Source organism: Chenopodium album, chromosome 6 (assembly GCF_948465745.1).
Source record: "Chenopodium album chromosome 6, dcCheAlbu1.1, whole genome shotgun sequence".
In the NCBI taxonomy this organism is placed as follows: Eukaryota; Viridiplantae; Streptophyta; class Magnoliopsida; order Caryophyllales; family Amaranthaceae; genus Chenopodium; species Chenopodium album.
The window spans coordinates 77,139,402-77,255,802 of record NC_137839.1 but is presented as its reverse complement, the minus strand read 5'-3'; the positions used below and the strand labels follow the sequence as shown (position 1 = coordinate 77,255,802).

Sequence of the window (116,401 nt, the reverse complement as noted above, 5' to 3'; positions counted from 1 at the left end):
TCTCGGAGTCATATAATGTCGCTTAGAACCATATATGATCATTATATGTTGTCATAAATGTTCGTGGTAGGCTTGAATTAATGAAATCGGTGCAATTTGTGAATCGGTAAATTGGTCGTTTAAAGGCAAATTTGATGGTTTCACCCAACCAATTGGACTCCCAGAGGATATCAGGGACCATGGTAGAAATTTCGGCAATTTTTATTTCCGAGCAAAAAAATGTCAAAAAATTCCAAAATTGAAGGCTAATATCCACAATTTTTGACAAATTTTGGAGGTTTTGAGACCCGGTGTCGAAAAGTTTTGAAATTCTAGGGGATGTATCTCGGGGTCATATAATGCCGTTTGGGACCATATATGATCATTATTTGTCGTTATAAATGTTCATGGTAGAGTTGATTTAATGATATCGGTGCAAGTTGTAAACCGGTAAATTGGTCGTTTCAAGGCAAGTTGCATGGTTCGACCCATCCAATTGGACTGCCGGAGGGTATTAGGGACCATGGTAAACATTTCGGTAATTTATATTTTCGGACGAAAATGTAAAAAAATTCCAAAATTGAAATCCTCGCTTTTTTAGAAATTTGGGATTTTTGAGGCACTCTGTTGAAAAGCTTTGAGATTTTAGGAGATACATCTCGGGGTTAGATAATGCCATTTTGAACCATATATGATCATTATATGTTGTCATAAATGTTCGTAGTAGACTTTAGTTAATTAAAAGATGCAAGTTGTAAACCGGTAATTTGGCCGTTTAAAGGCATATAGGATGGTTCCACCCACCCAATTAGTCTCCCAAATGGTATTAGGGACCATGGTAAACATTTCGGGAATTTTTATTTTCGGGCGAAAAAAAGTAAAAAAATTCTAAAATTGAAGGCTAATATATAATTAAAGATATTTATGGGCCTCAACTATCAACTTAAGCTTTTGGTTAAGATGGTCCGTTAACATGGTATCATAGCCAGGCACGATCTCACGATTAGGGCCTTGATGGATAAAGTATATTGGGCCAAAAATTATGGACAGCTCACATGTGAAGGGTATTGTTGAGCCTAAGAACAACCCACATGGGACATTTGTTTATCCTACACTAAAACACTAAAGGGGGAGTGTAGTGGTAATGAAATCACACATTGAAAGAATTCAAGAGTTACCACCACAATATAAGGTTAAGGTGTTACTCCCCTCATTGCCATATTGATATGAATTTTGATGGATATAACCTTCAATCGCAGTTGAAAGGTTTGGAATCTTGAGTCTCGGTCAAGAAACGCTAAGCAACACGAGCTTAAAACCTAAACTAGGCCAAGAATACACAAGCACAAGCTTACGTAAAACTTTATAAATTTAAATCAATCAATCATACTTTTCGTTGAACACCATCACGTATTTATAAGCTAAATAATTAGCCTAAAAATCGGTAAAACAAATTCTAATCTAACTAGGAAACTAACTCTAACTTGTAAAGATAATATTTTGCAAATATGATCTTTAAAGTTAAGCTTATCTTATACTAACCGAATTAAACTAACAAAAATATCCTAATAAATTCGGTCATCTAATAATAAACTAAAAATAACAATAAAAATAATTATAATAACAATATTGATGCCTTGGAACCGCATCACATATGGTTTTGTAAGGTGATGGACTTGCACTCTCCTGTGACGGGTGCGGCTCAAACCATGTTTTTTGAGAAATTTCGAAAGTTTCGGGGGTGGTGTCTAAAAGGAATGAGAATTTAGGGGATACATCTCGGGGTCATATAATGTCGTTTGGAACCATAAATGATCATTATATGTTGTCATAAATGTTCGTGGTAGGCTTGAGTTAATGAAATTGGTGCAAGTTGAAAACTGGTAAAATTGTCGTTTAAAGGCAAATTGGATGGTTCCACCCACCCAATTGGACTCTCGGGGGGTATTAGGATCCATGGTAAACATTTCGGGTATTTTTATTTCCGGGTGAAAAAAATTCAAAAAATTTCAAAATTGAAGGCTAATATCCACGCTTTTTAAGAAATTTTTTAGGTTGCGGGGCCCAATATCGAAAAGGCTTGAAATTTTAAAGAATACATCTCGGATTCATATAATTTCGTTTGGAACCATATATGATCATTATATGTTGTCATAAATGTTCGGGGTAGACTTGAATTAATGATATCGGTGCAAGTTGTAAATCGGTAATTTGGTTGTTCAAAGGCAAATTGGATGGTTCCACTTACCTATATGGACTCTGGAAGGTTATTATGGATCATGGCAAACATTTCGGCAATTTTTATTTCCAAGGAAAAAAAGTCAAAAAATTCAAAAATTGAAGGCGAATATCCACGCTTTTTGAGAAATTTGGAGTATTTGGGGCCCGGTGTCTAAAAGTTTTAAAATTCTAGAGAATACATCTCGGGATCATATAATGTCGTTTGGAACCATATATGGTCATTATTTGTTGTCATAAATGTTCGCGGTAGGCTTGAATTAATGAAATCGGTGCAAGTTGTAAACCAGTAAATTGATCGTTTAAAGGCAAATTAGATGTGTCCATCCACCCAATTGGACTCACGGGGGGTATTAGGGACCATGGTAAACATTTCAGCATTTTTATTTCCGTGCGAAAAAAGTAAAAAAAATTCTAAAATTGAAGGCTAATATCCATGCTTTTTTAGAACTTTTGAAGGTTTCGGGGCTCGGTGTTGAATAGAAATGAGATTTTAGAGGATACATCATGGGGTCATAAAATCCCGTTTGGAACCATAAATGATCCTTATATGTTTTCATAAATGTTCGTGGTAGGCTAGAGTTGATGAAATCGGTGCAAGTTGTAAAGCGGTAAACTGAACGTTTGAAGGCAAATTGAATGGTTCCACCCAGCCTATTGGACTCTTATAGGGTATTAGGGAGCATGGTAAACATTTCGGCAATATTAATTTTCGGACGAAAAAAATCAAAAAATTCGAAAATTGATGGCTAATATCCACGTTTTTTGAGAAAATTTTGAGGTTTTGGGGCCTGGTGTCGAAATGGATTGAGATTTTAGTAGATACATCTTGGAATATCATATAATGCCGTTTGGAACCATATATGATCATTATATGTTGTCGTAAATGTTCGTGGTAGGCTTAAATTTATAAAATCGGTGCATGTTGTAAATCGGTAAATTGGTTGTTTAAAGGCAAATTGGATGGTTCCACCCACCCAATTTGACTCCTAGTGGGTATTAGGGACCATGGTAAACATTTCGGCAATTTATATTTCTGGGCAAAAAAAAGTCAAAAAATTCCAAAATTGAAGGCTAATATCCATGCTTTTTGAGAAATTTTGGAAGTTTCGGGGCCCGGTATCAAAAAGGCTTGAGATTTTAGGGGATACATCTCGGAGTCATATAATGTCGTTTGGAACAATATATAATCATTATATATTATCATAAATGTTCGTGGTAGGCTTGAATTACTGAAATCGGTGCAAGTTGTAAATCGGTAAATTGATCGTTTAGAGGAAAATTGGATGGTTCTACCCACCCAATTTTACTCCCAGAAGGTATTAAGGACCATGTTAAACATTTCAGCAATTTTTATTTCCGGGTGAAAAAAAGTCAAAAAATTCCAAAATTGAAGGCTAATATCAACGCTTTTTGAGAAATTTTGGAGGTTTTGGGTAGAGCTGTCAATTCGGGTAAACGAGTCGGGTTTGGGTCAGTAAGAGTGGATCGGGCCAACTTGACTCCCAGATCATATTAGGGACCATGGTAAACATTTCGGTAATTTTTATTTACGGGGGAAAAAATTAAAAAAAATCCATAATTGAAGGCTAATATCCACGTTTTTTGAGAAATTTTGGAAGTTTCGGGGCCCGGTGTCGAAAAAGCTTGAGATTTTAAGGGATATATCTCAGAGTCATATAATGTCGTTTTGAACCATATATGATCATTATATGTTGTCATAAATGTTCGTGGTAGGCTTGAATTAATGAAATCGGTGCAAGTTGTAAACCGGTAAATTGGTCGTTTAACAACAAATTGGATGGTTCCACACACCCAATTGGACTCCCGGAATGTATTAGGGACCATGGTAAATATTTCGGCAATTTTTATTTTCGGGTGAAAAAAAGTAAAAAAATTCCAAAATTGAAGGCTAATATCCACACTTTTTGAGAAATTTTGTAGGTTTCGGGGCCCGGTGTCGAAAATTCTTGAAATTCTAGGAGATATATCTTGGGGTCATATAATGCCTTTTAGAACCATATATGATCATTATTTGTTATTATAAATGTTCATGGTAGGCTTTATTTAATGAAATCGGTGGAAATTATAAACTATTAAGTTGGTCGTTTGAAGGCAAATAAGATGGTTTCACCCACACAATTGGACTCACGGAGGGTATTAGGGGACCATGGTAAATATTTCGGCAATTTTTATTTCCTGGTGAAAAAAATTTAAAAAAATTCCAAAATTGAAATCCACGCTTTTTGAGAAATTTGGGATGTTTCGAGGCACGGTGTTGAAAAGTTTTGAGATTTTAGGGGATACATCTCGGGGTCATATAATGCCGTTTGGAACCATATATGATCATTATATGTTGTCATAAATGTTCGTAGTAGGCTTGAGTTAATTTAATCAGTGCAAGTTGTAAACCGGTAAATTGGTCGTTTAAAGGCAAATAGGATGGTTCCACCCTCCCAATTGGACTCTCGGAGGGTATTAGGGACCATGGTAAACATTTTGGCAATTTTTATTTTCGGGCGAAGAAAAGTAAAAAAATTCCTAAATTGAAGGCTAATATCCACGATTTTTGAGAAATTTTAGAGATTTCAGGGCTCGGTGTCGAAAAGTCTTTATATTTTAGGGGATACATCTCGGGGTCATATAATGTCGTTTAGAACCATAGATGATCATTATTTGTTTTCATAAATGTTTGTGGTAGACTTGAGTTAATGAAATCGGCGCAAGCTGTAAACCGGTAAATTGGCCGTTTAAAGGCAACCCATCCAATTGGACTTCCGGAGGGTATTAGAGACCGTGGTAAAAATTTCGGCAATTTTTAATTTTGGGGGAAAAAAATAAAAAAATTCAAAAATTGAAGGCTATCCACGCTTTTTGAGAATTTTTGGAGTCTTCGGAGCCTGGTGTCGAAAAGTCTTGAAATTTTAAGGGATGCATCTTAGGGTCATATAATGTCGTTTGGAACCATATAAGATCATTATTTGTTGTCATAAATGTTTGTGGTAGGCTTGATTTAATGAAATCGGTGTAACTTGTAATAAACCGGTAAATTGGTCGTTTAAAGGCAAATTGGATGGTTTCACCCAGCCAATTGGACTCCCGAAGGGTATTTGGGTCCATGGTAAAATTTAGGCAGTTTTAATGACCGGGCGTAACAAAGTCAAAAAAATCCAAAATTGAAGTTAAATATATCCACGCTTTTTGAGAAATTTCGAATATTTCGGGTCCCGGTGTCGAAAAGTATTGAGATTTGAGGGGATACTTCTCGGGATCATATAATGCCGTTTTGATCCATATTAGATTATTATATGATGTCATAAATGTTCGTGGTAAGCTTGATTTAATAAAATCGGTGCAAATTGTTAACCAATAAATTGGTCGTTTAAAGGCAAATTGGATGGTTTCGTTCCACTCAGCCAATTGGACTATCGGAGGGTATTAGGAACCATGGTAAACATTTAGGCAATTTTTATTTCTTGGTGAAAAAAAGTTAAAAAAATTCCAAAATTGAAGGCTAATTATCCACTCTTTTTGAGTAAACTGGTCGGGTTTAGGTCGGGTTAACTCGGATCAGGTCAATTCGGATTAATTCCATAACCTATGCGGGTCGGGTTTGGATTGGGTCATGCTCGAGTGGGGTCATGTCGGGTCATACTTCTTATCGGGTTTGGGTCGGGTTATAGTCGGGTTAATAACAGGTCGGGTTACATTCGGGTCGGGTGAACAATAGGTCGGATTTATTTCAAGTTTTCACAGGTTAAAACGGGTTAGAGTAATTCTCGGGTTTGAGTCGGGTTCGGTTCAAGTCTATAAATTGCGGGTTAGAATCAGGTCGGATCATTCTTGGGTTTAAGTCGGGTTCGGTTCAAGTCAATAATTTGCGGGTGATAATCAAATCGGGTCATTTTCAAGTCGGGTCATTCTCGGGTTCAAGTCGGGTTCGGTTCAAGTCAATAATTTGTGGGTTATAATCAGGTTGGGTCATTTCCAAGTCGGGTTATGGTCAAGTCAATAATTTGCAGATTACAATCAGGTCGAGTCATTTCCAAATCAGGTCATATTTGGGTTCAACTAACTATAAATAGATATTTATCATTTTTATCAAGCTAATTATTTCCTTTGACTATAATATATATGGCAATATACTAGGGAACTATAGTTTATAATTTAGTTAGATAATTATCTCCTTTGACCATACAACAAATATATACTATATTTAACTCTTAAATTTGAGGATGATGCTCCTTTCTTTTGCTGGCTGGACCGACTTGGTCTCCCTAGACAAAATGCTTTGATAAACAATAATAAAGTGGTCTAAATTGCATTAAAGGTGATTTGAAATCGGTCACGAACAATTTGGGTTGAATTTAGGACGGGTCAATAACAAGTCGTGTTGATTTCGAGTCAGGTTAGTAACAGATCAGGTTGAATTTTTGGGTCGGGTTAGTAATAGATCTGGTAAAATTCGGGTCGGGTCAATAACAAGTCGGGTTGAATTTGGGTCAGGTCAATAACAAGTCGGGTTGATTTCGGGTCGGGTTTGTAACAGGTTGGGTTAAATTCGGGTCGGGTTAAGAACGGGTCGGGTTGAATTCAAGTCAGGTTAGTAACAAGTCGGGTTAAATTCGGGTTTTGACAGGTTAAAACGGGTTTGGGTCAATTTGAGTTCAAGTCGGGTTCGGTTCAGGTCAATAATTTACGAGTTACATACTAGTCAGGTCATCTCCGGGTCAGTCATATTCGGGTTCAGGTCTCACATATTCGGGTCAACTCAGGTCTAGGGTAGGTTTCAGGTTGGATCAGGTCGGGTTTGAATCACCATGTTTTCGGGTTCAGATGGGTCGATTAATAATCGGGTTTGAGTCGGTATTTCGGGTCGGGTGAACTTTAGACAACTCTTCTTTTTACCATATATAAAAAAATATGTGTTGCCATACAAAATATTTTTGAATTAGTATATATGTATAATTTCATTTGGAAACTATTTGATAAAATGTTAGAGTATTGAATTAATTTTAATAAAATTAAGTTTTAATAATTTTCACTTGGACAACGAATTAAATAGTTAATTATTTAAGTTATGCAAAGATAAATTACTTTATTAGTGTAATAGAAAAAATGGTGCATGTGCCAAGGATGATATGAAAAATAATGAAGCAACTTCGCCAAATCATTTTCCTTGACAAAGCAGAACATAAGAGCTAAAACACTAAAGATTTCTACTTCGTTTTGCACTTTCTGATAGACATCATGAAGTTTAAGAAATATTATTACTGAAAGACAATTTTGAAGTGTATAATTAGTTGGCCTGTTGGCGTAATTTGCAAGATTTTACAAATTCAATGGCAAAATAGCAACTCTAATCATCTCAAACAGTCGAGATCAGAAGCAAAATCAAGATCAACAGAACTCTAAAATAAAGTTATCAGTACATTACAAAAACTATAATACCAATTGAGAATAAAACGAAGTGGTTGTAACACAAACGTATACGCATACATTTGGAAAACAAACTTCTACACAAAGAAATAAAACACAATTTATTGCATATACGGAATAATAGTCAGTTTACATTCAGAAGGCATCGCTAAGAAAGTCAAAAGATTCAATAGGTGTGTGAATGTCGCCGACTCGTCTAAAGCATAGCACAGATGTTTACATGTTTGTAACATCGCAGGGTAACTCAAGCTATTCTTCAACTCTAACCCTTCATTTTCTTGTTTGTCTATTTTCGGGGGAGGGGGCAGGTGGTGGGGAGGTGTTTGAGACACAAAAATAATGACAATTCAAATCTACTGTGTAGGCCATATAGGGCAACTTTTTAATCCCAAAATGTTGCAAAAATCTAGGTACAAAAAACATTGTTGCTCACCAGAATGATTTGTAATAATGCCACAATGTTTGGTCTTAGATTGCGTCAATCTACTTCCATGTCATCTCCTTTGCTCCTGTGATCAGAGTACATGTTATCTGCTGGCTTATCATGAGAACCCTTTGAGTTTGCTGGCTTAAAATACATCCTGTCAAGCATTCGAGAATCACCAATAAGCTAATATAATAAGAATACTTCCAACCAGGAACAATTGGTAAAAGTCTGCATTCTGTAGCTAGACAGCCAGGAGTGAGTTGATAAGCAACACCTGAAAGGCACTTCTACATGCCGTTAAAAGTGTTGCACTTACAAATAAAATAAAGAGAAATATAAGAGATAAGGCTACAAGCACATTACTCTCGAAGGGTTTTTGTTGATTCTTCAATATCACTTGACCATATCACTGGATCAACGTTTCTAGGCTGTGAAGTCTGCTTCTGAATATTCTCTTCGAGCCATTGTTCTAATTCACTGCATTTCTCTAGTACCTACAAATGAAAAAAAATATTCTTATACTTTGTATATCAGAAGAAAAATAGCAAGAGATCATTGCTTATCCCTAATATTAATCAAATTCAAGTAGGACCATACAGCTTCTCTATCACTAGCTGGTATAGCAGCTGTCCTGCACTCCTTTATTAATTGAAGTAAATTCCTCACTGCTTGAGGTCGGGCCTCTTCTTCCTTGCATCGAATTTCAATTGGATCCACCATCTAAAATTATCAAAAAGAGTTCAGTGCATAACCATGATGTGTATAATGTTAAATTCAAAACTGATCTATTAATAACCTGTTTAAGATCCTGCAGCCTCTTAGCATAAACATGAGCAGATTCATCATCTCCCTCCTCATAAAGCCAGTCCTCTGTCTGCTGCAAATCCTTGCAGATTTGTTCTTTTTCTGACTCAGCAGTAAAATCCTTGTGCGTATTCAAAATCTATGCAAATATGGAACTTAATTATTGTCTTGCTGACAGGGTAAAAGAAAGGAGAAAAGAAATGAGCAACATCAAGAAGTTTATAGAAAAAGTGCAAAAAGGACCAAGCAGTGAGAGACCAGATGTAATAGACTAACATTAACAAGGGTAGTGAAAATACAACAGTCCATTACACCAGATAGTACCCAGCAATAAATAGAAGAAACTCAAGTTACATATGTTCTCTTGGATCCTTCCATGCACAAGACAAAAGCACCAGGAAGATTACGACCAGCTAATAAAGCCCAATTCATACAGTGAATAGACTAGCACCCTCCCCATACCAGCACACCCCGACCCTGTTACCTAAAAAAGTAAAAAGAAAGACCACCTAGTCACCGGCTGGACTTTCATGTTTCATCTGAACAAAACAAGGGCCAAAAATACCATGACAAATCCAGCAAGCCCAGATAAAAGTTGACAGGTAAAATTCCATACCCTACGTCCCTTGTAAAATTTTCATAGCCCTAAAAATAAATTAGACTGTATTGATAGATTAAGGCTATGTTTGGATAACAAAAAATGGAAGGAAAGGAAGGGAAGGGAAAGGGAGGGAGACAAAGTTCCTTGTTTGGATAATATGTTGGGGGAGGGAAGGGGAGGGGGAGGGAGGGATCCATTTTCCCTCCTCCTTTGATAAAGACCATCCCTTCAAAATTGGAGAGATTTGGAGGGAAAATGGAGCTCATCATTTCCTCCACTTTCCCTTCCTTCCCCTTCCTCCTATTTCCCTCCCTTCCATTTCCCTTCTAATTTGTTATCCAAACATAGCATAATAGAATAGGATAACTAAGAAGATGGCTACATAAAAGTAGCAATAGTGACACAGTGCTATGTAGTAACAAAATTGAAGAACAGAAAAGGATAATAATGAAATCCATAACAATTTTTTTTAAAACAAACATTAAACATAAAGAAGAATATTGCTGTCGTTTAGCTCATAGGATAGTGCGATAAGGTTACATTTACATATGAACTTCAGAAAAATCCAACCCCCAAACCTCTAACCAAATTACATCGAAAAAGTCACGCACGAGGGGCAAACTATTTCTCTCTCAGTCTCTCTTTACAGCCTTAGTATTCAAATTTTTGACTGCTATATATAAATCGCATTGCTACATACTCCAACCAAAACTGAAACTCATCAACCACTGACTCACTAGGTCCCCCATAACAGGAGGTGTTTGGTATAAACATCGTTAATGAAATGGAAAGGATTCAAATAAGTAGGGGAAAGGGTAATGATAAACGTTACCTTTACTATACTTTTGGTATTCTAGTGGAATGGAAACAATTTTAGTAGATTGTGAATGATTAAGGAAACGTATTTTGTTTCCACTAGTTTGTCAAAGGTAACAAATTGGGGGATTTTGTTACCCTCTGAAAACGGTGTTTGTTACTTTTAACCCATACCAACCAACTAGAAATGGAAACACTTAATTGAATCCGTTTCCTACATCTAAAATTACTATACCAAACGCCCCTTACTATTTTTCACCCTTCGCTTAATCCAGCAACTCATTCTATGATGGAAATCATATGGCTTTTCTTTACATCTCAACAACCAAAGTTTTAGTTAAGCTCATGAAAAATATAATACATGATAGAAGATAGTGTTTCCTTCCTATTATTTGTGACTAAGATAGTATTTGACCAAGTTTCTGGGACCTAAAAGTTGAAATTAAGAAAACAACACAAAACTTGGTAGGTGCTTTTACTTTTTGAGAATCCCTAAATCAAAAGGAGATAGATAAGAAGTTCCATACCACTTTAAATCAGTATCTCAGTGAGCTAACCCTTTAATAAATCCTTACCCATTCTAAAAAGTAAACAGATTCCCCATGACATCTACAATATGACAGGACTCCACATGTATTCATGGCCCGTGTTAGATCCTAGATCCTCGACACTCTAACATAGGTATGGAAACTCCGACATTTCATTTTGGGCTAAAATCATGGAAAGCTGAGTTGGACACTTGGGCACGTACCCATGTCCAACACTAATACCAAAGTTCATGTAATATTAATAGGAGCATACGTGCCATTTATAATGTCATATAAAATGAATTTTTATATTATACTAAATTTTAACCTTTGCTTTGCAAGGGTTTACAAGATAAACTAGTTATAATTGTGATGTCCTACATAAAATTCTTGAATACGCCACTGCTTGCTCGGATAACCACAAACAGATGATATTTAGATGTAAAGGATGATACATGATGCTACACCCACAATACGACTGGATGAAGGGGGAAAAAAATAAACCCTTACCTTATTGCGGGTTTCATATACATAAGACTCCAGGGTGTTTTTCTTCTCTTTAGCTTGTTCAACCTTACAATCTTGGTTGGTCAGTTCGGCTTCCTTCTCCCTAGCTTTGATAAGCTCTGCCTCACTTAAGTGTCCACAAACATCCTCGACTATAGGTACAGGTAGCCGAGTCACGGCTTTACCCTTTCTGTTGTGACTCTGCAAACGGACAAACTGTGATGTTAGCATCAATAATTCCTCTCTACAGGAAAACTTTTCTTTTCTTTTTATTTTTTTTTTATATATATATATATAATTATTTTTATTGTTATTATTGGAAGAGATACAAGTCCAGTAGAAATTTTGAAATATCTTCACGCCGGCTATAAATGTTACCGCAAATATCATTATAGGTCAAGATGTGAGCAGCCTAAGCCTAACAAGTCAAGAACAGTGAAGATTGTGTATATTTTCAAATTCTCCAATTCCATATAGCTTGAAAAATAAAATGTGCAAGTTTGCCCAAATACTATAAACTATGACATTCATAGTGGGACATTAGGAATACTTAATAATCTTATAAGAGACGAAACCCTGTGCCATAATAAATACTCATACCATCCCGGGAAAAAAAGGCACATGCGACTGTGTGGTCAAATTTTAAACTTTGTACCACCCCAGTTCCCAAAAGTTCATAACAGTAATTTTGCACACAAATTAAGGCAATTGGTGAGAGAGAGTTAATGTGGTAAGTGGGTGTAAAAATAGGATGGATAAAGTAAGAGTATGTGGAAGGATGTAAACATTGTAGGGCAAGACAGATAGGTAGTGAAAAAGCTTGACAAATATAACAAAAGGGTGCAAACTAAAACAGAAAGCATAAAGAACTTTAAGGAGGTACAGCAACAACAACAAAGCCTTAGTCCCAAAATGATTTGGGGTCCGGTAACATGAATCGTCATAAGGAACGTACGATATAAAGAAAAGGACACAACAAGATAATCATTTGAAAAAGTTGAAAAAAAGTGAGAAAAGGACGAGCATCCAAGATAAATTAAGAGAGTTTAAAAAGAGAACCAAGAATAAGACTTCGGAGTAAGTGACATAAACTACAATATACTACTGTAAAATAACAAGTTTCTAAAGTCGCTATATATCATGAAAAAGTGAGTAGAGTGAGTAAAGTGAGAAAAGAAGAACAACCAAGAATAATCATTTGAAAAAGTTTGAAAAAAAGTGAGTAAAGTGAGAAAAGGAAGGGCAACCAAGAAAAATTAAGGAGTGGTTAAAACTTTGGAGTAAATGACATACAGGTTTGAGAACACTTTAGCAAAGGAGGTAGTAACAATTATTTTATACAACTACATTAAATACTTAAAAAAGCACCTTATAAGACCAATTCACATTTAAATTCAATACAAACTACAATATATTACTGTAAAATAACAAGCTTCCAAAGTCACACATGAAATTGTTATGAGATTGAGGTCATAACAATAAAGCTGCTGTATATCATGATCAAAAATTTGGTGCAAATGTCAACTCACATAATATGCAGGCACTGGCTTGGGTGCAGAATATTTATCTTCGGCATTATCTTCTGTGTCATGAGATCCATAATCATATTCAGCTTCCATCCTTTCTGAGGACTTGTCTGCACTCCTCAAAACTGATTCTTCCACATAAGCCCCTACAAGCTGATACAATGATATAAGACTATAAGTCCATGATAAGTGAACATAAAACCCTCCAGAGTATCAGGGGGAGAGAGGGTTGATCCCACCTCTCCTATCTCTATCCTCCCCCCTCCCCTCACAGCCTATGAGCAGGAAGGAATCGCTTCTCATTGTAATGTTTAAGTTAAAGTAAATTACTCACAGTGGCTGATGATAACTTAACAGTCCCATGGAGAGTTAGATGAGCTTTAACCTTTATATGAGCATTTTCACTGGCCATGGGAAAAGGCCCAATCTGCAAAGAAGAACAAAGGGCAAATTTCATCAAATTAAGCATCAAACAAATTAACCACAGCCAAAACATCCTCAGTTGATCATTCAAATATTTAGACGAATATTTTACTATAAGCACACAATATATGATTAAATAAACAGTATAACAAAAAAAAAAAAAAAAAAAAAAAAAAAAACAAACTAGATGTTGGTAATGTCCTACACCCAAACAGTAAAATTTTTAAATAATATAATCAGTAAATATAAAGAAAAAAAAAGACTATACATGGAAAAGAAACTTTTCATTCCGTTTACTTTGGATAATATTCTAAAACAAGCTCCCCCAGCCTCTTATCCCCCCCCCCCCCACCCACACACACACCTCTCAATAAATAATAAGGATAGATCTAATTTTACATTAAGTTGCATAAAAGGAGCCAACTTCAACGATTAGAAAAATCACTACATTTACAGGCAGCCATTACTCACTTCCTCCAGCATTGTGCCAAAGGTGAGTTTGGATAACTAGAAGTTTTTAATTCTCACCACTGCCAGCCAGAAATTCCTAGCCAAGGCAACATGGACATCTGTCATGATAAAACTCTCACTGCTCTCTTCACTTATCCCTGACTTTTATACCATGCCCTACTTTGGTGAGTTGGCATTCAAACCCCCCCCCCCCCCCCCTTCCCCTCTTCCCAAAAAAACAAATTAAAAAAATAGCAACAGCAGAAAAACAAAGCATGGGCGAACTAATGCAAAGCATTTCATATTTTGACTTTGAGAAAAGCAGAATTTATTCCAGCACTGGAGAGCAATGCAAGTTTACTAGAGATGTAGTTCTATAATATACTCCCTACAATAGTCGGTAAGAAATTCATTACTCATGAGTGATGACTCATCAAATCAATGTTTACTACATCACAACGAAAAAGTCTCATTCCTCAACTTCCACTTGACCACTCAAATGAACAATACAACATATCCCATGTTACACTTTGTAAAGGACTTTCTGATCCTTTGCTTCACGGCTAAGATTTTTCCCTTCACCATAAGAAATTTCAAGGCAGCAGCAATAAGACAGTATATGATTCAGAGCTCAGAATATTGAGACATGCTAAATCAGGGAAAGTAGAACAGAAAATCCACTAGAGCCAGAACATTCTCCTTGCTGCATGGGCCACTCAACAGAGTCAACAACTCAACACCCATCCCTCCCCTTATATCAATCAATCAAAGCCTTAATCCCAAAAATTTGGGGTCAGCTACATGAACCAAGAATTCATCTCCTTTACTCACCAACCATGATCCCCTCCTCCCTTATATGTATCTCAAAATAAATTTTCATGATTTCCAGGTACTCCATACCTAATACTTTACCCTTGTGATAGTTTTATAAATAAATTCAAGAATGAACTCTGAAAAATGTCAGATATCACACAGATGATATCCAATATAAGATATACTGATTTTCCAATCTTCACCAACTCCGATACAGCGCCATATAAACAGATGAGAGTGGGTGTACAAAGAGGATAGTTCCAATGTGAGCTCCTCGATGAACAACAAGAACCAGAATCAGTAATAGAACACATCCAAAGCAAAATTACTTTTAAACAACTTTATTATATCTAAGGCCATAATTCGAGTGATCTTTCTTCAGTAATTAATTCAGAATACTCACAGCAAACTACAAAATCTTTCCGAAGATTTCCTTTACCCAAAAATCTATCATAGTTCCACAACTAAAGATGGAAATCTTTGCAAGAGAGGTCTTGCATAAGACATGCTATGATAACAGGAGGGAAAATTTTGTAAATTATGTGATATAAGATGACCTTTATAGGTGGCCTATATGGGAAGAATGAATTTGCATATAAATAATGAGGACATTTATGTAATTCACGGAGAATTGGCTATTTTTATCATACACAGCAAAGAAAAAACATGCGGACACCATGAAGCCACCTTTTGGAGAAAGGATGTCAGGGTATTACTGTGTGACTAGATGATTCCTCAAAGATTGAACCTTTTTTATCATCTAAAACTCGGCATAATGACACAAATGTAACACAAATCCATCATAATAAATTAATAATACTCAAGTGCTGTTAAAAATATGAAATATTAGAGGTTGAAAGTTCAATTTCATTCCAGTAGGAAAAATCCTAAAATAAGCAATTACCCTAATAGCAAAGGAATTTAATAAGGCAGTCATGTACAATGATCACTGCCAAAATATTCTCAGTCCTAATAGGTTATGCTGTTATAGGTAAACCCAGGATCCATCCATTCTACTGCAATAACAAATTAATTGGTAGCCAACAGGATAAATCATATACACTATCAGTGTATCTACCCTTTCCTGAAGTCATTTCTTCTCTTCAGTCAATAGGCTGTCTTTTCAAAAACAGTTCAAAAGCTTATTTCATTGAAGATATTATGTTCATGAATGCATCCGCCAAGGATAGGAGTAGATAAGGTATTTCATAGCCTTTTAGGAGGGTTGAGGCCAAAAGTAGTTGCAGAATTTTCAGCCACAACACATGGACAATTTCTGAAGGCTAAACACATTCCATATTCATCTTTTTGAATACAAATTCACTTGGGATAATAGTTTAACATGTAAGTCATTACATACAGGGGCGGAGGGAGAGGTGTATAAGGGGGGACACTTGTTCCCCCACTTAATAAATTTTTTATTTTTTTAATATTATTGTTTAAATTCCAATATGTAATTTTTTGATCATTAATTTTTTATGTGTATATTAATTCGTTTGGATTACTTAAGTTGCTTTGTTAAAATTTAAATCACACACTAGTTTTAGATAGAATCATAGAATTTATTAAAAAGTTAGGTTTGCTCAATTGTCAACATTTTAATTTGAGTTAAATTGTTTACAGTTTCTTTTCTTTTCTTTTTTGAAAGAAAAATTGTTTATTGTTTCAATCGAATGATATGATAATTGAATTATTGGTTAATATTTTTTCAATTTAATTACGACATGTCAAATGTTCACTTAATTCAAACGATTCCAAGACAGCCCATTATTTGACAATTCAAAGAATGGTGAATCAATCAATCAAAGCCTTAATCTCATAAGTGGGGTTGGCTACATTAACCAAAAGTGATTATTCCGTGTAGTCCTCCACAAAATTTTCCTCCTCCATCCCTTATTATGAAATGTCTTATGCTCATGCAAATCCATATACTCCATATCCTTCCTAAATCCTTCTAACCAAGTCACTTTTGGTCTTCCTCTCCCTCGTTTAACCCCTCCATGATCTCACTCTTCCACTCTTCGTACCGGTGCACCCTCGGGTCTCTGTCTTAAATGCCCAAATCAATGCCGGCGATTTTCCCTTAGTTTGTCTGCAATGCCTCCACACCCCTACTTTCTTGCAAATAACCTCATTTCTAATTCTATCTCTTAGAGTGTTCCCGCACATCCACCTTAACATGCGCATTTTCGTAAACTTCATCTTTTTAATGTGATCCTTCTTAGAAGCCCAACATTCTGTATCATAGAGTAACACTTGTATTATAGCTATCCTGTAGAATTTTCCCTTCATATGTAAGGGAATGCTTCGATCACATAACACTCTCGTAGCTGCTCCCCATTAAAGTCACTTCGATCACATAACACTCTCGTAGCTGCTCTCCATTAAAGTCACCTTGACTTAATCAATGAGTCATCGCCTCATAAATAAATTTCCCGCTCAAAAACTATGGGTTTTAAAAATAAAAATATATAAATTAATTAATTAATTAAATATAAAATAAAATAAATAAATAAAAATAAAAACTTGAAGTTATTTTAGAAATCAGTTTTATAAGGTAAAAGATAGGATAGAAAATTCTCATTATAACATTCACAATCCTATATTCAAATTTGACGGGGTAAAAGATGAAAGGTTGGTTAATTTTAATAAAATCCAATTGTGGTTCGAGTAAGTAAATCATCATTCACGCTTCAAATTTTTTTTTTAAAAAAAAAAGAGTAAATCATCAAACAAAATTAATTCAACCATTTATTAGATGAAAAATCAACTCGTGCATTAACTAGTATGGGATAAACCAATAAACCTATCCAAATTAAGAATAAAATATAGTGTAACCAACAAAAAGGGACACACTAAATACATTTTAGGTAGTATTCACTTATCCTATCTAAACATATTAGCCCTTATCGTACCTAAACTTATCATCCCTTATCTTATCTTATCATATACATTGTATTATATAATCTGACATTACCTTATTATAGGCCTCATTAGACCTTTTTGACACTGTCTTATCTTATCAAAACTTATCAATCTTTATGTGCACTTAGAACATATATAATGGCAAGCTAATTAGCAAATTAGCTTGTCGTGCCACATAAAAATTCAAGCTAGCTAATCCCCTTTGGAACTAGTTTGTACCCCAATGGTTAGTTACTAGCTTGTGATTTAAATGAGCCATACTTTCTTAATTAACTTTTTAAAATTTAATTTTATCAACAAATCAATCCTCCCTTTTGGCAATTATTTTCTCAAGCAAATTTGCTTGGGTAAGATACCCAAACTGGTTTCATGTTTTAGCTACAATGGAGCTAATACCTAAGAATTTTTGAAAATTGCAAGCAAGTCTCTAGCTATAGCCATTGAAGAAGCTCTTAGCGCTTATCTAATTTGAACTTATCTAATCTTATTTTATACCTAAATTAAGTGAAAATAAGGCGAGGAACACAAAATCGTATGGAACAATAAGATCAAAGTAGTGACGTTTGACTTTAAAATAGAGATTAGGTAAAGTTTATAGATGAAAGAGTAAAATAAGTACTTTTAGTAAATTTCCAGCATAAAAGACATTAGAATTATACCCCATCAAACGCATAGAAATCAAGCAAGAGAAAAAAAAAAAAAAAAAAAAAAATGGCTTCAATCAACCACGTACCGTGAATACGCTAATTCTAGGAGATACACCCAGAGGTAAGTCGTGTACATCAGCATAAAAGGCTTCCAACTGAAATTTACTACTTTTCTGCAACTTGAACACTTTCTCACTGGGAATTGGATGACCTTTGGGAAATAATACACCATTTGGAAGTGCATGTATTGGACCCTCATCAGGTAAACAGAGTCCTATGGAAAAGGGTAGCGAATCCTCCACCTACACATGAAAAGGTGAATAACCAACTGCGTAAGTGCCATTATTATGCAACAGGCAATCAGCCATGCACCTATACAGAAGACTTCTTATAACCAAGCCTTACAAAACACACAGGGCTTTGACCCAACACAAAAGTGTAAATAATAATATTATTTAGGCACAGGTCAATTAATCAACACTCTAACTTCAAAAGTGCCATTCTTGATTTCTCACTGTTTGACGAATTACTAATTAAGTAGTATCTGGAAAAAAATATACATGTTCAGAAAAAAGAGCAGAGCTATTTTAAATCATCAAAGAAAGATATAATTACAAAAAATGCATTGTTTGTTATGATCTTTTTTCTTGCACTATATTGATTTCAAGTACATATGAATCATTACTTTATTAGGTCCTCGAGAAAACAGCATCTCTGCATCCAGAGAAGGCTACGTACACCTTGACATCTCAAGACTGTCCCTCAGGTAGATTCCTCGTTGAATCGGTTATTGTTTACTATTATTCTCCCCATTCCTCATGGGTCACCTGCTAAATTGCCACATACTTACATCATGGAGTAGTTACTTCTATTATATCTTTATCTACTAGTACTTTATCTTTGGTAAGTACTGCTTTTCTTTTCTTGTTAACACTTTTAGGTACTCTTAATTCCCAGCATAATACTTACTGTTTTGTCATAACACCCAAATGTGCAGAAGAACCCTATCCACTGATTATCTAATGAATTCTTATTTTGTTATGTAGAGGAAAATGCAAACTACGAATGTATTTATTAAATAATTGTCTGATAACTATACGCTTGAAAAGGCTTCCACAATTAATAAATCTTTTACAAGCGTATGGTTTCGCAGCTTTCACCCACAGTCCCACATAACTCCGTCAAACTTATACTGGCTTTGAGAACTATTTTCATAAGATTCAGTCTAGCATATGAAAATCTTTGCAGAATTCAGCACTTCAGCAGGGAGTGACAAACAAGATTATTTTACATAAGATTGAGTCTAGCATCCGGTGCTTCATATCGGTTATCATTAGTTAAACAGCTGTTTTGGAGTTAAAGGCAAAAAAGCGACATCAATAAATAGTACTTCCTCCGTCCCAATAATAATGCAACAAGGATGAAATTATATGTTAAATATCTACAACTGTATAAGAGTAAAAATTATAAAAAGTTGATATTGTAAAAGTATTTTATGAGACTGATTTAACAAGAACCCACATGACTATATTTTGCTTAACGTATAAATCATATTATATGGTCAAACAAGAGTGATGAATAGTGCAAAAGTCCCATTGTTGCAATATTATCGGAACGGAGAAAGTATCTCGCAGCAGGTTTTAGAGACAAAGGTGTAAGTAATTAGGAATGAGAGGAAGAACAACTCAACAAACTACCCCCCTCAACACACCCCACACACTTACCAAAGAAAACAATAAATTGGCCAGGCGACCCAAATCAGGGTACCTAACTAAGACTGGAGATAAGTTACAAAAACAAAAGCAAGATACTGACATTAGACCGAGCCTGAACATATTATCCTTCCTGTTCTACAGGTAATTACTAAAAAGGTTATACAAATATGACTATTGAAACCAGAACTAGTCTAACAATGCATAAACCAGGGTGTTTTATCAGTTCATTCAAGCTGCCAATAATGTAAGAAGAAGAGGAAGGTGGCTGGCGGTAATGATTCTCTATGGATCTATAGTCTGTAATTGAACCTTGGGCATTTAAATTTAAAAAGTCCAATTGTAGCTCAGCCACAAAAATACAGATATCACTCTCCAGTATTTTTCAGAAATTTCATAACTCACACTGTACAAGCTTTAAACTGTCACCTTCCAATGGATGAAATGTACTAATGGTTAACATACTAAAAGCAACAAATTTCTTAAAGCAATATTTTTTTTTTAAAAAAAAAAAAGCAAAAATTAACTACTAGTTTTTGAATAAGAATTAAAACATGAGCGCCAAAATAGCAACAATTTAAACTCAATAAAGATACAAACCTCGTAATCTTTAACACGGAAATTTGGACTAAACATAGCACATTGCAGCGCACAACCACGAGCAACGCATTCACTGGCATTCAATTTCCGGCTTGGTTCTCTTCTGAAAACAGACGCTAACACTCTAGAAATAGCTGGAATTCGAGATCCTGAACCAACAAGCTCCACAGATTGTATCTTCTCTGCTGCCACACCAGCATCCATCAGAGCCTTTTTACATGGTTCGGCTATTCCCTCCAACAAATTTGCCGAGAATTTTTCAAATTCATCCCTTGTAATAAAACCCTTCACATCTTTCTCATCCATCAAGCACTCAATGTTCAAAGGTGCTTCAGGGTTTGCACTCAAGACCTTCTTCAATTTCTCACAAGCAGCCCGAAGCCGAATGCAAGCTCGGCGGCTAGAATGAACATCAATATTGTACTGTTGTTTAAACTGCGAAGCAAAGTGACGAAAGAGCACCTCATCAAAGTCTCTAGCCCCCAAGTTACTGTCGGAAGCATGAGAAAGTACTTTCATATGTCCAGATTCAAATGAGACAACTGCGACTTGAGTATCAGAGTGCCCAATATCCACAAAGGCAGCGCAGCATGGGCCCTTGTTGGAGAAGTCTGTCTTGTAAACCCCATAACCAAGGGCGGTAGCTGTGCAGTCATGCAGCAACCTCAACGGTGTAAGACCTGCAATAGCTGCAGCATCTAGATAAAGCTTCCGTTGCAAATTTGTGAAGTACGAGGGGATCCCAATCACACAATCCTTAACAGGTGCTTCCAAACATTTCTCGGCTGTCTGCTTCAAATGTGAGAAAAGCATTCCCAATATTTGCACAGGTGTAAAGGTATGTCGTTCACCCAAGTACTGTAAATGAATCAGAATACCACCATCAGAACCCTCAGAAGTCTCAAACGGGAACATCCTCAAATCCTCCTGAACCTTGGGATGGTCATATCTCCGACCTATCAATCTCTTAACCTGAGAGATTGTTGACGTCGGATTCATGGTTGCAGAAGCAGCCCCTGCAGAACCAAACAATCTCTGCTTCTCCCCAAACGACACCACAGCCGGTGTCTCACGTTTCGATTCCTCATTCAACAACACATCGATCCCCCTATGCTTCACGGCCGCAATGACACAGTTCTCGTTTCCAATATCAAATCCCACCACACTCATGTTGCCTAGATGTCACTACAATATCACCTAACATACAATAATCAATAACACGGATCAACACGACTTCTTCCTAGTAAAGAAATAGACGATTCCTTTCAAAATTCAGTAAACATGAATCAAATACACACAAATGACACAATGATGATTCGATTTATCACATTTCCAAAACCTTAAACAATCATGATGCTCCATACTTCACTCTCAAACCAAATTCACCATAATCAAACAATTTCAATCAAATAACACAAAAATCATCAGTAAATAGCATTAAATCACAAGAGCCATAAACATAAAAAGGAAATTCATCAGCAGCAATTCAGAAATCAAAGCTTCATCAATTAACAAACGAAATTAACTTGCACTAGCTTCACAAATTCACAACAATCATAATTTAAACAAACAAAACTATAAAAGAGCTGAAAGAATTAAAATGAAGCTCAAATTAAACGATAAAAATTAAAAATTAAAAAACCAAGACATACCAAAATTGGTGAAATGCCGAAATTCGAAGAAAAGGAGCCCTAGAAAATGGAGAGAGAAAATGCGAAGAAATATCAGAGATTCAACTTTCTTCGTCAATTTAGATTTTGAATTTTCAAAGGAATTGCAAAATGTAGTGATGTGAAATCGATGAAATTCCAAAATTTGGTGTTTTGGGGTGAAGTTAAGAAGTAAACGTGCTTGAGAATCTTAAAAAATCCGAATTTGACGGAAAAATATTTATTGGAAAGATGAACAATGGCCTTTCATCTTCTTTCTCTCTTTTTTTGAATTACGGGTGACTTGGTTAATTGGTTTGGTATTGAGCCAATTCACAAAAGTAAGCATAACGTTTGTGGGATGTCCACTTAATCACTAATATGATATGAACTGTGAATTGTGGAATTGATATTATGTTTGCATTTGAGTAAATGTTGTTACGCGAGACATTAAGTAATGTCCCTTATATATCGAAAGTCTTATAATTGTAGATTTGAACCTGAACTTGAAGTTATGGTCATGCTTGTATACGCCGTAATAAACTTGACCTAAATATGCAAACATGGATACTTGTCACGATCCTAATCGCTTACAAGTAGGTATAAATTTATTGCAAGTGAATATTTAAAACACATAGATGTATAATTCTAAACTACTTGATTGCATTTAGATATCTTCAAACATCTTTCCTATAGAAATTTCAAGGAAGTATTCAAGTAGGGTAGTTGAAGACATATGATAGCAAAGGGCATAAATTATTACTTATTACAACAAACAGGGAGTTTAATATGTGAGAATGTGAGTTTGAGGATTTTATGATGGCATTGTTAAAGAATTGTTGATTGAGTAATCATAGAAATGTTTCAATTGTTGAATTGCATATCCCTTGTTTGGTTGAATGTGAAGAATATGATTATGTTTGATTCAACTTATTTTGTATGAAATTATCGTATCATAACTTTGCAAAATTTATCTTAGTTTAGCTTATTTTGTCTTATTTATGAGTTATGAGAACAAGTGCACCATGCAAGCTTTTATTTTTTTTTTGTCATTACCTTTGTTTCAAACACACTTCAAAGTTACGAGTGAATAATATTTCGGCACTAACAACCTCTGATCAGTTTTCTCATTCTTTAATTGCACTTCATTCTTTATCGATTTTTATAAATTTTGTCTTGTTTATAGAACACACCATTGAGTTAATTGGACCTTTTGGTATCAAACTAACCTTAAATTATGTAAACTTGTTAGCACTTAGCTTAACTCATTGAGTGTAATTTTCCATGAATTAAGTTTATATAAGATGGAAAATTCCGTAATTACGGGTAATATATGTAGTAAATTAGTAATCATAGCTTAACTCATTGAGTAATCATAGAAATGTTTCAATTGTTGAATTGCATATCCCTTGTTTGGTTGAATGTGAAGAATATGATTATGTTTGATTCAACTTATTTTGTATGAAATTATCGTATCATAACTTTGCAAAATTTATCTTAGTTTAGCTTATTTTGTCTTATTTATGAGTTATGAGAACAAGTGCACCATGCAAGCTTTTATTTTTTTTTTGTCATTACCTTTGTTTCAAACACACTTCAAAGTTACGAGTGAATAATATTTCGGCACTAACAACCTCTGATCAGTTTTCTCATTCTTTAATTGCACTTCATTCTTTATCGATTTTTATAAATTTTGTCTTGTTTATAGAACACACCATTGAGTTAATTGGACCTTTTGGTATCAAACTAACCTTAAATTATGTAAACTTGTTAGCACTTAGCTTAACTCATTGAGTGTAATTTTCCATGAATTAAGTTTATATAAGATGGAAAATTCCGTAATTACGGGTAATATATGTAGTAAATTAGTAATGTAGACACACTATGTTCCAATAAAAGAAAAGGAACAAAACAAAAATGTAGACATTGAAATCGATCTTAATTTTATTAGTTGAGTAAGATACTGGGCTTGGGCACAAAAATAAAAACTATCTATATATGAGGCCTGGTATGAGGAGCCCAAATTAAAGTATCCAGAACATATTTTGGGTTGGGTCTAATAGTTCAATGAAGACAAAATCGACTAGTTCGGACTTTCAAAGGCAAAAGATAAAATATGGGTTTATCTTTATCAGTAGTCCCATAAGCATACAATTTTTATTTATTTATAAATAAAAGGTAAGATGAAGAACTTTTTTGATCCGACACAGATTAATATAGTCTAATTCTATAGGTAAATGCTTGATAGTAGAGAGGGAAGGTAAGGAAATCTCTTATCCTCAAGTAAATGTAGTTGGCGAGGCTTGAACACGTGATTTTAAAGTCACAGGATAAGTTTCTCATCAACTCTACCAAACTCACTTGGTTAATAACATGACATTGAGTTTGGTTAATAACATGACATTGGTTCTCAAAACACCATACTTCTTTATGCGAGTATGTCTAATTTGGGTCATATGATAAAATTGGAACAATAGAGAGAAAAACCTACGACTTAGGGCATATTCTCTTATGTTGAAATTCAGTTCAGTTCAGCTCAGTTCACTTCAGCTCCTAATTTCCTTCTCTTATAAAATATTCATTTCAGTTCAGTTCAGTTCAACTCAGTTCAGTTCAGTTCAGCTCAGCTCTGTTCAGTTCAGTTGAATTCAGTCAATTAGAACATGCCTTTATATCATACCCCGTATTTATGAGGCAAAATTTGTCAGGCATCTAATTACATATTGCGTATATATAAATTGTTGACTTGTCATTGTTATTATTATTCGAGTATGATAAAAGTCATTGTTAAATTATTCGTCATGTTATTTATCACATTTTTTTTTACATAATTTATGTAATTAACAAGACGAATAATAATAACATACGGAGAATGTAATTACAAAACTTGAAATCATAGCATCTCACTAATAAAATTAAATGATACGTAGCACGGAGTATATACTATTGGATATATAGTGTGTATAATTCTCAACACCGAACCATCGTGTCATATTGTCAATGTGTCGTCAAAAAAATCAAACAAAATATTTAATCAACACAAATTTTTAAATGTGTGGTCAGCCATTATTAGGGATTACTTCGTTAGTGCAATAGGGGTTACTTGGTCAGTGTTAAAGGGGTTACTTTGTCAATGTAATAAACTTACTCGATCAGTGTTATAAGAGTTAATTACTTGTTAGTGCTAAAAGGTTACTTAGTTAGTGTTATTGGACTTACTTTATTCTTGTATAAATGGCCACACAGTAGGCCAGCCACACACAAGATCAGCTGGTTCGAATCTTGGCAGATAAGTTTAACTCGTAACAAACCAAAAAAAACACACACGCAAGATCAGTTGTATAACCAAAATTAAGTATTAATACTCTTAGGGCATGTTCATATTTACTGAACTGAACCGAACTAATTAGAGTTGAACTGAACTGAAGTGAACATAAGTGAATAGAGTCGAAATGAATTGTTTAAGAGAGAAGGAAATTAGGAGCTGAACTGAACTGATTGGAGCTGAACTGAATAGAACTTAAGCTGAAGAGAACAAATCCTTAGTTGAGTACAAATTACACGTACTATACATAGTGACATCATCCAACATCTTTGTAAACGCGTCAAAAAACTCCATACAGACATACATCTACATAAGTCACGTACAGATTTGTAAGTACACTAGTACACCCAAATGTAAGATAGATGGTTATCAATCCGACATCGAGTTTTTCAACTCTCACCCATACCAATATACCATGACACAAAGATGAAACCTGCACAAAATGTCAGGCTCCCCAAATAAAACCTAACCCACCTCCAAAATATTATCCAGTATTAATTTGTGATGTCGGATCAGAAGATCGATATGATCAAAGTTGCAAGCTAAGATTGACATTAATTAAGCTAGCTGTTTCCTGCTAATAATTACTTGATCATCTAATTTTTTGGACAATAGAATTTAAGGTAACGTGCACCCAATTATGAGAATTACCTGCCTTTTTTTCTTTAATTTGTACGTAACAAAACGTCCGATTTCAGGGAATATCAGCAACAAACAACATCTATATTCGTGGAAATTTGGAATCAATCAATCATATGAATACCACTGATTAAGATAGCTAACTATAGCTAGATTTGTATCCCAAGAGTTATTATTATTTGATTAATTAATACTTAGTACAAAACATTATTATATATTACGTTATTGAAGTATATCATTAATATCAATATATGTATTGTATTATTATTGAAATGACATAAGTGTAAGCATGTTGTTGAAGTATTGTTACAATTGTATTTATTTATTATTTTTTTTAGAGAGCCACAAGGGCAGGGTGAGAGATTAATTCGGATTTCCTATAATCGGGATGGAAGCTCTAACCACTTGAGCTATCCCTCACTTTCATTAGATATATAGATCTACCATTGCATTTGGAAATTGAAACCGAATTGCTATGGTTGACCAAAACATTCTACCAATATATACTTCTTCTGTTTTTTTTTTTTTTTTTAAAGATAAATCTTTTTCATTTTTACGGCATATTTTATAGTACGTCGCAACTTCAAATAATATTGATATATTTTAATATATATCATTATTGATGAAATAAACTCTAACATTAAGACATATATACTAGTATATAATTCACCAAATATAGGGAAGTAAACTAAAGTGCGTGTTTAAATATTACAGTGTATGAAAATAAACAAAGTGTTCTAATCTTAAAAAACAAGGATTATGTACTAATTATCGCAATTAATTACTAAACTCACTAAATTTCTTTCCCATTTTCGGGGGAGGGAGGCAAGGGTTAGTCGGTTGGTTGTGACTTGTGAGGCGTGACTTGTGGGTCATGTAAACAATATGCTAATTTTCCCATGTTATCTTAGCTTACACTACTAAACTTCTTCTACTACTAGTAATATTATGAGATCAATCTCTACTATCATCTAACAAGAAAGTACGATGGCTAAATGTCTCTTCGTGGATTGTAGTTTATTTTTTTTCATCATTTGGTGGATCGGAGGTTACAATATAATTTTTCCTCGGGTAATATAGATCTCTATAAGACTATATGTATATAAAGATTCTGACCTTGATACAATGTTTTCTCCTCATTTAAGACGGATTACACAGATTAATTTTATTTTTTTTTATGTTCATTCATTCCCATATGGTGGAGGCAACATAGATCTATTATGTATAATGTTTGCGACTTTGACACATATCGTAAATCTAGTTAGAGTAGTACTTACTAATCATATCATATGGAGCATTAATTAACATGATGAATAAACTAAGCAAAGGTATATTCTTAAGTTCTTGCTAACCTAAGTAATAATGTGACACCCGACATACGCGGTGATGAAGAACTCGATCCAATTAAATGCCAATCATGCATGTATAATTGTATATAGATAATACTCATATTTCATAGTGGGAGGATGGACCGACCTTTAATGTAGATTGGGATGGTACGGATATATGCACTATGTAATATTAACTTTTTTTGGTTTTATATAAAGAGGATCCAAAGTTTAATTTGGTTTAATATTATAAGTAGGACCACTTATATGCATATATGCCGATAAGATCTGATCTGTTTGTATGTATAGGCGTATAGCCCTCCTTGTTGGACTTCAAAGTTCATAAAAAGGCAAAACAACAAGAATGATTGAAGTTGGAATGGAATGTAAGTCAGAAAGTTGAAGTGTGTTAAGTCAAGGTTGAGTACTTTATTTGAGTTTTTGTTTGGTGTGAAAAGGATGTAATGTATAGTGTAATGATCGATAGCTTGTACACGAATAATTGAACACTGAATAAGTAAATGTGGTAAATAAGTCAGTAACTTGGATTCATTTATGATCATATATACAATACGGAGTATTACATTTTTTTTGTCACACACGTGGTCTAATGTGTATCCGAAAATCCGATTATGAGGTTCAACCGTTCAAATGTTCAATAGCATATGGGCTGGTTTTTGTTGCAAGTGATTGTTGCTACTGTTAGTTTGTTAATGCAATTGGTAACTATGATGGTCCCACTACTTTATATTGGACCAAGAGAAGCCGTAGGATAATAGTATTTGAAAACACAACAACTAACACATGTAATAAGATGTAATCGCCCTCATATCATTAAAGTTTATGCCAAACTTGTAACAAGAGACGTAATCACGTAAAAGAGATCAATTTTTTGACAAAAGAGAGTATAAATTAAACAATGTTCATCGCATACTAACCATGATTATTGCATGTTATGTTAGCTATGTTCAAGTGAACCCTAAAACAAACACCAAAACAATGCTAATTATTATTGAATTATAGTTTAATTTGTTTATGTTTATGAAACCGGTCATCATTATTCATTAATCTAGGCTTTAACACCGGAAACTTCAACATATTCTTAGTTAAGTCCATAAATATTGCATATGAATATTAAAATCATAGTTTTGCATTATTCATGGAACTTTGCCAACTAACTGTTATCTTGTTCATTACATCACTAGGCCACATGAAAATATAATACATCTCTCTCAAAAAATAAAAATAAATAAAATTCTAGATGTATGAGAATGAGACCTTAGACATATGGAAAAGGCACTCCTTATTCAACGCTGGCTAAAAGGAATCTAACCATATTTCCTACCAAAAATGCTCAGATAGTGAAAATGTTGACTTATTTCATACCACATATTGACATTTAATTACTATGATATTATTGATACTATATTTATTTCATATTATTTGCAACGATTTGATATAAAATGGAGAGAAAAAAATGTCTAATTGCTGCAAATAATATGAAACGGAGGTAGTATATTCCAAGTGACCATTTAAAAAAATGTAACAGAGAAAATGGCAAATTAATCATCTCTCTAAAATATAATTATAGACTTTATATATAGGGAGTACTTGGATTTTCCATATAATTTTCCTCTTCAATAAAGAGAAAAATTAAACCCAAAAAAAAAAAAAAAAAAAAAAAGGAAAAAGTTTGCATTAACTTGACATTTACCATAAGCTTTTGAACAAAAAGAGAAAAGACCAATGCAAATTGGTCTAATATTATTGAATGATGATCAAGTGAACAAAGGTTGAGGAAGACGGCCGATAGCAACACCGCCTTCTCGGCACCCGCCGGCAACATTAAACAAGCGCTTGAAGCTCTTAAGTTGAACCATAACTTGTTTGTAAACACTCTTCTTAGTCTTAACAATGTTAGACAACATAGTTTTTCTTAACCTCAAAAGTCTCTTACCAATTCTCACCTTTAATTTGCATATTCTCAACTTTAACCAAGAAGGCCTTGTTGATCTTCTTACAACAATTTGATCCGCTTGCTTTAATGTTTTGTATATCAAAAATTGTGCCTCTCTTTGTTTTTTATCTTGTGGATCTTCTTTTTCCATCATAGTGTAACCATAACTATTAAAACTATTGTTTTTCTTGAATAAAGTTGCCATATTTTATGTATATAATATGGTCTTTTTTATTTTTGTAGGAAAAAAAATGTGTACCAAAAATGTTGGAGAAAGAAGAGAAAAAGAGAGAGGTTATTATGTAATGAAATGAGGGTGGGAGGGATTTTGGTGTATATATATAAGTAGGAAGAAGTGAGGTAGTCAAAGAATTAATAATTAATTTAAGGGGTTTGGGAAAGCATACCATGTGCACTTTATGTTTAAGCACTAAATGGGAAAAAGAAATGAAATTACATGGAAATATATGAGGACATAAATTATTTCAATTCGGAGCTGTCTAAGAGAAATTGATTAAGAGTACTCGCTAATAATATTTATTAGGTAATACATTTCATACAAATTGGAGTATATTAATCACAAATGAAGAGTGATAATATATAGCTTTCGATGTTTTCATACTTGCATTTTGTATACATTATGATTAGTTTTCCCTAATAACAAGAATGCGAAAATTAATTTATCAATTTTAAAAGTTGACTTTTATAGTATTTGTAGATCAGGTACTTGGATGTAAGGATCTATAGCTTCAAATACCCTCAGCCTCAATTGGTATGAATGTATGATAACTAGAAAAAAATACTCGTATAATAAGAGAGGAATTACATCACTAGTTAGAAGAAAATGTTCGGTTGCGTTCATCACCATGCATTCATACGTTTAGTAGAAGAATTAAATAATCTACAAAATTTAACTACTTTTTGTGTATTTTTTGTAGCTTATCCTTTTTATTCAAACTCACAAATAAATATATATAAGGTCAATATACCATTTTACATTCTATAGCACTTGAAAAAGCAAAAAAAGGGTTTTTTTTTTTTTCTTTTCTCATGGACTCATGGTTTGTACTTAAGAGAAAATTTGTATAGAGAAAAAAAAAATGGTTTCTTTTTAATTTTTATTATTATTTTGTTGCCAAACAAAAGGACTACTTCTTGGTAATATTTTGGGTCAAATTCCAAGTATGGTCATCGGTCCATGCTTAATTGGATTGCTTAGACTATATATTAATATTATTATTGATATTGATATTGGTATTACTATTAATATTAATATAATGTCTTTCAAGAAGGTGAGATGGCCAATATCACGTCAAAAATAGAAGGCCAATTTGACTGTCATCGTATATCTTCGTGCGCAATAGTAGCTATTTGGCTGTTTGTTCATTGTTCTCTTGTAAGCTTCCAAGTGACAACTTATATTTGATCTACATTGCCTCATTCAATTTGCCTCTAATTATGTTCGTTCTTAGAATAAATTGAACGTCTTTTTTTCCGATAAATGTAATGCAATTATGATTCTTATAAAAAATTTGATAAAATTTGAAGTAATAAGTCTCAAGGCGTAAGTTACTAAGAGGTCTAAGACTATCCTAATTTAAATTTTCTTTCATATAATAAAAACATTATTATATATCCTAAATCAAATTTCTGCTTTACATAAAGCAATCTCATATTCATCCTTAAGATTTCTCCAATAATAATTAATTAAGCAATTGTGGTTTATGCTTTTTCTTACTTTATTATTAAATGTTATTATTTGGAAATATTAAGAACGTGAGGAGTATGAGAACTCAAATCAAATAATTGATTACAGTCTTAACCACACAAGAGGGTAGGTAAACTAAGAGTCAAATCAAATAATGGGTAAAGATTTGCAACTTTTTGAGTTCAAACATTTTGAACCTCTTATAGTTGAATGTCGCAATAGGCAATAGTTACAAACGACATTGCATTTTGCATGCTTGGACCACGGTTCAACTTTCCCTCATTATATTGTCAATTGATTTCTGTTTTTTATTTTTTCCCTTTTAAATTAAAGAAAAATAATAAAGGACAAACGAGCATGATGAACTTTCGATCTCTTAAATTTAATATAATCATACTATATATTCCATTTTTGAAATAACTTGTAAGAATACCTTAATATTATGTGGTATTTCACTATATGCGACAATAGACATCAATCACATCAAATCATCATAGTAAGGGCTTGTTCACTTCAGCTTAATTTCAGTTCATTTCAGTATAGCTGTACTAAGTTTAGTTCATTTCAGTTCATCTCCTAATTTCTTCTCTCATAAAATATTCATTTCAATTCAGTTCAGTTTCAATCAGCATTTCAGTTCAGTTCAGCTCTATAAATGTGAATAGACCCTAATATATTTATTATAAAAATGTAAGGTTCTAGTACATTGAGAGTAAATTATTTTACAATTAAACTGAATATAAGATAATTATACTCAACATCAATAGGTAATATAAACATCATAGGATTTAGAGTCCTCTTTTGTATTTTACTAATTAGTTGAGGATTTATGCTTTCAAAATCTCATTCAATTGTTGCATTTTGATTATCTTTAGATCCCAAAATACTATATTACGAGTATAAAATATTTTTAAAAAAGCGTGATTATTTATATTAGATGATTAATAAACAAGTCTAAATTTCTAAAGTCTTACTCTAGAAACACGAACCGAATAGACTGAGATTGAGGAATAACGGGAATTTCACAAATTCCAAGACCCGTACCATGAGAGCAAGACTCACATAGTCACTTGGTTTACGTACAAGACAATAAAATGATTGCAAGAACTATAAAATAAGTAGTACATAATATAATAGATGATGTAATAATCAAAGTATTCATATAATTTAGCTTGGGAGAAATGAAATGAGCGTTGAATCAATGCCGCCATCATACATTAGTATATACAAGTAGAATTATAAATGCAAATTATTATACACTATAAACTATAGTGTAGTAGCATTATTTTAAATTTTTATTAATTAAGCACCGTCAAATAAGAAGCATGCATGTTAGTTCAATTGATAGAGTTTCAAAAGTCAAAGTCAAAGGAGTGAGAACACGAAGCATGAGCCCTGCCTGTTGCTACCATGTAAGCCACACTACCATGCATACTTCATTTCCTTTGTAGCACTGACTACACAACTTGAGCGAAGCCGCACCGCACCTATTGTTGACATTATTTTGTTCTCTAACCATATTATATAATTTTATGACATAAATATAAGTCGGTCTAATTCATAAAACAAATATGATGCCCAATAATAATTGTCTAGCAGTCTAGCTAAATAAATACGTACAATTATTATCTATTAGTATTATGTATGTAAGTCTTTCCAATAATCAAATGAATCAATATATTACGTATTATTAAGATTACTAGCTGATATTTTTATATATGGTTATTTTTATAAGGTTATCTACATTGATGTGCATGTGATTGCTGACAAATTAATACCAAAGAATTGCAATAACATTGTTCAATAAACCGTCACTCAATATACATAACGATTAGCTTATATTATGGGTATGTATGATTATTTCAATCTTACTCATATCGCATTATCTCTCACTTCACTGTGTATCTAAATGAGAATATCTCAAGTTCTAGATAACATAAGTCTAGGTACGGAGGATATGAAAAGTGATGTATAGAGGAGGCCTCCTAAATTTTATCAAGCAATGAAATTAGTTGACATCCGACCACTACCTTTCTTAAGGCTCTATTGATCGAATAAAGCATTTCAAACTCGACATACTCTACCACTTAACTTAATCTAAACTCAAATGTTGGACTAAACATAACTTGAAATGGTCTATTAGAGTGTATTAGTACTTACCCTCTAGACATATCTATATTTGGAAAGTTAGAATAGATTAATTTAAATAAATTTGTACTAAGTCAAGGCATTAGTCTAAAATGTGGCATATTGCCCGTCTATGTAAACCAAAAGTTATGGCTTTAATATAAGTTTAATTAAACCAATTTATTATAAGTGAGTATTTCTTAAGAATTGAAGAAGATGGCACCTCCTCGAAGACAGCAGATAAATGCATCTCATCGATCTCAAATCTCGAGCTAGCTGTTTTACTATCATATATACTTCTTATCATACTTGTAAGCATTAACATGATAAGTTGCTTGCATGACTAATTTTTTTTAACATGCTCTTCTTATTCCTTTAATTAATTAATTTTTTTTTTTCTTAAATTCCACTACTCGTTACAAACTCGATATCATAATATAATTATCTGTCCTTTGCTTTAATTTTACTAACTTTAAAAAAATACTTCGTATATATATAAGGTACGAAATATTAGGAGAACCTCTGCACAATAATAAAGACACCAGATACCTAAGCTAATACGTTTATCATTCACTCTTTACGAAATTTGTTACACCGTACTATATTACTTATTTCTTAGCTTGTATAAGATGCTCTTTACAAATTTTGTTACTAAATGTAAATAGTAGGATATTAATTTGATAATTAAGAAGGTTTGGACTAAAAATGTGGTGCATATCATTTCAAAAACAAAAGGAGTGTTCTATAAGATAAAAATTAAAGCATGTATAAAAATCCAATTTGTCAAAGTTGTTCATCAATAATTAGGAACTTAGGTGATGAAAATACTCTATGATTAGACAACTCTAATCAAACATAAGTCCAAGAATGTTTGAACTTTGATGACCATAATGCATATAATAATGATGAAAATTCTCCTTGAATTATTTCAGCGAAACGATAGTAGCATGGAGTTGGTGCCCTTAATTATAATGTGAATTGATCAAATATTCAAATTCCTTTGGCTTATACTGTATGAGTTTTCCTTAATTTTTGCTCCACTTTTTTTTTTTTTTTTTTTTTTTTATGTAATCTCTTTATTTTGCTTCATACCATATACAATTATAGGGGATCCAAATCACTATTTCCTTTCACAATTAACATTTTAGACCCACCATTATTTTCTCTTATCAACTTTACACAACCAAAAATTAATAAAGTGAACATTATGCACCTAAGGGGCAAAATAAAGGAATAGAAGGAGTACATATCATCTTAATGGAACCTTGGAATGCCTAGTTGGTGGTTACGATATAATCATCTCTTACAAGTCACAACTACCATTACAATAGATGTACAAAATAGACTGACGACCATTGAATCAAACTCATCATTGAAACTTTGGAAACTTATTGTTGGCCTGTTACAATTATAGATAAATATAACAGCTTTCATGACTCCGAGAGTCACTTCCCACATCCATTTCAATTTTGGAAAAATATCAGTCGATTCAAAAATGACTCAGAATCGTGTAATATAAACTTTCTCATACCCAAAAAAGATAAAGCTAGGGCGATTATATAGGATTCCCACGGACTAAACAACACCTTGGAATGAGGTCACTTAGGTGATTGAAATCATCTAGTTTGCCTTCTAATAACCATTAATTTAATCAGTTACATGCATGTAATATAAATCGCTTATTGGCTTAATATAAGATTCTTTACGTTCTAAGTAATGCTGATGTAACTTATTAGCTAATTTGCTACTCGGTTTGTTTCCCTATAGACAACACCAAAAAGTAGTGATAACATTGAAATCGATTAAAATACACATGACATATTGTCACAATCTCGTGAATTCGTGATGATGAAGAAATAAGTTTAGACAGCTTTCTACTTGGCACAACATGAAAGACAGAATCATAATTGTTAAGATTATCACAAAGCTTACCTACACAAATAATGCATTATTGTATACATTAATGTAATATAACTATAGGTTTAATGGGGGAACGGCTCACCTTAGGAAGTACGTACGAAGTATTATTATTTATTTATTTATGTAAAATCATTAACCCTTCTTGAAGAAAATTAATTAATAATTAAACCGAAAAACTGACACGAATATTCTTGTAAAATGGGTGATAATGAGTCAACATAGTAAACAAATCAAGCAAGTTGACAAATGAAAATTATTATTTGTTTAATTCAAATGGAAAGAAACGAAACTCCGAGGCATAAAACGGGAGTTTTTCATACTATATAGCATGCATGTGCATTTATAAATCACATTCATACGCTTATATTAAAGTAGTTTGCATTGTTAATCACTTGTATAATCTTGTATTATGCTTCTCTTAAGTCTTAATTATACTTGTTGTGTACTTAATCATCACCTAAATTATAGCTACTCGAATGTGCTAAAAAAATCCACTATTTTAATTGAACTTTAAATTTAATTTCGGTAGTGTGTTGTTTTTATAGATGATAAAGGTTAAGGCTATAAGAATATATAATACTTATTCATACCTTTTAAGTTCAAACAAACTTTGATAATAAATAGTTTGCGGACATTTATGCCTTTAAAAACGTTGTTTATTTATTTGCCCAAACTTTTAAATAAAACGGATGTTCAGTAAATTACTGAACATTCGTTATAAAGTGACAATAAAATGTGCAAAAGTTACACTAAAACACATAAAAGTTACCGTGACATTTATAAGAGTTATTTATGCTTTATTGATAAATTTGACAAAAGTGACACTAAATTTGACAAAAGTGACACTAAATCTGACAAAAGTGTACCCGATGTACAGTAAATTACTGAAAACCGGGTGTATACAAAAGTTTTCCTATTAATTTTGATTGTATTTTTTTTATAAACTTTCTAAGCTAATATAGAACAAATAGTGTACATATATTTATACCCTTAAAAAAAATATATATATATATTTGTTTACATATTTTTCTTCATTGTTCGAATCTCCATCTATTGTTTTAATAAGTAGAGGTTAAGTTAAAATTTTTTGACCTCTCATACTTTTTTTGTCTATCATTCAATTCATCACTGGTTACTAGCTAGAGGTCTAACTCTAACTATGACATGCCTCACATCATTTTTCCAAGTTCAAACATGTATAAGAAATACAATTTATTATTTAACATCATGCTAAGCTAGCTAGAGTATCACAGATTGACACTTATTACTAAGAGGACAGTGATAGTGTAATGATCATTTTATATATTGACATTATAATATGATTATTATAAGAGGAGTAGATGACTGTGAAATCATTTGGTTGACAAATTAATACGAATTTAAAAAAAAAAGGCAATCAATAAAGCTAAGAATTCAACGATAGAACTTGCTACAAAAAAAGATTAGCTTTTTTTTAAAGACATAAATGAAAATCTCTTCCAAGAACTATACTATTGTAATTTATTATAATTAATACAAAGTTAACTAATCAAAAAAAACTTTCACTTTGTGGGAAGTGAAACTCCATAACAATAATGCATGGTATAATTCGATTATTTCCGAATACTAACTTCTTACATTCAATCAAACGATCAAACGATTAATCGACAATCGAATTTGTTCCTTTCAAAAGAGAATGAAGCATCTTTTGGGCCCAAAATTACCAACCAAAAGAATAATTAAAAAGAGGCAAGCTAAGAGACTCTCAACCGTGCCCTCCACTTGACAACCATACATTACACGTACTCTTTTTTGTTCACTACACAATAAACCACCAAAATTATTGACATTTTTTTGGAGTTAATTATAATTGGCGTTGACATTGAATTAGCACACTATCAATGGTCTGTGTTTCTCTTTGGTACAACTTTTGCCCTCAAATTATCTTTTTTTTTTTTAAAGGCCAAGGTTATTTAAGTGAATTATTATTATTCGAAATAGACCAACAAAACTATGCAAGACACTAATTTTGCCAAATAAACTCTTCATATAAAAGAAAAGACCAACAATTTTTATTTGGGTCGGCAAATAAATACAAATAATTGTAATTTAATTGTCTTAATTTGATGGTAAGTTAAGTTGTCACTCTCAAGCTACAACTATGATCATCCTGACATGCCACATATTATTGGTTAATTGATTTTTAAAATCAAATATGGAGTATAATAAAAGAAATTAAATAATAGGTACATTTTTTAACAATTTATATTAAAAATATATTAATAGAATGTTTAATACTTTTGTAATAACACATAAGTATATTAAAGCATTATTGCAAACTTCTAATTGTAGTACTGTTTTTTGACTAACCTAAAGTAATACTTCCTCCGTTTTTTTTTATTGCACCATGAGGGATTTCACGTTTGTCAATGCATTACTTTAGCTATTAATATCTTCAATTATACTTTTGTAAAAATTATAAAAATTTGATATTTGAAAGAATGATTTTGAGACGAATCTAACTCGATCCCACATGATTATATTTTTCCTAATGGATAAATCACAAATGTTAGTCAAAGACGATTAAGTGAATAGTGTAAAAGTCCTAATGGTGCAATAAAATAAAAACGGAGGAAGTATAATTTGTCTAATAATTAAAAGTTGATCATTAAAACAACTTCATTAATAATACTACTTCCGATTTTTTTTTAAGTTGTAACTTTGGGGTATTTTTTGAGAGGTATAAAATATTCTAAAGTTGCAACTTAAAAACATTTGAGGTAGTATAAATTTTCTTTCAAAAAAGAATTTATTTTATTTTACTTTTTTTTTAGGAAACTTTATTTTACATTTCAAAAAAAATGTTTACAATTTTTCATATGTGGTTGGTCACACAGTATAACCGGGGTTATTACTCTGTTAGGAGCTACTCAGTCGGTCAGGGATTTTGAGGTCGGGGTTATTCAGTCGGTCAAGGATTTCATCAGGATTACTCAATCAGTGTTTTGGTGTGTGTCTCCTTATTGTGCCCGCGGACCAAAACAACGCTAAAAACAGAATTACATGAAAACAAAAAACATATTTTAGGATGAATTAATTTATAAACTTAACCAGACGGTCAATTTCTTGAAGATTGGCGGCAACATATTTTGTAATTTGTTTTCACCAAACCATTAAATTAATATGTCATCTTGACTACCATACAAGAACTTACACTTAATTAATAATTAACAAAAAGATGACCTATGTACTACAAATTAAATTAAACTAACTTCCTTTTGCTATATAAATACCTAACTTGACCTGTTATTCTGTTAATATATTTCCTTTTCAATCGCAAGCTTCTAAAGGAGAAAAATATTAAAGAAAGGATGAAGCATTAAAAATTGCATGGCTTTGATCAAAATTATTACAAGCCAAAAAAAAATGACAAAGACTCTCATTAGATTGAACTAGGAGGAGTTTTTATAATAACGCATTTATTATATTTATGTTCAATTGTATACATTGATTTTTTATTTTTTTTTTCTAAGACGATTGTAACAATGGGCTAGGAATGAAGTAAAAGGATTCGATGAAGATAAATAATGAAGATATAAGCGAACTTTGTCTCAAATTCAACTTTAATATCCTGCTACAAATTGGTGTATACTTTGTATATTTTATCATGCAATCATATAAATGTATCATAGATTTATTGATTCATATTATCATTTGGCTTGCTCACTTACTTTCTACAAGTAATTAAAAAAATATACAATAATACTTCATCCGTATTTTTTTAAAGTGTTACACTTTGACCGGCACTTAAAAAAGTAATAGTGAGTCTGGGTGAGGACCATGAGAGGTGAGAAATATAATATTTTAATGTAGCTTTTTGCCAAAAAAAAAAGTGTAACACTTAAAAAAAACACAAGTGAAAATAGAAAGTGTAACACTTAAAAAAACACAGAGGGAGTATACAGATTTATTCTTTTTCTTTAATACGAGTATGTAGTAAGAAAAATAATCTTGCTAAATTGACATATCTCACAAATTTGTCTACCCAACTACAAAGGTGTACACCTAAAAGTATTGGGATAAGAAGAATGATGTCTGTGATAAAAAAGGAATATCCACTCCAAAGACAAGTACATATTATGTTCGATATTATTTAATCAAAATTAGTGACATATACATATTATTGCACATTTATAATTTAATCAAAATTAGTGACATATACATATTACCGCACATTTATAATTTAATCAAATTAAAATTAGTGACATAAACATATTACACATTTATACAACCTAAAAAATATGGAGAGGAAATGAAAATCATCGAGTAGATTTTAAATTTAAATGAAAAAAGATTTAGTAGTGAATGTCATCATACTGCATGGCTAGCCAATTTGTCAACTCTAATATACATATAATGCATGGCTAATTCGTTCTGTAGTACTGTATTCTAGTAGCCTTATTATAACCTTTTTTTTTTTTTTGATAAGGTAAATAACATGGTGGGAGTTAGGTACTTGTCAGCATAATTCATGCCTAAACCAATTGCATGGACAATGTATGTAAGCAGAACTACTTTAGAAATCTAGAGAAAATTGACAAATTTTCACAAATCTTTAGTATAATTCATTCTTTATTTTAAACTTTTATTCTAGATCAATGATTTCATTCCTAAAATTAAATTAGGTGATAATTATGAATAACTAATAAACAGTTTGTTTACTTCAACTGTTCAACATCAATACCCCTTTTTTTTTTTTTTTTTGAAAGATCAACATCAATAGCCTAATTTGTAAACAAAATTCCTAAGCCTAGAAATCTAGAATAGTATTTGAATATGTTCACCTCATAGATTATGCAACCGTCTAAAAGGGAGAAGTTTTTTTTTCTTTTTTCCAAATAAATACCGTGACAACATTTAACCAATATGGAGTGGGAGCGATATTACTATTCTACCACTTCATCCTCTTCCTACATAGCTACTTTTTAACCTTGAACATAATTCATAAATTTCCCACAAGTCCCTGCTGTATCTCATAGCTAAGTACATGAAATAATGCAAAATATGGAGTACTTTTTACAATAGTTGTGAAGTATTTTTTACTTTTTTTTTTTTGACGGGAAGTATTTTTTACTTAAGAACACATGTAACCATCAATTAAGAAAGAAGGCGGTATACTACCTTGAGATGACCGAGAAACATGTAATAGACTAGAGGGAACAATAAAAGCTTATATGCATTACAAAAACGCAAACCACTTATCACTAGTATGTTTTGGAAGGTTGAGGTAATCATACAGCATATGTTTTGGAAACACAATATATACAGAACTTTGTTGACCTAAGAACTAAGCATCATACAAGTTTCTGAAGTGTGACTCAAAAAGGAAATGGGATCACAGTTCTGTTACTCGATTATTCACAAAGGTAAAGTCGATAACAACCACATGAATACAGAATAAATATAAATAAAAAGGTATCTAACCGACTGATCCTTCAAGTTTGATGCTCATAAGTTGGTTCACTTCTGCACCAAACTCGTCTGGAAGCTCGTTGAAGACATCCTTGCAAAACCCAGATATCATGGCAGCCATTGCCCTTTCATAGTCAATTCCTCTTTGCTGAAAATAGAAAAGTTGATCTTCTCCAATTTTGGATGTGCTAGCTTCATGCTCGATCCGTGCTGAAGGATTCTTTACCTGTTCATAAACATTAGATAATCAATGACAAAGCACAAGCAACCCTAAAAAATAAGTTATATGATGAGCGTAGAAGTTATTGAATGACAGACATTCAGAGACTCAGCACAGCACATTTAAATGTTTGGAATATGCAAGGAACAGAAGCATTTTAGTAAGAGGGGGATACAGCTTCGTCATTAAAGCTGCGCCTTGATTAGTTTGCCACTTGCATCACTCCCTAACTGTGACAACCCTAGATAGAGCTAATCAAATTAGGAGAAAAGGAGAAGGGGATAAAACTAAAATTTAAAAGGGGGTCAGACCACTAATTTGTACTCGAAATTGGGAAAGACGTTGCGTAAGCAGCTATTCATAGCATCAAAGCAACAATCTAAAAACGATCATGTCTTAACGATACAACAGATAGACACCCCTTAAGGCCTTAACTTTGTCCCCCCCAAAGAGGAAGAAGATAAGATAAGAGAAGTAAAGCAGAGCATTTGGTATGGGGACAAATCATAAAACTCCATGGTTCAACTTAAGGGATAAGGCATCCACAATAGAAAGTAGAACACACGGAGGAATACCACAAGCAAGCCGACAATAATTTAAATTAGCAAAGATATTGCAAATTGTGATTCTGAAACAAGCTGCCAAAAAAAAAAAAAAAAGACTTTATTGCTGCCTATGCCAATTCATGAGTTGACAACCAATATCCCCTGGCTTCTGGGAGAACACAGTCAATCATTGTCATTATTCATATCTAAGGTGCCCGTAGATTTGTGCAGAAAACAGAGGACTCTGGAAACAAAGTGTAAAAGGTGTAAAAACTCAAATGGAGAAACCTCGTGTTTCAAGTACTTACTCAACGGAAGGGGGAGAATCTTACAGCTTATCATGTTATCACAAACCCTGAGCTACTGTGTTAAATGGAGATAGAGAGCTAAAAGGCAGACCAGAAGGTACTAGTGCTTTAGTCAACCAGTCACTACTGGGTATCAAGAGAAAATAGAGATAGTGTGCTATTAAAAAACAGGATACAATTTTTTTCACCCTATCCAACTTTGGAGGTGTTCTTTATGTGGAAAGAATTGACGGTGGGACTGGGAGTCATAATCAAAGCGAACGGGAATTGGAGGTGCCCATTCCAAACCTTTTGAGAGATAGATCAAAAACCCTTTTGAAAGGGAATGAGGGAAGAATAGCTATAAGGGTAGACTGGTAAATTTGTAAGTTAATCCCAAACGACTTCAAGACTACCCAAACAAGGAAATGAGACTTTTTTTTATGTATTCCCAACACCAATTTCCGATCCCCATCCCCAAATTTCCATTCCCCATCCCCAAACTCCCTTTCCCACTCCCCATACCCAGCCCCCAAAGTTGCTTTGGCTGGACTGTACTGCTCTGCTGATTTTGTATCAACTCCTTCATTTGATTTTAACATTACACGTTCTAGAAATTTTCGATTCCAATTACGACAGACATTGCGTTGATAGAGAGCCTCAAATTGGAAGTAAGAAACTATGAGAGGAAAGGACAGAAAATTTAGAAGTGAGTCAGATAAAATGTTCATAATCCCAGTTGAGAAAATAAAAAATCATAGATTTATCTCCAAAAGGATGAGATCGGCTGCATGAACCAAGACATTATCACCCTGGTCATCCACAACGATTCCCTTTCTTAATCTATTTCTATCTAGTGCTACATACTCTTGCAAACCCCTTTCTTCATGTCATTCTAAACTCCCTCTATCAAAGTTAGCTTTGGCCTCCCTCAAATCCGTTTGAAACCTCCATTATCCTTGCTTACTGGTTCATCCTCTGGTAGACATCTCACATGCCATTCTCCTTTATCTTATCCTTAATACCCGTAACTCCATCTTTCCTTCAAAATCTACATCTTAATTTTATCTCCCTAGGTGTTATCACACATCCATCTCAACATATGTATCTCTATTACATTGATTTTTAAATTTTTTAACAGTCTCCTAATCTCCTTCCATACTAGAATTTGTAATACTAGGAAGCTAACAATTTCAGTTCAGCAACAAAAAGGTGAAGTTGGCACTACCCAAGACCCAAGGCCAACAGTGGTAGTAAAAAGTTGCCTTTTCCAGCTAGAGAAAAGAGGGGGGGGGGGGGGGGGGGGGGGGGAGGGGGGTTAAAATAGAGTGTAAAAAAGAGAGATCAGATTATTACTCCATTGTTCCAATGTAAAGGAATCAGTTATACACAAATTAAAGTTAATAAGACAAAGGATAAAGCACAAGCAAGCAACCAATTATAAGTCCAAGTACGATCAAATGAGTATAGCCAGTAAGAATTTTGTTATATGAGCCTAAAAATTGTCTCATTTGTTGCCTATATGTATGGATTGATCTCCAGAATCTCCTGAACTTTTAAAATTGATTTCATAAAGATACTGGTAGTGTAGTTCTGCTAATCAACAGTAATTGAATAACAGGAGAAATCATTGACGGTGGATTATTAAAATTCAAGATTCGTCACAACCTACCACAAGTAATTTATACTTGAGGGGAAACTTTCCTAGGCTAAGTGTCACGACAAAGCCTCTTTGTTTGTGCATTATCATGCAGATACTTCGAAGACCATTTAACCATTCCCAAGTTTCTGATTAGTCTTACATATAACCTAATACAAGATATTTTAAAGAAAAAATAATCACCACAACTTTGTACAGTGTCATAATCTAATTCTACCTCAGAATTTTCACTAGTGTGCAATTAAAATTAGGGGAGGGAAATTAGTGTGCCAAGCATAGAACTCAAGTGCAGGCTATTGCCTATTGCTTTTCAGAAAAAGTGTAGTTCTTCTAACAGTGTTTAGGGCCAGGTTATACAGCACAAGATGATACAAAACTTATTTGCACAAAAAGTGTCGATGAAAATATGAAGTGAACGAGAGTCAAAACTCTAAGATTACCAAGATATGAAAACTAAGTTACAGGCAATGGATAGGCACGTAGGAAATAAAAGTGAAAGTTTATAATGATTGTTTAGAGAATCGGATTGATTACTTAATAATACTATGTAGCTCTGCAAAGAATACCAACATAAACGAGCAAGCAAAAGAGAAAATTATTTACATAATTCTACAAATTGTTTACATGTTTATGATATACTATATTAACTCTAATGAAACAACTCCATTAGTCCTTTGTTCTCAACATTTATTCATTATATGTTCCACTGTACCCCCACAACATTTCACTCTCTTGGAATCAGTAATTGTGAATCCTCTAACATATTTCTTTCTAAACCTTGCATCATTGTACATATACTCAAAGTATGAAATAGGTATAGAATTAAAATAACTCACACCAAGTCCTATTCTTTGTTGGTAGTTAATTATTAGGCCTCTTTTAGGATAATTTCTGGTGAGGACCAATAAGTTCTGATAAGGGCTACCAAATTCACTTTACAACTATAAATAAGTTCAACTACATTATAATTAAAAGTTTAGATAAGGTGAACTTTGTTGAAATAATAAAGTATAAAAAAAGGTGCATCTATTTGAAGGTGTCCCTATTAGTCTAATATAGCATAACAATTTTCATATATTATCATTAACAAACTTCAATATTATCTTTGTAAACATGTAACCTCTTGTTTTCTTCAAAACTAACCATATGGGGGAGGGAGAGAGAGAGAAGGGGTGAGGGGGTAGGGTTAATGGAGCTTTACTGCTAAGAACATCAGCAATATTTAGTGGCCTTTCAAATATAATACATCTTAAAGGCAATCCAAAGTAACCTTAAACCAAAAACAAAGTTCAGACAATTTTAATTCAAGTCCTCAACATTCAACAATACCAGCATAAGAAAACACACAGACAGTACAAATGCAACATGTAAAATGAAAAGTATAAGAAAACATGGACATCTTCAAGGAAATACCTGAATATACGGATAAGTGTTTGCAGCAGCTTTATCCCCAATAAGCATAGAATCACATTGTGAGGAATTCCGAGCATTTTCTGCCTTCGACTGGACTTGAACTAAACCTCTATACACATTTCTTGAGTTCCCAGCTGAGATACCCTTGGATATAATTCTACTTTTGGTATTTTTGCCCTTATGTATCATCTTTGTCCCAGTATCAGCCTGTTGGTAATTATTAGTCAAAGCCACAGAATAAAACTCACCCACCGAGTCATCTCCCTCCAAAACAACACTAGGGTACTTCCAAGTAATAGCTGACCCTGTCTCCACCTGTGTCCATGATATCTTTGATCTTTCCCCTGAACATAATCCTCTCTTAGTAACAAAATTGTAAATCCCCCCTTTCCCTTCTTCATCACCAGCATACCAATTCTGTACCGTAGAGTACTTAATCTCCGCATCATCATCAGCATACAACTCAACCACAGCCGCGTGCAACTGATTCGTGTCATATGAAGGGGCTGTACACCCTTCCAAGTACTCAACAAAACTACCCTCATCAGCAACAATCAAAGTCCTCTCAAATTGCCCGGTTTCAAAGGCATTGATCCTAAAATAAGTCGAAATTTGCATAGGGCACTTAGTACCCTTAGGTATATAAACAAATGACCCATCACTAAACACAGCTGAGTTCAAAGCAGCATAATAATTATCATCACAAGGCACAACCCTCCCCAAATACTTCTTAACTAAATCAGGATACTCCCTTATCGCCTCCGAAATCGAGCAAAAGATTACCCCTGATTTCTCCAATGTCTTCCTATGTGTAGTCGCAATCGAAACACTATCAAGAACAGCATCAACAGCCACATTTCTACCACTAACATTAGCTAAACGATTCCTTTCATTCAAAGGCACACCCAATTTATCAAAATACTTAAGAAGCTCAGGATCAGCTTCATCTAAGCTATTCAAAGTGGGCTTTTTCTTAGGAGCAGAATAATAACATAAATCCTGAAAATTAATTGGTGGGTATCGATTATCTGACCATTTTGGTTCAGCCATCTTCAAAAATTTACGATATGAACTCAATCGAAACTCCAGCATCCAATCAGGTTCTTCTTTTAGGGCAGAAATTAACTTAACTGTTTCTTCAGATAACCCTTTTGGGATTGTAAAAGAATCAATTTTTTCACTAAAACCCCATTTATACTCCCTTTTAAGGAATCTCTGAAGTGGGTCATCTTCATTTTTAGGAATTAAAGCAGGAGAAATAGATTTATTACCTGGGTCAGAAGTGATTGTTGCGCTAGAATCGTACCCAACTTCAGCTCTGATTTTTGAGAGATTTGGGAATCTGGGTTTTAGGGTATTGGGATTTTGATGAATTAAGGTGGATGATGGTGGGTCGCAAGAGGGTTGAAGAGAGAATCGAGAGATGGTGTTTGCTAGTAGAGATGCCATGATTGAATTTTTTTCTGTAGAATGAATAATTATCGAAGAAGATGAAGATGATGTTTTTGAGTGGAAGTAAATTTAGGAGGAAATTCTAAATTTGTAGTTATGCTTTGATTTTTTGTGGCTGTGAAATTTGGGAGACTCGTGGATGACACGAACCATCTTGGATCATATAGCGGTTTCAAGAATTCTAGTTCATCTTGGATTTTTGGCATTCTTGACCCTTGGTTAGTTCCATGGGGTGAAAAGGATTGGCATTGGTGGAGTTGGGTTGGTGATGCTATAGAGGTTAGATTCGGGTACTTGGTTAGGCATGGGTGCATGCCACGTATCATTGGAATCACGGTTTATATTTTGGCCTGTTCACATTTACTGAACTGAGCTGAACTGAACTGAACTGATTAGAGCTGAACTGAACTGAACTGAACTGAATAGAATTGAGCTGAAATAAATATTTAATGAGAGAGGGAAATTAAGAGCTGAACTGAACTGAACTGATTGGAGCTGAACTGAACTGAACTGAACTGAAATTAAGTAAATGTGAACGAGCCCTGAGGCTTTGTTTATATTTGCTTTTTTTCAAGCTATATAGGTTTAGATAAGGGTTAGAGTGTGTTATATTCACCTGATATTCACTAATATTAACTTATCTTAACTGAACTTATTACACTTGAAATAAGTGAACATAATGTGAACAGAACAGTTATCGTTCAATGAGAACTAATAAAGATTAACTTAAGTTTATTTTACAACTAAAATAATTTTTTGATAACTTAAATTGAGTTCATTTAGGTCTAGATTAGAGACAATCGTATAAATAGAATGCGCGTTATGTTGTGTTACTATGTTTATTCGAATTCTCGACTTCTTTAATGCTTAGTGATGAAGAGTGATCTTTTCCGGGTTGGTATGGCTATGTGGCTTATGCCTTAAAAAGATGTGGTCCAACAAAATTGAATTGTGTTAGGTCATGCTTTGGTTGAGCTCAAGTTGGATTGGGCCTTTTCATGTTGTGTTAGGTTGTCGACGGGCTAGCCTAATCCAATAACAAATTTATGAAACGTTATTCAATTATGTCAAGTTTGGGAAATCTTCTTCAATCAAGTTTGCCACCATTTATAGCTAGCTCAGACATGCAATTGACTTGCTATGAAGGTGTCACCAAAAATAAGAGAGCAATAAGCTAAAGAAAGCTAACTAGACAAATGCATACAACCAAAATATAGCACTTACATCCCTCAAAAATATATATATATATATATATATATATATATATATATAGCACTTACATAAATCCATAGGAAATAGTTAATAATAGACCATATTGTACAACAAATAAAACATTAATTAAAGTCTTAACCCTAAACCCTAGCTATATCCTAACACCAACCCTTCACGAAGATTAAAATCCCTTACAGAATATTAAATTTATGAAATGACGGGAATGATAGTTAATGATAAATATGACAATGGTTGTGGCAAGTTGGATGTGTGAGAACCCCTTACTTGTAGGAAAAGTGTTTCATTTGGGGTTCAAATCTTGAACGCTTAGTTTTCTTTCCTTTATTATATTCTTATCACGTTGATTGGCTTAATGTACCAACACGCGTGGTTTTACATGCTCAACTTGGAAAAAGGTGGATTATTGAGATAATTCGTATGGCATAAAATGGAAACACAATAATATTGTGAATATTGTAATATTAGAAAGTTAACTAATAATTGGATTATAGTATTATTAGAGTTGAATTCAGGATTACAAGAATATCTCGTACATGTTAATATAATATTATATAGAAAATTATACTATAACAAGAAAATTCACAAAGATATATACACTATGATGAAAGGTGCACCTAAAGTTATTTTTATTGCTCATTTTGATGGGTATTACTCATTTTTTTGACGTAATTGATGGGTATTGCTCATATAGTCACGGAATGAGCAAAAAAATAACCTTGAGTACACCATGCATCTGGGTTTATATAATTTTTTTTTAGAAAAGTAATTGAAAATAAGGATTATAAAGCTATATGAAATACCTTGCGATTGTTGTGAAGTTGTGATTCGTGAACTCATGTTAATGCTTGAAAAGTATGAGAAAATGACAATACAAAATTCAAAACTAAATCTATATGTAGAAGATTTTATTTAAAAGTAACTACTATTCATTCGATTTTATATTGATCTTCTCACTTAGAAATCTTTTTGTCAGACAAAATTGATCAAAATTATAAGATCAATATAACACGAAAGTATCCAATATTTCTATCCAATCCGATCCATTTTTCAAGTTCGGGCCAAGATCGGTATTTTACACCAAATAAACCCATTTGGCATTTGGTGAGAAACAATTTATTGAGGAATTCTCAAAGTTGAGCTATTAATTGAGACTTCACAATGAACTATAAATATGTTCATTCAATACTCAATTATCCCATTTCATTTCTTCATCCCATTTCATTTTTCTGGGTAATTGCACCATCAAACAAAAATTAAATTTCTTTATTTCTTTAACCCTTTACCATTTTCTTGGAGATTTTAAGCGTCGCAACATTACACACAAATCTTCTTAATTCGTGACTCTGATTTTTCATCGTTATCACTGCAAATCAGCAAATTCACAGTGATAACAAGAAGACAACTTTTACAGGTATGATACTACCCATTATTTTTTTTATTTAATTTTTCTCTTCAAAATGATTTGATCTTGAATAATTATAGTAAATTATATAATTTCTATGATTAATAAAGAACTCGTTAGACATAATTCTTGGGCATTTTTTTTTATAATTTTTTTTTTAATATTTGCTTTCTTAGAAGATTACTCAAATGATGATGATTTTAACGTTATTTTGTGTGTGTTTGGATTAATTTTATGATGATTAAAGTTTGTTGTTTATGTAACGTCATGCATGATCATCGTATATAACAATTCAAGATCACATTTCTAGGAAATTTTGTGTCAAGATTAGATGGTTAATTTGAAGATGTTTGGTGAAATTAGAGACAATATCATGTTGGTTTTTTAGTATGTTTAACGCTGGATTGAGTACGATGAACTCGGTTCGAGTATACACAATGGCGTATTTCTTGAGAAGTTTGGTTGTCCTGAACATTTCCCCTGTTTTTTCAAAGCTGCAAAAGCATCTTTGAGACTTTAATCAGTAGATGAGCTTTTCTTTGCTAGAACTTTGCTTTGTGCTCTCTCTTTACGAGGTACATTATGTGTCCGATACAATTTTAGGATGTTTGGAAAAAGTTATCGCCTTTTCTTAATAGTTATGGTTTATAAAATTATGATAAGGTCTTATCAAAGTGACTATATGTGATTATGAGATGTGGAACGGAGGATTGTTTTGTTAGCATTTTGTGTACGTGTGTTGTGTATGTGCGTGTTAGTGATGCCATGTCTATGTTATGTGAACTTTGCTTTGTGCTCTCTCTTTACGAGGTACATTATGTGTCCAGTACAATTTTAGGATGTTTGGAAAAAGTTATCGCCTTTTCTTAATAGATATGGTTTATGCGATGGAATATTTAGTTCAATGTACATTTCTTCCTTGTCCAATTCTTTGCATTTAAAGAAATGAGACATGAATTTTGGTTAATTTAGCATATGGTTTGTTTGTGACATAAAATAATTCACAGTTTCTGACTTTACATGAAGGAAGATTTCGCTACGGGCCACCCCAGGCCATGTAATAACAGTTAATGGTTGAGAAAATTTTAAACTGATCTGCTGTATTCTGTTTTCTTATGGATTGAACTTGTGTTATAGTATTTTGTTTTATAGGTTGAGCTGAATTCTCTTTAACATCTTATGCTTAACTTTAAAATTATGATGTTATGCTTGAATGTAATAAAAAGATCAGGCTGTCTCTGAAGTTGGATTTGTGTGTGCATGTAGAATGAGCCAACTGATGAATCAAGGAGCAGTTATTATACCAGCAGAGGCACAACCAAAAAGGAGAGGGGGGCGCCCTCGGAAGGGTGAGGGTCAAGCACCTCCAAGACCTCCAGTTCCCAGCTTTTCCAGCATACAAGGGGAGGGATCTAGTACACTCAAACCTACAGCAAGCAATCCATCAAAAGGAAAAGAGAGTATTGAAGATATGGATGATGATGATGATGATGATGATCAGGAATATGATGAGATGGTAGGGCAGGTGGTTACAGGAGTCCTAGAGTATGCCTTTGATGCAGGGTATTTCCTTTCAGTCAGAGTTGGGGACAGTAATGTATCATTGCGAGGCGTTGTGTTCAAGGAAGAATGTATTGTTCCTGTTACCCCTGAAAATGATATTGCTCCCAATACTAAGATGCATAAGAGAAAAGATTTCCCAATCCCCTCGATGAATGTCATCACTCAGGTAGCTGAACAACCTGCTCGTAATTCTTCTTTGAATCCAGCTGAAAACATCAAAATCCAACAGCAAGAAAAGGTTCCTTCCCCAAGTGTCACTCAGAAGGGGCAATCAGAGGATAAAGAACAGCAGGATAAAGCTTCAGATGACAAGGAACAACAGGAGAAAGCGTCAGAAGATAAGGAGCAGCAGGAGAAAGCATCAGATGACAAGGAACAGCAGCAGATTTTAGCTGATGTGGAGGATCAGGAGAAGCTATCACTAGCAGCCGAGATCATTGAGGAGGTTTCTGCTAAAATGGAGAGTCTGAAAGACTTGTCAGAGCCTCCGGTGAAGAAGCAGAAGACAGATGAAACAACTGTGAGTCTGCCAAATGAGGAGGATATGATACAACATGATGCTGTCACTAATGAGAATTTTGAGGATGCTGTCATTAATGAGAATTCTGAGGATGCTGTCACTTATGAGAATTCTGAGGATGCTGTCAAGCCGGTTGAAGAAGCTAATAATAATTCTGTGTTGCCTAAGGAAACCATTATTAGTCCTCCTCAAATCGCAATTTCCCTGAAAGACTCATCAGTAGATGTTCCGACAGTCATGGAGCAGGACATTTGTACAAATTCAGGGTTTCAGATTAGCATGGAGAATCCAGACGATGAAGATGAATTGTCTGAACCACCAAATGACATTAGTCCAATGGAAACGGAACAAGGAGAAGATAAATGATCAGGATTCAGGAGAATTATTAATGATTCTAATTGCTCACAATTTTTATGATATTCTTTGGTCATTGCAGATGTCAAACTAGATAGAATTAGACCCTCCTGACTACTTGGGCTGATCGTTTTGGTTAGATTTTTCTTGATTGCTTTATGGTTTCAACAGATAAACTTGTAGGAATTGAACTTTTCATGGCTTTGATGAAAAACTTAGCTTTATATTTGTAGTAATCACCTGGTAAACTGTTCTTATATTCTTTCTGATGCATTTTTCTGTCATATATGAACTATAACTATAAGATACGTACAGATGTTTCATGTTTTAGATTTGAATTAGAACTTGATTAACTGTTGGATTATATAGACCACAGTTGATCAGATGTTTCTGTGATGTATATATGCAGGTTCTTAGTTGTGAATTCCCACAACGAAAAGCTGCAACACCATTTACAAAACATTGAGCTTTCAGTATGTTTTGTAAATTTGTAAATTGAATCTGTTTTGAAATGATTGCAGTTTGAATTATCATCTTAAGGGATTTATACCCACGTTTTGTGTTGTTCTGATTCGTATCAATCTGTCAAGCGTAGGTACATTCGTGCAAGTATTAGAACTCAGTGAAGTCTTACACAATTTGATTCAATATGAAGTGTCATAGTCTATACTCGGTAAGTTTCTATCAAGAATATGCAAAGTTTAGAAGCTAAGTAAGATTGGCTCACTATATTCTACAGAGTACAGTCGTACAGACTAACATGGCAGTGCTGGAACCCATCTCATTATAGTATAGAGTGACCCTAATTTTGAACTTCTTTTTTTAGCAAGTGTTTTAAAGGTGGGAGTTTCAAACTTAAAATCTTGGGGTAACATGCGCTTTGGTAACTAATAACTATCCATTTGCCTTATTTAAAATTTGGATTATAATATAAAATAGCTGAAGAATAATAAAACTAAATTTCTAGAATGTTCTCTATCTTGGGGTAAATTAAATTAGGGATGACAATGGGTCGGGTTAAATGGGAGACCCGCCCCAGACCGCCCCAGTGGAGCGGGGATGGAGGAGGTTTGGCGGGTGATGGAGCGAGGATGGGTATAGAATGCATGGCGGGTATGGATTTTAAATTAGACTTGGCCCATACCTGCCCCGCCCATACCTACCTCATATTTCCTTAAGAAGAGTTTAGAATTTATGAAACTTGATACCCCTAAGGTTCAATCCTCCCAAACAGTAAGAATCCTAAATACTTTAACATTTTGATGTAAGTGATACAATACAATATCATGTCACTAAGTTCGGGACGATTTTGGGGTGGGTATGGGGTGGATATAGATATCCAAGTGGGTGGTGGGGCATGGATGAAACTTCTTCAAATTATTTTAATTTCATATATTAATATTAGTTTCACTTTAAGATTTTCATTTTTAATTCTCTTATCTAACGCCCCGTGGGCGTCCATTAGCTTTTGCCATTATTTATTAGTATTATTATTATTATTTAATTAAGTGTCATGGTGCATTGTGTTAACACGTTTAATTAAACAGGTCCCAAAACCCTATTACTAACCGTTATTTAAGAATTTAGAGTCTTTAGACGTTAGGTTTATGTCGTGTTTGCTTTTGGCAGCTCTATATTCCAAACCCTACTTGTATTTGCTAATTTTATGGCGGTCAAACAAACCCTATAAATACTTGATGTAGGTTTCATAAGTTGATCACATATTCACATCTAAAGCGATCGAATAACTCCATCCGACATTCAATTTTCTCTCTTCACCCTTTTTCCCAATATACAATCGTAAGTTCTCTTGATTTCTTTTTCAATTTGTTGAATTCTTTTCGTTATTTTGTTTCAATTTCTAGCTCTACTTCAATCAATCGATCAATTTGCAATTCTAATTTGCATACAATTATGAAAATTATTCCGAATTTGATTATTTTGTTCTGAAATTGGTTTATCTTATCTTTACATATTAGGGTTTAATTATCTTTAGAGCTTCTGCAAAAATTGTTCTTTAGATCAGATTTCCATAGTTTATTCTAGATGGTTTGTTCTTCATATTTGATTGCTGTAATGTTTTGTGAATTGTCTTCAGTTAGAATTTATGTTATTGATTTATGTGAGTGTGTGCTTTCTTTTGATGCTAAATTACAGTTAGGTTTTTGGAATTTCTTCAGTTATAGCGATTATATTACACATTTGATTATTGTTTGAGTGGTTGATTAATTGATTGTTGTTTTGAATGGTTTATTAATTGATTGTTGTTTTGAATGGTTTATTAATTGATTGTTGTTTTGCATGGTTGAATAATTGATTGTTGTTTTGAATGGATGAATAATTGATTATTGTTTTGAATGGTTGATTACTCGATTGTTGTTTTGAATGGTTGATTAATTGATTGTTGTTTTGCATGGTTTAGATGCAAATTTTTGTCAAAACCCTAACTGGCAAGTCCATCACTCTCGAGGTTGAGAGTTCTGATACGATTGATAATGTTAAGACCAAAATTCAAGATAAAGAAGGAATTCCCCCAGATCAGCAGCGTCTGATCTTTGCTGGTAAACAGCTCGAGGATGGCCGAACCCTTGCAGACTATAACATCCAGAAGGAGTCTACCCTCCACTTGGTGCTTCGCCTTCGTGGTGGAATGCAAATCTTTGTAAAGACTTTGACAGGAAAAACAATTACCTTGGAGGTTGAAAGCTCTGACACTGTCGACAATGTTAAGACCAAAATTCAGGACAAGGAGGGAATCCCCCCGGATCAGCAGAGGTTGATCTTTGCTGGGAAGCAGCTCGAGGATGGGCGTACCCTTGCTGATTACAACATCCAGAAGGAGTCGACCCTCCATCTTGTGCTCCGATTAAGGGGTGGTATGCAAATTTTTGTGAAGACTTTGACAGGGAAGACCATCACTTTGGAGGTTGAGAGCTCAGACACTATTGACAATGTTAAGACTAAGATTCAGGACAAAGAGGGAATCCCCCCGGATCAGCAGAGGTTGATTTTTGCTGGGAAGCAGCTCGAGGATGGACGTACTCTTGCTGATTACAACATCCAGAAGGAGTCAACCCTCCATCTTGTGCTCCGATTAAGGGGTGGTATGCAAATTTTTGTGAAGACTTTGACAGGGAAGACCATCACTTTGGAGGTTGAGAGCTCTGACACTATTGATAATGTCAAAGCCAAGATTCAGGATAAGGAAGGCATTCCTCCGGACCAGCAAAGGTTGATCTTTGCCGGGAAGCAGCTTGATGATGGGAGGACCCTTGCGGATTACAATATCCAAAAGGAGTCTACCCTTCACTTGGTGCTGCGCTTGAGAGGAGGGATGCAGATTTTTGTTAAGACCTTGACAGGGAAGACCATCACTTTGGAGGTTGAGAGCTCAGACACTATTGATAATGTAAAGAGTAAGATCCAGGACAAGGAAGGCATTCCCCCTGATCAGCAGAGGTTGATTTTCGCTGGGAAGCAGCTTGAGGATGGGAGGACCCTTGCAGATTACAATATCCAAAAGGAGTCTACCCTACACTTGGTGCTCCGTTTAAGAGGTGGGATGCAGATTTTTGTCAAGACTTTGACTGGGAAGACCATCACCCTGGAGGTTGAGAGCTCAGATACTGTCGATAATGTGAAAACTAAAATCCAGGATAAGGAGGGGATTCCCCCGGACCAGCAGAGACTAATCTTTGCAGGGAAGCAACTCGAGGATGGACGCACCTTGGCTGACTACAATATTCAGAAAGAATCCACCCTCCACCTTGTCCTTCGTCTCCGTGGTGGCTTTTGAGTTGGTTATGTGGGATTGTTACTGTTTGGAAGGCTGCTGCTTAAGATTTGCTTTGCTTTTAGTAGGTTATGATAAACAATTTTTAGTTTATGTTTTCTTATTATAGTAATGAACTCGTTAAGTCTTTCTCATCTATGAATAAATATAGTTTCTACAAGTGCCTTTGTATGTTATTTGTGTCTCTTAAATTGCACAGCTGATCAGTTTTTCTTGCTTGCTTGAACTTGCCATGGGATACTTCGACAGTTGAGCATCAATTGTATGATTCTCGTTTATGTTCTGTTTGGTGATGCTTGCTATTGCAAGATGTTTATAATGAGTATGTAATGTAATCAAAGGTGTCTTGATGCCTAGCTAGCAATGGTAATAGGGGATGAACATAAACGAATTTTTCATTCATCCGGGATGTTGCATGCTTGTTAAGAACTGATACATTATTTGCGACCTTTATATGCATGATTATTAGCTTGAACTAAATCATGTATAAATGACTAATTAGGCTGAGGGAGGACATTAAGTAGTCTTTATATATATCCGAGGACATTAAGTAGTCTATATATATCCGAGCACATTTCCCTTTAACCGCAGCTTCAATTAAAGCGAACAACAAGAGATTAAGAATGCTAGATTAACTAGGACTATGTGATCATTTGTTAGCCCGATTGAGTGATTAAGCGCAATTCCTTCAACTCTATTAACGTCCCATAGTAATAGGTCATATAGAATACCACCCAACAAAGTCTAAAACTATAATACTTCCTCTATTTATTTTAAATAATTCAGTGCATCAGTACATATGTCGCGCCTAAGAAGTGCAACACTTAAAATAAACGAAGGGAGAAGTACACAAATATGAAATATCGTATTATTCCGTATCCGTAAAATAAGTGAAAAGCTAAACGACACCCTGTAGCCAAGAGTATTGTTTTCTGTATGTCAGTCAATACTCTATAGAGCTACAACTACAACAATCAGCTAATCATCTTCTTCGTTACTCTGCTCATATTTACAGAGCTGTCTCTTCGAATTTTGCAGAAAAAAAATCCGCAAATCTTCACAAGTAAGTACTCTTAATCTCTCTCACTTATACCCTCTTTGTTATACTTCAATTGATTTGCTAGTTAATTTTAATTTTTGGTCTAGTTCTCTGATTTCGATTATAATTTACTGCAATTTCGATCGAGAATTGAAGGGAAGAAGATGGATATAATATCGCAATTGCAAGAACAAGTAAATTTGATAGCATCACTTGCATTCAATACTTTCGGAACTTTACAAAGAGATGCTCCTCCTGTTCGTCTCTCTCCTAATTACCCTGAACCTCCTAATTCGAACCCTAACCCTAATTCGAACCCTAGTTCAAATAATTCGAATCCCAATCCACCCCAACAAGGGCAGCAGCAGCAACAACAACAACAACCGCCGCCTGATGCTTCCGCCAATTTTGCTGATGAACCCAAAACCGCCAGTGCTGCTCTTGTTAAGGCTGCAAAGCAGGTGAATTTTCCTGGGATGTATTGTTTTTCTTCTGTCCTTTTAAAGTATTTATTTAAATTGATTTTTGGGTGGAATATTTGTGAAAATTGAACTGTAATATTGGAATTGTGCCATTTTAGGCTCATAATATTGATGTTAATTATGTGTTTTGTTGGGGATGTGATTCTAGTTTCATTGTATCGAGAAGGGCTTCTTTTGCTAGTGTCAATTAGCTTATGAAGAGATTGCTTGTGTGTGGAGCTCTTGAGACTTCCTATATACATATTGGGTTGTTGGTGGTAATTCAGCATTTGTGATTTTATACTAGAATGACTTTCTTGAGTCAATGAGTAGGAATTCGGTTGCTCGATGTGTATGATAACTCTGTCCAATAAAGTTAGACCATATTTTCTTCACTTGATTTAATTACAACTTGAAGAAGTGGTAATAGGCTTGCATTTCATTGCAGCTATTTGTGCTGACAGGGTTCACCAAGTAGAGAGTAACTGCTCAGTTTGAGTAAGCCGCATAGCAAAGAAGTTATTTATATTAGGTTGATCGGAATTGTATTTGAGCTTGCAGAAGTATATGGTTTTGATGTGTCCTTCCTAAGATTAGACTGTGATCAAGATATTCTGTTTTCTGGATCTTGTTAGGCTTGGTATCTTGTTAGGCTTGGAAAGATGAAATTAAAGGTGTAAGCTTTGAGCATAAAAATTACAGATATCGGGGTGGCAATTAGAATAAACGTTTAGCTGCATACTTATGCTGTAAAACCAAAGTGCAGCTTTTAGCCCACCAAGTTTCAATTATTAACATGGCATACCGTTGTCCAAAAAATTCACACACACACACACATGGCAAACCAATGTAGAGTTCATCTTCCTCCCTTTTCATCTTGTTTTTTATTTTCCTTTGCCATTTTGGTTTTATTTTTGTATCTGTTTCTACCAGAGTTCTATAGAGGTTTTAGGGCTTATTCTCAAGACTTGATTGGTAATGTCCTGTGCGATTTGCCACGGATTTTTGTATATTAATATCAGTTCCTGTCTTCTAGTTTTTACTTGTAATTCTTTAGACCAGTGCAAATATGGCAAACTTTCTTTTCTTTTCTTTTTTCTTAATAATTTGTTTGGGAGATGAGTAGTTCTAGATCGGGGAAAGTATTTTAACCCATCAAATGCCTAGAATAATTTTCTCTTCTGCCTTGTCAAATAATTTGTGTCATCACTAATTTTTTTTTTATCTAACTTGCTCTTTACAGTTTGATGCCTTGGTTAATGCCCTACCACTAGCTGAGGGAGGTGAAGAGGCTCAACTGAAAAGAATCGCTGAGCTTCAGGTATTTACGTAGGCTAGTAGATAATTTGCTGTGAATATTGAAATTTATAGAGCCTACTAAAGCAGCCTTTCTTGTTTATATTACCAGGCAGAAAATGATGCTATTGGCCAAGAATTGCAGAAGCAACTGGAAGCTGCTGGTAATGACTTGCTTTTTACTATTAATTACATTCCGTATGAAATAATTTGCGTTGTCTACTCTTTCTTTAGATTTTGCCTGTATGAAATGAAGCCGCTGTCATAAAAATACTCATATACTTGACTGGAAATATTTTAAATTTTCATACTCTGGAATGTTTTGAACAAGTCGATTATGCTTTCCTAGTTTTTTGGTGTACCACTTGACAATCTTGCACCATGGGCGAAGGGGAGCCTGGTGGAGGCCCGGCCCCTGCAGCCAAATTCCACAGCCTTTAATTTATATACTTCGCCTCCATAAAATCTGTACATATATTATGCTTGTCTAGTCTTATCAGTATTCAGTAATGTTGCATTTGCTTCAATGGTATGACCTTTTAATGTTAAAGCTTTAATATCGTAGATTCTAGATTCAAATCTCCTTTGCTCTAAATTGTCAGATCTTTTTACTCTTGGTGAATGGTGCCATAGTGGCACGAAAAAGCTAGTTAGCCAAATTGATTTTTTTTTTCCCCCCTTCTACCATTCTACTTGTTTGTTAATGTAGGGTTATTTCTTACATTAAATTACTTATTGATAATTACTAAGCTACACACTTCACATTATGTTATTTAATTTGAATAATTATTTTTCTTGGTAGGTTATCAAATGATATAAATAAAAAACACTGATATCTTTTGGTAGGTTATCAAATGATATAAATAAAAAACACTGATATCTTTTTATTAAAGATAAATAGGTAGCAATACAAGAGATAAGAAGAAAGTACCCTAGAGTATTAATTAATAAAGATTATCTATTTAAAAAATTTGCTGCTATATTAAAAATTTAGCTTAGCTTAGGTAGTAAATTCGATTTTTGTAGCTTCAATTTTAGCTCTCTTCTTTGTAGTGTAGCTGCTTGCTCTATTGCTAAGTCTTCCCTCTCTTTCCAAGAGATGAAGGTGTGGATAGAAGAGTGGCCCCCCCAAATGTCAGTCAAAGTATCCTTGTAAAATTGATAAGACCTTTTCGTAAAAAAATGTACAATCACATAGTAATAATACTTAACATCTTATATATTTATATTTAATAAATTAAAGCATCAACCAGCCCCTGGAGTTTTATAATCCTGGCTTCGCCCCTGATCTGCATACAGCTTCTGGTTTAGTTGATACATCTATAACCACATTAATATTGTTTTTGCCCCATTGAATCATTTTACAATATAAATAGTTGTGCAGCCAGAATAAGCAGAGCATTAGGTTCTGTTATAATGTACTGTTGAAAAGGTGTAACATGACTTTGTATGTATGCCTTGTCAAATATTTAATTGAGGAGTTTGATCAACTAGCTTACTCTTGGTACATGAGGCCATGAAGGTGGTCACTGACTTGTGTACTGTGTACCTTATACGTGTACATTTTTACTTGTGTGGCCTGTGAATTATTACTGTGGTAACTATCAGTCTAACAGAATGTATTACTTAAAACCAAATGAATATGATGCTTGGTTTCAGTAGGAAGATTTCCTAAGTAGATTCCTGATGCTACTTTTGTGAAGTTTTTACTTTTGTGAAGTTTAGTAAAGCTAATGTTTGCACATTTTCTTGTTCTTTCTGCCCAGATAAGGAATTAAAGCAAGTCCAGGAGTTGTTCAGTGAAGCGTCTGATAAATGCTTAAACATGAAGAAACCATATTGAAGACGTTTTTCCCTGGGGGAAAATAATAGGAATGAAGATTTTGTCTGTGTCGATCAAGTTAATGGTCTGAAGTTGTGCTCAAACAATGAGATCTTTGTACAGTTTATTTGGACTTGTTAGTTAGATGTTTTAGAATGAACTAAGCCAGTATTTTTTTTTAATAGTATAGCGCATAGCTTGGCTTCAGAAATTTTAGTGCCATATCAAAATTGTTAAAAAGACATGTCGTGTTTACTGACTTATATTCCATGTTACTGATCTATTACAAGTATTTGATTGAATTTCGGTATCTAACGTTTGGCTTTCTGATAGTCCTTATTTCTAGAGGCAAAATGTAACTAGGCTGGCATTGACTCATTACATTACATTTGCTTTCAATTTTAATTGTTAGTTTACATAAATAAACGAAGAGATAAGACTAGATAAACATTACCTCTAGTAGTGAAGTTTTGAGAGTAATAAACAAATTACAGTACATGATATAATTAGGCAATTTGTGTGGTATTAATACACCTTCAATAAATTTAATTGCAAGAGTCATAATCCTCCTATTTACTCTTTTTGTTTAGCTTTCTTTAAAATTGAGATTTGTATTCTTTCAAAAAAAAAAAAAATTGAGATTTGTAAACATGTGCCCTACTTCCCACAGGCACACGTTTAGGCAAACCGTTTAATACATCTCTAGTAGTGCAAAAAAAAATCTTAGCTAAAACTTAAATCAATTTTTATTGGCAACAAATTCTCTTTTGTTAGGTCCTAGCTATTTCCAAAAAAAAAAGAGAGAGATTCAAAGGCAGCACAGATAAATTTAGAATCAAAAATAGATCTAATTTAAAAATAACACTGATATGATCAAAACTCACAAGCCATATCCATGTATGACAAATCTCAAGAACATTACGCGAGCCGGACCAAAAGCAAGCTACATAAAAGCAGCTTTGAGCAAAATCCAAAAAAAAGAAAAGAAAATTTGACCAGCAGAATCACAGAGTATACTACATTCAGACATTTCAGAGAGGACCATAGCTCCAGAAGAGCAGCCTCAGGTGAAATATACCCTCCCTGGCTATCAACTTATCCCGCTTAGGCGCTTAGCATAGCTGGATCACTGCACAATCAACAAACGTAATAAGATTTTAAACAGGAAAGTTTCCGAGAACTTTTTAAGGAGCCAGAAAACTGAGCATAAGAAACAAGAACTAAGACTTTAACATTGCAACTGCACAACATGAACAGCCAACATTTTGGATACACTTAAAATGCTTCATAGGTGATTCATCAAAAAGTATCAAACTTGTTCCATAGAAACCCATAAACCTATACAAAGAAGATATGCTAACATTGACTGACAATAATATAAACATCAACTAACCTGTTGCTGTTGCAATGGCATCTGTGCCTGCTGAGGCATTGGGTAACCGCCATATCCGGGATAACCACCATAGTACATGTTAGGATCTTGAGGCGCAGACACATATCCATAGGAGTCGTATCCTTGTGGATATCCATAATAAGCAGAATTATTCCACTGGCTCTGATCAGGTTGCGACTGCATACATTCAACCACTTAGCTCAGGACTACGACAAAGATATACTATACTGAGCACCCAAAAAGAAATGAAAACATACCGGTCTGTTTGAAGGACTACGTCCCCAAGAGAGTCTAACACTACGTCCACCTAATTGTACTCCATTCAATGCTTTCAATGCCTCCTCAGCACTACTTCTGCAGAATTAATAAGACAATATATTAACTTCCAAATCACATATGCAGACCTGCAAGAATCACATGCAACTAAAAAGGTATAAGTCCATGCAAACCTGCTAGTAAATTGAACAAATCCACATTGCTTGCCCATAGGTATTTTTACATGGACCAATTCCCCATAGGGACTGAATGTTTGTCTCAAAATTTCATCAGAAACATTAGAATCCAGATTGCCGACAAAAATCTGAAAAAAAAAAAAAAAAAATACAAAATCACGTCAAGATATTATCAAGTACAACTTAGATGAAACTCTTAAGGGAAAAGTACCCACAGTAGTGTTACTTGGATCACTGTCATTTTGAGTTCCCTGAGAGTTCTGGTATGAAGCTGCGATTAAGAAAGAGGACAAGGATAAAGCAACAAGGACCTTACAAAACTTATTTCAACCAACTAAAAATAATGACCATCATGTAACTCAGAAAGACAACAGTGCTTATATTCCTGACTGAAGAAAAAGATTAAAAAAATAAAAACAATTTATTAGACTACAAAGTCAGATCATAAAAGTGCAAAGCAATGACATGATATTAGCATACTTCATTGTCATTATAAGACAACATTTTTTTCGTCTCCATTAATAAACATACTGTCTATTGGGAAGGTTTTGTGTTTACATATTGATTCTTTGTCATATAATTTTCTCTCTACTCTTACAGTCTTTAAAAAGAGTGCAAAAGCAAAGATTACAAAATACAAGGGGACAGAAAATGAAAAGTTAGTAGGCTTTATAATACTCGGTAAAACCCCCAAAGTAAATTCTTTCAAGAACAGGCAAATCAGAACATTATCACACAAAAACAAAAGAAACTCATGCAAAATATCAGCACAACCAAATGGAAAGAGCTAAAAACCTAGCTCCCTCAGCAAACAAGCAAAATATTAAAATTAATCTGCTCATCAACTAAAAGATCTGAAAGAGCACAAATCTATCAAATATTTCAACAAAAAGAGAGCAAATAACCTAAAACCCATATGGATAATTTATCATCACCAAAAGGTAAAGTCACACCACCTCAATTCACAAATATAGTGATCACAGAAAACATTTAGCAAACAAATTTCAAACAATCCCTAACCACTGAACAGAACAGACATACGGGCATTATACATTATTTATGACCAACTAATACATACTTTGAATATTTTATTTAGGGCACTGAAATGAATCTCAAAATGTTATGAAATAAACGGGTAGTTATGCTCACTCAGGAGATCATAATAACCTAAGAACCAAAATAATCCAAACGATGTTACTCACTGTTTATAAGAGGTACATAACTATATTAGACCACAGACTCGTGTAGATCTTTTTTTTTTAAAAAAAAATAAAAATAAAATAAAAAAAATAAGCAACACAAACAGGTCACCTCTTGACAACAGAAGAAGAAAAAGAAAATCTATAAAGGAGGGCAAAGGAGCATTAAGAAAAAGCTAATGCGAAAGAAATGCCAAATTTTGGCATCCTAAATTGTAATGAAATTGAACTGAATTGATAGCTGTAAAAAGGATAATATACAAAACTGAAAGGAAGAATGAATGGAAAATTTATGACATTACAGACCTATACAAGGCAACGTATTAAACTAAAGCGAAAGAAATGCCAAAAACTGACATCCTAAATTGTAATGAAATTGAACTTAACTGATAGCTGTAAAATGGATAATATACTAAACTGAATGGAAGAATAACTTTTAGCACTGGAAACTGCTGTAAATGGAAAATTTATGACATTACTGACCTACACAAGGCAACGTATTAAGGGGGTAACCATTTCGGCTGAATTCAGTCCCAGGCCCCTAAATGGTAGAGCCTCTTGACACCCTGCTTTGAGACAATGGGAGTTCTATAAGATTTTCAATTTAGAATTAATAATTCCCAAATCTGAAAGGAAAGCACTGGAACTGAATTTCTGCGCATCTTCAAGAGAACAACTGAATGTAGGAGACCCAAATAAAACTTTAATTGTAAACCAACATAGAGCATAAGCAATCACCATTCTTTCAACCTTACCAACTTTATGTTCTGACTAATATAAACAACAAAAGCAGGAATCAATACAAAATTCAACATGTTCATGCATGCAGAATTAATTAACTATGACAACTATATAACAATACACACTGCCAAATGTTAGTAAATACCTGTTCCACCAACATTTTTCTTGTTAGCAGCAGCTCCAATACGCATTGCACGACCTGAACACATCATTCCATTCATCTCTGACATGGCACGTAGTTGCTCACTTTCATCACTGAAACGAACAAATCCATAGCCCTTTGCCCTACCAGTAAGCCTATCCATTACCACCTTAGCACCTTTAACTGAGGGGTAGCGAACTCTAAAAGTCTCTTGTAATGTGTAATCAGTAACATCTGTAGCTAAGTCACCCACAAAAATTGTATAATCAGATGCATCCTCTCCCCGTTTCTCACCAGATCCATAGAAAGCCCAATTCAATCTGTAGTTTTGTTCAACGTTTGGCATCAGGGTATTATTGTATGTCTGTAGAATTCTCTCAGCAGCAGCATGAGTGGTGAACTCAAGAAATCCATAGCACTCTGACTGCATGGTTTGCTTATTACGAATGATTTTGACATTGGAAAGCTGCAAGATTAGGTAATATTAGTGGTGAATAAAGTAAACACACCTAAGCTTCTGAAAAAATTAGCTGCAACATGGAAGCAGACATTTTGACACATGAAATTAACATATTATGTGTTCAGTCATACCAATCTGATTTGCCTCCCTAAAAATAAAACTGAGTTCACACTGTAAGAACCCTCTCTTACATAATCCACCAAATCAACTCCTTATACTTTCAGTAATTACAAACTACGGCAATCAAAGCCACCTTATTAAATGTCGGACTTGTTAAATAACATCAGTAAAACAGAATATTAACAAGATCCACAAATAAAAGACAACCTCCCTAAAAAACACAGTACCTTCAATATTAGAGAAAATATGAATAAAAAATCAAGGTCTCCCTCGAGTCCTCGACTAGTTTACAATAATATAATCTCCTTAACCTCCGCCACAAAAAAAAATCCCAAGTAAGATCTTTCATTAGTACCCTCTCCATCAATCTTCAAGGACCAGTCAGGTAGTCAATGGTAAACATCCAAAACCTCCGGACAACATATAGTCAAACACACGACAATGCTAATCTGACACAACTTCAATCATCACAACATGAACAGATCATACATTCTCACAACTTCAATCAAACAGAAAACCTTCGACAAGCCAAAGACAATAACAAATTTACAACCTTATACTAAAATCAATAAATTACATAAGCCGCTCAAAATTAAACCTTAATCAAACAGATCATATATTTCCATAACCTTAATTACATAAGCTTTAAGACAGCAAATTCACAACAAAAATCAAGAAATATTAATCGATGAAAATCAATAAAAATTTAAACGAGATTCAATATACCTCGCCGGTATGAGCGAAACAATTACGAATATAATTCTCATCCATCCAATACTGCAGATCTCCAATCCAAAGCGTACGAACGTCCTCAGCGGTAGCAGCAGGCTGTTGCTGATACTGCTGCTGCTGCGGTGGCTGTTGCGAAGCCTGCTGTTGCTGTTGCGGAGCTTGCTGCGCCATCCATTGCTGCTGGTATTGCTGTTGCTGCTGCTGCAAAAGCTGAATCTGCTGCTGCTGTTGCTGCTGATGGTAGTTCTGATCCATGGAAGGTTGCGAAGCCGCCATTGATGGTGGTGGAGCTACCATGCCTTGTTGTCCTGGTTGCATCATTGTCGAATTGACGTTGAAAGAGGAGAGAGAAAAACCCTAGGAGAGAGAAAATGGGAGGAAGAGGAAGAAGAAGGTGAGAGGAGATATTTTTGAGTATGACGAGCGCCAATTATTTTATATTGAAGTTATGGGCCTCTCTTTCGTTTACTTATTTGGGCTAAGATTTCGGGCCTTAATAATCAATGGCTGTCTGAATCTTAACCACTTTTGGTAATAAAAGTGTTTTTCCAAATAAAAAAAAAATATATATATATAATTGAAACATGGAAAGGACATTATTGGAGTACAATTATTAATATTACTAAAAAAAATTATTATAATATCTTATCAAAAAAATTATAATAAGTTTTGTATAAGATGAGCATTAATTTAATATTTTAATTGTAATAATACAATTAATTTGAGGGTAATTTAATTTCTTTTACCAGTAATTTTTAATTTATAATGAGTTATATTGTATGTAAGTGTAATTTTTAATGGATATATAATTTGAAAGCTAATATAACTAATTTGATACATTATAACCTATAATTGTTTTTAAGGGTAAAATTTAAGCTAGAAAAATGAAGATTTTTGTAGTATATAAGGGTAATTTAACCCATTTTATATTAACTTAATGAAAGTCCGCATGCATCGAAAAACTTTTGTGAAAAAAGTTTGATCATATTACAAGAAACTTCTCGTGTTCTATTTTAGTTGATTCACATTCTCTCATTTGTTATTTTTTTGTTGGTGTCCAAATAAGTTCATCATCTACCAAGTTTAAACCAAATAATGAAAATATCAAAAACAGGATGTAATAATACTTACTCCGACATTCCTTTAATACTTAGCCAGAGTTTAATTTTTAGTTACGGAGTATCTACACAACAACAACAACAACAACAACAAAAAAAAAAAAAAAAAAAAAAAAAGGCCTATATTTATATATCTCTTACAACAATATAAGATTTTGCTTTCTAACTCACTTTAGATGATTTTTTTTTTTTTTAACTATTTAACTTATTTTTATTAGTGAAAATAGGGTTTTTTTCCCCCTATTTATTCCTAAACAGTTATGGATTGTTTTACAATCGACAGTTGGTTGTTGGCTTGTTTAACTAGCTAGAAGTATTAGCCGTATGAATTGACTTTTTAAACCGACTATATACAAAGTGTTTGGTAAAATTATTAATGGTTGCTAGTTGTATATTAGTGATAAAGTGAGCCAACAAGCCAAAAGCCAATAGAAAAAGCTACTCCTATTAGCTTTTGACTTTTGGCGGAAAAATCAGCTTAAAAACCAACTACCAAACATACATTTTTTGGCTGATTGACCAAATTAGAAAGCCAAAAGCTAGACAAAAAGTCAATTGCCTAACACTCCCGTAATCTTTCATACCAATATACCATCATTAGAAAATACTTATAGAACCAAGGTTTAAGACTACCTGAAGATAATTGACCTATGGATATCTTATTGACCTATGAATATCTTATTGACTACAACTTAATTTGGTCAATATTACAGCAGCTGACCTATTTAACAGCTCTATTTTGACACTGTCAATGTGGTAGATTTTTTTCCCCTCCTTTTTCTCAATTCGGAGAGGTAAAAAACAACCATATCTTTGTAGTTCATAGGATTTTTCATCAACAAAATTGCAAGGCTTTGTTCTTCTTTAACTGAAATCTGGTACAGTACTAATCTTCACACTCTTCCATTCAATGTAATTGCTATCTTATAGCCATTTCAATTATTGTTGCTCTATTTAATTTGTTTGAGTACTAGTTTATTATAAGTATATTATTCATCACTCTAAAATCTTGCTGCTTTACTAAAAAAGGAGTAAACTTTGGCATCTGGGTTGCAACATTTATGAAATTGGTTTTTTGGGTATTCGTTAATTTGTAATTCTTTTGAGAATGAATTTCACTTGATTAGTTATTAAAAAGAAGGGATTTTGATTTTGGGACCTGGAAAGTGTAATCTGATATTAGATTTCTGGGTTTTTCATTGTTCTTGGAATTTGCATTGATATTGTTGAATTTGATTTGGATGATAAGCTGCATTATTCTGAGGTCATTGTTTTGTTGATTTTTTTTTATTATTTTTCAGTGATTTTTGGTGGAAGTTAGTAGGATTTGAAATTCATATGGATGTGCATTTGAAGAACTTGGTTGGTAGGTTCCATGAGCAATTTGGATCTGGGCCAGGACTTGGTCCTGCATCTAGTACTTGCTTGATGAAAGTGGAGGGTGTAACTGCTTCTTTCATCAAGTCACTCTATAGAGCTGGTGCAGCTCTATATAGGACTGATCCATGGAGGCGATTACGGCCCGGGCATTTCTTTGGTGTTAGGGTTGGCAAAAACTCTCAGTGGCCTGGCAGAGTGCAGCCATTTCCCTGTGTCCAATTCATTGGGGGGGATGGTGGGGATCTAGCGTTTTATTTATATCGATCTGAGAATGATGCTCAGGAGGCAACAAAGCTAAGAGAAACCGTTCCTGCCCCGAATACTGAGATTATGAGAGTGACCTTTGAGAAAGAGTCCTTAATGTTTCCTTGTCACAAGAAAATGATTAAGTCTTTGGCTCTTGAAGGAACCGAGTACTTTCCTGTTTTTGATGTTGTGTGTTGCAATTCTGATGGTGAGCTTAGATATAGGAATCCAATGTTTGAGGAGCTTAGATTTGTGTATGCTTCTATGAGAGGTATGACTTTGGTTCACCCTTTGCTACAAGAAGATGTGCAAGCCACAACCAAATGGTCTCAATTTATGCGTTTTGAGCCATTTATTGAGACAGTGGATGTTCAATGGCCTGCAGGGATGGCCAAGGGCAACGATATTGTAGCAGTGACAGTTTCACATCCACCTGGTCAGGCTTATGAGGAAAAATCCTTTTCATCAGCCAACTCAACCACCACCGAGTATACAGAACCAACCAGCGAAGACCATTTTCTGACATAAAAAGCATACTAGAAGATACTTTGGCGATGTGCAATGTCTGAGAATTTCGCGCTGATTAGTCTTTTTCTTGCAGTAGGTCTTTGTGCGATAGTTTATTGTTTCCCTGATTGCCAGAAGCAGCATTGGAAGGAGTCTCATAAGGGCATGTGTGGCCTGTACAAAGCCATGAAATAAAGAGGAGAGGAGCTTCCAATGAGAATACTTTTATTTCCTTCTTGCTTTTTCCTCATGTCATTGAACTGTAAATTAGAGAGCAAAAGTGGGGTGGAGCTCTTGAGTTGATCAAATGATTCAAATCCATGGGCATAACTGCATTTTTTTACCAACCAGTCTGAATTTTCCTGCACAAATGTTAAGCATGTTCTTTGTTCAGCTGCCCCGCTTACCACTCATCCTGTCTTTCCTCTTCCTTTCCGTTCTTCAGAAGACCTTCAGCAAATGTGCCATCTTACAGTAATTTCTTTGTTTGCTTGGGTTGACTACAATGACTAAATATTGTGTGTAATTGGATTGTCATTTTTAATGTGATGGAAAATCCATGATAAAGATATAAGCTTTAAGGTACCTCTCAATAAACTACTGTATGATTAGTGGAACATGATTGAATTTGAATTTTGAATACATTGCTATTGTATCGTATGCATGACTACTGTACTACTCCATTTGGTGGAATGAAACATTAGATATTCTAGTTATTTTCATGTAGAAAAACCAAATTTCATCATAGGGCTTCATCAAGTTGATAAATCTTCATGGAGACCATTTTCTTTTTCTGATAAGTTTTAGTTGGTCATTTAACTTGCTGCTTATATTCTTAGCATTTCCTATTGTGGTGATCTGATGGATGATAGTTTTAGTTGATTGAGTTCTGGCTGTCAAACTTGTGACAATAATACAAACCTATTGAAGAATTGCTATGAAATAATGTCTCTGGAATACATTTTTATAGTTTCATATATTCATATCAAATGCCAAGCGTGCCATTGACCAGTTTTTTGAAGTCAGGAAGTAAGGAACTGCTGATACTGAACATTAGTGTTTGGAGATCTCTCTTTGCTTTCCTTATATCTTGATTTTTTTCTACAAAAAAGTTGATCTTTATTGAACTTTCAGGGTGATCGATGTCTCATGTTAGTATTAGTGTCAAGTCAGAGACTTAATTAAGATAAATAGAAGAGTCAAAGTAACATAGTCGTGACTCGTGACACTAAATTATAGTCACATATTTTCCTTAATCCATTTCCAACTTAACCGCACAAAAACGATCACACATGACCTATTGTAATCGGCCCTTTCCATGATCCATTATATATAAACTGCTTTAAGCCTTTAACTATATGTGTTTCTCTGCAATACATGTTACTGAAGCTTCCTGCTTGAGTTTTAGTGTTTCAATTTCTGAAGTTTTCTGCCTGAATTTCCTTATACTTTATGTCACATAAAATACTTGTACTGCATAATTGACAGCAGCAGGCCTTACCCAAAAGCAAATGGACACAGGACACATGAAACCAAGGTATCAGGATACTGAACTTTACTTAAACTTTACTATTTCAGTATTTCCAATATAGCTAGCACATGGTACCTCTTTTTTTAATTCTGTAGATATTATATTTGGGATAAAAATCTAGGGGCAAAACTGTCATTTTGTATCAGCCACCAATCTTTCTGATCCTCACCTCCCAAAAATATCTTTCCTTATAGGGGCATTGAATTTATTTTATTATTTTTTTTACTACCTTCGTTAAATGTTGTGCGCAACTTTAGAATATTTTATATCTCATAAATAATACCTCAAAATTGCACATAACATTTAACGGAGATAGTAATTAAACATTACTCCTTGTAGACTTCTGGTTGTGGACTCAAATATTCTGTGTCATGTACAGTATGTATCTAAAATAGTTATCCTAAAAGAAGACAACTTGTATAAAAGAGTGATTTTAGTGAAATTATGACAAAAACAATTAATTTTGGACAGAAAAAGTAAAAATTAAAGAACTAAATTTACCAAATCTTCAACTTGTAAGCTTTGATGTTGATACCACATCCACCTCCCAATTTGGCCTATAAAAAAGGACACTCTCCCAAATCCTTGTGCCTCCCTTCCTTAACAGAACCCTACTGTTAGTCTCTGCATTTGCATACCTTCAACCTCAAAAAAACCAAAACAAATTAAATCAGAAAGAATGGAGATCTCCCCATTTCATCCTTATTCTTGGGACATTCTATACAATCCATACATGTTCTTACCATACTTCCATAAGCCTGAAAACTATGTACACTGGAGAGAAACTCCTGATTCTCATGTCTTCTCTGCTGATCTTCCAGGTACCTTAAGTCCTTAACTATACATTCTTTCTCCCTCTTTATCATATAGCTAAATATTTTGTGTATTACATAAGATTGTGTACATCTGAAGCTCGCCAAACTTGTCCATCAGTCACCAATCCCCTAGCCCTTTTTATAGCTTGTGAAGTTTATCTTTATACACTTAACCTACCTTAAAGTGAAATCAGAAGAAATAATAGTTTTAGTTAGTTAAAATAAGTATGGCTATTTTTAAATTCAATATATGATATAATCATACATACAACTTGTTTTACTTCTAAAAACTGAAAACTAACAGTGATCCCTAACGAACCCTTTAAGTTCTGGTTATTATGTTATATATACTTCGTAATTCTCTGTTGGTGATTTGGATATGACAGGGGTGAGGAAAGAAGACATTAAGGTGGAACTAGAGGACTTGAAGTACCTAATAATTCGAACCGAGGCCGGTGATAATACCGTCGATCCTCCGAGGAGATTCATGAAGAAGTTCCGGCTTCCAGGAAGAATTGATCTTGATGGAATATCAGCTGGGTATGAGGATGGTGTTCTTACAGTAACTGTGCCTAGAAGAGGTTTTTTCATTGATCCTGCTGTTTTAGTTAATAGACTAGACATTACTGCAAGGGCTGCCTAAAGTTATTTTTTTATGTAGCATTTCGCATTTCGCATTTGATATTTGATATGTAATTGTTTCGATATGTTGAGTTTAGGCAATTGTTCTACGAAATTTCATGACTTTTGAATGTGTCAAAACCATCACAAAGGTAGGGAGAACTGTAATACCGTTTTATTCTTGGGGATGTTAAAAAACTACCCCGGGTTCTTTAGTCGTAATATAACAAGTCATTTCTTAATAAAATAAAATCCCGAGTATTTACTTGGATCTCACAAGTCACAACAACAATAATACTAATAAGTAATAATACTGTGTTACATAACTTTTTTTTCTTTTTTTGGATAAATTTATCTTAAGACAAGGCTGAAATTCAGCTGTATTAATTTAAATTGGGCCCTCTGAAAATGAATGGGGAAGACAAAATCTAATCCAACTTTCAACAACTTCTGATATTGGGAATCTGTTATTGGATCAAGTGGTCCATACTTCAGTTGATTAGAGTTCCCACTTGGAATCTTATTTATTTTGAACTTTTTTTTTTTTTTTTTTTTTTTTTTTTTTTTAATGTGGAACAATTTTTTTTATTGCCAAATGCAAACTAGAGTATCATTTTCACCAAGTTTTGTTTTTGACAGCAAATATGTACCGGATCTCTCATTTTGGAATCAGACTTTTCTCTTGAGGGTAAATTTCGCTTATAAACTCTATTATACACTTGTGTATCTAAAGGACGTCGAGACAGAAATGTTACTGCGTTATATACCGGTTTAGCATCCATATGCTCAAGTATAATGTAACTAACATGCTACTTATAAACAGATAGTGAAGACGTGCAAGAGAGTGATTTTACTGTGGAATGGTTTGCTATTGATTATTATAGGGGGCAGAATCTTGTTCAACAGATTCCTTGTAGGCGGCCAACGTGAGCCGCCATGGCCTAGTACATGACTTGGTCAGGCTCTCTATCAACTTGTACTTGTACACCACTAATCATTCACGATCATCCAAAAAAAGCTCCACTTGCGCGGTTGAGCTTTAAATAACTACGCTAAACAACTGTTAATCACCCAAATTGCCAATCAAGTTGCAGCTTAAGAAACTCCCACTAGTTCTAATCAAAGAATTAATTAAGTTTGCTGTCAAAAAGAAAAAGAATAAATTAAGTTAAAGCTGATTATTGTTTATTTCTCTGTATTGTTCCCTCTCCTTGCTGCATTACAGGGAAGAGGTAACTCATGTAATATCAACAAGTAGCTGCTTATGCTAAATGTGTATGAATTTCGCGTTGACAAAAATAAAAGTATCGGCTTATGAAACTACCATTTATCAAATCAAAGAGTGGTAGAGATTATTGCTATTGACACTAATGATACAACTGAATCCGAATACTAAGACAAGGAAATATGGCTGACAAGAGTGTCAATAATAGGGGTGAGCATAACAGGGTACCCTATAAAAATTTCAGGAACCGGAACCGGAACCTGTTGCAACAGGTTCCTCAAAATGAGAACCGGAACCTGTTGAACAGGTTCCTGGAAATTGGGAACTGGAACCGGAACCTGTAGGTTTCGGTTCCGATTCAGGGTACCCTGTATTATAATATACTCACTAACTTTTTCGCGGAATTTTTAATAAAAAAACTGGTTGGTCACTAATTTATAATGTTTGCATCTTGCAAATAAGACAAACTAATAGTAGTTGTCTAACAAATTTAATATATATATTTTTATAATTGTAATTTTAATATTTATTATTTAAAAATTGAGTAAGAATTAGTGTATAATTTGAAATTAAGTGATACTTTTATCAGGTACAGGGTACCCTACAGGTTCCGGTTCCAAAAAATTGAGAACCTGAACCGGAACCTATTACAACAGGTTCTCCAGTTTGCTACCTGGAACCGGAACCTCTTGTATAGGTTCTGGTTCCGGAACCTGCGGTTCCTAACAGGTTTCGGTTTCGATTCAGGGTACCCTGATTTTTTGCTCACCCCTAGTCAATAATAGATCAAGTTATGAATACAATTAACAAAGGTAAGTAAATACTGAAATATATACATAGTATATCAGCATATGAATGCAGATTTCCTGAAATATGAACACTACAACTTTTGTTAATTGTATTCAACAAATTTCTAATATATGCACAAATAGTGCAGTGGAATAGAACCTCCAAGAAAACTATTTAAGAAAAAAAAAAAAAAATTAGAGTTGTCCTACAACAAATTCTACAGTTGCACTTGATTTCTATGATTACTAGTTTAAGGCCATGAACTGTGCAGCCCACATGTAATCAAATTCAGCAGTTCAGTGGCCTCTCTCAATCTTCGCTCTGTGGTGTCTCGTGCAGCCGCAGCTCGAGGCTTCCTGCATATGCAATACCATATTCTTAGTATTAACTCGAAAACAGATCCAAGGCAGATTAGAAATTGGTTGGCTTGTTATCTTTAAAATTGATTATAAGGAAAACAAAATCAACCTCTTCTCATGGTTCGCTTTTCTGGTAAGATCATCCACAAGGGCTTGGAGTCGCTTCAACATGGAAGACAAACCGCGTGTTGCTTCAACACTTGTTGGGCGTGTACACAAGTTCTTCAATAGCTCACAAGCAATGAAATAGCCCTCTTCCTTGTTCCTGAACCAGATTCAGATTTGCCAACTTAGTAGACAGCTTAAGAAACCCCCCAAAAAAAACCAGGAAGAAAAGGAATTCTAAGCTGTAAATGACATGATATACCAACCTTAGAAACTCTCGAAGGATGGTTTCAATGGATCCTTGATGGGAAACAAGCACATCAGCTAAATGTGCATATTTTGAAAGGTTTCGGAGAGTAGATAAGCAGTGTTTCATAACTTCCTGATCTGGTATGCTTCGGGTGACTGCAGTTATTTGATACAGCAAGATTTCAATTGCCCCTTCTTCTACAAGCCGCTCACAACATTTCTGAGAATGTGTAGTTGCCATATCTGTGAGCATATGTAGGAAACACATTATATTTTGTTACCGAGCATAACTAAAGCTAATTCAATTGAGGAGGAGGGGGTGGTGAGTGTAAGAAACTCACTCAGAGTTGCACAATTATGAAGAATGCCGCTAACATTTTTCATGCTTTTTAGCTCCTTTAGTGCTGCTATCAGTCTATTCATAATACGCATTCTATCTTCTACAGTGGCAGCAGACTGCTGTATTCTCAATCGCAGATCAACAAGTTGCTCTTTTGCATGTTTCCTTGCAAGGTAACCCTTCCAATGTGCCTACACAATACAAACTACTCATCAAGAAAATTGGTACAGCAAAGCTAATTTTCATTCCAAAAAAATATTGTTAGCAGTAGATACTTCTTTGTATTCATTGGTTACACATTAGTACATTACACCATCCTCAGTTAGCCACAACCGACACAACAACACATGGGAAAACATAAGATCATATTCCAGCTAGCGTTTAAACTCCAAACTGAGAGTTACAGGAAACTAAATTGGAAGTTAATAGTCCAAACATTAAAATATTTCATTGAGAAAAAAATTCTAGTGAACATTTTAGTTAAGGATTCAATCTTACTTGAATAGTAATGGCATGATGTCTCTCTTTAATTGCTTTTTGACGACAGAGAAATCCACGAATATAATACTGAATAATGACTGCGGCTTCTTTTCTCAATTTGTATTCTAAAACGCTTTTCCACCACCTTTGCAGCTTCACAATTGCATCTAAAACTATACTTAACTCAGTGCTGTATGACCTGTAGCTTGAAGTAAGAGTAGTGTTACCAGAAGCAGCTACACGAAGGGAGGAAGAACCTGCATAAGCCAATTTTTATACAAATGTTCAACATCAAAGTTGTCTCAATTGTCAGAGGAAAATTGTGAAGATTAAGTAAAGGACACGAAGCTTATTAAAGAGTGAATGTTTCAGAAACCTAGGAGTCTATTTCGTGAAATCTTTCCCCTGATAAGGCGTTGGATTTCAGTTGCAGCATTCCTATTGCGATGAAATGCATACCGGCACATCTTAACCCTAAAGGCATTTTGTATTCTTAATGCTGCTTCTTTTTTACGAAGAAAGCTTGTCCTAGCCAACCAACAACGGCAATAACTCTGCAATTACAAATACAAAAAATGGTTACTATTGACAACAGGTATTAACATTGCCCAACAGTCATGGCAAGGTGATGAGAAGAAGCTTCATAATCACACCAAACAGATAGCACAAGCATGAAAAAGGTTGCATCAATTGTTAGCAACATCTGATTGAAAAATAGTAAATGGAGAACTATCAATGGAAGGAAGGGCCTGCAAAATTTTCTTTTAAATAATTGTCTACTCAAACTTACTTGCACCAGAAGAATGCAGTTCCTATGTCTACAAGCGTCTCTACGAGCAATAAACCCCCGAACATGGGATTGAACTATGATAGCGGATTTGGTTGCTATACTATATTCATGAAAAGCCTTCAAATATCTCATGGAGCGAAGAACACTTTGAATCTGAAGAGCTGCTTGCTTTTGCCTCAGAAATCTTCTTCTGAGTATCCAGCCACGTACATGCCTCTGAATCATAGTAGCAGCTGAAAACCGAGTCTGCCAGTACTCACTGGCAAGGAATTGCTTCCAAGCATGCTGAATGTTCAGTGCTGATTGCTTCATCTTCAAATATTTCTTGCGTTCAACCACTCTCCTGACATGGCTCTGTATAATTTCAGCAGCATTCACTGCAATAGGTCAACAGAAACAAACTTTAAGACATGACTAGTAGGCTTACATCGCAGAACTTCAGTAATTAAACCAGGTTTTTCCATGTAGAGTTCACAATACTTTAAAGCCCAAAAGAAGCAAACTCAAAAGAAATCATTAATACATTGGCTGAAAGAGTAAAAGTATTAGCAGAAGATAAGATAACAAGTTAGAAAATGGAAAGCACATGATTGTTAATTATCACCTTTCCAAATTTCAAAGCTGCAATTTTCAGCAGAGGGGGGCAGCATAGCAAGAGCATCTGATTGATTAACGCCATCACTATTTCTTTTGTCCATTTCTTGCCACCAGGCCTGGACTGCTTTAAACTTCATTCCACCATCTAAATTTTAATTCAAACAGTTAGGTGAAGAGAATGAAATCAGAGAAGATTGATCATCTTTTCAATTGCTGCATAGAATCCCAGAATCTTAGAGAAGCAAAAGTGACACTGTCAAAGGTTCCAAAATCAACAACTTCATGCATAGTATACAGTGTGTTAACAGCAGCTTACAAACTACATAAAAAGTCATTAATCAAATGAAACAACCTCCAGCAGACCGTTCCCTTTCCTTATGCCATGTAGTTTCGGAACTCATGGACCACCTTTTCCTCTCTGGATTTTGGCATTGGCATCCCATGAGCTTGTGGAAGTTTAGTTTATCCTGTTGAGAGTCGTTTTCAACATAAGTCTCATATCATGACTTAGAAGACAGAATTTTTGAAGCACTGACATTACCTTACTTTTCTTGACAAGCAATTGGGAGGACAAGAAGACCAATAATATGATCACACTCCTGTCATTACAGGCGCCATTGTACTCAAGTATGTCACATATTTGCAAGACCTGGAATGAGAATATGGAGAATCTATTCAAAGCTGAAGTGATAAAAACAGTCAATAATATAATCGAATAAACAAAAATTAAGTGAAATAATGCAATGTATATGCAGGTAGAAATGTTATGCAATGTGTGATACCACCTAACTGTGTTTCACTTAAGAAATAAGATTAGTTGCATTAGGCAACTGTAAGGTGTTAAATTTTAGAGTAGATTGCAGGAATTGTGTTATGTTCTAAATTTCTAATTCTAAAAATTGTTTTTCTTTCATGGTCTTGAGTCACTGCCTTCATAAATATAACTAAAACCTTTGTGGAAGGTAATAAAAAAAATAGCTACAAGCCACTCTTACAAAATGAAATGTCTTCTTTCAAATCATAAATGGCCACATTTTAGCTGAAGTAAAGCATTCACCTCAGGAAAATTTCCCAACAATGTTGTCAACTTCTGAGATAAGACAAAGTTGTGTACTGCATCTGAAGTATCCCGCATAGACACAATTGATCCTTCGTTTGTATCATTGAGGTCCTGTAAGAAAGTATAGTGTGAGATTAATGACCAAAAGAAAGCAGAAAAAGTGAAATATCATATAACCAACCATAGAAAAAGAAAAGCATACCTTAATTGAACAAGAACAATGAAGTTCCTTCCGGAAATAGAAGTCCAGCAGGCACCACATAGCTTTCCCATCAACCAATGAAGACAGATTTTCCATCTTGACATCATAGTTTCCACAGATTGCCTGCGACAACATAAGTACATATTCCAGCTTGGTTATCAAAAAAAACACATCACAACAAACTTCTCAAAAAAATATTTAAAAAAAAAAAAAAAAAAAAACCGTGAATAAGGGTATCAGTTCCTGAAGAGATGACACACAAAGTACACAACCATGACTTGAGGGCAAGTAATGGTGATAAAAGTCATAGAACAATAGAGACAAAATCACCCACCTTCTGTGCCAACATTCAATACTTCTTAGCATCTTCTACAATTTTTAACTTGACATCAGAGCATAAATTCCAAAACAAATATCATCCTAATTTCCTAATACTCACTTAGAACTTAACTAAAAAAATCCATCTGTTTTGACATGAAAGATGTTGTAGCAAATATGACAAAGGGAAACATCACATAGAATTGACTCGAGTCACTAATTGATCTCCAATTTAGAAACTAACTATGCCTTTGGATGCACAAAGGTTAAGTAGCCCTACCTTCATCCAGTGTAGGAGCATATCTAAATGATTACTTGTATCTACATCCATGAGTTCCTGTAAAATGGATGGCAAAATCCTAGTCACAAACATGGCTATTGTTCAGGAAACTGAATATTAAGTAATAAAATTAGGATACATACAGTATGAGCTTTACTGATTTTAGGAATTTCCTCTGACAAAATCTTCTTAGTTACAAGTCGAGGTAGCTGCAAGGAAGACAAAAGGCAGGGCAAATGCTGAATGCTACCTTGTCAAGAAAGCAAATGACTACATATTATCATGTTTTAGTTTATAATTTTACTTTTAGAATTATTTAATTGAACATGCAAAACATCATGTCAACTTATAAACCATTCCTCCTTAAGGCATGTGACCCACAGATAACACAGACCTGCAGATGAACAAATACATTCCACAACAAGGAAAGCACAAGTTCCTTGTCTCCATTAGCAACATCCTCTCCAACTATCATTGTACCATCATCATCGAGCAGGGAAACACCTGCCTGCTTGAGATATTCAAGCGCAGTGCGACAATTTGCCAATTTCTTCTTATTAGTATCTGATGGAAGCACCACTTTCTGCTCAATATACAGCATGTCAATAATAGATTAGAAAGTTAACATAATACCCAGAAAGGCTACAATGTAGGTTGTTATGTTTTAAGAAAGTCTAACCAGTAGAATAGAGGAGTCATGTTGTAAGAGCTGAATAGCTCGACATAGCCTCACACCATCCTGAATATCTTGAAATAGATCTGTGATTCTGAAGTCATACTCAATGAGAGGATTCTGCACATAGACAATTATCTTTCATCTTAAACATTTACTTGATATACTGCATTGATGTTGTTTAAAAAGATAATAAAGCACACTGCTTATAGATACTATAGAATCCTAAGTGCATGCTAAACCACTAACTTAAGAATTATACTCCCTCCATCTGAGACCTAAGTTAACATATCAGCTTTAAGTTTATCTCACCACTTTTTCTCTCAAGTTGGGACTCACACCCACATGCTTCTTTCTCTATACTATTTCTTCTTCCGTGATCTCCATGGCTCCATGCTTTTAAGCAGTGTTAACTTAGTTCTAAGGGTTGATACAAGGTACTTTTACAGCCATAATGATAGTAATTACTACTAGGATACTGGGAAATCATAACAGTAGGAAAAGCTGCTTAGTACTTACCTGTTGGTATGATACTTTGTACCCCACAATCACTAGATGTGCAAGTAGATTACCCTCTCCATGCATGACTTCAGATGATAAGAAATCTGATTATTGCCATCAAACAGGAAAAGTCAACTTAGGAATGATGTCAGGCTCACTAACTCGGGTAAAACAGCCATAACTAATACTCTTACCGTTTATCAATTGTCGACTTGATTTGATGTTAGACTTCACATTAAACAACAGGGGAGAACCTCCATCTAGCCCATCAATACCATACTTGATAGGCAAGCTACTCTGGCATTTACCTCTATCAAGTATAAGAACAAGCATCAAAAATCTCTTTAGTATGACATTGCCTAAAGTTTCAAAGTAACCCGGCCTGTACATGCCATCAACCAACTTATTATACGCATAAGCTTTTGCCAGACCCGCGTGTGAGAACAACTGTTTTTCAATCACCATCTTAAGAAATGCAATATCGTCTTCCCTATTAGAATCTTCCTTAGGCAACAAAGAGTCACCACCAAAGATAATGTACAATCCAATCTGAAGCCAAACTGGATTGTAGCTCATAAGAACTTTGATAGCCTTTTCTCTCATTCCAACATCAGTGACTAAGGGACAATGTGCCTTCATTTTAAGCCTGCCTTCATCAATATTCTGAGAAACAAGACAGCATATGAAAGTGAGAAAAAATTCTGAAACAAGGACAAGTTAAGACCTTATTGGATATTAGACTAGACAAAAAGTAACGATTTTCACTCCCATACTGAAAATTGTGAAGTATCCTCAGTAATCATTACTGCAATGATTTTTTTTACCTAATCAGAAGTTCAGAACTATTCACTAAATAGCATACAACACCAATCCATCTAAATTGACGATTATTTTCTCACCCATGTTTCAGAAATCAGAATGCAGGAGCTATTGTTCACATTTCCATTTGTTCTATATATTTTCATTCAAGAGCATGAATTCGACAAAATTTTATAAAGATTGCAGGCTTTCTGTATTTCTACTTTTCTTGGACAAAAGGCTTCATTAAGTCCATATTCCTTGCATTAGGAAGAATTATTCATGTAGATTAATGTTTACTAATTACTACAATCCATAATATAAAATTGTCCACATACTTAAATAAATGGGTCTAATTCATTCTAGGAATACTATTGATATAAAATTCCATTTGTATTCTTACATTTCAATTCTACATTAACAGAACTACGTTGTCATACAAAGCTACATCTTTCCAGTTGGAGACTTAGAGGCTTGGAGCATATGCTAATGCTAGGCAATTGCAAATTTACAATGCAAGCTAGACAATTAACCTTCAATCAAAAGTTGGAGACTTGGAGCATATGCTAATCCTAATATCTAAAAATACTCACATAAGTGCTCTAATCAATCCCGAACTTGCAAAATGATCCAATATACATGTTACAGTAGTCATGGCTAGTCTAACAAAACTAAGTCGCGTGTTTTATTCCTAAACCCAATCCATACAGAACAGTCATACACTAAAACATACTGTGTTAATATCGAACAATAATCGAGAAATATCGATAAGACTAAAAATAAATGTGACACATAAACATTAATAAGACATTAAGACATAAGAAGCACACCTTAGCAACTTGAGACATTGCAGTGAAAACCTCCATACACCCCTCCAAACTCAAATACTCCCTCATCCTCACCTCCAAATCATCGAAACTACAAACCTCTCGTAACGACTTCCATAAAAACCCGAACCTCTTCTTCGAACTCAAAACCTCCCGGCGATCCTCCTCCATGAAACCACCCCCTTCCTCCCTCTGCCTCTTCGGCAACCTCCAACCACCGCCAACACCACCACCAAACACATTCTCTCTCTTCCCTCCACTACGTCCACCACCACCGGCGGCGTCGCCTCCTCCTCCGGCGCCGGCGCCGCCGTCGTCGCAACCGCAAGACCTAGGGTTTTCAAACAAAAAATTAAGCCAAGCAGTGAGCGACTTGGCTAAAGACTTCATCGATCTCTCCTTCTTAACTTCCTCCTTCCGGGACGACTGCGCCACCTCAAGCTCGAACTGACGGAGTTTACTCACCGCCGGTGAAGACGGCCGGCGACGGCGGCGGGCGGTGGAGGAGGAGAGAGAAGATGAAGGGGTTTGCATTTGTTTGGAAGCAGTGAAGAATCTGGGAGTGGAAGATTGGAAGATTCTAGAAGAAGAGGTTTTGGGTTTTGGGGTTTTGAAATTGGAAATGTCTTTGAAGAGTGAAGAAGAAGGGAATGAAGGAATGTTTGGAGATGGAGATGGCGGTTGCCGATTTTCAGACGCCATTGTTGAAGATGAAGAAGAAGAAGAAGATGAAGAAAATGGCGTCGGAAGTTTTTTCTGGGCGCTTTTGTATGGATGATTATCGGATTTGGGAGGAGTTTGTCTGAATGAATGAATGTCTGGATTTGAAATGTAACGGGTTGTTTTTTTTTTCAAATTTGAATTTTGGAGAGAGAGAATAAGCGGTAAAATCAAGTGTTGAGGATTATGGGTTGAGGTCTTGAAGAATTATTATGGTAGGTTATTCCAGAGTTGGAAACGGAATCGGTGAGTTCGAAATTGGAATTAGACTCGGTGGTTCTTATTTCAGGTTATAAATTAAGGAATCGGTTATATTCAGTTGCAATTTCAATTCTCGATTTGTTTGGACCCAGAACAAGTTGGATATCTGGTTACCCAAAATATGTTACACCAAATAAGTTTTTAAAAATATAATTATGTTAAATGTATCTAGTTAGTAAAATAAAAAAAATATTGATAATACTCAACATAAATAAAATAGCTTAATGTATATATAAATACAAGTGTTAAACGATAAAATAGATTGATAAAGTGTAAATTTCACATTAAATTTTTTTTTTTTTATGTACACTCTGTTTAAATTAATGTAATTTACAATTGTGTTGTACATTGAGTAATTTTAGAGTATTCTTTAATCAATTGAGATGAATTTACTTTTTTCGCTAACTAAGGTAATTTTTATTTATTTTTGAGTAACTTTTAATTATTTAAGTACAAGTTTACAACGAGTGTAAAATATTTATAGAATATCATCTTACTTCGCTTTTACCATAAGCACGACATGAATCCCCCATTTGTAGCAACTTCGAATCCCGCTTTGCCCATCCCTTCACGAACTCACACATGTTCTCCATGTCATCTTTATTTAATAGCAAACTATAGCCACAATCCTCCCACTGTCCCACGTATCGCGTACCCTTACACACTTAACAGAACATGCTAAACATATTCACTCTCTCTTTGGCACCACAAACTGATAATGTGGTCAATTAAAAGCCGTTTTTGGAGCAAATCCCTCACTATAAACAGTGGCAGAACTAGATTTTTTTTTTTAGGGGAGGGGGGCAAACTATGTAGTAGTATCTTGTGAATAATACGGAGTATATTGAAATGTCCAAAAAGAACGAGACAAAAAAAAAAAAAAAAAATAGAAGTGTTAGGGACAATATATAAATTTGGGACTTAAAGAGCTCAATTTTCATCCAAAGCCAACTCAGCTATAATACAATTAATAATTTGATGCTAGCATTTAATTAATAACCAAACAAGGGGGAGGTCAATGCCCCTCAGCCCGACAGCTCCCCTTGGTTCTGCCCCTAGCTCTAGAGAAAGTGACGCACCTTCGGAGTAACATCCAACTTCCACACTTTTAACAAAAGCTTGATGGAAAGCGTCCAAGGTACACGGTCGTACACCATTTACCTGGCATGTAATATAAGCTGATTTAATTGAATAGTAGATGTCTTTGGAAGTTGCCTAAGTTACCTAGTCATTACATGCATCCATAATAGCTCAAAGGGGTAGCAAGCTAATTAAGGATACATTTTTTGTCCCTCATTGAAAACTTGATCAATAGTCCCATATTCCCACTTTAATCTATTAAAATTATTGATGTTCCCCATATAAGTGATGTCATGCCATCCACTATGTTACTATGTACGAAACGCCCCTGGTCATCAACGAGCTAAGAGTTCTGCCAAAGGTTAAAACAAGCTCTTGACCCGACTCTCCACAACATCCCTCATTAGAAATTTGAACTAAGAGAAGCAACAAGAAAATTGCAATTAGGATAAGACAATAGGAGGAAATACAAGTTTATCAATTTGATAAACAAGACATGTTTATCAAATGACAATTATGTAAATATTTGGTCTTGATATTTGAGCTTATATAATAAAAAAAACTCAGTGTAGTACTTATGTACAACTGTCACTCTTCACGGCGTTATTTGACGGAAGTGAAACTCACAATCATCCACTTGTTCAGGAAGAAGGTTAGACCAACTTCAATGGAGATTTCAATGGGGGAAGAAAAGCTCACAAGCAATCGATAAACACCTACCCTTAAGGGTTAACCATACCCTTAATTTCTCCCTTTTATCTTAGGGTTTTTGTTTAATTCGGCGGCGAAGCCGCCGAGAATGGTGGTCGAAAATGGAGGTACTTGAGGTTGGCGAAATCCCCATATTAGCAACTTGAAGAAGGAGGCAAAGAAGATGAAGGTGGGTGGGGAAGAGACAAAGTCTCCATTGTTGTGCAATGGCTGGAAATATACGAAGAAGATGAAGATGGAACAATAACAGCAGCTAGTTAACTGTGATTATTAAATTACATAAACACCCTTCATTATCAACTGAAAATGACGCTTTTACCCCTTGATAAACTTCAATTGTTTATCAAATTGATAAACCTGGCAGCCCCAGACAATAGAAATGATAAAATTATGAATATCAATTATACACCGTATTTGATTTTAATAATAGAATCATTCAGTCACGCATAGATTAGTGTAAGACCCCGTTCTCTTCACCTTAAAAATATAATATTAAGTAAAAATAATTTCAGTTCAGTAAAAATAAGTTCAGTTCAGTAAAATTCAGTTTTCTTAAAGAATAATTATAATAGAAAATCAGTAAAAATAATTTTAGTCCAGTAAAAATAATTTAAGTTCAGTAAAAATAATTTCAGTTCAGTAAAATTAAGTTCAGTTCAGTAAAAATAAGTTCAATTCAGTAAAAATAATTTCAGTTCCGCAAAATTAAGGTGAATCAAACAGGGCCTAATACTCCCTCCATTTTAATTAATTACTCTATTTCTACTTTTTGCATTGTTTATTTGTCCAACTTTAACTAATGTTTGTGATTTATACATAAGAAAAAAAATAAGACTTGTGGATACTTGTTTGAATCGTCTCAATGAATATATTATTAATTTTTAGAATTTATACTTATTCCTAATTAAAAATATTATTAATTAAAAATTAGCATCGACATGTGTATTTTGAAAAAATGGAGCAAATATTTAAAAGGGTAATGTTATATGTAGTCCTAAGGGCTATATATAAGCATTAAATATACTCTTGGGAATTGTATAAAATTAGGAATTTATAACAAAAACACGCGTAAATTAGTGTTTATATTTTGATGATTTTTTAACTTTTTACAATTTTCAAGTGTAAATTTAATGCTTATATGTAGTCCTAAGGGCTACGTATAACATTTTCCTATTTAAAAATAGAAGAATTACGACGATAAACAAAAATCAAGTTTAGAGAGAATCGGGAAAATACAATTGGGTCGTGCGATATACACGCCGTATGATTGGACAAACAAATGTCATCTGAAATTTAATAGGCTCTCTATATATATATGATTCACGCAAATTCACCTGCAAAATTTCATTTTAATCCCAACTCAATTTAAAGCGTACAAATACCAATTCATTAGCTCGAACTCCAAATACTTTCTCTCTCCTCTTAAGCAACATCAAACACAGTTCGATTGAATCGAAGTTTATACAAGAGTGTTTGAGATGGCTCAAGCGGTCGAAGAATGGTATAAGCAGATGCCAATCATCACTCGATCTTATCTTACTGCTGCAATTGTTACAACAATCGGATGTTCTCTTGATGTATGTTATAATAATCAATAATTCAATTGATTTTCTAGTTTATTTGATTTTTGTTGCTGTTTTGATTGATTTTGAGCTTGGATTTTGATTTTTTTTTTGGGTTTTTTTTATTGAATTGGGCATCTGGGGTTGGTTTTTTGTTTGATAATTTGAACTGGGTATTGTTCAATTTTCTGGGATAGTTTGATTTTTGTTGTTTGTATTAGTTTTGGGACAATTAGGGTTAGATTTTTTGATGATATGAATTGGGTTTATGCCTACAATCTTGAATAAGGGTAATTCTGAATTGGGCATTATTGTTTGATATGTAATTGAATATTATTATATTAAGTTTCTGGCATTGTGTTCAGCTTGTTGGTAGAATGTTTATGGTTGATGAGCTTGAGGCAGATGGTTTTGCTCTATTTGCTAGTTTCTTGAGTGGAGATTTTGTTTGATTCAGATGGTCCGAAAATTCGGAGATCATAGAAAATTAAGTTTTTTTTGTGTGGGTTTAGGATGGTTTTTATACACAACTTTTTTTTTTGTTTCGAAAGAAATTATGGTAATATGTTTGTTGTTTGAATTCCAGGAATCCAGGATAGGATGTCGTTGCGGTTTTGTAGTATCGTTGTGTCTATCTGTTATAATAGATTAATAGTATGAAGCTCAAAGCAGATTCAATTCATAGTTGAGTTATAATTGGCATAGTTAGAAATGCTGTAGCATAGTTAGGAGCGAGGATGCTCAATCATTGACCATAAAGCGTTTTGATATAGCTCAGAATCTCAGATGCTCGGTAGATGTTAATTCCTACGGAGTATTATATATAAAGCGTTTTGATATAGCTCAGATTCTCGATTTTCCTTGAAAAAGAAAAAAGAAAAGGAAAAAAAAAATGAAAAAAAGAAACTGAGTCTCTATAGTGATAGGTAAAGGAACTCGTAGTGAAGTACTTATATTTTGCTGATACAGAAATGCCAATTCACACACTTCTGCTTTTGTCTGTTGCTTATATTGTGTAATGCAGTCCAAACATAGCATTAGAGACTTAGAGTAGTCTGATTGTATAAGTACTAAATATTAGCTTTGTGAATTTGGGTGTTTTTTTAAGTCAATTTATAGAGGCCTAATGTAACATGATGAAGGCAACATGACTGGTGTTTGGCAGCAACATGTATATTTGTATATGCATGCTGCATGCACTATTCCAGTCATATTAGAGATAGCATGCCTTTTTTCTTTTAGTAATAATATGTACTATTATGCTGATATACCAATATCAGTTTGTAACATAAGTGTTTGTCTCTGAAGTTTGATACGAAATACAGGCTAGTATTTAAAATTTTAATATTATTGTTTATCTTAGAATTAGAAAGCAAAGGTGAGGCAAAGGTCATGTGGTGAATTACAGATCTGCCTTCAACTTCTCTATATTTTAGACTCAACATTCCACCTGTGTCAGACTGTCATTAATATATTCTTTTATTTTAAAGTAGTAATTAATTTGTAAAGTTAACTACTTCCTATTGATAACTTTGTCATGCATTTATCTGGAAATACAAATACACATGATATGTATTTTAATGATTTGCAGATTATTTCCCCGTACAACCTGTACTTGAATCCACGGTTAGTAATGAAGCAGTATCAATTTTGGCGACTTGTAACAAACTTCTTGTACTTCCGAAAAATGGGTAATTTCACATTTTTCTTCTTTTTTCTCCCATCAACTTTTGGCTGAAGTTATCTGTTCATGTGATGTTTAGTTGCCTTATGCTGTATATGATTATCCATTGGGGTTTGTGAGTTTTTCTCGTCTTGTGCAAGCATTTCTTTCACATTGTTGGATAGAGGTCTTGCACATCTGGTTAAATGTAATTACCCTACAAGTCTTTAATTGTAAGTAAGTTAAGTCTGTAATATGACTTTAACAATTACAAATGTTTTTATTTTTTTAATTTGTACTCTTTGTTTAACCTTGGCTGTCTTGGATGGGAAAACATAAATGTTAAAAGGAGTGATAGAAATGATAAAAAATTGCACCTCTTAAAAGAGCTAGGCATTGATACCCAGAAAGTAATATCAATTTTTTAGGAAAATCTTAGTCAAATTTAGGAAGTTATATTTGCCTAATTGCCTATTCTTGAACCAAACATTTGATACTCTGATTAGTGGGTGGCCAGAATTAGTTCACTGGAGCTGATTTGTTTACTTCAATATGAATTCTTCTTCTTGTTAGATTTGGACTTTCTCTTCCACATGTTCTTTCTCGCGCGATATTGCAAACTTCTGGAGGAAAACTCATTCCGGGGAAGGACTGCAGATTTCTTTTACATGCTCTTGTTTGGGGCTACTGTTCTGACTGGAATTGTTCTTGTTGGAGGAATGATACCATATGTGTCTGAGTCGTTTGCAAGAATCATATTCTTGAGCAATTCTTTGACATTTATGATGGTCAGTTTTTTTTCTTTTCCTTGTGTCCATTTTTTGCATCAATAGTGCCATAGTGGTATCTGCTCTTTTACGGTGCCCTCATATTTTTGGTTAATATGCAGGTGTATGTGTGGAGCAAGCAAAATCCTTTTATCCATATGAGCTTCTTGGGCCTCTTTACATTTACCGCAGCTTATCTTCCATGGGTAAGAACTGCATTAGGATAAAAGTATCTGCTTTGTGCCTGTTATTAAAATCATGGAAACCAAATATACAACTGTAAAATATTGCATATAAAACCTCTAGGTTCGTGTATCTAAGTTGTACTCATTGTCACAACGCGCAATGCTGGCCGCCTTTTCGATAATTAATTGCTATCTGCAAGTATAATCATATACAAAATACTAAATTGCTTTCTCTAATTTCAGGTGCTGTTGGGATTCTCTATCCTGGTTGGCGCCAGCCCCTGGGTCGACCTTCTGGTATCTCCTTTAAACCTTTTTGTATCTTTTAACGAAATTTGGTGGTTGGTTAGATTTCATATTCTATGTATTTGGAATCTTTGTTAATTACAAAGTTAATCTGTAAAGAAATTGAACTTTTCAAGGGTAGACAAGGCAATTTCAACTGCATAGCTTAATGTCACCCTCAAATTCTTATTTTTTTTGGTTGTCCACTTCAGGTCTTATCATTGAGGACTGTGTTTTGTGGTAAAATTGGAATACCAAATAAGTACCGGTGCATTAAATTTAATGCTGTTAACCTACTGTTAAGAGTAAAGCTTTCTTATGAGAGATTTTCCACTTGAGGGTCATTAATAAGGGTTTCGAATAAGTCAGGGTTGTTTTGAGTAAAGGCTAATATGTAGTGGTTCATTTTTGTCAATTTTCCTTATGAAAACCTTTCTAGAGTCTGGGATCAACTGTTTCTTGTCATGTTTTGCCTACGTGATTTATAGTGGTTCTAATAAATGATGTCCATATAAATATATAGAGATGATTTTGTATCTCGATATCCTGCATAAGTTATGAACTTTGCTAGTCTTTTCTTGGACTCCATTGGCAACAACAATTAATGGTTCTGGTTTGCAGGGAATGATTGCTGGACATGCTTATTATTTCCTTGAAGATGTATATCCAAGAATGACAGGTCGTCGCCCTCTTAAAACTCCGTCCTTTATCAAAGCGCTGTTTGCTGATGAGCCTGTTGTGGTAGCACAGCCCGGGAACGTCCGTTTTGCAGCCCCTGCAGCAGACGAGCTTCATCAAGATTAAGCTCTTCTTAAAACCCAAGACTCTATAGCCTTGTGTTTTCTTGTAATTATTTTATATGCGGCGATAGTTGGGGCTGAACACGGTTGTTGCCGTTGCAAGATTTCATTTAACTGATGACTAACTATAGGCTAATGTTAATTATTGTGACAGTGATGATTACTCTGTTGGGAATGTAGCATTGTTACATTGTAGCTGTACTGTAAACTTCCAGTTTGACCAATTTGACTTTTTTCCAGTCAAAGCTAAGTCACTGGATATTTTCCATAGTGTAGGCCTATTCTCCGTGCATTTGTTAAATTTCCAACACTTCTTTTGTGCTTATGATTTGAGAGTTTGAGATACGACTTTTTTTGTGTTCAAGACAATCTTGGAATGAGATGTGTGGATTAATTCGAATTTGGGAGGCATATTGTTTTTCTTTGATCTGCCTTTTCATTTGCCAATTGCTCGTAAACTTCTAATCTTCATTATATTATTGTATACTCGAGAGGTGAACTCTATATTATGTAAAGGCAACTTTGATGAATCAAGTACTATTGAGTCTTTTCTTACCACCTCCGCTCATGGTTATCACTTCCAAAGTTGCAGATAACCATTAACGGAGGTAGTATATTGTTGAAAGGCGATTATTATGTTATACAAAGGTGGTTTCATAACGCATTAGTCCATATCACTATCTCCCCTAAAGCGATTTATTGTTATGGTGGTAAGCATTGTCTACGGAAGGCGACTCAAAGTAAGGGAAAAACCCAGAGTTGAGTTTTCATTCGGAGAAAAGTTTTACCAAGTATCCTATGCTTCTTTCTAGTTAAAAGGATAACAATTCAGGATTGGCCCTAAACAAGATTTGTGCAGCAAAAGAGTTGGCACGAAACTTTGTGCTTAGTTTTTGAACCATCTTTGCGTAGTGCAATTTGCAACCACTGAAGCAACAAAGAAATCCATCACATATATGCCCTTCTAGCTATAACATAATCCCATAGAACCATACAAAAATTTGGGAAAAACTTCCCATTGTTTAGCTGCAAAGTGTTGTCATTTGCTAAAGACTTATGATTTTCTTAGGGCATACCAGATCAATAGTCGAGAATTTCTTTGTGACAAAATTTGATGAAGCTCAATGTTGTGCAGTGTCTTAACTCTTGCAATTGAGGAGAATTGCATTCCAAAGGAAAACATCAACCGCAGGGCTGAAGATGTGGTGCCTGAGTTTAACAGATTGGGTGATATATGCCTGAGATTCTTTTTGGAGGCAGCTTCCGCAAGATGAAAAGGACCAGTGCCGAAGGTAAGATCTCAACAAGCTGCATCAATAGTATAATTGGCAAAAAAATGTCTCAGGTACATGTAGCATGTCGGATTTAGGCTTAAAAACAATAATTTGATGGGAGTAAAAATTATACCATGTAATAGAAAAAGTCCAGGATTGGATGATCCAATACATCGAGGGAGGCATCCGCATCAAATGCAGATACGAGTACCTATATCAGGTGAACGTCAATACACATTGCCTAATCACAGTATTAACATACTTGGATACTTGTTTCAGACACAGGTATGTATCCAAACATGTTGAAGTGTCGAGTAATTGGTGTGAAATAGAGTCCAAAATACTCCTTACCAAGTTAAGCAGAAAAGGTAAATAGGAGCAAGAAGCAACATTGATAGTTTAAGCTCAAACATAGAAAATCAGCAAAAAGACTTTTATGACACCTCAGTGAAGAAGAAGAAGCTCACCACAATACATCTTATGAGAAAGCAGGTGAAACATACAGCTGCTACTGATCCAACCTGACAATGTCAGAAACTGCAAGTTAAGATCTTTATCTTATGGGAAAAAAAGAAATTGGAGGATGAGGAGAGGGAATATGAAATATTGGGATTTGGATGCGGCTGGTTCAGCTTTGGTTCGTTACTAAAGGCACGCTAGAATCTGTTCAAAATTCTAGTTCTGAGATTGTAGAAATTGACTAGCCTCAAATGTATGTCAAGTTTCAAGGTTTTCAACTAATGTTAGAAATTGAATTTATCTGTTTACACTTTTGAAAACATGATTAGAAGTATGAAAATCTGATTTTAGGCAGAGGATTAAAGGTTTCTACTCAATCCAATTCTTTAAAAGACTAATCTGTGTATGGAGAAAATGCAATCCATCAAAAATCTATGTGAGATACTGGACTAAAAATGTTTCAGATAAAAGCACAAACCTCATATAGTTTCTTACTTCTCCCTTTAGATTCAATTGGGAACTGTCTCAGCATTAGAAATAATCTGGAGTCATTCAAGGAAAACACGACTAGTAAACACAATTACAAAGTAGATTGGTATAACAAATATGCATCGGTGTTCAACTTTAGAGGATCAAACATTTAAAATCTGACCTTCGTCCATCATAGAACAAGAAACTGATCGCAGCAACAAGTGAGACAGCTGACAGAATTTAAAGAAGTATGAGAGAGTACGGATATAGTGGTCCCAAAACAAAATATCATCATTAACGAAAAAAAGAACCTGCAATAAAGATCCGTCCAACGGTTTCCACTATTTCATTGTTATACAGCCAAAGAAAAATCCAGATGCAAACCTGAAAGAACAAAATATTAATATCATGTATTCAAACCCCTTAAAAATAAACTGGTAACAAATCACTGACATAAGAAAAATACAAGTAAATGTGAGTTGTAATAAACCTGTATGAAGTAAATTCCAGCATTGAGCAATATGTAAACAAGCCTCAATTTATCAGCTGGTAGATATCTAGCCTGATGATTAAATTAGTAATCACTTGTTAGGCGGCAAAGGAGCTATAATGAGATGTTGTCTGTTACAAACTTACAACTTTGGTACCAAATGTAAGCATGGAAACATCAAATTAGACTCTACCTGATGATCAATCTCTGCCCAAAATAGGACAAGGAGAGTATATGTGGAGAAAAATAGAAGTCCGGGAAGATCCAGTAACACCAACATTAAAACCTATCATAGGATAGACACACAACATGTCAATGCACATTTCTGTACAAATTTTCCAAAGATACAGAATAAAGTGCATTGTGTCAAAATTTGCATGCTCTAGAATTTGCTCAGAGACTTCTATCAAAAGAGACAACTCCTGGTAAGTGATAGCTGGAGAAGATTTATGCATTCAAGAAAAGCGAGTCATAGACTCATGGGCCAACATGAGAGACAAATATGGATGATGGCAAAGACATGATGTCAAGGTTTTACGGTTTGAACTAAACATTCTAAAAAATAAACCTTCAAATGAAACAATAACATAAGCATATATGTATAAATTTTGTCAGCTAAGTCCCTAACTAATCAATGGGAATTAAGAATCATAAATGGCAGTATATACTTGTACAAGGAATATACAAGTAATAGTCTTTTTCAGTCATTACAAGGCATACCAGAAATCCCCCAGTAATCCAGCATGATGGTTACATTGGCATGTCAGACTACAGAGAGAAATTGTGATAATAAACTGATACTCCCTCCATCCTTAAATGCTTTTAAAACCATACATTAAAATTAAAGATTACTTATTGCATGTTAAGGAAGTAAAAACATACACAGTGAAGATGGTTATTGTATCTCAACTCAGAGTCTTTAATATAACCCCTAATGAAGGTCTGTTATGAACTTATACAGCGATGGATGGAATGATAGACTAATTGTACTGCCAATTTCATGATTGCATTTGGTTTCTTAGCTTGTACAGTATCAAAATACATATTGATTGTTAATCACATTATGACCAATTCACAGTGCATAGAGCCATAGAGTGTAAAAAACACCAACACCAGCGTTAAGGAAAGAACGTCTAAGGTATGAAAGAAAACTTACCCTAGGACTCAAAATAAATACTTGCTTGTGCAGGCCAAATACAATTGCCCGAACTGAAAAATATAAATGTCATTGTCAGAACAAATAGGAACAAATAATAACCATTTTACTCAGAAAATTACAAATACAGAATCTAGCCTCACCTCCATTTACAATGAAGTTCATAAGATGAAACACCTTCTGTAAAGTCCATCTATACTCGGGAACTCTCAACTCGATTCTAATTAACTGGACCTGCAGATTATAAACTAATAATTGAGAACAACCAGAAAACAGTTACTTTGCAAAAGTCCATTACAGTGATTCTCCATTGCCATATTAAAAAAAAAAAAAAACACAAGCAGTAAGCTCACTGGCAAAGTGGCAAACACACCGAATATCGAATTTTCAAGTTTCCTCACCATACATTAAATAGATACAAACATCTTGGCATTATAAATTTCAAAGAATGTTAGTTAGACCAATTATCATTCTTCTCACCCTTCCTCCCCTTTTTCCAACATTAAACAGAAGATTATCTGCCATAATATAACAAAACAAAACTGGCTAAATGAGTAAAAAAAAAAGAGCAAATTTATCAAATTCATGATCAAACCAAAAATCCAACTTTGTAAGAAAGTCTAGTCCAAAACATTCAATCTAAACAAAAATAATTCGGCTCGATTTTAATCGGACTTAGTATTTAATTTAAATTAATTACACCCTTACCAAAAATTTACAAACTCCCATAGACTAATCCCAATTCCCAATATCATCCAAACACAAGCATTTTCATCATTGTAACAATCAAAATTCACGTTTTCCAATAAAATTTAGTCATAAAAAATTAAAATAAAGAAAACCCAACATAAATTTCTCAGCATACTACAAATTTAACCATTCAACAAAAAATTTAAACATTCTAGGGAAGAGAGAGTTACCACTTACCAGTGCAACAGAAGAAATAAGGGTAAAAAGAGCAGAAAGAGTGAAAAAGATGGCATCTTGCCACCCAACTGAGTCATTGATTTCATTCCACCAGCTTGTAATTAACCTTCCAATTTCAACATTATTCACCAATTTCTCAAATTCAGATGTCATTGTTGATTCCCACAAAATTTTCTGAGTTGCCCAGAATAATTTGTTTCTGGGTTAAAAAGTTGGAGAAGATGAATCACTGCAGATTAGTGGAAGTCAGCATCCAGTGTTTTGAATAAAGCTCATTGCCAACCAGTCTTGTGGGTTTCTTGCAAGGTCAATGCTTGAATTGACTAGTGGATACCTAAAGCTTTTGATTTTAGATTCAATTTCAATTTTGAAACTTTATTCCCTCGTCCAATTGTCTAAAATTAATACTTCATCCGTTTCTTTGTAGTTGACACGTTTCTTTAATCACGTTTGTCCATGTACAAATTCAATCATTAATATCTCTAATTATTGATAAGAAAAATTCTAAAAAGTTGATATTTTGAAAATATATACCGTGACGAGTTTAACAAGATTCCACGTAACTATATTTTTCATTACGTATAAATCACAAAACACGGTCAAAGGAAAGTGTGTGAATATTGCTAAAGTCAAAGCGTGTCAACAAATTAAAAACGGAGATAGTATATGAATACTCGTACAGTATTATTAAATACATAAGGATATATGTATACTCCATAACGTATTGCAATTGTTTGGGAGTAAGGGTACTAGGGGAATTTCTTTCCTCCTTCATGTACTCTAAATTGTTGACTGTAATTGAGTTGACTTAGGGCCTATTTTGATTCACGGAACTGAGTTGAACTGAATTGATTGGAGCTGAACTGAACTAAACTGAGCTGAACTGATTAGAGTTGAACTGAATTGATTGGAGTTGAACTGAACTAAACTAAACTGAACTTAAATGTTTATGAGAGAAGAAAATTAGGAAATGAACTGAACTGAATTGATTGGAGCTGAACTGAAATTAAGCTGAAGAGAATAGACCCTTAATATGTAAGAGCCTAAGAGGTGCACATTTAATAGTGTGTGTGTGTTTTTTTTTTTTTTTTTTTTTTAATTTTTTTAATCTTACCAAAAAAAAAAAGGGGGGGGGGGGGGGGTTGTATAATATGGAGTACTAAACAAGGTTGTGTAAACTAGACTAAAAAGGGGGATGAAGATGGCGAAGATCTCTTATCGTACCCCTCTCACTTCCAAGCGTTTGTCACATAAAAACTAGACTAAAAAAAATCGTGAGGGGTCGAAGTCTGATTAGGGTATAAGGTCTTGTTTATTTAGACAGTCATGGAATCATGAAAGAATTCAAAGATTAAAAGTCCCTATTTTGAACAAAAAGATAATATTAGAGCATTGAAACCACCTTGTTAAAGTTGTATAAATTATATGAGTATGTATAAATTATAATCACATATGGAGTATTTACGAGCCAAACAAGTAATCGCTTCACAATACAATCTCATATTTATGTCATAAATTGTACAATAAATAGCCTTAAATTAACAAAGATAGTTTAAATTCAATAATAACTGGTTTTGCAAAATATAATCATATTCATGAATCATCATAATCCTGTAAACCAAAAATTATAGCAAATTCAATCAGCGAATGATATTAAATCCAATCTGATAATAAATCTTAGATTATATAAAGTCCAATGCGAAAGTAATTTAGGAATAATAAAAAAATTACTGCAGTAAATAGTAATTAGTGTCTTGTAATATTAATTAAGGAAGCTAATTAGTCAACAACAGGATCCGTGGCGCAATGGTAGCGCGTCTGACTCCAGATCAGAAGGTTGCGTGTTCGATTCACGTCGGGTTCAAACCCCCGATCCTAATACGGATATTTTTTTCATTTTTTTGTTCATTTATATTTATTTGATTTTATGGGTTGGATTTAACCTGCTATTTTTATTTATTACTGTATTTATTTATTTTGGCAAAAGTTAAGACTTTAATTATTAGATAGCTTATCAAATGAATAAATTGGTTGCATTTCTCACATGTAAATGAAGTATTCACTTTCATTTATATTAGGGACACACAATGAATGAAACAATCCCTTTATCTAATGCACAATTGCATTCACTAACTAGGTTAATCATGGAAAAAAAAAAGTTGATTCTTTGTCAAAATGCTCATGGTTCATTGGATATGCAAAATTTGCAACGTAGAGATGTATTAGACTATTATTAGCTTTTACGTGTTTATGAGATATTTAGTTGTATAAACACTTTATATAGGTGATGTATCTGTATCCGATATTTACAAGTTAACAATTTCAATGCATTTCTTACATTCAAAATGAAGTTTTCTCTTTTCTCTTTTTTTGAACACATAAATAGTAAAAGATATTTAGAGACACAATCGTTTACGAATTTACCACATTAGCAGACTAGCAGTAATCTATTACTAGTACCTTCTATCTTACATAAAAATCACACAAAATTTCTCTCCTAAAGTCCTAAGCTAGCAAGTCAACAAAAATTTCATTTTTACAATATTCATATTTTTAACGGCACAAATTTCTCGAGTTTAAAGTGTGTTATTTCCGTATCCATTTAAGTGCAACGAGTCTATCAATTGCACCCTCACTAGTCACTAGCCAACTCCACTCGAGTAGCACCCAATTCTGCATAAAACTTCATAAACCCCCCCAAAAGCCAAAACTAAAACCCTATTCTTTCTCTCTCCTCAACCTTTCTTCAACCTTCAACAATGGCGTTATTCGCCAGATTTCGATCAAGATCAATTCTTCAACTCCGAAACTACTCATTATCTCCCTCATCAATCCTAAGCTCGGATTCCAAAACAATCTTAACAAGCAAAGAGAAATCTAGGGCAGCTCTTTCTCTCCTAAAAACCGAGAAAAACCCAGAAAAAATCCTCGACATTTGTAGAGCAGCTTCCTTAACCCCTGAATCTCACCTTGATCGCATCTGTTTTTCTGTCGCCGTTTCTAAGCTCACTGAATCGAATTACTTCGAGGGTATTCGCGTTTTTATTGAGGATCTTAAGAAACGCCCAGATTTGCGAAACGAACGTTTCATTTCACATTCTATTGTACTATATGGGCAAGCTGGTATGAAACGTTTCTCTTCATTTTCTTATCAATTTCTTCATTTTATTAGATTATTAAGCAATATTGTTGATTTGGGTTGTTGCGAGAACTATGAATTGAGGAATGAATTAATAGGAAAATATTGTTTTGTGTTTGATTTAAAATTGGATTTGGGTATTGGAAATGATGAATTGAGTAATTAATCAATTGTTATTGCTAGAAATGTGTAAATTCTTGGTTTAGCTTCAAATTTGCTGCTAGTTTGATGAATTTGAATTTAATTCCTCAGTATTGTTTCAAAGTAATAATTTTTGCTGAGTAGTGTGTTGGGTCAGTGCAAAGTCAAATTATGAGGAGTTGGATAATGTATATATTCTGTTCATTCCTTGAGGTTGAAGGTGGGTTAGACTTAATTTTACCTTCAAAGATAGAAGTGATGACATTACTGCTTCTAACAGCTTTTTATGAACAAATTTGCAAACTGAATTGGTCTGAACTGTGAATTGAAATCCCTTTTAGATGCCAAAACTAGGTTTCTGGGTTTATTTGTCAGTTTGGACTGATGTATGTGTTGGGTGAAGTTGAATGGGGTTGGAACAGGATTCGGGAGATGACTATGGTGGGAAATTTATAATGTTTGAACTTTGTGATTCAGTTACATTGCTCTGGCTGAATTTGGCTCTGAAAGATAGTTTTAAATGAGGGATTTCACATATAATGATTAATGATATAAGTATATAACACAGTTAAGAGGGAAAGTCTATGGTTTGGGCAAGCTAGAATGAGTATGCAATTATTAGGGTAATAAAAAATGGAGGTATACAAGGGTACGCGATGGAGTAATTTATGTGGTGGTTCTTAATCTTGATGTTCAGATTTTGTTTAACTCTAAAACTTGCCGATGTGATGGAGTAAAGAAGGCATGTCAATCTGACAGCTCAGAACTCAATATTTTCTGGGCATACGTGGGTCAGTGAAACAATTCAAATCTTTTCACCTTAAGAGAATATCATTAAGTTCAAATACGGACATTAATAAATTTATAAGTGCAGATAGGTTTCTAAGGGATACCTTAGTACAATCTACGTTTCAGATGTGTTTCAATAGGGGGCCACCCAAGTTAAGTTATAACTGGCAACTGCATCAAGTTTCTGATAAATTTGGTAAGTTTTACACATTGTTTGGATTGAGAGAATTGGAGTGAAAGGAAGAGAAGAGAAAAGAAGGGATTCATCCTCCCTTCTTTGGATACCTTTTGATAGGGGGGAAGGGAAATTGAAGGATTCATCTTCCCTCCTTCTCTAATTAACCAAATCACTCCAATGTTACCTTCTCCCTCCCCTTCCTCCTCCCCCCCTCTTTCTTCTTCCCTCCCTTTCCTTTCTATTCCACTTTGCTGTCCATACAACCGTTAATAGTTTTGATATGTTGAGATAGGTTAATATCTGTTCAGATAAGTGAACTTGAGGTGATAAGAAATTTAGAACATGGTGTGTTTTTGTTTCTAATTTAGATGCCTAGACCCGGAGTTTCAGTTTATCTTTTTTTTTTGGCCAACAAACTGATGAACAATGCTGTTTGCAGGTATGCTTCAAAATGCCATTGATACTTTTCAGCAAATGGAAGAACTGGGTATACATAGGACTGTCAAATCACTCAATGCTCTGTTGTTTTCTTGCATTGTTGCTAAGAAAACTAACAAGGTCAAGAGAATTTTTACGGATTTTCCAAAAACGTATAACATTCAGCCTGATATTGAAACTTATAATACTGTGATCAAGGCTTTTTGTGAGGCGGGTGAGTCGACTTCAGGTTATTCAATCTTGGCTGAGATGGGGAGAAATAATTTTAAGCCAAATGTAACAACATTCACTCATATGATTTCTGGGTTTTACAAGGAGCAGAAGTTTGAGGATGTGGGAAAAGTACTAGAGTTAATGAAAGAGCATGGGTTGAAACCAGGGCTCAGCACATATAATGTCAGGATCCAGAGTTTGTGTAAGTTGGGAAGGTCATTCGAGGCTAAGGCTCTGTTAGATGGGATGCTTGAAAGGCATATCAAGCCGAATTCAAATACCTACACTAATTTGATCCATGGGTTCTGTAGGGAAGGGAAGCTTGAGGATGCAAAGGCATTGTTTAAGAGAATGATCAACCATGGATGTAAACCAGACACTAATTGCTACTTTACTCTTATATACTTCTTGTGCCAAGGTGGTGATTACGAAACTGCATTGCAGATTGCCAAGGAGAGTATAGAGAAGAATTGGGTCCCGAATTTTACTACCATGAAATCTCTTGTGGACGGTCTGGTGAGCGTATCAAAGGCTGATGAAGCTAAGGAGCTTGTTGCTCTAATGAAGGGGAAATTCCCAAACAATGCTGATCTTTGGAAAGAAACTGAAGAGAAGCTATCACAGTAGGAGGGGACCAAAGAGTTGATCTTCACATGCTTTGTTGGATATCATACAATTAATAACATTGTAGCCGAGATGTCTGCTTGGATACTACTTCATATTTTGTAAAAGCTCCTCTTGGTTCTTAAGCCTGGATACTAAGCTTTTTCGACATAAGATAAGGTCATTAGCTCTTTTTGCTTACTGATGTTTCCTTAGAATCTTTTCTTTGTTGACCTAGTGATGGTGCTTTTTGAATGGCCACTCTCATCATTGCTATTCTAATTATTGTTTTGAAAGCAGCAATAATTTGTGAAATCTAGCTAGAGAACATATACAAACAGTTTTGCTATTTTGTAGACGATTATTTTTAAACAGCTCTGTGTAGCATGTTTTGTAATTTGTATTACTCCATTACTTCCTTAGCTGAGGTGATTATTATAGCTATTGAGATACAAAGATATACAATTAATACCTCTACAGCTTCAGGGAGTCAGCAAGTCGCACACACTAGTCTTCAAGTGATTTGTTAGAGAAAGGGGGCTGGAATTCCGAATTCTGTAATGTGCACACCTTTGTGTGAGTAGAGCATTACATGCAAGATCTCATGTAAAGTGGAAGATAATTTTATGCTTTCAACTTGACGCCATATTATTGATGTGCAAAATATGTTTTTGTTTGGTTTCAACTTGTTAAAAACAGCTTTGCAATTTTTTTTAAGAGCTTTTGTAATCATTATTCAAAATTAGAAGATAGAAAAAGCAAAAATCCTGGAGTTGTGTTCTTTTGTGATAATCTCATGAAATTCAGAGAACAAAAAATGGAATAGTACTCTTGACAAATTGACCAATAGTACATCTTCCCTTTTACATTCCTCTACGCCGCATCTACATCCTAAACTATTAATTTACAAAAAGGCAAAGTACAGGGGACAGGAGGACTAATTACCACATTTTTTGTAATCAGTCCTCACTTGTTAAAACTCTTGCAGCTCGAGAGGTTGGAGTCCGATCATCGCTACAGCTTTCAGGATCTCAAAAATGATCCACTCTCTACTACCCAGTGAGCTTGAAAAGAACAAACTCCGAGTCAATATTAATGCATGACGTAGAGAAGAGTCTGACAGGCCGACCTTGGCGTAGTGCACATCATTTCCATCAAGCGGAACCATTCAACAACTTAAAGAGTGAAGCGGTGAATATTCCACCTTAACGACTCCTTACTTTAGAGAGTGATCTGTTCCTCATGTGCTGCACTCCATATGCTGCAGTTGAACCCACTGTTGTAGAAGCCACAAGCCAGCTGCACCAAATAACATATATCCAGCTTTGCTTAGTAGCTCATGTTAACCAAATGGTATAAACAACGATACTTTTTCACCAATATACCTCAGATATGTGATATATGTCTGTGTCTCAGGAGTCCCAAGTTCAGGCTGCAGCAAGGCACCAGCGACTAAGATGATCTGGAAAAATGTATTTACCTGCACAAAGACTTGTCATGGCCTGAAAAGGACACATGCCCCATAACACAATCCAGGAAGCAGGAACTGAGCTCCACAAAAACCAAAAGACTCACCTTGCTGATGAATAAAGGTTCAATTTTTTCAGGACGCGTTCCATCAATGTTGAAGAAATCATACCAACTCTTCCACTGTACAAAGATCTCTGTTTTTAAAGCAGCAAAATATATATTTTCCCCCTTGACAAAAGCTACCAATTCATGAGAGGAGACTGACCTGCCAGCTTAAGCTACTACCTCTTTTGTAGAAAGCACCGCCAACAAGCATTACGTCCCGCAGCACCACTATGCTAACAAGCCCGGCTTCACATTATCACCAAAGCTTCATAATTAGTTCTCCAAAAATGTAAACACTACTGAGTTATGTTCTTCTTTCTGTGTGTGTGATTTTACACCCAATAGCAAGAATATTTATGCATATACTTTTACCAAACAAATTACCCATGAATGGCATAGGACTAATTCAAACGCATATCCCAGACTTGATTCAAATGGTTCATCAAATAAAGACCACAACGGTAACACTTGAAGCATCACAAAATTATAAAACTTCAGGAACCAGAAAATGGGAAATTTAATAAGACATATCGACTCCAATTTATATTTGGCTTCTGTGTTCTATTCCTCAAGGCACGAAAATTCCATAGAAGTAGATAAAACATCAAATGGAGCAGAAGGGATGACATTTGCAACTCAAACTAAACCAAACAAGCAATTCCAAAAATCTTATAACATTCTTATTTGTAAAGCATCAAGGAGGCTGTAAATTTAATTTAGAACAGAGATAACTATTTATTAAGCTATTGCTGCTATCCCAATGCAAGCATTGAACAGAGCCTACATACGAAATATGGATCATCATTCTTTTTCCTAACCCACATGTAAACAGATAGGTCACTTACAATGTAGAAGACCTTTCTCTACCATTGCCACAGCAACACATCCAACTAAAACCTGTACCACCAAAATGCATAATTGCAGACCTTTAAGATAAGTGGACAGATGTATCATTCTTTTGTGTGTGTAAAATTTCTCAAAGAATGAAGCTTGGAAGAGAGAATTGTAGTGTATCATTCTTATATGTATTGTGTGTGAAATTTCTCAAAGAATGAAGCTTGGAAGAGACTAAGAGAGTATTATAGCTCCTTTACCTTATCCGCAAGAGGATCTAGATAAGAGCCAACAGCTGAATTAATGCCCATCTTCCTGGCAAGAAATCCATCCAGCTACATAAACAAAAAGACTTAGGTCTTGATCATAAAAAAAATCTGATGACACAAGATTGAAAGACATTCTCACCCAATCAGAAGCACCAGAAATGGCTAATCCTGCAAATGCCGGAAGATACCATTCATTTACAATCATCCTGCACATAATCAGATGTTCAGATCACACATTAAAACCTCCTTTTTATCCTCCAGTCAATCAGTCAAAAACCTCCCCAATCCTCCGGACCAATAAAAGACAGCATGAAATTAGCACTAGCCAAAGGTATACAGGTAAACTCTTATTGCAAGCATAAGTTCAACATGACTATGAAGACAGTCAAGCCAAAATCTAATAAGTGCATAAGTTCAACATATTTGACTGCTCCTCATTTACATAACACAATTGCATACATGTTAATGTGGTTTTAAAAAAATCTACAAATTCTAAACCAAACCCTTGCCTTTACAACAGTCTCCACAGGACTGTAGCCCTTTTTATTTATAGTCTTGTGAATTGCGATAGAGTTCATTGAAACCGGCAACAAACTCACCATAGCTATCCCCCCTCCCCCCAGGCCAAAATAAAGCCACAAATGAAACTTTGCGACTGGACAAAGATTTGTCTAGTCTTCTTCATAAACTCATATCCTGGGTTAAAGCTTACAGAAACTTTATGCTCCGTATCATTCTAATAAGAGTATGACACTCTCTAATTTGAAATTAATAGGGCATATACTTACTATATTACCACAATGTTGAAATAATAGTTTGTCACGTATAATAGTGATCAACCAATGAGGTCTAGGCCTAGTGTTATAAGGGCATGTGTACGATAGGTCACAAGTTCGAAACTTCTTCCCCGATTTGTAATTTGTATCGCCATTGTAGCTCATCCACAACCAAAATCGATCATAGTAGCTTTCTAATAGTACTAAAAAGTTATGTTCTTGAATCTTGATAGTAGTTCTTAACACAATACAATTACAAAAACAAAGCAAAATTGAATATTTTCTAGCTAATTCAAGAGCAATTGAGCTTAAAATGCTTACCAACCAAGCAAAGGACCCGAAAGCAACCGCGCAAACGAGACGAAATTAGGCAAATTGACAATGCTATCAACCAAACCACCGCCATTAACATCAACCTTAGCATCAATACTCTCAACCCTCGCATCCGAAGAAGGCTTAACAAACCCTAAATTGATCGGAAACCCTAATTTAGCATTCTGCAGAATCTTCAAGCTACGGGGCAAAACGACGTCGCTTCGAACAAGAAGTGGGGTAGCAGATTGAGAGAGCATCCATGGAGATGAAGAGAGGAAGAGGGGTCCATTGAAGAGAGAGAATGAAGGGGAGATGATGACGTCAGAGGAAAGAGGAGAGAGAAAGCGAGATTGAGAATGCAGAGGAGAGAGAAAAGGGTTTCGAGAAAATGGTTGCTGGGATTTGATTTTGGAGATGATTTTGAGATTAGGGTTCTTGATGATCTTCTGAAGGGATCTGAAGATCGCCATCGTTGTTGAGCTTGAAGATCAATTGAGCATTGAATTCAATTGAATTGGTTTTTTTTTTTTTAATTTCGAACAGTTAATTTAAAGTGTAATTTAAATTAGGGTTTGTAATAACAAATTAACAAGTGATTAAATTAATTGGGGAGGAAGAAAGAAAGAAAGAAAAAATGGAGGTTTAAGCAGGGTTTTTTAGATGGGAAGAAGAAGATGAGAGGTGGCACAACACGTGGTTGACTAGCTATCCATTTTAATTCCATTAGTCATCGTTGGAAACTTAGATTAGGAAGAAATGAAGCTACATACGAGTGTGTGTTTGTGGCCGTGCCTCGTGTCGAACCCATTTATTTCAGAATTGGCTCGGTTCGGTCGATTGTCTGGTTCACTTTCTTATGTGTCGTGTTGAATCTTTCAAACAAGACGAGGCAAATAAAAAAAAAATAGTCGTATGATACACGGTCGACCAAATATGCATGAATCGATATGATAGCATGTTTGTGTCTATTTGTTTCGTGCATGAGCTATGCTTTTTTACATGTCAGGTTGGATCGTGCCATAGGGGTGCAAATCATGTAAGCTACATCTATCGTTAAATGAAAGTGAATCGATGTGGTATCTAAAACGACGTAATAATTTAATGATTACTCTTAGGTTAAAGTGGAACTTTTAAGTGGTGAAATTTTAAAAGTTACAAATAGGATAAGAAACCCAAGAAATAATATGAAACATTGCTATCATGTACAGATGGAAATGGGTCGGGTTCGGGACATGTGGAGCATCACCCGCATCCATCACCTACTTCCACCCACCCAACTCAATTCATCCATCCATCACCCGCGGATGAAACGGATAGTTCGGAAGATAAGCTACTTGCTACCGCTAATTTTACCAAACAGGACCTTTATATTAACTTATTTTTCTCAAGTGATCATAATAGAATCTTGTCCCTTGATAAAATAGTAAATTGTTGACTTATTGCCACTAAGTTATCATATTGATCATTCCCTTGACCCTAGTACTACTCATATATGTCAATATGTCTTGATGTCAATACGTATTACTTGGTACGTTATTTTATAAATTAACCACCTATGCAATTACCCAAACAAAAACCTTAGAACTTTCCAACAAACATCAATTTTCATTTAGTAATTAATCACACAACATTGACAATAATGCTACACATATTACTCTAGTCTTTTATGATGTTAATGTAGTCGTGTATACAATATACATTTAGTCTTGGTACCATGCTCTAATTCCGACCTTATGATATAATGTTGTTAGACTACTATTTATTTATCTATTTGTTTATTTATTTTTGACGGTTATTTAAATATTTGGTCAAACATCTTTGCATAATGTACCCATCAAAAAAAAAAAAAAAAAATAGAGAGGGACGCGCGGGATATAAATTACGTAAATCAAATTACTATGAAATAATGATCAAGAATTTGAGATGAAATAATGCTACCTTTTTTATTACACCAATTTATTTCATTCCTTTGCATCATACATACACTAATTTGAACTAACTTATGTAGTGTTTTTTTCATCTGATTTTTACATATTTTATCAAAATTTATTACTCTTTATTACTTGCGAAAAGAATACAGTCTTAATTCAACTTACTTAAATTTAAAGCCTTTTTTGTAAGTATATAATAATGATCATTTGATCATGTATCTACTTAATTAGAAAGTACAAGTACATGCATGCATGAATGATAAAATGATCATTAAAAATAATTAATGACTATTAGGATGATGCTGACACGAGGTTGACCAAGATCAGATATAATACACCTTAGTTTAAAAATCATCCAATAAAAGTTAAAAGTTTACGGAAAAAAAAGAGATAAACATGAATAAAAAAAGGAAAAAAATAAAATAAAAAAGATGAGATAATTAATTCAGTTAAAAAAACAAATTGTCAACCTAATCACATACATATGGTCGTGCAGCCAATACATAGTTGTAATGTTGTAACAAACAAAAATTGCAGGCCTAGACTTGTAATATGCCAACTGTTTCAATTTAATTATAAATGGAAATAAAATGGGAAATATTTGTATTTATTAATAAAATTAAGTTAGAGAAAAAAGAGGGTTTTTAATTTTTATTATATATAATAAAATTTAAAGGAGGGAAATTGATATAGTAATGAATGGTTAATGATAAAAAGCTAAAGGAGGAAAAGTTAAGTTTGGGGTGTTTGCATTTTTGAAGGAAAATAATTATTAAGGAAGGAGGGCATAATAAGCTGAAAGAAGATGATCTTTCTAGGCTGCTGCAGGGCGGAAATCCTCGACGAGGAAGGCCGTAGCAGCAGCAGTAGCAGCCTCGTGTCGACGCCGAGGAAGAGCAACAGGTGGAGGAGGAGGAGGAGTGGTAAGAGAGCCATTATGAATAATAACGGGAATTATCATGCTAAGATGTCTATTGCTACCGTTGTTAAGACCTTCTCTTTCAGAACTACTACAAAAGGTTTTCTTTTCTTTTTTTTTTTTCAAAATGCTAATTAATTATGTTTTTCAAACTTTAATGATTTTGAAAATTATCTTACATGAAATAAACATGATGATTAATTAAACTATTTGGTTTGTATGTTAATACGTTATGATTTTAGGGATGATGATAATATTGATGTACATATGTATTTTTTGCGTTAAGAACGTGTTTCCTCCTTTTTGCATTTTTTTTTTTAATTTTTTGAATATCCAATTAAAACCCAATTTCATGGTAGAAATAATACGTGATATTAATCCTCACCGATATTGTCCCGATCAAATTAAAATTAATAATACATAGTATATAATATCGATAGATTTATATTGACAAGAAAAGACAATATATTTGTATAATGATCTAAATTGACCGGAACACCTTATAACCCGAATGCCTTATTTGTAATGTCGAAATGAAGAATGATGATGGTCTTAGATCATGTCAAATCGATGTAAGCAACACCCAAAGAAATAATTATTGCCTAATTTAATTTGTATAATATTGACTTTTTTTGTTTATTCAATTCTAACAAGAGTCCCTAACTTTTTTTGTATCATATAATCATATTTGTGTTCTTGTGTATCAATGTATGTCATAGGTAAGAAGAAACAACAAACGGTTGAGTATTCTGACCGATCAATCTCCGGCCAAAAGATTTCAGCAGCTCAAACATTCACATTTCGACAAATGGCTAACGCGACCAATAACTTCAGCATTGATAATCTTGTAGGTGAAGGCGGATTTGGGAGGGTGTACAAAGGTTACCTTCAAGGTGTAGACAAGGTAATGTCGTACTTCCTTTTAAAAAAAATTGCAACACCTTGACTTCTGCATTTTTAGTACACGAATTTTGATAACGTATTATGAATGTTGTTAGGTGGATTTGTCTCAACATGTTTTTATAAAACTAAACTTTAATTAAATATTAATGTTTAAGTTGTGTATTGACAAATATGTTGGTCAAACAATTGCAATTTTAAAAAACGAAAGTATTATATATGATTTTTTTTTTTTTGACAAAAGAAAGTATTATGATTAGTCTAGAATCATACGTTTGTGAAAAACCAATGTATATCAGCTTAATTTGTCGCGAATATGGATGAATGATCTTTAATTTTTTATATATGTTGTTGTTTGAATCAGGTTGTGGCAGTGAAGCAGCTTGATAGGAATGGACTGCAAGGAAACAGAGAATTTCTATCAGAGGTTTTCATGTTAAGCCTTGTTGATCACCCAAATCTTGTCAATTTGATTGGATATTGTGCAGATGGTGATCAGAGAATCTTAGTATATGAATATATGGCTTTTGGATCCTTGGAAGATCATCTTTTAGGTAATATCAATTTCTTAATAGTTGCAATCTTCTAGTATAATCATGTAGCATTCTTAATCTTAATGTAGCTAGACGTGTCATTCGTACCTTTCGTGTTTTGTTTCCATTACCCACTTTTTAGGGTTATCGAAATCTTCATTTAAAATGATCAGGTTTAGGTTGAGTCAATTTCATTCTCAAGTTCATATCATCTATTGATCTTATACAATATGTTATTTGTTAGCTTAATAGTTCATTTTTTAGATAAATTTACACGGGCTATCAAGTTATTTTTGGTCGGATTTTAGCAGGCCGAGTCAATTGTTTGACTAGTCTATTGACACCTATTCTAGATCTTCCTCCGAACACGGAGCCCTTGTCTTGGCAGACAAGGATGAAGATAGCCGAGGGAGCTGCCAAGGGGCTCGAGTATTTGCACGAGACTAGCAAACCACCAGTGATATATCGCGATTTTAAAGCATCAAACATCCTATTAGACGAAGAATTTAATCCTAAACTCTCAGACTTTGGGCTAGCTAGAATTGGTCCAACTGGGGACAAAGAACATGTCTCGACTAGAGTCATGGGCACGTACGGATATTGTGCACCCGAGTATGCCATGACTGGTAAGCTCACCACAAAATCCGACGTTTATAGCTTTGGAGTTGTCTTCCTTGAGCTCATTTCAGGAAGGAGAGCTGTTGATACTACTAAACCAACAGCTGAACAAAACCTCATTTCTTGGGTATGTCTAAATTCTTAAACTAGCAACTCCGCTATAATTGTTTCAATTTTTTGTTGTGCAAATTTGTAGAGGCTTTGACAGTTATGATGTTTAATTATCTATTAGTAGAAATCATAAAAATTTGTTACATTAAGGCCCTGTTCTCTTCACCTTAAAAAATAATATTAAGTAAAAATAATTTCAGTTCAGTAAAAATAAGTTCAGTTCAGTAAAAATAAGTTCAGTTCAGCAAAGTTCAGTTTTATTAAAGAAGAATTATAATAGAAAATCAGTAAAAATAATTTCAGTTTAGCAAAAATAATTTCAGTTCAGTAAAATTTATTTGAGTTCAGTAAAAATAATTTAAGTTCAGTAAAAATAATTTCAGTTCAGCAAAATTAAGGTGAAGAGAATGGGGCCTAACAATAATATTTAGGCATTGTGTTACACAATTATTTTTATTACATCTAGGTTAGTACTATTAGTCAAAAGTCTCAAAACTAATTTTATTTACCATTCCAAGTTTTTGTGTAGGATATATTGGATTTAAAAGCGTTTTTTAACCTAATTTGGTCATAGTTCACATAACCCAATCCTCCTTTCTTGAATATTGTGGATTTGGGCTTGGCAAAAATTGGTTGTACTACAACCTTATATGGCCCGACCTATGATCAGCTCTATTATGTATATAAACTATACGTGTTTATCTCATGTTGACATTTGTAACGCGTAATTTTTCACCATCTTGTAGGCACAACCACTCTTTAAGGATAGAAAGATGTTCACAAAGATGGCAGATCCACTACTAAAAGACAAGTATCCAGTGAAAAGTTTGTATCAAGCCCTTGCAGTAGCAGCAATGTGCCTACAAGAAGAAGCTAGCACAAGACCTTTGATTAGTGATGTTGTAACTGCCTTGGCATTCCTATCGAAACCGGAAGATGACTATGAAAGCCCTAGGAATTCTGTCATCATACATGCTGTCGAAGAGGAAGACATGGAGGATGATCATGAAGAAGATTATCATAAAGACGATGAAAATGAAGATGAAGATGAAGATGATGATAAGAAGGTGCACCAACATGGTTATGTGGTAGATATAGATGAGTCCTCGCCTAACCGGCATTTCGAAACTAGTCACCCTTTTCCTATGCCGGATAGTAATGCGTGATATGAATGTTGTGGTGTAGATTTTGCCTATTTTGGGCCATTCATTTGTATTTATGAAATGCTAGAGCATGTAGATTGTAGCCAAATTAAAATTTCTCCCTCAATGAACATTAATAGATTATTAAAGGGGTTTATTATGATATGAACTTGTTTCTTAAACTCCTATTTGGTACTAAATGATTCAAGCTAAATTCATAGCTAAACCCTTTTCTTTGAGAATGGTTGAAATGTGTGATAATTTTTTTGATTTTTCTCTAGGTGGAGAAATCATTACAATCGATCTACTCCGTCTTTAGGTATGATTATTTCGTCTTGTATAATAATCGTGACTCATAACTAAGAAATACGGGTTTTTAAAATGGTATACGTAGAATTGGTCCCTTAATTGTTGAAACACACAATCAAGTCACAAGACAATTAGGTTGTTGGTAGCTAGATGAATGGGCTTATCAACTTTCTATAATCACCTCATTTCAAATGTTTCGTTGAGTTAAACTATCATTAGGATATAATTGATTATTCACAATCTATTCACAAAATTAACAATAAATGTTAGCTTTTAATTGATTTGACTCATTACAAGACTCATAACCTAACACCTAACTAATCTATAACTTTCCACCCATTTAAACCGGCATGGATCCGACCTATCACCTAAACTAAATTTCTCAACTATAAACAAAAAAGGGAAGACTCAAATACGCTTCCTAACCCATAAAATGCCCAATCTAACCAAACACCTGATCGAATCAACCCACAAAGTAGCCCAAGTTGTGTCGGCCCATACTAACCCGGTGGTCTTATCTGTGTCACCATGGCCCATCCCAACACACAACGAGCACAACCCAACTCGACATGTTGGCTATCTCTTGACAATTCCATGTACGAAATAAATAAAAGATGAGCAAAAAAAAACAACACTTCATGAGTAGTTTATGCTAGTACAAGCAACACCACGATTGTATCACTTTGTATAATTAAATCACACGAAGACGGTTGTATTCACTATCCTATTGGCTTGGATTCTAATTCCTAACAAAAAAATAAAAAAAAATAAAAAAAATAAAAATCCCAAATCCGTTTCCTAACCCATAAATCACTCAATCCAACTCAACTCGTACATGATTCGATCAACCCTTAAACCAGCCAAAGTTAGGTGGGCCTCAACCAACCCAGTCCCACCTCGGGTTTTGCCGTGCCCCATCCCAACTTACATCGAACGTAACCCAACCCAACCCAGCCTAGACCGACCCATAGGCCATCTCTTGACCCCATTTTATATCTGAAATAAAGAATAGAGCTACAGAAAAACATGACATAAAATTTATAATTTGTACTGGCTACCAAAGAAACCACGAGGGCCACGCTATGTGTAATTAAATTCTTGCGAAGGCGGTCGTATTCACAATCCCATTGACTTGGATTCTAATTTCTTGCACAATATCAAATTCTTTTCAAATTAAATCTTCATCACTATATAATCTTCCAGTTGCTCAATATCATTTTTTTTGGCAACTTCTGAAACTACAAGAAATCAAAAAATGGCGATTGATGAAAGTGTAGAAGAGGAAGAAAGGGCGTTATTATTAAATAATCAGAACTCACATCATGAATCCCCTAAACCCAGAAGAAGGGGTGGTCTACTTACTCTGCCTTTCATAATTGGTACAACTTAATTTCTTCTATTTAAGCATTTTTCCAATTCTTTAATTAGCTTATACTTCTTTCTGATTTTGGAAATTTTGAATTTAGTTGCTTTGGATTATATTCTTTGTTTTGACGGTTTTGATATATGCCAAAATCATGCTTTAATCAGTGTTATTATTGCTTATTTAATGCTTAAAGTTTACACTTTTAGTGGGTTGTTTGCCTTTTTTTGTGGTTTTGCATCATTAAGTATATTCTGTTTGTTGGATTAGAAATACTACTGAAGTATATAGCATATTCATGCTTCAATTGGTGTAATTAATGCTTAATGTTTATACTTTTGATGGGTTGTTTGCATTTTTTGGTTTTGCAATTTGATTTTTGTGGGCAGTGAATGAGTCATTTGAGAAGGTAGCAAGCTATGGTTTATTGCCCAACATGATATTTTACTTGATGAATGTGTATCACTTGGAAGCTGCAAAAGGGAGTATCATATTGTCACTATGGTCTGCTTCTTCCAATGTACTGGCCATTTTTGGGGGGTTTCTCTCAGATTCTTACTTGGGTCGTTTTCGGGTCATTGCTTTTGGGACTTTTTGCAGCCTTCTTGTAAGTTGATATTTGGATTGTTTTAATGTCTTGTTTTAAATATTTCCAATTCAGGGTTCTTACTGTTTTTGGGGAATTTTATTAGGATTCTGAATATTTCTATCTTCTTTTGTGCCTGGAATAATTTATATACTAAGTAGTTAATAGAGTATTTGATAAAGTAGGACATGTTGGTTTGAATTTATGCTCATTGTGACGGCATATGATTGCAATGCTGTTAATTTTCCTACTGCCTTGCTAGGAGAAGCTTTTTGGGCCCCTTACATTAAATTCTATGTTTGTTCTGTTATTGGAGTATGTGACTTGTGGCTCTGTAAATGATAATGAAAATTATACTATTAAGCGAGTTAGATGATATTGTAAAGGAAAGATCCATGGTAAGATTTCTTATGAAAGCAATGTATTGTCATTTTAGTAAACTATACATTGCCATTAGAGTTCTAATGTGGATTAGGGTTATTTCCACAAGGTTAGGGAAATTGTGAATACTTCTCTAGCTTGAACACAGTGATAGGCTTTTGTCAGACTTCATATATAATTTGAATCTAAAGAAGAATTCCTTTTTTGTTAGTGGGCATCATTAAGTTGAAAAATCTGTAGCAATTTCTTGGAGAAAAAAGTTATCATGCTTAACCCTTGACTTGTTGTTAATTAACAGACAGTATGCATCAGTAAACTGAGAATCTGCGTGATCATTTTCTACAGGGAACAATCATGCTTTGGTCAACTTCTATGATCCCTTGGATGAAACCTGCACCTTGTGCAAAGTATAGTAAGGATTGTGACACAGCTACTTCGCTTCAATATCTTGTTTTGTTTGGCTCTTTTGGCCTAATCTCCATTGGAGCTGGTTGTGTGCGACCTTGTTCCTTGGCTTTTGGGGCTGATCAAGTGAATGATAAAGAGAACCCCAATAATGAAAGGGTTTTAGATAGTTTCTTTAACTGGTATTATGCCTCAACAGGATTGTCTACTATCATTGCCCTGACATTTATTGTGTATATCCAAGATAAATTTGGCTGGCAAATTGGATTTGGTGTGCCTGCAATTTTGATGGTTCTTTCTCTTGTGACCTTCCTACTCGGTTCTCCATTGTATGTACATATAAAGGCCAAAGAAAACTTATTTCTCGGTTTGTTTCAAGTTCCAGTAGCTGCATACCGAAGAAGGAAAATTAGTTTCCCTGTTAATGCTGCTGAAGTGCATTACTATTGCGAAAATGACTCTGAGGTCACTGCCCCAAGTGATCACATAAGGTACACTTAATTAGTTTGACATCCTTCATAACTGATTGTCTGAATACTTCTGCCACCGACCTCACAGTGTTTTACGGTTTAGTTTGACATTCTTCATCACTGAATGTCTATATACTTCTGCAACCAGCCTCACAATGCTTTGTGGTTTCTTGTTTTCTAATTCAATTGAAGCTATATAGAACTCGGAATTACCATATATCCAACATTGATATGAGTTAGTGGATAACTTCTTCATTTTCATAAATTTTGGTCTACAATTACGTGCCTAAATACCCTTTTCCATGTTAGGGTGTCTACTATTTGACATTGTCCACATGGATTTTTAAGGTGAAATGAAGAGTCCATGTAAGATAGCTCAAATTTCCTAGGTTTTTACGGGTGGAACACTTCTAATAGTGTAATTAGCTATCCATATTTAGTTGATTGTGCTGTATCTGCTGCAATTTGTAGGTGTTTAAACAGTGCTTGCGTAATTATAGATCCTGCAAGGGACTTGAATCCAGATGGATCTGCATCAAGCCCTTGGAACCTCTGCACTGTGGAGCGAGTGGAAAGGCTTAAATCTATTTTAAGAATTATGCCTATGTGGACTACAGGAATCATGATGCTAGTAGCTCTAAACAACAGCTATACAACCCTTCAAGCAAAAAGTATGGACCGACAGATCATTTCAGGTTTTGAAATTCCAGCGGGTACTTTTCAAGTTTTTTCAATTGTAACTATTACGTTTTGGGTAGCATTTTATGATCGTGTTGTCGTGCCGTTGATGGCCAAGTACCTTAGCATGCCACGCGGGCTTGGACCTAGAGTTCGTATGGGAACTGGGTTACTGTTATCATGTGCGTCACTGATAATTGCTGGAGTAGTGGAGTCCATTAGACGAAAAGTTGCTATTGATGAGGGATTGGAAGATAAACCTGATGCAGTAGTCAACATGTCAGCACTGTGGTTGGCGCCACAGCTTGTGGTGCTAGGATTTGCTGAGGCCTTTAACGCTGTTGGCCAGATAGAGTTTTATTATGCTCACCTGTCTAAGAGCATGTCAAGCATTGCAATGGCTATATTCACACTAGGAATGGCGGTATCAAGTGTGGTGGGTAGCCTCTTGGTTAATCTTGTTGATACTTTTACAAGCACTGGGGGAAAAGTGAGCTGGTTATCAAGCAATCTGAATAAGGGTCATGTGGACTACTATTACTGGTTGGTTGCTTTTCTGAGTTTGATTAATTTCCTGTATTTTCTTCTGTGTTGTCGAGCATACGGCCCATCTGAGAGTTACAGTCACAGTCACAGAAGCAAGCGTTATGATACTGTAGAACACGATTCAGCTTGATTACTACGTGCCCTTTTTGGGTCCTTTTGTTGTTTATGTATACTTTTGTTAGTATTACTATCTGTAACATTATTGATCTAATAATGTTAGAACAATAGCTTTCACTTCGTTTTTTCCTTCAAGAGCAACTTTTAAGCTTCTTCTATATTTTTGGTTGACATAATTGATCTAATAATGTTAGAATTACTTCTGTTTGTTGTCTAATTTTGAGTTGACATATTCTGACTTTATAATTTTATGATCAAGAATCGAAAATATTTGATACATCTCAAGGTTGCTGAACTTTCCATGAGTCATAAAAAGCTAACTACATCGTTTGGCCGGAAAAATCACCAGCCAAGAGTAATCTGATGCTGGTGAAAGGTATACATTTAGAATAGGTTTATGCAACTGCACTAATGCCTATAATTTATCAGTTTACTTCAGGTACCAATTGAGTTTGGTATATATGTTGCCGTAACTATGCTCTTAGATGAAGCTTCAGAGCCTATCTTCTTGGAATTGAAGGTGAGCCGCCCACCGGCTAGATAGAGAAAGCTGAGTGGTATACAAAGCACCCAGCTCAGACGGGTTATAGACATGGAGGAAGCCATGGTGAAGAAAAATGAAGGTAAGTTTAGATGATGATTTCTATAAATTGGCGCTTATAGTTGCTACTTATGATAACCATATACTATAAAACATAATTGAGTGTAATACAGGTAGATTTAGCACTTTACAAATATGCTCAAATTCCTCTTTCAGTAAACTGATACCAAAAAAAAGACTGTATTACTTATCTCAGTAAACAAATGAAACAGAGCTTTCTTCCTTTTACTTATCTCAGTTGAGGTCTATTTCTTACATCATCAAGCATATATGTGTAAGGTGATGAAGTGACTAGAGAAATCGAATTCGGATTGGATAGATTGTCATATTTTCATAATAGGATCATTATCAAACTCTTATTGTTATCTTAAATGACAATTTAGTCTGAATCTGATGAAAGCACATCCCCACCAATCTAATTAAATATGATCCAAATCCAATCAGATACGAAACATGACAAGACTAACCTGAAACCAGCCTGTTGTTTCTGATGATCTGAACATAAAAGATTGAAAATTGCAAACTCTGAAAGATTTATCACCAAATTGATTCATTACAAGCATCCCTTTGAACACAAGAAATGGTCATAAGACAGCTAAGGATCATCTAAAGCTTTGTGCAACAAACAACCAAAAGATCATTCATCTAAGGTTTCGGATACTAAAATGATAATACTACTTACAAATAGAAAATTTATATACTGATATAGGAAAAGAAAGAAAACAAGCCTTAAGCCTAGGATAATAGTGAACTCTGAACAAATGAAAAGTTTTTAAGGATCAATACTAACATCTGTTTTGAGGCTTCTATAACTAAACCCGCCAAACCTCTTGCTTTCTGAGACATCCACAGCAGAACACATACTAGGCAGAAAACTACTGCTATTATTATTACTACTGCTGTTGCTGCTGCTGCTGTTATTATTGCTTCTCCTCTTCTTTCTCCAGCTCATGCTCAGCAATGATCCTAACGAAGCTGTCTTCACTCGACTAGTTGGTAAACTGGTAGTTTTCCTAGAGACTCCTACATAAGTTTTTGCCTCGAGTTTCTTAGATGTATCACCACAGTCCCTCTCAAGCCTACGAAAATACTCAATCTCTCGTCTGACAAGCGATCCAACGGTCCCTCTGGTGCCTATTGCAATAGGAGCTGTTGTGCCCATTTTTTCTTTGATGAGTATGTTTGTTGAGGTACTTGCCTTATATAACATTTTAAAGATAAGTTGTTATTTTTTTTATACAAAATATTTGTGTGTTTGTGAGAGAGGCTTGGAAATGAAGCACAATATGATGGATCTCTGAGTCTTTGTCTATTTAGGAGGATTGCTTTGGGATTTAGGCATCTCTAATCTTTTGCTTTAAAGAGTTGTATATGTCTGCTTTATGTAAAGGGGGCAAGCAGCATGAGAATTTCTTTTTCATATGATAAGGACTTTGGATTACCATAAATTTCATCATAGTATTATTAAAAGTAAAGCATAAATCAAGGGACATTAAAGTAAGGTTCTCATGGCCATTTCTAAGGCTATGTGCAATCATACAACACCGGTATTAATTTAAAATATTTGCGATTATTAACAATATGGATTATAAATATGTATGAAACAGTGTCTGTTTAACAATTCTAAAGGTATATGTTAACAATTCTCATAATTAATGACGAGTAGTTTCATTTTGAGTTTCTTGTAAAACATTATGTCACCAAGTCTTATTCACTTCACCGTAGAATAATAATTTTTATATTCGTTAAAAAAAATATATAAAAAAAAAGTACTTTTATATCAATCTAACTTGTACAAAAATGAGTAACTTCATAGATTTATATCAACAAGTTATTATATTTATTTTTTGATGATGGTACCTTTTTCGAAATCGACTTGTATAATTCAATTCAAAGCCTAAATATTTTTGATGTTCAAGAACCCTTTTTTTTCTTTTTATTTTTTATTTTTCATATTATGATCATAACAATTAGAGCCGAAAGTCACGCATATTTCATCAAGTAATTCGATCAATCAAGCCTCAGTAAACCAGACAAAAGGTACAAAATAAATAAAAACTGA

The 116,401-nt window shown here is 34.3% G+C and overlaps 16 protein-coding genes and 1 non-coding gene across 20 annotated transcripts; 9 read left to right on the top strand and 8 right to left on the bottom strand.

Moving 5' to 3' along the window:
- Window positions 1-7,655: 7,655 nt before the first annotated feature.
- Window positions 7,656-22,484, bottom strand: LOC145636424 (heat shock 70 kDa protein 16-like). Of its 2 annotated transcripts, none has more exons than XM_081687985.1 (10): window positions 22,087-22,484; window positions 20,435-21,631; window positions 18,209-18,424; window positions 13,199-13,291; window positions 12,868-13,017; window positions 11,342-11,539; window positions 8,880-9,026; window positions 8,681-8,803; window positions 8,447-8,577; window positions 7,656-8,237 (listed from the first exon to the last, which is right to left on the bottom strand). In XM_081687985.1, exons 2-10 carry the CDS (start codon window positions 21,602-21,604, stop codon window positions 8,135-8,137), a joined length of 2,331 nt encoding a protein of 776 aa, XP_081544111.1. In that variant the 5' UTR covers window positions 21,605-21,631; window positions 22,087-22,484; the 3' UTR covers window positions 7,656-8,134. The 2 variants fall into 2 exon arrangements, with proteins under 2 accessions (XP_081544111.1, XP_081544112.1); XM_081687986.1 differs by having other exon boundaries at window positions 20,435-21,619.
- A 6,669-nt stretch (window positions 22,485-29,153) lies between these two features.
- Window positions 29,154-29,537, bottom strand: LOC145637332 (uncharacterized). The gene has a single exon (XM_081688792.1). The coding sequence runs from the start codon at window positions 29,535-29,537 to the stop codon at window positions 29,154-29,156; it is 384 nt and encodes a 127-aa protein (XP_081544918.1).
- A 10,746-nt stretch (window positions 29,538-40,283) lies between these two features.
- On the bottom strand, window positions 40,284-46,231 carry LOC145636423 (iron-sulfur cluster assembly SufBD family protein ABCI8, chloroplastic-like). The gene is made up of 2 exons (XM_081687984.1): window positions 44,664-46,231; window positions 40,284-40,764 (listed from the first exon to the last, which is right to left on the bottom strand). Exons 1-2 carry the CDS (start codon window positions 46,110-46,112, stop codon window positions 40,546-40,548), a joined length of 1,668 nt encoding a protein of 555 aa, XP_081544110.1. The 5' UTR covers window positions 46,113-46,231; the 3' UTR covers window positions 40,284-40,545.
- Window positions 46,232-52,845: 6,614 nt separating this feature from the next.
- LOC145636421 (polyubiquitin-like) lies at window positions 52,846-55,151 on the top strand. Its single transcript, XM_081687983.1, has 2 exons — window positions 52,846-52,987; window positions 53,610-55,151. Exon 2 carries the CDS (start codon window positions 53,610-53,612, stop codon window positions 54,981-54,983), a length of 1,374 nt encoding a protein of 457 aa, XP_081544109.1. The 5' UTR covers window positions 52,846-52,987; the 3' UTR covers window positions 54,984-55,151.
- A 736-nt stretch (window positions 55,152-55,887) lies between these two features.
- LOC145636420 (mediator of RNA polymerase II transcription subunit 21-like) lies at window positions 55,888-59,908 on the top strand. Its single transcript, XM_081687982.1, has 5 exons — window positions 55,888-56,043; window positions 56,176-56,480; window positions 57,724-57,801; window positions 57,889-57,940; window positions 59,543-59,908. Exons 2-5 carry the CDS (start codon window positions 56,184-56,186, stop codon window positions 59,617-59,619), a joined length of 504 nt encoding a protein of 167 aa, XP_081544108.1. The 5' UTR covers window positions 55,888-56,043; window positions 56,176-56,183; the 3' UTR covers window positions 59,620-59,908.
- A 518-nt stretch (window positions 59,909-60,426) lies between these two features.
- On the bottom strand, window positions 60,427-65,243 carry LOC145636419 (polyadenylate-binding protein RBP45-like). The gene is made up of 7 exons (XM_081687981.1): window positions 64,832-65,243; window positions 63,529-63,991; window positions 61,659-61,714; window positions 61,441-61,571; window positions 61,249-61,345; window positions 60,992-61,168; window positions 60,427-60,727 (listed from the first exon to the last, which is right to left on the bottom strand). Exons 1-7 carry the CDS (start codon window positions 65,156-65,158, stop codon window positions 60,725-60,727), a joined length of 1,254 nt encoding a protein of 417 aa, XP_081544107.1. The 5' UTR covers window positions 65,159-65,243; the 3' UTR covers window positions 60,427-60,724.
- A 1,486-nt stretch (window positions 65,244-66,729) lies between these two features.
- LOC145636417 (uncharacterized) lies at window positions 66,730-69,398 on the top strand. The gene is made up of 2 exons (XM_081687978.1): window positions 66,730-66,833; window positions 67,257-69,398. Exon 2 carries the CDS (start codon window positions 67,294-67,296, stop codon window positions 68,107-68,109), a length of 816 nt encoding a protein of 271 aa, XP_081544104.1. The 5' UTR covers window positions 66,730-66,833; window positions 67,257-67,293; the 3' UTR covers window positions 68,110-69,398.
- A 795-nt stretch (window positions 69,399-70,193) lies between these two features.
- LOC145636418 (15.4 kDa class V heat shock protein-like) lies at window positions 70,194-72,254 on the top strand. Of its 2 annotated transcripts, XM_081687980.1 has the most exons (4): window positions 70,194-70,440; window positions 70,821-71,015; window positions 71,695-71,743; window positions 71,879-72,254. In XM_081687980.1, exons 1-3 carry the CDS (start codon window positions 70,299-70,301, stop codon window positions 71,739-71,741), a joined length of 384 nt encoding a protein of 127 aa, XP_081544106.1. In that variant the 5' UTR covers window positions 70,194-70,298; the 3' UTR covers window positions 71,742-71,743; window positions 71,879-72,254. The 2 variants fall into 2 exon arrangements, with proteins under 2 accessions (XP_081544106.1, XP_081544105.1); XM_081687979.1 differs by lacking the exons at window positions 71,695-71,743; window positions 71,879-72,254 and having other exon boundaries at window positions 70,195-70,440; window positions 70,821-71,326.
- Window positions 72,255-73,090: 836 nt separating this feature from the next.
- LOC145635380 (uncharacterized) lies at window positions 73,091-81,676 on the bottom strand. The gene is made up of 19 exons (XM_081686660.1): window positions 80,652-81,676; window positions 79,218-79,686; window positions 79,042-79,127; window positions 78,529-78,642; window positions 78,244-78,432; window positions 77,993-78,058; window positions 77,850-77,906; window positions 77,252-77,374; window positions 77,047-77,160; window positions 76,531-76,638; window positions 76,342-76,456; window positions 75,997-76,134; window positions 75,393-75,769; window positions 74,979-75,156; window positions 74,621-74,859; window positions 74,124-74,313; window positions 73,800-74,025; window positions 73,538-73,693; window positions 73,091-73,425 (listed from the first exon to the last, which is right to left on the bottom strand). The coding sequence occupies exons 1-19, from the start codon at window positions 81,348-81,350 to the stop codon at window positions 73,320-73,322; spliced, it is 3,750 nt and encodes a 1,249-aa protein (XP_081542786.1). The 5' UTR covers window positions 81,351-81,676; the 3' UTR covers window positions 73,091-73,319.
- Window positions 81,677-84,754: 3,078 nt separating this feature from the next.
- LOC145636416 (derlin-2.2) lies at window positions 84,755-88,877 on the top strand. The gene is made up of 6 exons (XM_081687977.1): window positions 84,755-84,997; window positions 86,574-86,673; window positions 87,219-87,433; window positions 87,535-87,618; window positions 87,841-87,894; window positions 88,504-88,877. Exons 1-6 carry the CDS (start codon window positions 84,899-84,901, stop codon window positions 88,684-88,686), a joined length of 735 nt encoding a protein of 244 aa, XP_081544103.1. The 5' UTR covers window positions 84,755-84,898; the 3' UTR covers window positions 88,687-88,877.
- Window positions 88,878-89,613: 736 nt separating this feature from the next.
- On the bottom strand, window positions 89,614-93,777 carry LOC145635379 (tobamovirus multiplication protein 1-like). The gene is made up of 11 exons (XM_081686659.1): window positions 93,460-93,777; window positions 92,676-92,766; window positions 92,533-92,585; window positions 91,570-91,662; window positions 91,377-91,448; window positions 91,198-91,270; window positions 91,068-91,116; window positions 90,894-90,957; window positions 90,424-90,477; window positions 90,090-90,167; window positions 89,614-89,990 (listed from the first exon to the last, which is right to left on the bottom strand). Exons 1-11 carry the CDS (start codon window positions 93,610-93,612, stop codon window positions 89,898-89,900), a joined length of 873 nt encoding a protein of 290 aa, XP_081542785.1. The 5' UTR covers window positions 93,613-93,777; the 3' UTR covers window positions 89,614-89,897.
- Window positions 93,778-95,251: 1,474 nt separating this feature from the next.
- TRNAW-CCA (transfer RNA tryptophan (anticodon CCA)) lies at window positions 95,252-95,323 on the top strand. The gene has a single exon. It is a non-coding gene; the product is annotated as a tRNA-Trp (tRNA).
- Window positions 95,324-96,085: 762 nt separating this feature from the next.
- Window positions 96,086-99,416, top strand: LOC145636413 (pentatricopeptide repeat-containing protein At1g11630, mitochondrial-like). Its single transcript, XM_081687972.1, has 2 exons — window positions 96,086-96,582; window positions 98,146-99,416. Exons 1-2 carry the CDS (start codon window positions 96,219-96,221, stop codon window positions 98,982-98,984), a joined length of 1,203 nt encoding a protein of 400 aa, XP_081544098.1. The 5' UTR covers window positions 96,086-96,218; the 3' UTR covers window positions 98,985-99,416.
- A 33-nt stretch (window positions 99,417-99,449) lies between these two features.
- LOC145636415 (cardiolipin synthase (CMP-forming)-like) lies at window positions 99,450-103,434 on the bottom strand. Its single transcript, XM_081687976.1, has 8 exons — window positions 102,736-103,434; window positions 101,778-101,844; window positions 101,630-101,704; window positions 101,381-101,432; window positions 100,696-100,781; window positions 100,536-100,610; window positions 100,346-100,440; window positions 99,450-100,259 (listed from the first exon to the last, which is right to left on the bottom strand). Exons 1-8 carry the CDS (start codon window positions 103,197-103,199, stop codon window positions 100,166-100,168), a joined length of 1,008 nt encoding a protein of 335 aa, XP_081544102.1. The 5' UTR covers window positions 103,200-103,434; the 3' UTR covers window positions 99,450-100,165.
- A 2,851-nt stretch (window positions 103,435-106,285) lies between these two features.
- LOC145637331 (putative serine/threonine-protein kinase PBL23) lies at window positions 106,286-109,095 on the top strand. The gene is made up of 4 exons (XM_081688791.1): window positions 106,286-106,483; window positions 106,844-107,033; window positions 107,366-107,757; window positions 108,488-109,095. Exons 1-4 carry the CDS (start codon window positions 106,286-106,288, stop codon window positions 108,905-108,907), a joined length of 1,200 nt encoding a protein of 399 aa, XP_081544917.1. The 3' UTR covers window positions 108,908-109,095.
- Window positions 109,096-110,249: 1,154 nt separating this feature from the next.
- LOC145636411 (protein NRT1/ PTR FAMILY 1.2-like) lies at window positions 110,250-113,937 on the top strand. Of its 2 annotated transcripts, XM_081687970.1 has the most exons (4): window positions 110,250-110,571; window positions 110,945-111,162; window positions 111,868-112,418; window positions 112,869-113,937. In XM_081687970.1, exons 1-4 carry the CDS (start codon window positions 110,448-110,450, stop codon window positions 113,749-113,751), a joined length of 1,776 nt encoding a protein of 591 aa, XP_081544096.1. In that variant the 5' UTR covers window positions 110,250-110,447; the 3' UTR covers window positions 113,752-113,937. The 2 variants fall into 2 exon arrangements, with proteins under 2 accessions (XP_081544096.1, XP_081544097.1); XM_081687971.1 differs by lacking the exon at window positions 110,945-111,162 and having other exon boundaries at window positions 110,435-110,571.
- Window positions 113,938-115,111: 1,174 nt separating this feature from the next.
- On the bottom strand, window positions 115,112-115,501 carry LOC145637330 (uncharacterized). The gene has a single exon (XM_081688790.1). The coding sequence runs from the start codon at window positions 115,499-115,501 to the stop codon at window positions 115,112-115,114; it is 390 nt and encodes a 129-aa protein (XP_081544916.1).
- Between the last annotated feature and the right edge of the window lie 900 nt (window positions 115,502-116,401).

Excerpts from the sequence above, each read along its gene's own strand:
- LOC145636424 (XM_081687985.1), bottom strand. The coding sequence starts at position 21,604 with ATGAGTGTGGTGGGATTTGATATTGGAAACGAGAACTGTGTCATTGCG. Across the intron at positions 9,027-11,341 it reads TATATGAAACCCGCAATAAG|ATTTTGAATACGCACAAGGA; the intron begins GTAAGGGTTTAT and ends ATATTTGCATAG. Across the intron at positions 8,238-8,446 it reads TCAACAAAAACCCTTCGAGA|GATGTATTTTAAGCCAGCAA; the intron begins GTAATGTGCTTG and ends AATGCTTGACAG.
- LOC145637332 (XM_081688792.1), bottom strand. The coding sequence starts at position 29,537 with ATGGCAACTTTATTCAAGAAAAACAATAGTTTTAATAGTTATGGTTAC.
- LOC145636423 (XM_081687984.1), bottom strand. The coding sequence starts at position 46,112 with ATGGCATCTCTACTAGCAAACACCATCTCTCGATTCTCTCTTCAACCC. Across the intron at positions 40,765-44,663 it reads ACACTTATCCGTATATTCAG|GTAAAGAATCCTTCAGCACG; the intron begins GTATTTCCTTGA and ends GTTTATGAACAG.
- LOC145636421 (XM_081687983.1), top strand. The coding sequence starts at position 53,610 with ATGCAAATTTTTGTCAAAACCCTAACTGGCAAGTCCATCACTCTCGAG.
- LOC145636420 (XM_081687982.1), top strand. The coding sequence starts at position 56,184 with ATGGATATAATATCGCAATTGCAAGAACAAGTAAATTTGATAGCATCA. Across the intron at positions 56,481-57,723 it reads TTGTTAAGGCTGCAAAGCAG|TTTGATGCCTTGGTTAATGC; the intron begins GTGAATTTTCCT and ends TGCTCTTTACAG. Across the intron at positions 57,802-57,888 it reads AAAGAATCGCTGAGCTTCAG|GCAGAAAATGATGCTATTGG; the intron begins GTATTTACGTAG and ends TTATATTACCAG.
- LOC145636419 (XM_081687981.1), bottom strand. The coding sequence starts at position 65,158 with ATGATGCAACCAGGACAACAAGGCATGGTAGCTCCACCACCATCAATG. Across the intron at positions 61,715-63,528 it reads GAAAAATGTTGGTGGAACAG|CTTCATACCAGAACTCTCAG; the intron begins GTATTTACTAAC and ends TCTTAATCGCAG. Across the intron at positions 61,346-61,440 it reads TTTGTTCAATTTACTAGCAG|AAGTAGTGCTGAGGAGGCAT; the intron begins GTTTGCATGGAC and ends TTAATTCTGCAG.
- LOC145636417 (XM_081687978.1), top strand. The coding sequence starts at position 67,294 with ATGGATGTGCATTTGAAGAACTTGGTTGGTAGGTTCCATGAGCAATTT.
- LOC145636418 (XM_081687979.1), top strand. The coding sequence starts at position 70,299 with ATGGAGATCTCCCCATTTCATCCTTATTCTTGGGACATTCTATACAAT. Across the intron at positions 70,441-70,820 it reads CTTCTCTGCTGATCTTCCAG|GGGTGAGGAAAGAAGACATT; the intron begins GTACCTTAAGTC and ends TGGATATGACAG.
- LOC145635380 (XM_081686660.1), bottom strand. The coding sequence starts at position 81,350 with ATGGCGTCTGAAAATCGGCAACCGCCATCTCCATCTCCAAACATTCCT. Across the intron at positions 79,687-80,651 it reads CAATGTCTCAAGTTGCTAAG|AATATTGATGAAGGCAGGCT; the intron begins GTGTGCTTCTTA and ends CTTGTTTCTCAG. Across the intron at positions 78,059-78,243 it reads ATGTATTTGTTCATCTGCAG|CTACCTCGACTTGTAACTAA; the intron begins GTCTGTGTTATC and ends TCTTCCTTGCAG.
- LOC145636416 (XM_081687977.1), top strand. The coding sequence starts at position 84,899 with ATGGCTCAAGCGGTCGAAGAATGGTATAAGCAGATGCCAATCATCACT. Across the intron at positions 87,434-87,534 it reads ATTCTTTGACATTTATGATG|GTGTATGTGTGGAGCAAGCA; the intron begins GTCAGTTTTTTT and ends GTTAATATGCAG. Across the intron at positions 87,619-87,840 it reads CCGCAGCTTATCTTCCATGG|GTGCTGTTGGGATTCTCTAT; the intron begins GTAAGAACTGCA and ends CTCTAATTTCAG.
- LOC145635379 (XM_081686659.1), bottom strand. The coding sequence starts at position 93,612 with ATGACATCTGAATTTGAGAAATTGGTGAATAATGTTGAAATTGGAAGG. Across the intron at positions 91,449-91,569 it reads GGGCAGAGATTGATCATCAG|GCTAGATATCTACCAGCTGA; the intron begins GTAGAGTCTAAT and ends TTTAATCATCAG. Across the intron at positions 90,958-91,067 it reads TTGTTCTATGATGGACGAAG|ATTATTTCTAATGCTGAGAC; the intron begins GTCAGATTTTAA and ends GAATGACTCCAG.
- LOC145636413 (XM_081687972.1), top strand. The coding sequence starts at position 96,219 with ATGGCGTTATTCGCCAGATTTCGATCAAGATCAATTCTTCAACTCCGA. Across the intron at positions 96,583-98,145 it reads TGTACTATATGGGCAAGCTG|GTATGCTTCAAAATGCCATT; the intron begins GTATGAAACGTT and ends TGCTGTTTGCAG.
- LOC145636415 (XM_081687976.1), bottom strand. The coding sequence starts at position 103,199 with ATGGCGATCTTCAGATCCCTTCAGAAGATCATCAAGAACCCTAATCTC. Across the intron at positions 100,782-101,380 it reads AGAGAAAGGTCTTCTACATT|CCGGGCTTGTTAGCATAGTG; the intron begins GTAAGTGACCTA and ends GATAATGTGAAG. Across the intron at positions 100,611-100,695 it reads GTAGTAGCTTAAGCTGGCAG|TGGAAGAGTTGGTATGATTT; the intron begins GTCAGTCTCCTC and ends ATCTTTGTACAG.
- LOC145637331 (XM_081688791.1), top strand. The coding sequence starts at position 106,286 with ATGTATGTCATAGGTAAGAAGAAACAACAAACGGTTGAGTATTCTGAC. Across the intron at positions 106,484-106,843 it reads ACCTTCAAGGTGTAGACAAG|GTTGTGGCAGTGAAGCAGCT; the intron begins GTAATGTCGTAC and ends TGTTTGAATCAG. Across the intron at positions 107,034-107,365 it reads CTTGGAAGATCATCTTTTAG|ATCTTCCTCCGAACACGGAG; the intron begins GTAATATCAATT and ends CACCTATTCTAG.
- LOC145636411 (XM_081687970.1), top strand. The coding sequence starts at position 110,448 with ATGGCGATTGATGAAAGTGTAGAAGAGGAAGAAAGGGCGTTATTATTA. Across the intron at positions 110,572-110,944 it reads TACTCTGCCTTTCATAATTG|TGAATGAGTCATTTGAGAAG; the intron begins GTACAACTTAAT and ends TTTTGTGGGCAG. Across the intron at positions 112,419-112,868 it reads GCCCCAAGTGATCACATAAG|GTGTTTAAACAGTGCTTGCG; the intron begins GTACACTTAATT and ends TGCAATTTGTAG.
- LOC145637330 (XM_081688790.1), bottom strand. The coding sequence starts at position 115,501 with ATGGGCACAACAGCTCCTATTGCAATAGGCACCAGAGGGACCGTTGGA.